General features: G+C 47.9%; 3 protein-coding genes across 5 annotated transcripts; 2 read left to right on the forward strand and 1 right to left on the reverse strand.

The window, feature by feature from the left end:
* The first annotated feature begins 5,930 nt into the window (after window positions 1-5,930).
* Window positions 5,931-25,594, forward strand: wdr6 (WD repeat domain 6). Its single transcript, XM_086002068.1, has 6 exons — window positions 5,931-6,204; window positions 12,140-14,633; window positions 16,279-16,380; window positions 17,718-17,834; window positions 20,408-20,526; window positions 22,872-25,594. Exons 1-6 carry the CDS (start codon window positions 6,132-6,134, stop codon window positions 23,804-23,806), a joined length of 3,840 nt encoding a protein of 1,279 aa, XP_085858194.1. The 5' UTR covers window positions 5,931-6,131; the 3' UTR covers window positions 23,807-25,594.
* Window positions 23,707-113,063, reverse strand: dalrd3 (DALR anticodon binding domain containing 3). 3 transcript variants are annotated; one of them, XM_086002070.1, is made up of 13 exons: window positions 112,819-113,063; window positions 107,545-107,846; window positions 105,229-105,524; window positions 98,647-98,699; window positions 97,519-97,635; window positions 94,111-94,181; window positions 86,592-86,650; window positions 85,513-85,595; window positions 83,315-83,441; window positions 80,689-80,747; window positions 75,959-76,072; window positions 71,958-72,026; window positions 23,707-23,797 (listed from the first exon to the last, which is right to left on the reverse strand). In XM_086002070.1, exons 1-13 carry the CDS (start codon window positions 113,020-113,022, stop codon window positions 23,774-23,776), a joined length of 1,578 nt encoding a protein of 525 aa, XP_085858196.1. In that variant the 5' UTR covers window positions 113,023-113,063; the 3' UTR covers window positions 23,707-23,773. The 3 variants fall into 3 exon arrangements, with proteins under 3 accessions (XP_085858196.1, XP_085858195.1, XP_085858197.1); XM_086002069.1 differs by lacking the exon at window positions 23,707-23,797 and adding an exon at window positions 67,336-68,647; XM_086002071.1 differs by lacking the exons at window positions 23,707-23,797; window positions 112,819-113,063 and adding exons at window positions 67,336-68,647; window positions 110,134-110,160.
* On the forward strand, window positions 25,687-51,574 carry LOC147111309 (uncharacterized). The gene is made up of 6 exons (XM_086002217.1): window positions 25,687-25,693; window positions 26,501-26,532; window positions 26,732-26,974; window positions 31,322-31,603; window positions 49,515-49,593; window positions 50,836-51,574. Exons 1-6 carry the CDS (start codon window positions 25,687-25,689, stop codon window positions 51,456-51,458), a joined length of 1,266 nt encoding a protein of 421 aa, XP_085858343.1. The 3' UTR covers window positions 51,459-51,574.
* Window positions 113,064-125,549: the final 12,486 nt, after the last annotated feature.

The raw sequence follows: 125,549 nt of genomic DNA on the forward strand, positions 1-125,549 counted from the left end.
TCGACTCTGAACCCCTTCGTTCAGAGGATCAGAAATGCCGGTTTCCCGTGCATGCGCAGTGCATGCAAGAAACCGGCACTTCCATCGGGTCCACGCCTGAGTACTCCGTGCTTACTCACGCGTTGGGACCCGAATTTCTGGGCCAATAAAGTACATGGGATCGTGGGCTTTATGAATAGAGGCACAGAGCACAAAAGCCAGGAAGTTATGCTAAACCTATAAAACACTAGTTTGGCCCAGCTGGAGTATTGTGTCCAGTTCTGGGCACCGCACTTTAGGAAGGACGTGCAGGCTTTGGAGAGGGTGCAGAAGAGATTTACTAGAATGGTTCCAGGGATGATGGATTACAGTTACTGGATAGACTGGAGAAGCTGGGGTTGTTCTCCTTTGAGCAGAGAAGCCGAAGAGAAGATTCGATAGTGTTTAAAATCATGAAGGGTTTAAATAGAATAATAAAGAGAAACTGTTTCCAGTGGCTGAAGGGTCGATAACCAAAGGGCACAGATTTAAAGTGATTGGCAAAAGAACCAGAGACGACATAAGGAAAAACTTTTTTACGCAACGAGTGGTTAGGATTTGGAATGTGCTGCTTGAAAGGGCGGTGGATACAGATTCAATAGTAGCCTTCAAAAGGGAATTGGATAAATACTTGGAGAAAGAATTGCAGGGATATGGGGAAATTGTTCTTCGAAAGAGCCGGCGCAGACTCGATGGGCCCAATGGCCGCCTCCTGTGCTGCAGCATTCTATGATCGATGGAAGGTGATCTAGTTGAGGTATTTAAGATGATTAAAGGATTTGATAGGGTAGAGAGAGAGAAACTATTTCCTCTGGTGGGGTTTTCAGAACAAGGGGGCATAACCTTAAAATTAGAACTAGGCCGTTCAGGGGTGATTTCAGGAAGCACTTCTTCACACGAAAGGTTGTGGAAATCTGGAACTCTTTCTCCCTTCCCCCCCCCCAAAGTCTGGGGATCATAGAATCATAGAAGTTTACGGCACAGAAGGAGGTAATTTGGCCCATCGTGTCTGTGCCGGTCGACAAAGCTACCCAGTCTAATCCCACTTTCCAGTTCTTGGTCCGTAGCCCTGTAGGTTACAGCACTTCAAGTGCATATCCAAGTACTTTTTAAATGTGATGAGGGTTTCTGCCTCTACCACCCTTTCAGGCAGTGAGTTCCAGACCCCCACCACCCTCTGGGTGAAAAGATTTCTCCTCAGCTCCCCTCTAATCCTTCTACCAATTACTTTAAATCTATGCCCCCTGGTTATTGACCTCTCTGCTAAGGAAATAGGTCCTTCCTATCCACTCTATCTCGGTCCCTCATAATTTTATACACCTCAATTAAATCTTACCTCAGCCTCCTCTGTTCCAAAGAAAACAACCCCAGCCTGTCCAATCTTTCCTCATAGCTAAAATTCCCCAGCCCAGGCAACATCCTCGTAAATCTCCTCTGCACCCCCTCTAGTGCAATCACATCCTTCCTGTAATGTGGTGACCAGAACTGCACGCAGTACGCTCGCTGCGGCCTAACTAGTGTTTTATACAGTTCAAGCATAACCTCCCTGCTCTTATATTCTCTGCCTCGGCTAATAAAGGAAAATATCCCGTATGCCTTCTTAACCACCTTATCTACCTGTCCTGCTACCTTCAGGGATCTGTGGACATGCACTTAAAGCTCCCTCTGATCTTCTGCACTTCTCAGTGTTCTACCATTTATAGTGTATTCCCCTGCCTTGTTAGCCCTCCCCAAATGCATTACCTCACACTTCTCCAGATTGAATTCCATTTGCCACTGTTCTACCCACCTGACCAGTCATAGAAACATAGAAACATAGAGATAGGAACAGGAGTAGGCCATTCGGCCCTTCGAGCCTGCTCCGCCATTCAATGAGATCATGGCTGATCTTCATCTGAGATCTTAGCTGATCTTACCAGTTCAGTACCCCGTCCCCGCCTTTTCTCCGTAACCCTTAATCCCCTTAGCCTTCAGAAATATATCCAATTCTCTCTTGAAAATATTTATTGAATTAGCCTTCACAGCCCTCTGTGGCAGGGAATTCCACAGGCTCACCACTCTTTGAGTGAAGAAATTCTTCCTCATCTCTGTTTTAAATGATTTGCCCGCTATTTTTAGACTGTGGCCCCTGGTTCTGTGCTCCCCTGCCATTGGAAACATTCTCTCTGAATTCAGCCTGTCCAGGCCTGCCATAATTTTATATGTTTCGATGAGATCCCCTCTCAATCTTCTAAACTCCAGTGAGTACAAGCCCAAACTATTCAATCTCTCCTCGTAGGTCATTCCCGCCATTCCAGGTATCAGCCTGGTGAATCGCCGCTGCACTCTTTCCATGGCAAGAACATCCTTCCGCAGATGGGGCGACCAAAACTGTACACAATACTCCAGATGCGGTCTCACCAGCACCTTGTACAGCTGTAGTAAGGTATCCCTATTCCTATACTCGAACCCCCTTGATATGAAGGCCAACATACCATTTGCCTTCTTAATCGCCTGTTGCACCTGCATGCTCTCCTTCAGTGACTGGTGCACAAGAACACCCAGGTCCCTCTGCACTTCCCCATCTCCCAATCTATTGCCATTTAGATAATAATCTACCCTCCTGTTTTTACCCCCAAAGTGGATAACCTCGCATTTATCCACATTATAGTGCATCTGCCACGTATCCGCCCATTCCCCCAACCTGTCCAAATCGCACTGTAGCCTCCTGACATCCTCATCAGAGCCCACCCCTCCTCCTAGTTTAGTGTCGTCAGCGAATTTGGAAATATTGCATCCAATTCCCTGATCCAGATCATTTATATATATTGTGAACAGCTGGGGTCCCAGGACAGATCCTTGCGGCACCCCGCTGGTCACTGCCTGCCACTCCGAAAACGAGCCGTTTATTCCAACTCTCTGTTTTCTATCCGCCAGCCAGTTCTCTATCCACGTTAATACTTTGCCCCCAATCCCATGAGCCTTAATTTTGCATGATAATCTTTTGTGTGGAACCTTATCGAAGGCTTTCTGGAAGTCAAGGTACACCACATCCACTGGCTCTCCCCCATCTATTTTACCAGTTACTTCCTCAAAAAATTCCAGCAGATTAGTCAAACACGATTTACCCTTTGTAAATCCATGTTGACTCTGTCCGATCCTTTCCCCATTTGTCAAGTGCTCCGCTATTTTATCCTTAATAATGGACTCTAGCATTTTGCCCACAACCGATGTAAGGCTTACTGGTCTATAATTCCCTGCTTTCTCTCTACCCCCCTTTTTAAATATTGGGGTAACATTAGCTACCCTCCAATCCACGGGTACTGTTCCCGAGTCAATGGAGTTCCGGAAGATGATCCTTAGAGCATCTGCTATCTCCAGGGCCACCTCCTTAAGTACCCTAGGATGTAGTTTATCAGGCCCCGGGGATTTGTCGGCCTTCAGTCCCCTCAACTTACCCAACACCATATCCCTAGAGATACTAATTTCTGTCAGCTCCTCCCTCTCATTAGTCCCTATGTTTGCCGATATTCCTGGGAGGTTATTTGTGTCCTCCTTTGTGAATACAGAACCAAAGTATGAGTTTAATTGGTCTGCCATTTCCTTATTCTCCATTATATATTCTCCCGAATCGGACTGCAAGGGACCGACTTGGGATTTTACCAGTCTTTTCCTCCTGATATACCGATAAAAGCTTTTGCAGTCTGTCTTTATGTTTGCTGCAAGTTTACTTTCGTATTCTATTTTCCCCTTCCTGATTAATCCCTTTGTCCTCTTTTGCTGTATCCTGTACTGCCCCCAATCTTCCGGTCTGGTGCTTTTTTTTGCCAGTTGATATGCCCTTTTTTTTTGATTTTATGCTGTCCCTAATTTCCCTCGTTATCCACGGTTGAGCCACCTTTTTAGGTTTATTTTTATGCCAAACCGGTATAAACATGTTCTGGAATTCTTCCATTCTATCTTTGAATGCTTGCCATTGTCTATCCACTGTCAATCCCCCCAGAAACACCACCCAATCAATCTTACCCAATTCCCGTCTCATACCCTCGTAATTCCCTTTCTTTAAGTTCTGGACCTTAGTCTCTGATTCAATTTCCTCACTCTCCATCTCGACTGAGAGCTCGATCATATTATGATCGCTCTGACCCAAGGGGCCTCGTACAAGAAGATTGTTGATAAGTCCCTTCTCATTGCACAATACCCAGTCTAAAATGGCCTGATCTCGAGTCGGCTCCTCGACATATTGGTCCAGATAACCGTCCCGAAAACATTCCAGGAATTCCTCCTCCTCAGAATTTTTACTAATTTGGGTAGTCCAATCAATATGTAAATTAAAGTCACCCATGATGACAGCTGTGCTCTTATCGCATGCTTCTCTAATTTCCCTTTTTATGCCTTCCCTCACCTCCATATTACTATTTGGAGGCCTATATATCACACCCACTAACGTTTTCCTCCCCTTGCTATTTCTCATTTCTACCCATACAGATTCCGTTTCATCCGAGTTAATATCCTTCCTTTCCATTGCATTAATCCCCTCCTTTACCAGCAATGCTACCCCACCTCCCCTACCTTTTTGCCATTGATATCTTCCTGCAGTCTGCAGCTTTCTTCTTCATTATCAACCACACAGCCAATTTCTGTATCATCTGCAAACTTCTTAATCATACTTCCTACATTCAAGTCCATGGGTCAATTGAAAATGTCAAAACTGAGTTGGATAGATTTTTGTTAGGCAAGGAAGGGTATTAAGGGCAATGGAACTAAGGTGGGCAACTGGAATTAAGATACAGATCCGCCATGGTCTAACTGAAGGGTGGAACAGCCTACTCCTGTTCCTGTGTTCCCTGTGATTATCTCAAACTGGTAAACATCTCACCGACCAGTGGAAGCCATCAATCAAATTGTGCGACTGTTGCATTAAATAAAAGCCACAATACAAATGACAAATGGGTGATTCCCGTCTCCTCCCTCCCCTCTCCTGGGATGAAAACAAGCTCTCCAGTTTGATATAATAGCAAAATACTGCGGATGCTGGAAATCTGAAATAACAACAGAAAATGCTGGAAATACTCAGCAGGCCAGGCAGCATCCGTGGAGAGAGAAACAGAGTTAACGTTTCAGGTCTGGGACCCTTCATCAGAACTGGAAAAAGCTGGAAATGTAACAGATATTAAGCAGGTGCAGAGACGGGGGGGGGGGCGGGGGTTTAGGAGGGGAGGAAGAAATTGAAAGAACATACTGTGAAAATGTTGCAAAAGGGAATGGCAAAATCATACTGCATGAAAAATGGGGGCAGGGATTATTATCTGAAATTGTTGAACTCAATGTTGAGTCCGGCAGACTGTAAAGTTCAACAATTTCAGATAATAATCCCTGTCCCCATTTTTCATGCAGTATGATTTTGCCATTCCCATTTGCAACATTTGCACAGCAAGTTCTTTCAATTCCTTCCTCCCCCCCTGTCTCTGCACCTGCTTAATATGTTACATCTCCAGCTTTTTCCAGTTCTGATGAAGGGTTTCGACCTGAAACGTTGACTCTGTTTCTCTCTCCACGGATGCTGCCTGGCCTGCTGAGTGTTTCCAGCATTTTCTGTTGTCTCTCCAGTTTGATGTTCAGATTTGTGTCCTTCTGAGCAGTAAAGCTGGCGGCTCTCGATGCTCCAAAGCTGATGGTTGCTGATCTGGAACCCTTTGCAATTTAACCAAAAAAAAACCGAAGTGGTTGGATTCTGAAGCTAAGCCTGGGAACGAGGGAGTTACACTTGGCAATTCACTGTCCTGCCCCCCTTTTTTTGCAGCTGTTTTTTTTTGTGGTCGATTTCCTCTGTGGAGCTGTAACTTCTTCTTGAATTGTAAAAAAAAACGTGGCAACGTTGTAGCAACGAAACAACCAATCGTCCTCAGCTTTACTTGGCAGCAAGTCTCTTCCGGCTGCGATTTCAGTATCGCGCTGTGTGACTGGTGTGAAATCTACAGCCAGGCAGAGTAATACACACGGGGGAGGCTTGTGACAAACAAGCTGGGAACACAGGGGAGCAAGACTGCAGCAAACCACATATCCAGATTAATATAAACATATTAAATCCGATAGCTGCAACTGAGAATTCGCAGCAAGCAATTAGCTGGAAGATGCACTGTGAGTCTGTGTCACTGCTCTCGCCCATCACAGCCTTGCAGTTTGTGGGAGACTTTCTCCTTTCAGGTAACTTTCAATTATTCTGTATTTTTAAATGGTATTTTAGTTGAGTTAGTGGGCTAACCTCATCCATCTCATTCAGTACATACACTCTGCAAAGGCTTTAAGGGAGCACCACTTCCATTAAAAGTGTTTGTCAAATGTAGTGATAGGTTGGCACATTGTGAAATGAGCATCCTGCTGAACAATTACACGCTTTAAGTTCTGTTATTAGGTGTCAGCCGGTGGCTCAGTGGGCAGCGCTCATCGTCTCTGAGTCACAGATGTTGTGGGTTCATAGTCCCACTCCAGGGACTTGAGCACAAAATCCAGGCTGATATTCCCAGTGCAGTACTGAGGGAGCGCTGCACTGTCGGAGGTGCCGTCTTTCGGATGAGATATTAAACCGAGGCCCCATCTGCTCGCTCAGGTGGATGTAAAATATCCTGCGGCACTATTTCGAAGAAGAGCAGGGAATTCTTCCCAGTGTCCTGGACAATATTTATACCTCAGCCAACATCACCAAAAAACAGAGTATCTGGTCATTTACCTCATTGCTGTTTGTGGGAGCTTGCTGTGCACAAATATTACAACACTTCAAAAATACTTCATTGGCTGTAAAGTGCTTTGGGATGTTCGGTGGTCGTGAAAGGTGCTATAGAAATGCAATTTAAAAAAAATTCTATCTCCATCCGCAGGGATAAAGTCACCATGAGGATTGGCTCTCTGGGAGGTACTAAACCATGTCCCTGGAACCACAGCAGGTATTGGCACCCTCAGGAGAGGAGAGGAGAGCAGAGGAGGGAGAAAAAATAACGGGTGGGCTGGGGGTTGAGGGGAATGACAATAGGAAGCCTCTTCTAAAATATCATAGCAATAAAATAAAATATTGACGTGGTCTCTGCTTCAATTGCTAAGAACTGAAGATTTGGGCTGTTTCACTTTGAACAGAAGAGATTGAGGGGTGATTTGAAAGAGGCGTTTAAAATTATGAAGGGATGGTTTGGAATAGATCGAAACAGACTGTTTCCAGTGGTCAAGGGGTCTAGAACGAGGGGACACAGATATAAGATTAAATGTAATAGATTTAGGACAGAGGGCAGAAAGAAACTTTTTTACACAGAGGCTGTGGAATACACTACTGGAGTTAGTGATTGAAGTAGAGACTGTCAATATTTAAGAATCGGTTAGATAGGGGGTTGAAGAAAAGGACATGGAACAGAATTGGCTTAGTGGCAGGAGGCAGAGGGTGATGGTCGAAGGTTGTTTTTGTGACTGGAAGCCTGTGTCTAGTGGTGTACCACAGGGTTCGGTGCTGGGTCCTTTGCTGTTTGTAGTGTACATTAATGATTTAGATATGAATGTAGGAGGTATGATCAGTAAGTTTGCAGATGACACAAGAATTGGTGGAGTGGTAAATAGCGAGGAGGGAAGCCTCAGGCTACAGGATGATATAGACGGGTTGGTCAGATGGGCAGAACAGTGGCAAATGGAATTTAACCCTGAAAAGTGTGAGGTGATGCATTTTGGGAGGACTAACAAGCAAGGGAATACACAATGAATGGTAGGACCCTAGGAAGGACAGAGGATCAGAGGGACCTTGGTGTGCATGTACATAGATCCCTGAAGGCAGCAGGACAGGTAGATAAGGTGGTTAAAAAGGCATATGGGATACTTGCCTTCATTAACCGAGGCATAGAATATAAGAGCAGGGAGGTTAAGATGGAGCTGTACAAAATGCTAGTTAGGCCACAGCTGGAATACTGTGTGCAGTTCTGGAAGGATGTGATTGCATTAGAGAGGGTGCAGAGGAGATTCACCAGGATGTTACCTGGGCTGGAGCGTTTCAGCTATGAAGAGAGACTGGACAGGCTGGGGTTGTTTTCCTTAGAGCAGAGAAGGCTGAGGGGAGACCCGATTGAGGTGTACAAAATTATGAGGGGCATAGATAGGGTAGATAGAAAGGAACTTTTCCCCTTAGTAGAGGGGTCAATAACCAGGGGGCATAGTTTCAAGGTAAGGGGCGGGAGGTTTAGAGGGGGTTTGAGGAAAAACTTTTTCACTCAGAGGGTGGTTGGAATCTGTAACTCACTGCCTGAAAGGGTGGTAGAGGCAGGAACCCTCACAACATTCAAGAAGCATTTAGATGAGCACTTGAAACGCCATAGCATACAAGGCTACGGACCAAGTGCTGGAAAATGGCCGAAGGTCTCAAATACCAGGGACCAGTGAGTAGAAAGAAAGGCTTGCATTTCTATAGCGCCTTTCACGATCTCGGGACGTCCCAAAGCGCTTTACAGCCAATGAAGTACTTTTTGAAGTGTAGCCAAATCTAGTGGGAGGATAGAGGATTGGGAAAACTTTAAAAGACAGCAAAAAATAACAAAAAGATTGATTAAGAAAGGGAAGATAGATTATGAAAGTAAATTAGCAAAAAGTATAAAAACAGATAGTAAGAGTTTTTATAGTTATATAAAAAGAAAAAGGGTGGCTAAAGTAAATGTTGGTCCCTTAGAGGATGAGACCGGGAAATTAATGGTGGGAAATATGGAGATGGCAAAAACACTGAATGAATATTTTGTGGTGTGGAGATGCCGGAGTTGGACTGGGGTGGACAAATGTAAGAAGTCACACAACACCAGGTTATAGTCCAACAGCTTTATTTGAAATCACAAGCTTTCGGAGCGCTGCTCCTTCTTCAGGTGAAGTGGAGAAATGCATAAAGACACAGCTTATATAGTCAGAGAATCATGTCAGATGTTTACAGGTAACCTTTCCAACTGCCATTTATCACACCTCGGCAGAGAGATAATCACAGCAGTCAAAGGTGTGAATGGTGTCCAAACAGGTCAGTCAGGGAAACATTACATCAAAGAACAATGATTTTTTGTTTTTCATACAGACCCCAGCATCTGCAATATTTGACCCCTTGTGACCCCACCTCATTGTTCTTTGATGTAATGTTTCCCTGACTGACCTGTTTGGACACCATTCACACCTTTAACTGCTGCGATTATCTCTCTGCCGAGGTGTGATAAATGGCAGTTGGAAAGGTTACCTGTAAACATCTGACATGATTCTCTTACTATATAAGCTGTGTCTTTATGCATTTCTCCACTTCACCTGAAGAAGGAGCAGCGCTCCGAAAGCTTGTGATTTCAAATAAAGCTGTTGGACTATAACCTGGTGTTGTGTGACTTCTTACATTTGAATATTTTGTATCAGTCTTTACAGTAGAAGACACTAAGAATATCCCAACACGGGACAAACAGGGGGCTATAGGGGGGGAGGAGCTAAACACGATCAAAATCACTAAGGAAGTGGTACTCGGTAAAATAATGGGACTCAAGGCAGATAAATCACCTGGACCTGATGGCTTACATCCTAGGGTCTTGAGGGAAGTGGCGGTAGGGATTGTGGATGCATTGGTAATAATTTTCCAAAACTCCCTGGACTCGGCAAAGGTCCCGGCAGACTGGAAAACTGCTAATGTAACACCCTTATTTAAAAAGGGCAGTAGACAGAAGGCTGGAAACTATAGACCGGTTAGTCTAACATCTGTGGTAGGTAAAATTTTGGAGTCCATTATTAAGGAGACAGTAACAGGACATTTGGATAATCATAATTTAATAGGACAAAGTCAGCATGGTTTTATGAAGGGGAAGTAATGTTTGACAAATTTGCTGGAGTTCTTTGAGGAAGTAACGTATAGGGTGGATAAAGGGGAACCAGTGGACGTAGTGTATTTAGACTTCCAAAAGGCATTTGACAAGGTGCCACACAAAAGATTATTGCTTAAGATAAAAAATCACTTGATTGGGGGTAATATTCTGGCATGGATAGAGGATTGGCTATCTAACAGAAGGCAGAGAGTTGGGATAAATGGTTCATTCTCAGACTGGCAATCAGTAACTAGTGGTGTTCCGTAGGGGTCAGTGCTGGGTCCCCAACTCTTTACAATCTATATTAACGATTTGGAGGAGGGGACCGAGTGTAACATATCAAAGTTTGCAGATGATACTAAGATGGGAGGGAAAGTAGTGAGTGAGGAGGACATAAAAAACCTGCAAGGGGACATCGACAGGCTAAGTAAGTGGGCAGAGATTTGGCAGATGGAATACAATACTGGAAAGTGTGAGGTTATGCACTTTGGCAGGAAAAATCGTAGAGCAAGTTATTATCTTAATGGCAAGAAACTGGAAAGTACTGAAGTACAAAGGGATCTGGGGGTCCTGGTGCACGAAACTCAAAAGGTTAGTATGCAGGTGCAGCAAGTGATTAAGAAGGCCAATGGAATGTTGGCTTTCATTGCTAGGGGGATAGAATATAAAAATAGGGAGGTATTGCTTCAGTTGTACAAGGTATTGGTGAGGCCGCACCTGGAATACTGCGTACAGTTTTGGTGTCCATACTTAAGAAAGGACATACTTGCTCTCGAGTCAGTACAAAGAAGGTTCACTCGGTTAATCCCGGGGATGAGGGGATGGACATATGAGGAGAGGTTGAGTAGATTGGGACTCTACTCATTGGAGTTCAGAAGAATGAGAGGCGATCTTATTGAAACATATAAGATTGTGAAGGGGTCGGATCGGGTGGATGCGGGGAAGATGTTCCCGATGATGGGTGAAACTAGAACTAGGGGGCATAGTCTTAGAATAAGGGGCTGCTCTTTCAAAACTGAGATGAGGAGGAACTACTTCACTCAGAGGGTGGTAGGTCCATGGAATATGCTGCCCCAAAAAGCTGTAGAAGCTACATCATTACATAAATTTAAAACAGAAATAGACAGTTTCCTAGAAGTAAAGGGAATTAAGGGTTACGGGGAGCGGGCAGGAATTTGGACATGAGTCTAGGTTCGGATCGGTCACGGCCCTGTGGGTAGCGGAGCGGGCCCAGGGGCCGTGTAGCCTGATCCTGCTCCTATTTCGTGTGTCTAATTCTGTTAGATTCAGGAGATGGTTCTGTGATAGTGGATTGGCGGTTAGGATCAGATCAGCCATGATCTTATTGAATGGCGGAGCAGGCTCGAGGGGCCGATTGGCCTACTCCTGCTCCTATTTCTTATGTTCTTATGTCACTGTTGTAATGCAAGAAATGCGGCAGCCAATTTGCGCACAGCAAGCTCCCACGAACAGCAATGCGATAATGACCAGATCATCTGTTTGAGTGATGTTATTTGAGGGATAAATATTTGCCAGGACACCGGGGTGAACTACTCGTAATTCAAGCCTCACACTGTGTGGTTGACTGTTAATGTCCTCTGATGTGACCTAGCAAGTCACTTAGTTGGAAACATTTGCTACAGAGGGCAGTTTATCATCACTTTCTCAGGGCAACTAGGGGTGGGCACTGGTGAGGGCGGTACCACCCAGCTGGACAACAGAGGAGAGGCGTTGGAGGAAGATGGTGCGGTCAACCGTGTCAAAGGCTGCAGACAGGTCGAGAAGGATAAGGAGGGATAGTTTACCATGGCAGTGAGATAGGATTTCATTTGTGACTTTGATCAGGCCGTTTAAGTGCTGTGGGGAGGGGCAGAAACCCGATTGGAGAGGTTCAGACATGGAGTTGTGGGCAAGGTGGGCATGGATTTGGGAGGTGACAACACGTTCAAGGACTTTGGAGAGAAAAGGGAGGTTGGAGATGGGGCGGTAGTTTGCAAGGACAGAGGAGCAGTTGAGGCGAATCGCATAGATGAATTTAAGGGAAGCTAGATAAGCACATGAGGGAGAAAGGAATGGAAGGTTATGCTGATAAGGTGAGATGAAGAAGGGGTGGGAGGAAACTCGTGTGGAGCACAATCACCAGCACAGCCCAGTTGGGCCGAATGGCCTGTTTCTGTGCTGTACATTCTGTGTAACTCTATTCAATGGCGGCCTTGCCTGTGTTCCCCACATCCTGAGAACAAGTAAAAGAGAAACAGAAATCTGTAACAGCTTTTTTAAATTTCTCTCTCCGTTGATAGGTGAAGGAGCCAGTGTAAACCTTTACACCTTGAATTCTACAAATGGCTACGACAGGAAACTTTCCCGCAGCGTGCTTCGAAACTACTGCGTTCATGGAATCAAACCTTGCTGGTCCGCACACGCACAAAATAAGGCCCCCCTGTTGGCAGTGTTTGGAGGGAAGGGCCTGATCGTGCTTGAGCTTAATACCTGCGCCAAAGAACCAAAGCTGCAGGAGATGGGCCAGCTCCATGAACTGCACGACTGGATTTGGGACCTTCAGTGGCTGCAGGGTGACTGTGAATCTGCCATGTACTTTGGCCTGGCTCTTGGGCACAACTCTGTGGTCCTATGTGACTACAAGACAGGGCGGACCTTGTGTGAGGTTCACTGCGATGTGAAATGCATCCTATATTCGGCTTGTTTTGTTGGTCACAGTTGGGCTGAACTCGTGTTGATTTCTGGAACCGTCTTCAACCAACTCGTCCTCTGGCGAATGGAGGGTCCAACCAATGAGGACGGCAGGGTGCAAACAGAAAGACGCATTAGTGGACACAGTGGGGTCATCTTTAGCATTAATTACATGGAGGAGAATGGTATTCTTGCCTCGGCCTCGGACGATAGAAGCATAAGGCTGTGGAAAGTTGGGAACTTGCGCCACGATCTGAAGGGTGGTGATGGCGGGGCAGATTCAGTACAGTGTCTTCTACAGTTATACGGACACCAGTCTAGGGTTTGGTCAGTGCGGCTCCTGCAGGACCACATTATTAGTGTCGGAGAAGATTCTGCATGCATTGTGTGGAGCTATAATGGAGACATCATCAACAGCTTTAGAGGACACAAAGGGAGGAGCGTGAGAGCATTGGCAGTCAATGAAGACAAGGGATGGGTGGTCACCGGAGGCGCAGATTCAGGCATCAGGTTATGGAAGATTCGGGAGAAACCAGAAGACATGACCATCACTCAACTCAAATTTGGTGAGACTGGGAAAATGGGGACACCGAAAGCTTTGACGTTGGTCGACCCAGCTCTTCTAGTGGTCATGACTGACACTGGGAGCATCTACAGCTATTGCCTGGTCGCTGGTAAATGGAAACTCATCCTGGAAGACCCAAGCTACCAGTCGTACAGCTTGTTAGCGGTCACGAGGCTACTCGACAGCAGTGTGGTGTGTGCTGTCGGGAACATCAAAGGCCGCGTTAAAATATTCCCGCTTTCCAATCCCGGAGAGCGGTTGGAGGACCAAGTGCACCAAGGAAAGGTCCACAGCCTAGGCTGGGCCTCCCGAGAAGGGCAGAGCCCAGACAAGTGCGACCTTTTCTCCTCGGGCGCCGACGGCGTCATGATCTGGCAGGAGGTTTCCTGCGAGGCAGACCACGCGGTCTCGGCGGTAGAGAAGTGCCGCTACCTCCTCCCGTTGTGCAAGCACAGGTGGCACACAAGCGTGGCCTTCCTGCCGAAGCTCCACCTTTTGGTTTGCGGCGATCGGCGTGGCTCCTTGTTGCTCTACTCGTGCGCTGGGAGAGACCAGGCTGAACGGCAAAGGCCCAGCGCGGTAAGTGCGGGCCCGGCGGGCTCAGAAAATACAGATGGCAACCCAGCCAAAGAGTTTCCAGAGGGGAGACTCCCGCGTGGTCCAACCGGAACCGCTGGCCAATTCGAGTGCCGAGAGCCGGTTTCTGCACTGTCGGGACTGCATGGGAAGTTGGGGGTGACGTCCGTTCTGTTCCACGATGGTTTTGTATACAGCACCGGGCGGGATGGCTCCTACCGTCAGCTTAAGGTAGAAGATGGGGGACTAAAACTACTGAGGAGCCAGCGAGCCTGTAAAGGGATGGACTGGGTCGAGCGGCTTCTCACCACACCTGAAGGCAACCTCCTCGTCCTTGGCTTCCACTCCACCAACTTTGTCCTGTGGAACGCGAAGACCAACGAGAAGGTGCTTTGCGTCCCCTGCGGCGGAGGCCATAGATCGTGGAGTTACAGTGGCTCTCCAACCAATGAGCTCTTCACTTACATCAAGTCAGGCGACATCTTCGTCTGTCAAAGGAACTCGCCAGACAGCTCTCGGACCATCATCAAAGAGTGCATGCATGGGCGCGAGCTTACGTGTGTGAGGTTGGTCAAAAGGCTTGAAGCGTCAACTGATGGGCCCATAAGCATCCTGGCTACAAGCAGCGAGGACACAACAGTGAATATTTTAGCTGTTTACGAAAGCTCGGGCCACGTGTCCAAGCTGACGACGATTGGTGACCACATCTCCAGCGTAAGGACCATGGCTGTCACCAGGAGCGGTCGACCTGAGAGCGGGGACGATTGCTGTGTCTCCTCGGCCGTGTTATTCTCGGCCGGCGGCCGGGCTGAGCTGGAATGTTGCCGCCTCCTGATTGAACATGGCGACGTCAACACTCCCGTGAGCTGTCGGGTGGAGCATCTGGTCTCTCACAGGTTGGCTGAAGACTGGGAGCGGATGAGAAACAGGCACAGAATGCTAAAGATGGACCCTGAGACGAGGTATCGTTCTTATTTTGTCTCCCTCTTATCCTGAGGTACAGTTCCATGGAGCCCCAGAGCCCCCCTCCCGCCCCCTCACCCCGGCAACCCTCTGGTACCTCCTGAAAGTGCCAATACTTAGTGCATGGGCCAAGAGAGGGAATTTCAAGTGCGGCAGATTGGCTGGTGTCAGCCGTGGCTCAGTGGGCAGCACTCTCGCCTCTGAGTCAGAAGGTTGTGGGTTCAAGTCCCGCTGCAGAGACTTGAGCACAAAATCTAGGCTGACACTCCAGTGCAGTGCTGAGGGAGTGCTGCACTGTCAGAGGTGCCGTCTTTCGGATGTGACGCTAAACCGAGGCCCCCGTCAGGTGGATGTAAAAGATCCCACGGCACTATTCGAACCCGAGTGTGCGAGCCAATATTTATCCCTCAACCAACATCACTACATTACAATATTCAAAAGGGTCGACCGCTTCATTGGCCACACGTCCCATAGAAACATAGAAGATAGGAGCAGGAGTAGGCCATTCGGCCCCTCGAGCCTGTTCCGCCATTCAATGACATCATGGCTGATCATCCAAACTCAGTACCTTGTCCCAGCCTTCTCCCCATATCCCTTGATCCCTTTAGCCTTAAGAAATATAGGTCCTGAGGTCATGAAAGGCGCTATATAAATATACAAGGTTGATTCCTGGGATGGATGGGTTGTCTTATGAGGAAAGGTTGAGCAGGTTGGGCCTATACTCATTGGAGTTTAGAAGAATGAGAGGGGATCTTATTGAAACATAAGATTCTGAGGGGGTTGGACAAGATAAATGCAGAGAGGATGTTTCCCCTCATGGGGGAATCTAGAACGAAGGGGGCACAGTCTCAGAATAAAGGGGTCGCCCATTTAAGACGGCGATGAGGAATTTCTTCTCTGAGGGTCGTGAATCTTTGGAATTCTTTACCCCAGAGAGCTGTGGAGGCGGAGTCATTGAATATATTCAAGGCTGAGATTGACAAATTTTTGAGCAACAGGGGAGTCAAGGGTTATTGGGAACGGGCAGGAAAGTGGAGTTGAGGCCAAAATTGGATCAGCAATGATCTCATTAAATGGCGGAGCAGGCTCGAGGGGCCGAATGGCGGAGCAGGCTCGAGGGGCCGAATGGCAGAGCAGGCTCGAGTGGCCGAATGGCGGAGCAGGCTCGAGGGGCCGTATGGCGGAGCAGGCTCGAGGGGCCGAATGGCGGAGCAGGCTCGAGTGGCCGAATGGCGGAGCAGGCTCGAGGGGCCGTATGGCGGAGCAGGCTCGAGGGGCCGTATGGCGGAGCAGGCTCGAGGGGCCGTATGGCGGAGCAGGCTCGAGGGGCCGTATGGCGGAGCAGGCTCGAGGGGCCGTATGGCGGAGCAGGCTCGAGGGGCCGTATGGCGGAGCAGGCTCGAGGGGCCGAATGGCCTGCTCCTGCTCCTATTTCTTATGCTGTTATAAATGCAAGTACTTTCTTTGCACTGCCACCAGCACAGACTGATATGGGTGGAGACTCGGGAGCAGCTCAGACACTCGATCTTTGAGCAGCAGAAAGGGTTTGAGGAAGTGAGCCCGATCTCGCCTCATTTCGGGAGCTAATTGATTGTGGGTTGTTTTGCCATTCTGTGACCTTTGCTCTCTCTCTCTCTCGTTAAGGTACATGTCCATTGTGGTGGTGGATGATGGGATGGATTCTGGAGCAGATTCCGGCTCCTCCCGGCATTTGCTGGCTGCAGCTTGCAGCGATGGGGCCGTGAGGTGAGCAATCAGTTAGACCCTACACCTACTTACCTACTGTACTTACTTAAATTCTTCCCCCCCCCCCCCTCCGTCTCCCCACAAAGACTCGGTAAGGTCAGGAGCCACACAGACCAGGGATCTCCCAGAAAACAAAACAGAAAATGCTGGGAACACTCAGCGGGTCAGTCAGTATCTGTGGAGAGAGAAACAGGCAAGTTAACGTTTCAGATGTAGCCCCTTTGTCAGAACGAGAATTCCATAGGCTTGGTCCCTGGCCGGCACTGTTAGCTGCTCTCAGCCAGCATTAGAAGCACTGCAGTTAGTATCATCGAATCACAGCACGGAAGGAAGCCATTCAGCCCATCGTGCCTGTGCCAGCTCTTTGAAAGAGCGATCCAATTAGTCCCACTCACCCTGCTCTTTCCCTATAGCCCTGCAAATTTTTCCTTTTCAAGTATATGTGTTTTTTTAAATTTTCGTTCCTGGGATGTGGACGTTGCTGGCAAAGCCGGCATTTATTGCCCATCCCTAATTGCCCTTGAGAAGGTGGTGGTGAGCCGCCTTCTTGAACCACTGCAGTCCGTGTGGTGAAGGTACTCCCACAGTGCTGTTAGGGAAGGAGTTCCAGGATTTTGACCCAGCGACGATGAAGGAACGGCGATATATTTCCAAGTCAGGATGGTGTGTGACGTGGAGGGGAACTTGGAGGTGGTGGTGTTCCCATGCGCCCGTTGCCCTTGTCCTTCTAAGTGGAAGAGGTCGTGGTTTGGGAGGTGCTGCCGAAGAAGCCTTGGCGAGTTGCTGCAGTGCATCTTGTAGGTGGTACACACTGCAGCCACGGTGCGCCGGTGGTGGAGGGAGTGAATGTTTAAGGTGGTGGATGGGGTGCCAATCAAGCAGGCTACTTTGTCCTGGATGGTGTCGAGCTTCTTGCGTGTCGTTGGAGCTGCACTCATCCAGGCAAGTCGTATTCCTCTTTGAAAGTCACTATTGAATCTGCTTCCACCGCCCTTTCAGGCAGCGTGTTCCAGATCGCAACAACTCGCTGCGTAAAAACAGTTTCTCCTCATCTCCCCACCTGATTCTTTTGGCCTCAGTGTTCCTGGGTCAGGAAGGAGAAAATCATTCACTGTCTCCTGATCGCTACCCAGTGATTCCAGCTGGGAAGTGAGTGTGTGGATAGCGAACTCGGATGTGCACCCTTCCAAAGTCTAATAGCCCGCCAGCACTCACTGCCATGGCCCGCCACTAGCCGATGTCTGTATTAAAGATGTACGCTCGATTGCAGTCACGTGCCATGTTGTATTGCCAAGCCGTCGCAGTCTTTCACTTGTGGAACTGTCTTTGCTGTGCAGACTCTTTCTAGTCGACGAGTGTCAGAAGAAGATCCTGCTCCTCGCTGAATCTTTCTACCATCAGAGGTGCGTGCTGAAGCTGGAGACCTTCACGTACCAGCCGGCCATCAGGTGGCGGTAAGTGCATGAGCAGAGGGCGGTAGGGTGCTGACCAGCGACATGTTTTGAGTAGGGGCTGGCGATGAGGCATTGGGGCCTCCTGATCACCACTGTGTTTCAAACAGTGTTGCTGCATCTTGATCCTCGTGTTCAAATCCCTCCATGGCCTCGCCTCTCCCTTGGAGCGCAACCCAGATCCCTTTGTTACCTCTAGACTCGACTATTCCAACGCTCTCCTGACCAGCCTCCCATCTTAGACCCTCCATAAACCTGAGCTCATCCAAAACTCCGCTGCTCATACTCTAACTCGCACCAAGTCCCGTTCACCCATCTCCCCTGTGCTCGCTGACCTACATTGGCTCCCGGTCCAGCAACACTTCAATTTTCAAATTCTATCCTTGTTTTCAAATCCTTCCATGGCCTCGCCCCTCCCTATCTCTGTAACCTCCTCCAGCCTTACAACCCTCCGAGATCTCTGCGCTCCTCCAATTCTGTCCTGTGGAGTATCCCCGATTTCCTTCACACTTCCATTGGAGCCCGTACTTTCTGTTGCCCGGGCCCTAAGCTCTGGAATTCCCTCCTTAATCCTCTCCGCCTCTCTACCTCTCTTTCCTCCTTTAAGACGCTCCTTAACACCTACCTCTTTGACCAACCACCTGTCCTAATATCTCCTTATGTGGCTCGGTGTCAAATTTTGTCTGAAGCACCCTGGGATGTTTTACCACATTAAAGGTGCTAAGTTCAGTTATTATCCTAAAAGCTCCAAACTTCCTTCCGTGCACAGTGAAAAGGAAACAGAAACGGTAATAAAACAGCACCGTCAGCCTCTGGGGGTAAGACAGGCTAGTGTTTCCGGCGGTGTCCTAGCAACAGAACTGAAGGTTGGAAAAGGCGGCACTGCTCCCCTTGCTCCAACATCTCAATTCCCAGATCCCCATCCTTTCCGAATCGCTCCAGGTCTCACTCTGCAGTACATAAGAACATGAGGTAGGAGCAGGAGTCGGTCATTCGGCCCCTCGAGCCTGCTCCGCCATTCAATAAGATCATGGCTGATCTGATCTTGGCCTCAACTCTGCTTCCCTGCCCGCTCCCCATAACCCTGAACTCCCTTATCGTTCAAAAATCTGTCTATCAGTATCTCTGCAGCCCCATCCTGCCCTCTGCTCCAGTTCACACTCTTCTCTTGGGCGATCTCAACCCAGTGTGTGGTGGCCATGGATCACAGCACAAGCCTACTCGGGATCTGGGGGATAGCTGGTGTGGGAACACTGGGCACTTGTGAGTACTTTTCTGAGATTCAGTGTCCCTTTAATTCGTTTAAAAAAAAAAGAAAGACTTCAATTTATATAGCGCCTTTCACCACCTCTGGACGTCCCAAAGCGATTTACAGCCAATGAAGTACTTTTGAAGTGTAGTCACTGTTGTGATGTAGGAAACGCGGCAGCCAATTTGGGCACAGCAAGCTCCCACAAATAGCAATGTGATAATGACCAGATAATTTTTTTTATTGATGTTGGTTGAGGGATAAATATCGGCCAGGACACCAGGGATAACTCCCCTGCTCTTCTTCGAAATAGTGCCATGGGATCTTTTACATCCACCTGAGAGAGCAGATGGGGCCTCAGTTTAGCGTCTCATCTGAAAGACAGCACCTCCGACAGTGCAGCACTCCCTCAGCACTGCAGTGGAGTTTAGTTCATTAAGGTTTATTCTCTCTGCCTTTGTGTAAATGTGTATGGGGATGTTTCTCGCTATGTCTCTTTCTGTCCTTGTGATTGTGTCTCTGACTGTGTCTCTGTGACTGCATGTCTGTGTGTCTGTTTTTTCTCTCTTTTGCTCTGTCTCTCTTCTGCTGTCTTTCTTTATGCCACTCAGAATCAGCCAGTGGCTCAGTTAGCAGCACCCGCACCTCTGAGTCAGAGGGTCATGGGTCAAGTCCCACTCCAGAGACTTGAGCACATAAAGCTAGGCTGACACTTCAGTACAGTGCTGAGGGAGTGCTGCACTGTCGGAGGTGCCGTCTTTCAGATGAGACGTTAACCCGAGGCCCCGTCTGCTCTCTCAGGTGGATGTAAAAGTTCCCATGGCACTATTTTGAAGAAGAGCAGTGGGAAGTTCTCCCCGATGTCCTGGGCCAATATTTATCCTTCAATCAACATCAGTGAAACAGATTATCTGGTCATTATCACATTGCTGTTTGTGGGAGCTTGCTGTGCACAAATTGGCTGCCGCATTTCCCACATTACAACAGTGACAACACTTCAAAAAGTACTTCATTGGCAGTAAAGCGCTTTGGGACGTCTGGTGGTCGTGAAAGGCGCTATAGAAATGCGAATCTTTCTCTTTTTTCTTGCGCTCGCTCCCTGTCTCTCTCTCTCTCTCTCTCCACTGTCTCTTTCCCTCTCTCTGTCTATTATATCTCAGAGGACACCCAGAGCCTGATCCTCACTCACACTGACACAAATGGGAGTTTTAACTCTTTTTAAGCGAAGTAATCGTTTCATTGACGGACAAAGAAATTCTAAAGACAGAAATATTGCTGTTTCACTTTTTAAAGTTACAGATAACAAAATGTCTTTCACTCCTGGCAGGAGAGTGTTTCTATGCAGTGCAGCCACAGATGGAAGGATTGCATTTTGGGATATCTCACGAACCATTGAGAGGGCCAAGATGGCAAATATTCTCCCGGAGAGAGCCCATCGACCCTGGGGTACGTACCGCACAGCTCCCTAAAACCGCACCCCATTGGCTCAGTGACACGCCAGGCTGGCAGTGCTACACCAATCCTGGGGTACGTACCGCACAGCTCCCTAAAACCGCACCCCATTGGCTCAGTGACCCGCCAGCCCGGCAGTGCTACACCAATCCTGGGAGTACCTACCGCACAGCTCCCTAAAACCGCACCCCATTGGCTCAGTGACACGCCAGGCTGGCAGTGCTACACCAATCCTGGGGTACGTACCGCACAGCTCCCTAAAACCGCACCCCATTGGCTCAGTGACCCGCCAGCCCGGCAGTGCTACACCAATCCTGGGCGTACGTACCGCACAGCTCCCTAAAACCGCACCCCATTGGCTCAGTGGCCCGCCAGCCCAGCAGTGCTACACCAATCCTGGGAGTACGTACCGCACAGCTCCCTAAAACCGCACCCCATTGGCTCAGTGACCCGCCAGCCCGGCAGTGCTACACCAATCCTGGGGTACGTACCGCACAGCTCCCTAAAACCGCACCCCATTGGCTCAGTGACCCGCCAGCCCGGCAGTGCTACACCAATCCTGGGAGTACGTACCGCACAGCTCCCTAAAACCGCACCCCATTGGCTCAGTGGCCCGCCAGCCAGCAGTGCTACACCAATCCTGGGGTACGTACCGCACAGCTCCCTAAAACCGCACCCCATTGGCTCAGTGACACGCCAGCCCGGCAGTGCTACACCAATCCTGGGGTACGTACCGCACAGCTCCCTAAAACCGCACCCCATTGGCTCAGTGACCCGCCAGCCCGGCAGTGCTACACCAATCCTGGGCGTACGTACCGCACAGCTCCCTAAAACCGCACCCCATTGGCTCAGTGGCCCGCCAGCCCAGCAGTGCTACACCAATCCTGGGAGTACGTACCGCACAGCTCCCTAAAACCGCACCCCATTGGCTCAGTGACCCGCCAGCCCGGCAGTGCTACACCAATCCTGGGGTACGTACCGCACAGCTCCCTAAAACCGCACCCCATTGGCTCAGTGACCCGCCAGCCCGGCAGTGCTACACCAATCCTGGGAGTACGTACCGCACAGCTCCCTAAAACCGCACCCCATTGGCTCAGTGGCCCGCCAGCCAGCAGTGCTACACCAATCCTGGGGTACGTACCGCACAGCTCCCTAAAACCGCACCCCATTGGCTCAGTGACACGCCAGCCCGGCAGTGCTACACCAATCCTGGGGTACGTACCGCACAGCTCCCTAAAACCGCACCCCATTGGCTCAGTGACCCGCCAGGCCGGCAGTGCTACACCAATCCTGGGAGTACGCACCGCACTGCTGAGTAAAACTGCACCCCATTGGCTCAGTGACCCGGCAGTGCTACACCAATCCTGGGAGTACCTACCGCACAGCTGAGTAAAACCGCACCCCATTGGCTCAGTGACACGCCAGCATTGCAGTGTTACACTCGCTGTGTGAAAATTGAAGTGCAGTTTTGAAATTTCGAGCACTTGTTCCCCTCTCTCTTCCTATCCCTTGTCCCACCCTCATAGACCTGCTTTAGGGGGATTAGGGGTCGGCGGGTGGGGGGGGGGATGGAGGAACGGGGTGGGGGAGCAGTTTGGAGTAAGTGGTTTGCTGTTGCTGGGATCCGCCCTGAACATGTTACTTTCACTGTCTCCGGGATTTGTTTTAATGCAAATACATTCTCGGGCAGCAAATTCTGCTGCAGGCGACATGGGCAAAACATCTCCCCGGTGTCCTGGCCCAATACTTATCCCTCAGCCAACATCACTGAAACAGATTATCTGGTCATTATCACGTTGATGTTTCTGGGAGCTTGCTGTGCACAAATTGGCTGCTGCATTTCCTACATTACAACAGTGACTACACTTCAAAAAGTACTTCATTGGCTGTAAAGCACTTTGGGACGTCCTGAGGTTGTGAAAGGCGCTATAGAAATGCAAGTTTTCTTTCCCAAAGTGGTGAAATTTGACCTAAGCAGGGGGGGGGGGGGGGAGGGGATGTAAAACCGGCAGAATTGCTTTTGCCGCCTGTTTAAAGACACATCTGATATTCAGTTCCATTGAATATCGGGCGGGATGCATAATGGCGGTGGACCCGACTCCGCTTGCTCTACGTCCCCCGCCCAAGTTTTAGAATTTCTACCCCCCACAATCTTTCAGAAGAGTGAGCATGGGAGTGAGCGAGTGCGGGGAGCAGAGAGTGCGGGGGCGAGCGCAGGAGCAGAGAGCGCGGGAGTGAGTGTGTGTGTGTGAGCAGAGCACAGGTGAACGTCATAGTCCACAACCGGTTGCAGTTGGCGGGCAATGTGCTGACACGAAGTCTTCTTGTGTTTCTCACAGAGCTGGGAGTTCCCCGTCTGGTGTTAAAGGCCCATCAGTGTGGAGTGAACGGGCTGCACCTCCGAGCCCTGGACTGTGGACGCTACCTCTTGGCCAGCGGCGGAGATGACAACGCCATTCGCATCTGGGTGATTTCCGTGCAGGCGGCGGGAGGCGATGACGGCGCGGGCGACACGGAGGGAGACGGGAGCTCGGGTGCTCGATGTACGAGCACTGGCCTGGACTCCGCGGGAGACGAGAGCTCGGGCGTTCGATGTACGAGCGCTGGCGTGGACTCCGCGGGAGACGGGAGCTCGGGTGTTCGATGTACGAATGCTGGCTTGGACTCCACGGGAGACGAGAGCTCGGGTGTTCGATGTACGAGCGCTGGCGTGGACTCCGCGGGAGACAGGAGCTCGGGCGTTCGATGTACGAGAGTTGGCGTGGACTCCGCGGGAGACAGGAGCTCGGACGTTCGATGTACAAACGCTGGCGTGGACTCCGCGGGAGACGAGAGCTCGGGTGTTCGATGTACGAGTGCTGGCTTGGACTCCGCGGGAGATGGGAGCTCGGGTATTCCGGGGTCCAAAGCGGACTGCCAGGACGCAGACGATGGCGCCGGGGTTTCCGTGCGGGCGGCGAAGGGGCCTTGCATAGACAGCGCTCACGCCGCGCACGTGACTGGGCTGAGGATCCTGAGCCCGAGGCTGCTGGCGTCGGTCTCCATCGACCAGCGACTGACGCACTGGCGGCTGAGCGACCGCGGCCTGCACTTGCTGCGCAGTACCTGCTGCCAGGTGGCGGACATTGCGGAGCTGGAGAGCTGGGAGGGAACTGGGACTCGCCTCTTCGCCGTGTGCGGGCACGGGCTGCAGATCCTCAAGAGTCAGCAGATGGAACGTGACCACCTCTTGATGCAGAATTCAAACACTACGGATTCTGGAAATCTGAAATAAAACCAGAAAATTCTGTAAACACTGAGGTCAGGCAGCATCCGTGGGGAGAGAAACAGAGTCAACGTTTCAGGCCGATGATCTTTCATCAGAACTGGAAGAAGTTAGAGATTTAACAGTTTGAAAGCAACATAATTGATTGCTCAATTATAAATCACGGTGCGTGTGCCAGTTGGTCAATCATTACACAGTATTTACAGCACAGAAACAGGCCATTCGGCCCAATGTGTCCGTGTCGGTGTTTATGCTCAACACCAGCCTCCTCCCCCGCCTACTTCATCTAACCCCGTCACCATAATCCTTCTATTCCTTTCTCCCTCATTTGTTTATCTAGCTTCCCCTTAAATACTATTCGCCTCAACCACTCCCTGTGGTAGCGAGTTCCACATTCTCACCACTCTCTGGGTAAAGAGGTTTCTCTTGAATTCCTTATTGGATTTATTAGTGACTATCTTCTATTTATGGCTCCTAGCTTTGGTTCCCCCCCACAAGTGGAAACATCTTCTCTACATCTACCCTATCAAACCCTTTCATAATCTTAAAGACCTCAATCAGGTCACCCCTCAGCCTTCTCTTTTCTAGAGAAAAGAGCCCCAGCCTGTTCAATCTTTCCTGATACGTGTAATCTCTCAGTTCTGGTATCATCCTTGTAAATCTACTTTCCCGCCCGATCCCCATATCCCTTGATTGCTCTAGAGTCCAAAAATCTATCTATCTCAGCCTTGAATATACTCAACGATTCAGCATTCACAGCCCTCTGGGGCAAAGAGTTCCAAAGGTTCACAACCCCCAGAGTGAAGAAATTCCATCTCATCCCAGTCTTAAATGGCCGACCCCTTATCCTGAGACTATGCCCCCTAGTTCTAGACTCTCCAGCCAGGGGAAACAATCTCTCAGCATCTACCCTGTCAACCCCCCTCTGATGTGCGGATGCGGACTTGGGTGTGAGTACGATGCCTTCTGTGTCCGAATAGCCTGTCAGCACTCAGCTGCCCGTGGCGCACGTGTAGAATGGCCACGGTGCAAGGCACCACAAGATGGTTGGCGCCCATAGGACCCGTACGCCAACAGGAGTCATCAGATTCAGGAAAGGAGGGATTAGCAAGCAGTTGGACTGTTTCTGCGTCATATCTGCCACTGCAGGGAGTGGAGTGTGTTACATGCAGGGTAATATATTGTCACACACAGGAGAACCACAGTCTGTGGGTGCAGTTTAATTTTGGGTTGCTTCTGATGTTATGAAACCTCTCGACCTTTGCCGCTGTGTTGTATGATATTACCTGAGGCACCTGATTTAATTCTAACCCCACCGTAATCTATCCAGGACTTTTATTTATCTTAAGTGGGAGGAGTGGCCCATTCCGGACTGAAACTCGAGACATCCGTTCTGGGAACCTCACTCGGCTTGACTCCCCTTCCCTTCCCTTCAATTCCACCCACGGCAAAATTCCAACCGGGAGGAGAAGGTAGATCAGCGGCAGCTCGCCATCTGGCAAGGATAATAAATCCAACCAACAATGCCACTTGTACAGAAACTACCACTCACTTCCGTATTGATCTAACCGAGCCTCAGCGACCAAGCCGCATCGCTCTCGATGCACAACACATGCCTTCTGCCTTCAGCCAACAGAGCTATGGCTCTGGGCCACAATATCAAATCCACGCCCAGGCTTTTGGAGAGGCTGAGGCCTTCAATTAAAAACACAAGAAACAATTCAATGGATAAATTTAATAGCTTTAATGTGAAGTTTTTAAAAGAAATAAAAATGTTGTATTTTGTTTAAAATCTAATTTTGGGACATTTGATACTTCAGTTACTGAGGAAAGTGGCAGGCGAAATTTTTTTCATGAAGTGGTTTGAGTGATTGGTTCATCCTCAAAACATGACAGGCAAGTGTTTACATAGGGGAAATGCCATTATAAAATGTTTACATGGACAGTTTCAATGTTAAAACATCGACAACAACAACTTGTATTTATGTAGCACCTTTAACATAGTAAAACATCCCAAGGTGTGTCACAGGAGTGGCATTAAAACAAAGTTTGACACTGAGCCACATAAGGAGATATTAGGGCTGATGACCAAAAGCTTGGTCAAAGAGGCAGGTTTTAAGGAGCGTCTTAAAGGAGGAGAGAGAGGTAGCGAGGCGGAGAGGTTTAGGGAGGGAATTCCAGAGCTTGGTGCCGGGGCAACAGAAGGCACGGCCACCAATGGTTGAGCGATTATAATCAGGGGCGCTCAAGAGGACAATTGGAGGAGCGCAGATATTTCGGGGGGTGGGGCTGGAGGAGATTACAGAGATTGGGAGGGGCGAGGCCATGGAGGGATCTGAAAACAAGGATGAGAATTTTAAAACCGAGTTGTTGTTAAACATTGACTTAAAAGTGAGACCGATAAACAAGGAAGTAAGGTTAGTGAACAGGAAATGATTACATGCGCAAACGACAACTCTCTCAAATTGAATGAGGTTTTATATTGAAAATTAACAAAGCTTTCTGTATTCTGTCTTTATAAAGTTGTTCAAATAGATTATTGACACACACACACACACGCACTGAATGTCTAAATTCTTTCTGAGTGAGATAAAAGCCCACTGGTCCATTGGGATTAATATTTTACCGTGTGGGACAGATGGGGTTACTCCCTGTGTGGATTGTCATGAATGTTTAATGTCCCATTTTTCATCTGTTCTGCAGATGGGATAACTCCTATTGAACAGGGTCTGAGTGTAAGCTGCTCGTTTCATACCTGGCTGGCTCTCAATGGTCTGTCACATGTTGACAGATGCACTCAGCGCTGGCAAAGGGTTATCTGTATTGTGATCCTGCATTGCGAATAAGCTTCAGAGACACACGGATTGCAAACGGGCTAAGAGCGGACTCGTCACAGGACGTAGTGTTGACCGTGAATGTCAGCGGAAGTAAAAGAACAAGTCTCCGAGTAGGTTCACTCAACTTTTGGAAAGCGGAATGAAGAAGGGGGATTCAACCTCCGCGTCACTTCAGTCCCCTTACAACGAGGTTGGTTTCGCACTGGTGGAGGGTCGAGGTGCTGCCTCTGGTTCATTTCCGAATGTGGAAATGAATAGACGGATGAAAGTCCCGGAGACGACTCCAGAAGGTTCCGCAAACCGCTTGTCGCTCGGTGAAAACTTGACTCTCCTTCCTGAGGTAAGGCGATTTGAAGATGGTAAAACCGATGGTTCGGTTGGTAATGTCAATGTGTAACTGAGCAAGAAGCTGTCGGTTCCACGGCTGGTGCTGATCTCACATCGGGATCTCAGCCTGGCTGGCAGTTGGCCTCAGAGCCCAAGGGCTAGGGACGAAGGGGGTGGAAAATCACACCAGGGTTTCAGTTCCTGGTAACCATTCGGTTAGCACTGAGGGAGAGTGTGTGTGTGTCGGGGTGGCGGTGGGAGGGGTTAGCATCAGGAGCGGTCTTGGCTGCAAAATCCTCCACAGTCGAATAGCCCCTGAGCCTCTCTGTCTAAGCTTGAACCGGAAGAATGCCGTATAAGAATGACATATATCAGCTGTTCCTTCATCGTCGCTGGGTCAAAATCCTGGAACTCCTTCCCTAACAGCACTGTGGGAGCACCTTCGCCACACGGACTGCAGCGGTTCAAGAAGGCTCAAGGACAACTAGGGGTGGGCAATAAATGCCAGCTTTGCCAGCGACATCCACATCCCGAGAAATAATTTTTTCAAAGAATGGTATATTGTGTTGCCACATTTCTGAGCTTGACCCTCTGGTAAGTTGTTGGTTGAAATTGTGGTTCTCAACAAAATGTTATTAACAACACTAGTTTACATTATTTATCTCTGTGTGTGTCCGCCTCTCCGTTCACGTGCTGCTCCTTAACATCGTACGTAAGCATGGGGTCAGCTCTAAACTCCGCCTCTCTCGCTGACCCCCAAAGCATGGGGTCAGCTCTACAACTCCGCCTCTCTCGCTGACCCCCACAGCATGGGGTCAGCTCTACAACTCCGCCTCTCTCGCTGACCCCCACAGCATGGGGTCAGCTCCACAACTCCGCCTCTCTCGCTGACCCCCACAGCATGGGGTCAGCTCTACAACTCCGCCTCTCTCGCTGACCCCCAAAGCATGGGGTCAGCTCTACAACTCCGCCTCTCTCGCTGACCCCCACAGCATGGGGTCAGCTCCACAACTCCGCCTCTCTCGCTGACCCCCACAGCATGGGGTCAGCTCCACAACTCCGCCTCTCTCGCTGACCCCCACAGCATGGGGTCAGCTCCACAACTCCGCCTCTCTCGCTGACCCCCAAAGCATGGGGTCAGCTCCACAACTCCGCCTCTCTCGCTGACCCCCACAGCATGGGGTCAGCTCCACAACTCCGCCTCTCTCGCTGACCCCCACAGCATGGGGTCAGCTCCACAACTCCGCCTCTCTCGCTGACCCCCACAGCATGGGGTCAGCTCCACAACTCCGCCTCTCTCGCTGACCCCCAAAGCATGGGGTCAGCTCCACAACTCCGCCTCTCTCGCTGACCCCCACAGCATGGGGTCAGCTCCACAACTCCGCCTCTCTCGCTGACCCCCACAGCATGGGGTCAGCTCCACAACTCCGCCTCTCTCGCTGACCCCCACAGCATGGGGTCAGCTCCACAACTCCGCCTCTCTCGCTGACCCCCACAGCATGGGGTCAGCTCCACAACTCCGCCTCTCTCGCTGACCCCCACAGCATGGGGTCAGCTCCACAACTCCGCCTCTCTCGCTGACCCCCACAGCATGGGGTCAGCTCCACAACTCCGCCTCTCTCGCTGACCCCCACAGCATGGGGTCAGCTCTAAACTCCGCCTCTCTCGCTGACCCCCACAGCATGGGGTCAGCTCCACAACTCCGCCTCTCTCGCTGACCCCCACAGCATGGGGTCAGCTCTAAACTCCGCCTCTCTCGCTGACCCCCAAAGCATGGGGTCAGCTCTACAACTCCGCCTCTCTCGCTGACCCCCACAGCATGGGGTCAGCTCCACAACTCCGCCTCTCTCGCTGACCCCCACAGCATAGGGTCAGCTCCACAACTCCGCCTCTCTCGCTGACCCCCACAGCTATCATTATTTTCACCAACAGTCTGTCCAACATTAAGGTCTGGGTGAGTCAGACATTCTTCCAGTTAAATATCAGCAAAAATTGAAGCCATCCTCCTCCGCTCCCTCAACCATCTACACACCGCCGCCTGAACTCCATCCTCCTGCCAAGCTGCCTCCTTGGCTGAAGCCAGAGGTGTAGGACCTTGAGGTAACACTTGGACTCTGTTTACTCCCTCACATCCATGTTGCTGCCAAAACCCCTTGCTTTCACCTTTGAAACACTGTCCACCTTGACCCTTATCTCTCCTCATTAGCTGGTGGATCCCTTTGTTACCTCAGGGCTCAGTTTCTTCAATGTTCTCAATGCCAACCTCCATCCTCCACAAAACGAAACTCATCCCGAGTGTGATAGCTCAAGTCCTTTCTGCGTGATGGTCCACTCTCCTAACCAGCATCCTTGTCCTTGTACGTTTCACTGACCTGTGTACCAACAAATTGATGTTAAAATCCTTGTCCTCACCTTCAAAACTCTTGTCCCATCCTACTTCAGCCATCTTCTTCATCCATACGTCCCTCTGTGGACTGTCTTCTCGGATTCCCTCCTACTCGTCCTCCACTTCTTCAGCCGCTTTGACCTCTGCCCTCTGGTGCTCCCTCCCCCACCACCTCCACCTGAACTACCCTCCCTGTCTTCAAAGGTTGTCTTAAGACCTTCCTCTTCGACCAGGATTGTGTCTCCTTCCAACCCTCTTTTTCCCTTTCCCTCTTCTGCTCGGTGTCCAGCTGCCCTGAGATATATCTCTGCACGGTGCCATGGAATTGCAAGTTATTGTTTTAGAGAAGTTTATTGTTTTGGGAAGTTGTCCAGAATCAAGGGTCCCGGAAGCTGAAACGTGTTCTATTTCTTCTCGTCTTCAAGGACTACCATATCGCTCACTATTCTCCAACCATGAAGGTAGGTAGACAATTTAGCTGTGAAAATCCGCTGTAAATTGGGTAAGATTGTGGCTGAAGGCCCTTGGATTAAGGCTGGGATTCAGATATGCCATTCCCGGCCTCCACGGCTCGTTTCTATGGGGCCTTGTTTGGGGGGCAGAACCTCTGGCCACCCTAAACATGGTCCCCTGCAACACGGGGTGTGGCTGGAGGATGGGTTCTTCCTCCAAGCTGGGTGTATCCTCAGCCCCAGCCTGGGATCTGCTGGACGTTGAGTGAAATGAGGCGTGGGTTCGGGTCCAGGTCTGGGTCTCCTGGCCGACACTTTAAAATTTGGTCATTGGGCAGATGTTGCCAACATAAACATGAGTGGCCAGCCAGGGCTTTTCTTCCTGTGCCCCTTCCACCTTCCCCCACCCCCCTTGGCCTCTGCACTGGCGGGAGCCTGAGATATGTCCATCGTGGCATGGGCAACTTCCAGAGGCCTAGTGAACTTCCTGTCTGACCCCGTTCCCCTGCTGTAATGATCTTGCTTCTGCTCAACCGCACAGTTGGTGTAATAGCCACATGCCATTTGGCTCATCGTGCCTGTGCCGGCTCTTTGAAAGAGCTGTCCAATTAGTCCCACTCTCCTGCTCTTTCCCAATCGCCCTGCAATTTTTTTCCTTTTTAAGTATTTATCTGCTTCCCTTTTGCAAGTTATTTTTGAATCTGCTCCCACCATCCTTTCAGGCAGCGCATTCCAGATCACAACAACTCGCTGTGTAAAAAAAATGTCTCCTCATCTCTCCTCTGGTTCTTTTGGCGATTATCATAAACCTGTGTCCTCTAATTACCGACCCTCCTGCCAGCGAATACAGTTTCTCCCTGTCTACCCTATCAAAAACACTCATCATTTTGACTATCTTCATTAAATCTCCTCTCAACCTTCTCTGCTCTAAGGAGAACACTCCCAGCTTCTCCAGTCTCTCCATGCAACTGAAGTCCCTCATTCCTGGTAACATTACAGTAAATCTTCTCTGTACCCTCTCCAAAGCCTTGACATCATTCCTAAAGTCTGGTGCCCAGAATTGGATGCAGTACTCCAGCCGAGGCCTAACCAGTGATTTCTAAAGGTTTACCATAACATCCTTGCTTTTGTACCTTAAAAAAAAATTCATTCCTGGGATGTGGGCATCACTGGCAAGGCTGGCATTTATTGCCCATCCCTAATTGCCCTTGAGAAGGTGGTGGTGAGCCACCTTCTTGAACTGCTGCAGTCCGTGTGGTGAAGGTACTCCCACGGTGCTGTTAGGGAGGGAGTTCCAGGATTTTGACCCAGCGACGATGAAGGAACGGCGATATACTTCAAAGTCAGGATGGTGCGTGACTTGGAGGGTAACTTGCAGGTGGTAGTGTTCCCATGCGCCTGCTGCCCTTGTCCTTCTAGGTGGTAGAGGTCGTGGGTTTGGGAGGTGCTGCCGAAGAACCAATATCTTTTAAGTTATGTTGAACCCTGATTGATTTTTTGTTTTAATTTCTCCCTCACGCAGGAAAGGACCCTCATCAAAACACGGGAAGAAATGGATGGATTTTGCCCGCAGAAACTGAAGAAAAACGTCTTGCCTTCCATCAGCAAAGCAGAAGAGTTTGCTTTTGGTGAGACTCAGTTCTCTAATGCAGCAGCCCAGGGAGTTGACTTGTGGCTCCTCACACCAAACCGTGGAGGAAGCGCCTCTTCGCGCATAAGGGAGATTTACCGGATCATAGATGTGCGGGTTAGGATGATTGGCTATGATAAATTGACCCTTAGTGTTAGGGGGATTAAATATGTGGGGTTACGGGGATAGGGTGGGATATGTGTCGGTGCAGGCTCGATGGGCCGAAATGGCCTCTATCTGCACTGTGGGGTTTCTGTGTGTGGTGATTATTCCTTGTTTAGTAAAAGTATTGTGATTGGTTGTTTGTTAACTGCCTTGGGATATATGTTGTAATCTCATTGGTAGTTGATGTCACATGATGTGTGGTGGCCACCTTAAATTCAGTTCTTTTCCAGCTTTGGTTGGGACTGGATGTGGAAAGATGTGCTGCAGATTTTAAAGTTAATAAAGCCTAGCTTTGGAAGGCAAATCTATTCTTTATTTCAATTTATTAACTTTAAAACAAAGCTATAGTTACGGCTCAAGTTAATGGGTTGGAAGTGAAGGCCCTTATAGATACGGGCAGTACTGAGAGTTTTATAAGTCTTCAGTTTGCGAAGGAGAAGCATTTGAAAATTTCGCCTGTTACGTATCAGGTGTGTATGGCTCAGACGACCCTTATTTCACAAATAGCTGGTTGTTGCTTTGTGAAAATGATTCTTCTAGGTAATACGTATACTGATATACGCCTATCTGTTTTGCCTAATCTCTGTGCGGATATTTTGATTGGACATGATGTGCTTCAGTTACACGAGTCTCTTAGTCTTTCATTTGGAGGGACTAAGCCACCTTTATCTATTTGTGGATTAACCTCTTTATCCATTTCTCCATTATCACTTTTTTCCAATTTGATGCCGGATTGTAAGCCAATTGCTACCAAGTCAAGAAGATATAGTAGTCAGGATAGAGAATTTATTAACTCTGAAGTTCAACGTCTCTTATTGGAAGGAATCATTGAACCTAGTTGTTCGCCTTGGCGAGCACAGGTAGTTGTCACGACTAACGAGAGACACAAGAAACGAATGGTGATAGACTATTCCCAAACTATTAATAGGTATACTCAATTAGATGCGTACCCTTTGCCTAAGATTGATGAGCTTATCAATAAAGTATCTCAGTATAAGGTTTTTAGCACTATTGACTTAGAGTGCTTATCATCAGATTCCTATTAAGAAGGATCAACCATATACGGCCTTTGAGGCTGGCGGAAAGCTGTATCAGTTTTGCCGAATACCATTTGGTGTTACTAATGGTGTTGCTTGTTTTCAACGGGCAATGGATGCTTTTATAAGTGATAACTCCCTCTCTGACACCTTTTCATACTTAGATGACATCACAGTGTGTGGCAAATCAAGGGTGGAGCATGATTCTAATTTAAAAAGATTCCTTCAAGCTGTGGAAAAAGTTGGTTTAACTTTTAATAAAGAGAAATGTATCTTTTCGACTACTGAGGTAAATCTATTGGGGTATATTATCTCGGGAAACAAGATTAAACCAGATCCAGAACGTCTGCGACCATTGATTGATTTACCTTGTCCTACTAATTCTAAGGCTTTGCAACGAGTTGTTGGACTGTTTTCTTATTATTCTAATTGGATTGCAAATTTTTCACGGAAGATCCGGCCTCTTATTCGGGTTACGACATATCCTCTATCATGGGAGGCCAGGACATGTTTTGAGAATTTTAAAAAGGCTATTTTAGGAGCAGTTGTGCATTCTATTGATACATAGATACATAGATACATAGAAGATAGGAGCAGGAGTAGGCCATTCGGCCCTTCGTGCCTGCTCCGCCATTCGATGAGATCATGGCTGATCCTTTAATTCAGTATCCCGTCCCCGCCTTCTCTCCGTAACCCTTAACCCCTTTTGCCCGTAGAAATATATCTAATTCCCTCTTAAATATATTTAATGAGCTGGCGTACACTGCCCTCTGTGGCAATGAGTTCCACAGGTTCACCACTCTCTGAGTGAAGAAATTCCCCCTCATCTCTGTCCTAAATGGTTTAGCCCTTATCCTTAAATTATGTCCTCTAGTTCTGTTCTCACCCGCCAAGGGAAACATTCCTTCTGCATCCAGTCTGTCTAGACCTGTCAGAATTTTATACACTTCTATGAGGTCCCCTCTCAATCTTCTAAACTCCAGTGTGTACATCCCTAAACTACATAGTCTCTCCTCATAGGTCATTCCCGCCATTCCTGGTATCAGCCTGGTGAATCGCCGCTGCACCCCCTCCATGGCAAGAACATCCTTCCTCAGATGAGGCGACCAAAACTGTACACAGTACTCGAGGTGTGGTCTCACCAGTGCCCTGTACAGCTGCAGCAAGGTATCCCTGTTCCTGTATTCTAACCCTTTTGCTATGAAGGCCAGCATACCGTTTGCCTTCTTGACCGCCTGTTGCACCTGCATGCTCGCCTTCAGTGACTGGTGTACAAGAACACCCAGGTCTCTCTGTACTTCCCCCTCTCCCAATCTATTGCCATTTAAATAATAATTTGCCCTCCCGTTCCTGCACCCAAGGTGGATAACTTCGCACTTGTCCACATTATAGTGCATCTGCCATTTATCCGCCCAATCGCCCAGTCTGTCCAAATCGCTCTGGAGCTTCCTGGTCTCTTCCTCTGAGCCCACCCCCCCTCCTAGTTTAGTGTCGTCTGCAAATTTGGAAATGCTGCATCCGACTCCCTGATCCAGGTCATTAATGTAAATTGTGAACAGCTGGGGGCCCAGGACAGATCCCTGTGGTACCCCACTTGTTACTGCCTGCCATTCAGAAAATGAGCCGTTTATTCCAACTCTCTGTTTTCTATCTGACAGCCAGTTCCCTATCCACGCCAAAACTTTCCCCTTTATCCCATGAGCCTCAATTTTCCATGCTAATCTTTTATGTGGGACCTTATCGAAGGCCTTTTGGAAGTCCAGGTACACCACATCTACTGGCTCTCCCCCATCTATTCTACCAGTTACTCCCTCAAAAAATTCCAATAGATTAGTCAAGCACGATTTACCCTTTGTAAATCCATGTTGACTCTGTCCTATCCTGTCCCCATTTGCTAAGTGCTCCGCTATTTCATCCTTAATGATGGACTCCAGCATTTTGCCCACAACTGATGTAAGGCTTACAGGTCTGTAATTACCTGCTTTTTCCCTACCCCCCTTTTTGAATAGTGGGGTAACGTTAGCTACCCTCCAATCCATCGGCACTGTTCCCGAGTCTAATGAATTCTGAAAAATCATCCTTAGTGCATCCGCTATCTCTAGGGCCACCTCCTTCAGTACCCTAGGATGCATGTTATCAGGCCCTGGGGATTTGTCCACCTTCAATCCCTTTAGCTTCCTTAACACCATATCCTTAGAGATATTGATTTGCGTCAGTTCCTCCTTTGCCAATGTCCCTATTTTTCCCGATATCCCAGGGAGGTTTTTTGTGTCTTCCTTCGTAAAGACTGACCCAAAGTATGCATTTAGTTGATCTGCCATTTCCTTATTTCCCATTATATATTCCCCCGTATCTGACTGCAATGGACCAACTTTGGTTTTCACCAGTCTTTTCCTTTTGATATACTTATAAAAGCTTTTGGAGTTAGTTTTTATATTTTCCGCCAGCTTGTTTTCGTAAGCTATTTTGCCCCTCTTGATTATGCCCTTTGCCCTCCTTTGCTCTATCTTAAACTGTTCCCAATCTTCCGCTCTGGCGCTTTTTTTGGCTATTTTATACGCCCTATCTTTGGATTTTATGCTGTCTCTAATTTCCCCTGTTATCCACGGTTGAGTCACCTTTTTAGATTTCCTTTTATGCCAGATTGGTATAAACAATTTTTGCAATTTTGTCATTCTATCTTTAAATGTTTGCCATTGTTTATCTACCTCCAGTCCTCCCAGGAACGTTGTCCAATCAGACCTACTCAGTTCCCGTCTCATGGCATCATAATTCCCCTTGTTTAAATTCAGGACCTTAGTCTCTGAGTCAATTTCTTCGCTCTCCATTTCGAGTGAGAAATCGATCATGTTATGATCGCTCTGACCCAAGGGTCCCCGTACAACAAGATTACTGATTAGTCCCTTCTCATTGCACAGTACCCAGTCCAATATAGCCTGTTCCCGAGTTGGTTCCTCGACATATTGATCCAGATAACCATCCCTCAAACACTCAAGGAATTCCTCCTCCTCATTATTTTTACTGATTAGGCTAGTCCAATCTATATGTAAGTTAAAGTCACCTATGATGACAGCTGTGCTCTTATTGCACGCTTCTCTAATTTCCCTCGTGATGCCCTCCCTAACCTCTATTTTACTATTTGGAGGCCTATATACCACTCCTATTAATGTTTTTCGCCCCTCGCTATTTCTTAGCTCCACCCATATAGATTCTGTATTAACTGAGTTAATATCCTTCCTTTCAATTGCATTTATCCCCTCTTTTACTAGCAATGCTACCCCTCCTCCCTTTCTTTTTTGTCGATCCTTCCTAAATACTGAATACCCCTGTATGTTAAGCTCCCAGCCCTGCTCACCCTGCAACCATGTTTCCGTAATCCCAATTAGGTCATAATTATTAACCTCTATTTCCACAGCTAATTCATCTACCTTGTTCCTGATGCTTCTCGCATTAAGGTATAAAACCCTCAGGCTTTTTTTATGCTCACATTTTTTATGAATTAGTTTGGCCCTTTGTTTTTTGTTCCTCACCCTTTTATCATTTATTTCTGTCTGCCTTTCACTTTCCTCTATTTCACTACATAGGTTTCTAGCCCCCTGCCATACTAGTTTAAATGCTCCCGAACTGCTTTATCAAAAATTACCCCGAGAACATCAGTTCCATCTCTGCACAGGTGTAGACCGTCCCTTTTGTATAGGTCACACCTACCACAAAACTGGTTCCAATGCCTCAAAAATTTAAAACCCTCCCTCTTACACCACTGCTCAAGCCACGTATTTAGCCTAACTATCCTGTTCTCTGTACTCTTACTAGCACGTGGCACTGGTAGTAATCCAGAGATTACTACCTTCGAGGTCCTACTTTTTAGCTTGGCTCCTAACTCCCGAAATTCTACTTGTAGGACCTCTTCCCTTTTTTTAGCTACGTCGTTGGTACCAACATGTATCACGACAACTGGCTGTTCCCCCTCCCCCTCCAGAATGTTCTGCACCCGCGCCGAGACATCCTTGACCCTTGCACCAGGGAGGCAACATACCATCCTGGAGTCTCGGTCGCGACCACAGAAACCCCTATCTATTCCCCTTACAATCGAATCCCCTATTACTATAGCCCTGCCACTCTTTTTCCCTCCCTTCTTTGCAACAGAGCCAGTCATGGTGCCATGAGCCTGGCTGCTGGTGCCTTCCCCCGATGTGTCACCCCCCCCGACAACAGTACCTAAGGCGGTGAACCTGTTGCTAAGGGAGACAACCCCAGGGGATTTCTGCACTACCTTCCTGCCCTTGCTCTGCCTTTTGGTCACCCATGTACTGTCTACGCTGGCCTTAACCTGCGGTGTGACCAACTCACTAAATGTGCTATCCACACCCCTCTCAGAATCGTGGATGCTCCAAAGTGAGTCCATCTGCAGCTCAAGGGCCGTCATGCGGTCCCACATGAGCTGCAGCTGGACACACTTCCTGCACACATAGTCGTCAGGGACACAGGAAGCGTCCCTGATTTCCCACATGTTACAGGAGGAGCATGACACAGGTCCGAGCTCTACTGCCATGACTTAACCCTTATATTACTTTTAATTTTCTAGTTTTAGTTTATTTATCGACTTTTGTTTTCCCGAAGCTTACTTAGACCAATGTATACTGTACTCCTCTTATTCCTTTTTAAACTAACCAAATCCCACTAGTTTTGGTTTTACTTCCTAGGAAGGTTTGAGGAAAGTACTTACCAGTTAGTCTTACCTCCCTGGTCTTTCGCTGACTTCCCGGTCTTGTGTCCCCTTGGTCCTACGCCGACTTCCCGCTCCTCCCGGTTCCTGCCCTGCTGAAAAGAAACTGAGACCAAAAAATTTGTGACCTCTGTTTTTAGACAGGTTCCTTTTGTGATCGAGACGGATGCTTCTGATTTTGCAATTGGGGCTACTCTGAACCAAAATGGAAAACCTGTGGCCTTTTTCTCATGTACTTTGAACAATAGTGAAAAAAGACATTCTTCAATAGAGAAAGAGGCATACGCAATAGTAAAAGCATTGCATAAATGGAGACATTATTTATCGGGGCGACATTTCACGTTGGTAACTGATCAAAAATCTGTGTCCTTTATGTTTGATGTTAAACATTTTGGAAAGATCAAAAATGATAAAATAATGAGATGGAGGATTGAGTTGGCATGTTACCATTTTGACATAGTTTATCGTCCGGGGAAGGATAATGTTGCTGCTGATGCACTGTCGAGGGCTTATTGTTCTGTGATTCATGGAGATACGCTTATTAATCTTCACAATGCCTTATGTCATCCTGGGGTTACGAGGATGATACACTTCGTACGCAGTAAGAATTTGCCCTTTTCAGTTGAAGACGTCAAGCAGATGACTTCATCATGTTCTATCTGCGCTCGGTGTAAACCGAATTTCTTTAAGCCTCAACGAGCTCATCTTATAAAGGCTACTTCTCCTTTTGAACGTTTGAGCGTCGATTTTAAGGGGCCTCTTCCTTCAACTACTCAAAACCGATATATTTTTACTGTTGTGGATGAGTTTTCAAGGTTCCCTTTTGCTTTTCCTTGTGCAGATGTATCAGCTGCTACAGTTATCAAATGTCTGACAACTTTTTATCATCTTTGGGATGCCTGCGTATATCCATTCGGATCAGGGAAGTTCTTTTATGTCTTCCCAGTTGAAGGAATACCTTCAGAGTCGGGGAATTTCTACTAGTAGAACTACCCCGTATAATCCCCAGGGTAATGGACAGTGCGAACGATACAATGGGGTGATCTGGAAGGCAGTTATGTTGGCTTTGACATCCCGGAACCTTAAGAATACACAGTGGGAAATGGTACTGCCTGATGCCCTGCATTCCATTAGATCATTGCTTTCAACGGCTACTAATGTGACCCCCCATGAAAGGCTCTTTAACTATCCGCGGAGATCTACTACGGGATATTCGGTACCTGATGCGCTATCAATTACTCATAAAAGACTGAGAGTTAAGAGAGTAACTAAAGGCTTTTATTAACAAAAGAATGAAGGTCTGCCTCGAGTGGTCGACCGGTCCAGAATACAAAGGGCTGGGGAGCAGTCACCTTTATACTAGGACTTGTGGGAGGAGTCAGCCGAGGCATGTCCAGGCATGTACACAGTGGAATACAAACAGTGGTTTACCACATTCACCCCTTGTTTAAAATTGAGTCCGGCGGGGTGAAGTGTATTAAAAGTTAGTGTATTGGAGTCTCTCTGGAGGTCTTGTCTGCCGCTGTGATCGGCGTGGCGATGGCAGGGGTAGTGGAGCTTCCGGCGTCGAGTCCTGCGTAGGCTGTGGCACAGGCGTGTCGTCCTCGTAGATGTCGAGCGGGTCGCGGGGCCCAGGCCTGCCGTCTGCTGGGGCTGGATATCGGGTCGTGGGGGGGGGGGGTGGTAGTGAGTAGTGGGTTACTGCGGCCCCCGAGGGTGCAAGGTCTCTTATGGAGACTGTGTCCTCCCGCCCGTCCGGGTATGCAATGTAAGCATACTGGGGGTTGGCGTGGAGGAGGTCGACCCTCTCGACCAGGGGGTCCGTTTTATGGGTCCTCACGTGTCTTCTCAGTAGGACCGGCCCTGGGGACGTCAGCCATGGCGGTAGCGATGTCCCCGATGTGGACTTCCTTGGGAAGACAAACATTTTCTTATGAGGGGTGGCGTTAGTGGCAGTGCAGAGCAGTGACCGAATAGAGTGGAGCACATCGGGGAGCACATCCTGCCAGCGGGAGGTTGGAAGGCCCCTAGACTTTAAGGCTAGCAGGGCGGCCTTCCAAACTGTCGCATTTTCTCTTTCCACCTGTCCGTTCCCCCGGGGGTTGTAACTGGTGGTCCTGCTTGTAGCAATACCCCTAGTTAGCAGGTACTGACGGAGTTCGTCGCTCATAAACGATGAGCCCCGGTTGCTATGGATATAGCTGGGGAAACCGAACAGGGTGAAGAGGTCGTTCAGACATTTAATGACCGTGGCACTGGTCATGTCCGGGCAGGGGATGGCGAACGGGAAACGGGAGTACTCATCAATAATATTGAGGAAGTACACATTGCGGTCGGAGGAGGGGAGAGGCCCTTTAAAATCAACGCTCAGGCGCTCGAAGGGGCGAGTGGCTTTTATCAGGTGGGCCCTGTCTGGTCTATAAAAGTGCGGTTTGCACTCAGCGCAGACTTGGCAGTTCCTGGTCATGGTCCTGACCTCCTCAATAGAGTAAGGCAGGTTGCGGGCCTTGATGAAGTGGAAGAACCTGGTGACCCCCGGGTGGCAGAGGTCATTGTGGAGGGCCCGCAGTCTATCGATCTGCGCGCTGGCGCAGGTGCCACGCGATAGCGCATCCGGGGGTTCATTGAGCTTCCCGGGCCGGTACAAGGTCTCGTAATTGTAGGTGGAAAGTTCGATTCTCCACCTCAAGATCTTGTCATTTTTGATTTTGCCCCTCTGCTTGTTGTTAAACATGAAAGCAACTGAACGCTGGTCAGTGAGCAGGGTAAATCGTTTTCCGGCCAGGTAGTGCCTCCAATGACGCACAGCCTCCACAATCGCCTGGGCCTCCTTCTCAACAGCGGAGTGTCTGGTCTCCGGGCCTTGGAGGGTTCGTGAAAAGAAGGCCACGGGTCTCCCCGCCTGATTGAGGGTAGCGGCCAGGGCAAAGTCGGACGCGTCGCTTTCCACCTGGAAGGGGATGGATTCGTCCACTGCGTGCATGGTGGCTTTGGCAATGTCCTCCTTGATACGGTGGAAGGCTAAGCGGGCCTCTGCCGTCAAGGGAAAAGAGGTGGACTTGATCAGCGGACGGGCCTTGTCCGCATAGTAGGGGACCCACTGGGCGTAATAGGAGAAAAACCCTAGGCACCTCTTCAGGGCCTTGAGGCAGTGGGGCAGTGGGAGTTCCATAAGGGGACGCATCCGGTCGGGGTCGGGGCCGATGACTCCGTGTTCCACAACACAGCCAAGGATGGCGAGGCGGTTTGTGCGGAATATGCACTTCTCCTTGTTATATGTCAGGTTCAGGAGTTGGGCGGTGCGGAGGAATTTTTCGAGGTTTGTGTCATGGTCCTGCAAGTCACGGCCGCAGATGGTCACATTGTCCAGATATGGGAAAGTGGCCTGCAACGCATTTTGATCTACCATCCGGTCCATCTCCCTTTGGAAGACGGAGACCCCGTTGGTGACGCCAAAGGGAACCCTAAGGAAGTGATAGAGGCGGCCGTTTGCCTCAAAGGCAGTATACTGGCGGTCCTCAGGGCGGATAGGGAGCTGGTGGTACGCTGATTTCAGGTCAATGGTCGAGAAGACGCGGTACTGCGCGATCTGGTTGACCATATCAGCTATGCGGGGGAGTGGGTAGGCGTCCAGCAGGGTGTAGCGATTTATTGTCTGGCTGTAGTCGATGACCAGGCGCTGCTTCTCGCCGGTCTTAACTGTTAAGTCTGTGGGTTGTATTATAAATAATCACAGACTCCACTGTTAACAAAATAAAACACGTCTTTACTATTCAGAGGCTCGGGCGATTCTGCCCTAGTTAACGTATCACAACCCTTATATACTGGTGTGATCACTATCGGTATTACAGTATACATGAGCCAATAGATAGTGCCACCCTAAAGTAGTGCTCTTAAAGGCGAACGGTTACATTCTATAGTTCCCTTAAAGGTAAACGGTTACATACACAACACTCCTCCCTTCCTAGCTTATTACTTACAGAATCCCGTTAAACATACAATCTTCAACTTTATATAAACAGTTTGCAGATATACTCTCGATGGAGTCAACGTCATATAACAATTTACAGATATACTCTCAATGGAGTCAACGTCATATAACAGTTTACAAACATACTCTCAGTGGAATCAGTTTACAGGTTCAGTCTCTGTGGGCACAGTTCATAAATTCAGTCTCTGGTATTAATTCGTTCCAGACAGCATCCTCCATAGCCTTTTTTTTTTAACAGCTTGTACTTTCGTCCTGTTGAACCAGCAGTGCGGACTTATACAACCCACTGGCTGTCTTGATAATGTCCCTGGATTTTTTTTACAAATTTAGCACCTTTCGTAGTGTTCGGACTGAGGTAGTAGAAGTAATAATATTTTAAACAGTTATTATTTTCTGCTGCTTCTTTTTCTTTTCTGCCTTTTTGAAACTCTCCGAGCTCTTTTCCCGGCTGCCATCTGTAGCGCCACCAACTCTCTATGTTCCTTAGACCTTAAGTGCTTCCTCAGGATTTCAGCACTTTGGGAGTTCCCATCACAATTTGGGCAGACCACATCCTCATAACATTCGGTGTCACTCAACAGGTCAAAACCCTTCTTCAAGCAATCATATTCATCCTGCTCTTCCTCGGATGTCTGCCCTTCCTTCCCTCCTGGCCTCATTTGTGCGTTCAATCCTTTCCCTTCCTTCAGGGATTTCGTTATCAGGCTATTTAATCCTTCTACTGAAGTAGCTGTTTCCCCATTCTCCTGTTCCCCTGGACGTAATTCAGCGTACTCCTCCATTTCATCCATCATTTTCTCCAATGCTTTCATCTTCTCTTCCTCTTGTACTTTGGCTTCCAGTGCTTGGAGAAGTTGCGCCTCGATGCTCTCTAGCTCATGTTCAGGGCCCATTCCCAGTTGAAACTGTTCTTCAAGTCGGTCAACCTCGGTAATTGCCGCCTCATATTTGTCTTGGGCTTCCTTCCATATTTTTATGAGTTCTGCCATGTCTTTCACCTCTACATCCTCATCTATGTATGGAACTTCTACCGATGAGTCTGTCTTGGCCCTGAGCTCCTCAAGAATTTCCTGCAGCCTTTGGACTTCTTGCTCATGTTCAACCTTTAGTTGCTCATATACTTCCAACGAAACTAGCTTTTCGGAGGTTGCTGAGTTAACCCCCTCCAGAATTGTAGTCTGGGCCTGTTCATACTGTTTTTTCAACTTCTCGCACTCTGCTTGTAAGGAGTCGTAGAGAAGAACTGGAATAAAATCCTGGCTTCCTGAAGATTCCTCTTCATTTGTTTCTTTCGCAATTTCCTGTTGGAGTTCAGCCAAGGCTGCTATGCTATCTGCCTCTCGAAGTCTCACTGCCATCAACTCTTCTTTATTCTTGCAGTCCATCTCAGCCATTTCCCGTTTACTTTCATTTAACTGAGTGAGTAGTCCCTTATTTTGGGCTGAGAGATATTGCACCTTCTCATGTAGACCCTTGCACTCCTTCTCTGCTTGACATAGCTGATTACCGCTGATTTGGTTCTGCGTTTCAAGTTCCAACATCCTTTGCTTAGCTTCTTTCAGTTTCGCCCCTATAAGCTCCTCTTGCAACATGGCCACATTATTCTCATCAGGTAAAGAAGCGTTTCTCTTTTCCATGTCCAAGATTTGTTTCTGCATCTCCTTAAGAGCACCCTGTGATTCAACTTCTCTTAACTTTGCCTGCACTAGCTCCGTCTCTAATTGCAGAACAAAATCCTCAGTGCAGCGTGATTTGCCCTTCTGCTGTATCTCTAGATCATGCAAATATTCTAACCCCTGAACATCATCAGGGAGATGTGATCGGTAATTGGTCACGATGGCTCTATGGTCGCTCTCTGCTTGAGCCAGTAGGTTCTGTTGTCTTTCCAGACTCTCCCATTCGGTGTCATAGAACTTTTTCATTGTTTTCATCTCTTGTACGAGGCGGTAACTTAATTGTTCTAATTGTTGTTGTACTTTGAAATAGCGTTGAGTTCGAGCCCGGTGTTCCTCCGTAATGCATATGTCTGTAGCTTGAACAGACTCAGAATTCTCTGTCTTTATGCACGCCATCGATTTTCCAACCTTAGTCTGTGAGTTAATGTTAACCTTGTTTTTCATACATAAGCTGGACTTATCGTCTTCCGGCTCAGAGTCTGAGCTGCTTGTCTGCACCGAGTCCTCACTCGTCATTGCTTGTCGGTAGTGCCATTCCATGTCTATTTTCTTGATCCACTCCCGTCCTAGAAGTGGTGGTCCTCCCTCAGGTAGTACGTACAAATTCATTCTTGGGTGTACTTTACCCCTATCTCTCACCTTGACTCTTATTTTCCCCATGGGGTATACGCGATGCCCCGTGTATGTCTGTAATACGAACTTGGTATTTCTTAAGGGTATGTGAGAGAATAGTCGGTGGTAGTCCTTTTGGTTGATGACTGATACAGCTGATCCCGTGTCCAGCTCCATTCGTACTTGGACTCCAGCTATTTTTAGTGTGACCCAGATCGTCTGTAGATCAGTTACTTTACCCACATTGTGGATTCTCAGACTATCCAACTCCTGGCTGTTTGGGTCTGAGTCTGAATTTTGTTCGTCTGAACTCTTTTCAGCCACCTGATGCACCTTGTTGTACTTTTCTTGTGGTGGTGGCTTCCTTTGTTTGTTGGTCTTCTTTCTGGACCTGCATACCTTCGCGATGTGACCCAGTTTGCCACATTTCCTGCACTCTTGATTCTTAAACCAGCACTGATTCTGGTCGTGCGTTGTCTTTCCACAACGGTAGCATTTGGAAATGCTTGCAGTCATTTGGTCCACCCCGAGTGCCGCCGCCTTTAGCTGCATTTCCGCCGTTCCTTTCACTGCGGCTTCGTGCGATGAAGCTATGAGGACAGCCCTGTCCAGTGTGAGGTCGTTTTCCTCCAGGAGTCGCTTCTGCGTTCCTTCTTTGGCCAAGCCGCATACGAACTTGTCCCGCAGCGCCTCTGTCAAATTCCCTCCAAGCTGGCAGTATTTCGCTAGCTTACGCAGTTCGACTAAGTATTCCGCATTGCTTTCATCTTGCCTCTGGGTTCTGGCGTAAAATTTAAATCGTTCAGCCAGTATCAACGGTGTGGGGTTCAAGTGATCCTTCAACACTGTTACGATCTCTTCGAAGGTCTGGTCCACTGGTTTAACTGGTGCTATTAGATGTTTCAAAAGCCCGTATGTTTTTGCTCCCATCGAATTTAACAAAGTTATTGCCTTGTCGTCATCCTCAATGTCGTTGGCTACGCAATATATTTCTATGCGTTCCACATACGTGGCCCAGTCTTCTATTTCAGCATTAAAGTCATTAATATTTCCTCGCTTAGGCATCTTCTTCTCTTTTCGAGTACAGTACAAGTATTACTTTACTTATTATTAATTTTCTTCTCTCTTCTTGAGAACACACCAGCCTTTCTGAAAAATCTTATTACTTTCCTGAAATTCTTAATAATTTCCAAGATGGCGGTTTCCCGCTTCTTCCTTCTTCTTCAGCGGTTTCCCCGCGAAAAATGGCGGCTTTCCCGCGCTTCTCGCTCTCCCCGCCCACTTCGATGGTGGTTTTCCCGCGCTTCTCGGCGCTCTCCGCCCACTTCAATGGCGGTTATCACCCGTTCCCCGACGCTGACTTTCAGCCCGAGTGCGGCCCTTATCAGCGGATGCGATCGATGGCCCGGCTGCGCCTCGCACTTGAAAGCGGCCCCCGGCCTCTGGCTCACCCGCTCGCGCGGCTCTTGCTCGCTCCCTCCCGGGCTCTGGCTTACCCGCTCGCGCGTTTCACCGCGGCTCTTATCAGGGATTGCGATCGCCCTGTCTTTGCAGCCAACGCTGCGGCTTACCCACGAGGTTATGGAGGCTTCAGGGTCCTAATGCCTGTCGCTTCCAGCCTGTCGGTTCCAGACTGGTGAGGATTGAAACCTCTCTTCAACGTCCTGTCTTCGGACGAAGCCGCCGTGGAACAACTGCCGCAGGGTTCGAATCCTGACTCGTCGCCAATGTTAAGTCTGTGGGTTGTATTATAAATAATCACAGACTCCACTGTTAACAAAATAAAACACGTCTTTACTATTCAGAGGCTCGGGCGATTCTGCCCTAGTTAACGTATCACAACCCTTATATACTGGTGTGATCACTATCGGTATTACAGTATACATGAGCCAATAGATAGTGCCACCCTAAAGTAGTGCTCTTAAAGGCGAACGGTTACATTCTATAGTTCCCTTAAAGGTAAACAGTTACATACACAACATTAACGACCACAACCTGGGCTCGCCAGGGGCTGGTGCTGCCCTCAATAATCCCTTCCTTCAGGAGCCACTCCACTTCGGTTTTAATGAAAACCCTGTCCCCAGCACTGTATCACCTGCTCTTTGTGGCGATGGGCTTACAGTCGGGGGTGAGGTTAGCCAACAGTGGGGGGGGGGTGACTCTGAGTGTGGAGAGGTTGCACCTGGTGCGCGGCGGGCAATTTGGAAGCTGCTGGCTGCAGACTGTGAGTGGGGGTAGGGGTCCACCGTACGCCATCGTAACACTTTTAAGGTGGCACTGAAAATCTAACCCCAGCAGGACGGCAGCGCAGAGGTCGGGCAGGACCAGAAGTTTAAAATGATCGTACACAGTCCCGTCTACTACGAGTGTCACCACGCAGTAGCCGCCGATGTCCACCGACTGGGACTCGGAGGCCATAGAAATCCGCTGGTGCGCAGGCAGGACTGGGAGAGAGCAACGCTGCACCGTGTCGGGGTGGATGAAGCTCTCCGTGCTCCTAGAGTCAAAAAGGCAGATTGTATCGTGACCATTTACCTTAATGTCCAATGTGGAACTGGCCAGCTGGTGCGGTCTCGCTTGGTCCAGTGTAACGGATGCCAGCGTAGGGGTCGGTGTGTCGCAGCGGGTATCAGATGAGGCGGTGTTGGGGGCCTGCTGCGTTCCGGCTGTCGTCCAAGATGGCGGCGTCCATGATCCCCATGTGGCTGGAGGCGTCCAAAATGGCTGCTGTACCGGTGGTTCGCACATGGCCGGGGAGGCCCAAGATGGCGGCCCGCATGGCCCACACGCGGCGCTGCTGGGGTTCGGGGTGGCTTTGGCCCTGCAGACGCTAGCGTAGTGTCCCTTCTTCCCGCAGCCCGAGCAGATCGCGTTTTTCGCCGGGCAGCGCGCTCTGGGGTGTTTTGCCTGGCCACAGAAGTAGCATTTCTGGCCTTGGGGCACTGCTGTCTGGCCTTGGGACACTGCTGCGGTAGTTGGGCCGTTGCTGGGGTGTGGCTGGGGTGGCACGGCGCTATGAGGCGGTCCTACCGTGTCCCAGGCTGTCATTCCCCGCGGCGTCCACGGTGCAGAGGAGTAGGCATCCATGCCCCGGTAGGCTGCATCCAATGATAGTGCGAGTTCAGAGGCCTTGTTGAGGTCGAGGTCACTCTGCTCCAACAGTCGATGTCGGGTGTAATTGGATCTGTGGCCCGCTACAAAAGCGTCCCGGATAAGTTCCTCTGTGTACACGGCGGCCTTTACATCCTTACAACCACAGGCCCGGCCAAGCACAGACAGTGCCTGAAGGTATTCCACGGTCGATTCCCCAGGTTGTTGTTTACGACTCCCCAGAAGGTGCCTGGCGTACACTTCGTTCACTGGGCGCGTGTACTGGTCCTTGAAGAGCTTGATAGCGTCCGCGTACGAGGTCGCGTCTTGGATGACCGAGTACACTCGGTGGTTCACTTTGGAGGTCAGGACATCCAGTTTGTCCTCGTCCGATTTGATTGCTGCGGAGGCGGTCAGGAATTTTTCGAAACACTTAAGCCAGTGAGTAAACTTGGTGGATGAGTCCGCCTCCCGATGATCTAAGTCCAGGCATGCTGGTGTGAGGATCTTCTCCATTATAAAAATTTTGTTAATAAAATTGATGCGCTATCAATTACTCATAAAAGACTGAGAGTTAAGAGAGTAACTAAAGGCTTTTATTAACAAAAGAATGAAGGTCTGCCGCGAGTGGTCGACCGGTCCAGAATACAAAGGGCTGGGGAGCAGTCACCTTTATACTAGGACTAGTGGGAGGAGTCAGCCGAGGCATGTCCAGGCATGTACACAGTGGAATACAAACAGTGGTTTACCACAGTACCTTCATGGCTTACTATGCAGGGACCTGTGCTGCTTCGACGCCATGTTAGATTGTCAAAATATGATCCTTTAGTGGAGGAGGTGGAGCTGTTGGAGGCAAATTCCCAATATGCTCATATTCGATTCCAAGATGGGAAAGAAAGTACCGTTTCAATTAAAGACTTGGCTCCTTGTGGTGGCCAGCCCTCTTCTGAGGATATTAACAATAGTCATGATTTGGATAGTGTGGATGCTGTTACAGATACTACGAATGTCTCCAATCCGATTGCAGATAATTATACTTCTATTAGTCAGCCCTTGATGGATGTTTATGACCGTCCCAGTTTACCTTCTGATGGGATTTCTAATCCGGAAACCGTTGAAAATCGGGATATGGATAGCCTTCCTGCTGAAGATACTTCTGTGCCTTCTGGTGTGGGAGGGCAAGGAATTTCACCAAGGTTAAGAAGGTCGACACGAACAAGATATCCGGTCGACCGATTGAAAATGGACTTTTAAATTGATAGTAATGTTTTAAAATTGTTGAAATATTATATTATATTGTTTTAGTTGAGAGATACTTAATACTTATGTGCAATGTTATTATTTGTTGTTCACTTAGTATTGTGTCATGTAAACAGTTTTACTCTTGTGCATAGTTTTAGTTGTAAATAATTAATTATAAATTGTAAAGGTTATTTAGGTTGGAGTATATTTTAAAAGGAGGGGTGAATGTGGTGATTATTCCTTGTTTAGTAAAAGTATTGTGATTGGTTGTTTGTTAACTGCCTTGGGATATATGTTGTAATCTCATTGGTAGTTGATGTCACATGATGTGTGGTGGCCACCTTAAATTCAGTTCTTTTCCAGCTTTGGTTGGGACTGGATGTGGAAAGATGTGCTGCAGATTTTAAAGTTAATAAAGCCTAGCTTTGGAAGGCAAATCTATTCTTTATTTCACTGTGATTCTGTGATAAATTGCTGAATGCTTAAGATAAGTAGGTGGATGCACTGTCTGTTATGGCATTGAATCATACAGGACAAATGGCTGAGCTAGCTGGGCCCGGGTGGTCCTGGAGAGGGAGCGCGCAGTGTCCACTGGTACGCTTGAGGTCTTCCGCGACTGCTGAGCACCGCAGGGAATAGAATGTCTTATCAACACTAACAACAATAGGATTTAGCTTTAGGAGCTTCTTTTTGTTTTGTTGAAAGACAGATAGACTTGCATTTCTATAGCGCCTTTCATGACCACCAGACGTCTCAAAGTGCTTTACAGCCAATGAAGTACTTTTTGAAGTGTAGTCGCTGTTGTAATGTAGGAAACACGGCAGCCAATTTGCGCACAGCAAGCTCCCACAAACAGCAATGTAATAATGACCAGATCATCCTTTAGTGGTGTTGATTGAGGGATAAATATTATCTGGGACACCGGGGATAACTCCCCTGCTCTTCTTCGAAATAGTGCCACGGGATCTTTTACGTCCACCTGAGAGGGCAGAAGGGGCCTCGGTTTAACGTCCCATCCGAAAGACGACACCTCCGACAGTGCAGCGTTCCATCAGCACTGCACTGGGAGTGTCAGCCTAGATTTATTTGCTCAAGTTTCTGGAGTGGGACTTGAACCCACAACCTCAGAGGTGAGGGTGCTGTCCACTGAGCCACGGTTAGGTTAGATTCCTTTATTAGTTGTGCCTCTTTTTAAAAAAAAAAAGGGGCACGGGCAAATTTATTTGTTCTGTTGATGACATTGGGGTAACTCAGTGTCGTCCTTATGGATCAATTAAAAAGGCATACAAACATAGCAAAATGACGGACAGGAAACGACCCACTGCTCCATCTCACCTGTTCCCATATCGCTGTGTTGTCTTGTGCCTCACAATATGGACATACTCCACCCACCCGGAGCTACGTAATCTCCTGGGAGAGGCAAAAAACAAAAGACATAAACCCTGGTCGATTAGGGGGGATAAAAAATCTGGAAAACTCCTCTCCGAACCCTTTACGCGATCGAAACTATTCCGGGAGATCACATGGCCCCTGATTTTTATTATAGGATACCTGCCTCTTGTACGAAATGATCTCTGCCCCAGCCTTGAAGGATTGTCGATTTTGCTATCTAGTGACCCCTGCTGGCAAGTGAGAATGAGGGCGGGATCAGGATGGGCTGCGATGCCCTCCTTGGTCAAATATCCTGTCGAGGCTCATTGCCCAGCTTCACAAACGAAGAACAGCCACGTGCGCAAGGAGTGCCGCTGGTACCTAAAGCATCGTACAGAATGAGGCACCACATCTGGCAGAGGACCAGAGTAAATTACTGGACCCTCAAACCAGAGAACGCGGGTTCAAATCCTGCGAAAGGCAGTTTGAGAATTTGAAGTCAGTCAAAATAAATAAATAAGTACATAAATCAAGAAATAAAAAGCTGGCATCAGTAAAGTGGCCATGAAGCTGTCGGATTGTTGGAAATCTGCCGTCCTTGCCTGGTCTGACTCCATGACTCCAGTCCCTCACCAAGGTGACCCTCTCTTACTGTTGATTCTGCTCCCGCCACCCTTTTAAGCAGCGCATTCCAGATCATAACAACTCGCTGCATAAAAAAAATTCCCCTCATCTCCAACCTCTGCTTCTTTTGCCAATTATCTTAAATCTGTGACCTCTGGTCAACGACCCTTCTGCCAGTGGAAACAGTTTCTTCCTATCGACTCTATCAAAACCCTTCATAATTTTGAACACCTATTAAATCTCCCCTCAACCTTCTCTGCTCTAAGGAGAACAATCACAGCATCTCTAGTCTCTCCACGTAACTGAAGTCCCTCATCCCCGGTACCATTCTAGTAAATCTATTCTGCACGCTCTCAACAACAGCAACTTGTATTTATATAGCGCCTTTAACGTAGTAAAACGTCCCAAGGCGTTGCACAGTGAGTATTATAAGACAAAAAAATTTGACACCGAGCCACATAAGGATAAATTAGGGCAGGTGACCAAAAGCTCGGTCAGAGAGGTAGGTTTTAAGGAGCGTCTTAAAGGAGGAGAGGGAGGTGGAGAGGTTTAGGGAGGGAATTCCAGAGCTTAGGGCCCAGGCAACAGAAGGCACGGCCACCAATGGTGGAGCGATTATAATCAGGGATGCTCAAGAGGGCAGAATTAGAGGAGCGCAGATATCTCCAAGGCCTTGACATCCTTCCTGAAGTGTGGTGCCCAGAATTGGACACAGTGCTCCAGCTGAGTGTTTCTGGGCAGCCCATTGAAAAACTGCTCAGTTCGGTCCAAACCGGCCACCTTAAATCGAACCCTCTCATGGCCCCTCAAGCTCATGAGCAGCAGCCAGAAATGTCAGCTTCTCGGTTTATGTTTCTCAATCCCCCGGAAAGGTGAGCAACAGAATGAATTTCCTTTTTTTCTTTCGACAGAAAAGGCCCCTTGGAAGAAAGCAACATTTTCGGTCCGCGCGAAACCGCTGAAGCCACCGCCACCGCAAATGGCACCGCGCGTGAAGAAAAGCAAACGCAACAGCAGCCGGGACATCACGCCGTGGGCTGCGGACTCGCTTCTGGACACTTCTTTCGGTGCCATTCCACCGTCGCTGGAACAGTTCCCACGTCGAGCCGGGCCTCCGCTCCGCCTGCCGTGCGGCGCCATCAAGCCTTGGTGTGGCGTTTCCAGGGATCCCACGGCGGAGAGCAGAAACCAGGAGAGACACCAAGGAACAGGAAGCAGCGCAGGGCAGCAGTCCCTCCAAGCCGTGGCTGAGGGCCTGACGGAGGCCAAGGCCTTCCCAACCCAGAGAAGCAGAAAGGACGGCTGGTGCCGGAGGAGGCTGAGGGACAAACTGCGGGGAGGCACGAAGCTGCCGCCAGTCCAGAGCATCTCCAACCTCAGCTTCAGCAGGAACTACACTTTCTCTTTCTTTGAGCTGCCTCAGCACCAGTCGCAGCAGCGTCGGGCGCAGGGGACCCGCGCGACCTACCTCTTGCTGAAGCAGCTTCACTGCTGAACCCTCGCATGCCGCGCGGCAGTAGAGGAATTCCGTCCCAGCGCGGCAGAAACCATCTGGTCTTTTCAAATAACAACCGTTTCCCCTCAAACCAACAGGCCAAGGGCGAACCAGTCGCGTGGGTCAGTAGGATGTTTGCTCCCAGAGTATTTCCCACGGGTAGTTCCCAATCTCTGACGAAGGGTCACAGAGCTGAGGCGTTGACTCTGTTTCTCTCTCTCTACGCCGCTGCCTGGCCTGCTGAGTGTTTCCAGCATTTTCTGTTGTTGTTCCCAATCTCTGCCGGGCTGCCAGCAGTGCCACTGAGTGAAGATTAGAGCCAAAGCGAGAGTGAATAGGGTGCTGGGTGTATCCATAGGACAACTGATTATAAGACGAGGCACACTATTTGTCCTTGTACAAGACCTTGGTCAGGCCTCACTTGGAATACTGTGTCCAGTTTTGGTCACCTCACATGGTGGGCGATAGCGAGGCTTTGGAAAGGGGGCAGAGGAGGAGCCACTCCACTAATTCCCAGTTTAAAGCAACTTAGTTATCAAGATAGGATAAAAGAGCTGAGACTCTACACTTTAGAGAAGCGTAGACTTTGGGGTGATCTGATTGAGGTTTGTGAGATAATGAAGGGAATGGATTGTGTTCCAGTTTGTTCCAATTAAATAGGTTAGGGAGGACCAGGGGGGATCACAATTTAAAGTTATATGAAGCCAGATCTAGGTTAGATGTCAGGAGGTTGGTTCTTTTTCCCCAGAGAATAGTGGACCTCTGGAACAGGCTGCCGTCCTGTGCGGCGGATGCCGATTCGCTGAATTCCTTCTCCGCTCATGCACTGCCGTGGAAGATTAATCTGTGAAACCGGCAATCCTTGTTCAACAGTCTCTTTCACACCCAGCCTACTCACCAGAAACAGGCTCAGAGGGACAGACGAGAGCACTCCATAGAGTAGTGAAACATTTAATCCTTTACCTCTTCATTGCTGCATTTTTTATACTAACGGTGACTCGGGAATATCATTGGTGTAATTGGATAAAATGCCTGGGCTAGAGGCGACGACTAACCGCACACTCCGACCCTTCACACCCGGCCCAAACGTACTGCACAAAGGCCCTTCTTCAAACTGTCCGAAAGCCCCAGCCCGAAACGACTCGTCTGTTCTCTCCACAGAAGCTGACTAAGAACATAGGAAATAGGAGCAGAAGTCGGCCATTTGGCCCCTCGAGCCTGCTCCGCCATTCAATAAGATCATGGCTGATCTGATCTTGGCCTCAACTCCACTTCCCTGCCCGCTCCCCATAACCCTCGACTCCCTTACCTTTCAAAAATCTGTCTATCTCCACCTTAAATATATTCAATGACCCAGCCCCCACAGCTCTCTGGGGAAGAGAATTCCAAAGATTCACGACCCTCTGAGAGAAGAAATTCCTCCTCATCTCCGTTTTAAATGGGTGACCCCTTATTCTGAAACTATGCCCCCCGAGTTCTAGATTCCCCACGAGTGGAAACATCCTCTCAGCATCTACCCTGTCGAGCCCCCTCAGAATCTTATATGTTTCAATAAGTTCACCTCTCATTCTTCTAAACTCCAATGAGTATAGGCCCAACCTGCTCAACCTTTCTTCGTAAGACAACCCCTTCATCTCAGGAATTAACCGAGTGAACCTTCTCTGAACTGCCTCCAATGCAAGAATATCCCTCCTTAAATAAGGAGACCAAAACTGTACGCAGTACTCCAGGTGTGGTCTCACCAACACCCTGTACAGTTGTAGCAAGACTTCCCTACTTTTATACTCCATCCCCCTTGCAATAAAGGCCAACATTCCATTTGCGTTCCTAATTACTTGCTGTACCTGCATGTTAACTCTTTGTGTTTCATGTACGAGGACCCCCAGATCCCTCTGTACCGCAGCATTCTGTAGTCTCCATTTAAATAATATTTTGCTTTTTTATTTTTCCTACCAAAGTGGATAACCTCACATTTTCCCACATTATACTCCATCTGCCAAATTCTTGCCCACTCACTTAACCTGTCTATATCCCTTTGCAGACTCTGTGTTCTCCTCACAACTTGCTTTCCCACCTATCTTTGTATCATCAGCAAATTTGGCTACAGTACACCCGGTCCCTTCATCCAAGTCATTAATATAGCTAACCTGCCTTGTGCTTCCAAAATGTTCTGTTCCGCCCCTGCCCCGGTGCCTCTCACGTGTTTTGCAGCCTTTACACAAGCATTTCTCGCCAATGCCTCTCTATATATGGCATTCTTGCTGGGTTTTTGGACTGTTTTCCGTTGTTTACTCAAATTCCTCTGTCACGTGTTCTGACATTTGCTGTTGAGAAATCCATTTTATAAGATTGTATTTTTATGTGGGATGGGGGGAGGGGGAATGTTCCCGTTAATTTTTTTATGGGTGCGCGGCCCCTTTAAGGTGCTGCATGGCCCAGAGAACCGCACACATGTGGTTTTTCACATTGAAGAGCCGGCTGTGCGGGAGGTCCAGAGTGGCCGCGCAGCTTAAATGGAACATTGACGCGGGGTTGCGTGGGGGGGAATTTTAACCTCCAAGAACGAGTGGGTTTGGGTCGGGTGAGAAGATGAAAACATTTTAAATTTCAAACCCGACCCGAACCCGCCCACTTCCGGTTTTAACGGGGCGGGATGGGGGGTGGGGGGCAGGCATCAATCCGCTCTCGGGAGCCGGGTCGGTCGGTAACAGCTTTTAAGGAGGCGGCCTGCCTCCATTTTTTACAGTCTTTTTATTTTGAACCCGGCTGGCTGTCGGGCAGCAAATCTGCAGAAAAAAAATGAAACGCCGTCCTGCGGTAAATATCTGCGGGATGTGCAGGAAACCCGTACTTCCCCCATCCAGAACTCCGCTCAGAACACGTAAATATTGGGGCCATTGCTTCTATTTGCTGCAGATTCTGGGTAACAGGACATAGGTGTCAGACTTGGCTCAGCGGGTAGCACTCTTTCCCCTCTGAGTCAGAAGGTTGTGGGTTCAAGTCTCACTTCAAGACTTGAGCCCATAGTCTAGGCCGACACTCCCAGTGCAGTGTTGAGGGAGTGCTGCACTGTCGGAGGTGCCGTCTTTCAAATGAGACATTAAACCGTAGGTCCCGTCTGCCCTCTCGGGTGGATTTAAAAGATCCTAGGGGCACTTTCCAGTGCTCCCCTGGTGTCCTCCCTAACAGCACTGTGGGAGTACCTTCACCACACGGACTTCAGCGGTTCAAGAAGGCGGCTCACCACCACCTTCTCCAGGGTAACTACGGACGGGCAATAAATGCCGGCCTCGCCAGCAACGCCCACACCCCATAAAAACGAATAAAAAAATACATCCTTCAACCAATACCATCAAAACAGATTATATGGTCATTTATCTCATTGCTGTTTGTGGGATCTTACTGTGCGCAAATTGGCTGCTGTGTTTCCCTACATTGTAACAGTGACTACACTTCACAAGTACTTCATTGGCTGTGATGTGTTTGGGACGATCTGAGGTCATAAAAGACACTATATAAATGCAAGTCTTTCTTTCCTTGCTGTGCACAAGTTAAGTTCTGCAATATAACTGACCAAATAATTTTGACTGTGAACCGGGTGGTGCACTGTCCTTTCATTCCTGTTTGAATCCAACTCGAAGTCAGTCTTCTTTCTCTCGAGCTTTTTTTTTGTCAAGTGAGTTTTGAACGGTCTGAACCGGAGAGAAACACGTGACGGGCGGGCCGGGAATAGATCTCTGTAACCCACGAGTGAAAACGAAAGCTTCAAGCTCATACTGACAGGTGCCAGTGTGTCTTGCAATATGGTCAACTTTTTATTGTCTGTGTGGGACAGAGCCGGCGAATCAGTGCCACAAGACGGGACTGAGTAGGTTATACTGAGTGCGGGGTGAACCGTTAAATCGAGAAGCACAATCAGGACTCACTCTATCTTTTTCTCTCTGTCTCCGTCGCACTCTGTGTACCTCTCCGTCGCACCCTGTGTACCTCTCCGTCGCACCCTGTGTACCTCTCCGTCGCACCCTGTGTACCTCTCCGTCGCACCCTGTGTACCTCTCCGTCGCACCGCGTACCTCTCCGTCGCACCGCGTACCTCTCCGTCGCACCCTGTGTACCTCTCCGTCGCACTCTGTGTACCTCTCCGTCGCACCGTGTACCTCTCCGTCGCACCCTGTGTACCTCTCCGTCGCACTCTGTGTACCTCTCCGTCGCACTCTGTGTACCTCTCCGTCGCACTCTGTGTACCTCTCCGTCGCACTCTGTGTACCTCTCCGTCGCACTCTGTGTACCTCTCCGTCGCACTCTGTGTACCTCTCCGTCGCACTCTGTGTACCTCTCCGTCGCACTCTGTGTACCTCTCCGTCGCACTCTGTGTACCCTCTCCGTCTCACTCTGTACCGCGATTTTGCCGGCGCTCAGCGGGTTTGGAGGTGGGTCCGCTGTCAAAATCGAAATGATTGACAGCTGGTTGGGTGCCCGCTCCAAACCCGCCTCCGTGTAAGTTTCCAAAGTGTCGGGTCTGCGATTTCAAAACAGACCCGACACCAAGCGGTGGGGAGGCATTTAAGATAGTTAAATGCTTATTAAACACTTGTTAACTACTATTTTGCCAGCCTACTCCTATTTTACCAGTTTTTAAATAAGGTTCACGTCGTTCGGAGATCACGTCGGGTAAGTAGGTCGGGTTCTCTGTGTCTCCGCATTGCTGTAAATAAGTGACAGCTGCAAAAGTGGTATGAGAGCTACCATTTCACAGCTGGTCACTTTCCAATGTCAGAAGCTTGAGCTTTCAGGACTTGGAAGACATAAGAACATAAGAAATAGGAGCAGGAGTAGGCCAATCGGCCCCTCGAGCCTGCTCCGCCATTCAATAAGATCATGGCTGATCTGATCCTAACCGCCAATCTACTATCACAGAACAATCTCCTGAATCTAACAGAATTAGATACACGAAATAGGAGCAGGATCAGGCTACACGGCCCCTGGGCCCCCTCCGCTACTCACAGGGCCATGACCGATCCGAACCTAGACTCATGTCCAAGTTCCTGCCCGCTCCCCGTAACCCTTAATTCCCTTTACTTCTAGGAAACTGTCTATTTCTGTTTTAATTTATGTAATGATGTAGCTTCTACAGCTTTTTGGGGCAGCATATTCCATGGACCTACCACCCTCTGAGTGAAGTAGTTCCTCCTCATCTCAGTTTTGAAAGAGCAGCCCCTTATTCTAAGACTATGCCCCCTAGTTCTAGTTTCACCCATCATCGGGAACATCCTCCCCGCATCCACCCGATCCAACCCCTTCACAATCTTATATGTTTCAATAAGATCGCCTCTCATTCTTCTGAACTCCAATGAGTAGAGTCCCAATCTACTCAACCTCTCCTCATATGTCCATCCCCTCATCCCCGGGATTAACCGAGTGAACCTTCTTTGTACTGACTCGAGAGCAAGTATGTCCTTTCTTAAGTATGGACACCAAAACTGTACGCAGTATTCCAGGTGCGGTCTCACCAATACCTTCTACAACTGAAGCAATACCTCCCTATTTTTATATTCTATCCCCCTAGCAATGAAAGCCAACATTCCATTGGCCTTCTTAATCACTTGCTGCACCTGCATACTAACCTTTTGAGTTTCGTGCACCAGGACCCCCAGATCCCTTTGTACTTCAGTACTTTCCAGTTTCTTGCCATTAAGATAATAACTTGCTCTACGATTTTTCCTGCCAAAGTGCATAACCTCACACTTTCCAGTATTGTATTCCATCTGCCAAATCTCTGCCCACTTACTTTGCCTGTCTATGTCCCCTTGCAGGTTTTTTATGTCCTCCTCACTCACTACTTTCCCTCCCATCTTAGTATAACCTGCAAACTTTGATATGCTACACTCGGTCCCCTCCTCCAAATCGTTAATATAGATTGTAAAGAGTTGGGGACCCAGCACTGACCCCTGCGGAACACCACTAGTTACTGATTGCCAGTCTGAGAATGAACCATTTATCCCAACTCTCTGCCTTCTGTTAGATAGCCAATCCTCTATCCATGCCAGAATATTACCCCCAATCCCGTGATTTTTTATCTTAAGCAATAATCTTTTGTGTGGCACCTTGTCAAATGCCTTCTGGAAGTCTAAATACACTACGTCCACTGGTTCCCCTTTATCCACCCTATATGTTACTTCCTCAAAGAACTCCAGCAAATTTGTCAAACATGACTTCCCCTTCATAAAACCATGCTGACTTTGTCCTATTAAATTATGATTATCCAAATGTCCTGTTACTGTCTCCTTAATAATGGACTCCAAAATTTTACCTACCACAGATGTTAGGCTAACCGGTCTATAGTTTCCAGCCTTCTCTCTACTGCCCTTTTTAAATAAGGGTGTTACATTAGCAGTTTTCCAGTCTGCCGGGACCTTTGCCGAGTCCAGGGAGTTTTGGAAAATTATTACCAATGCATCCACAATCCCTACCGCCACTTCCCTCAAGACCCTAGGATGTAAGCCATCAGGTCCAGGTGATTTATCCGCCTTGAGTCCCATTATTTTACCGAGTACCACTTCCTTAGTGATTTTGATCCTATTTAGCTCCTCCCCCTCTTTAGCCCCCTGTTTGTCCAGTGTTGGGATATTCTTCGTGTCTTCTACTGTAAAGACTGATATAAAATATTCATTCAGTGTTTTTGCCATCTCCATATTTCCCACCATTAATTTCCCGGTCTCATCCTCTAAGGGACCAACATTTACTTTAGCCACCCTTTTTCTTTTTATATAACTATAAAAACTCTTACTATCTGTTTTTATATTTTTTGCTAATTTACTTTCATAATCTATCTTCCCTTTCTTAATCAATCTTTTTGTTATTTTTTGCTGTCTTTTAAAGTTTTCCCAATCCTCTATCCTCCCACTAGATTTGGCTACCTTATATGCCCTTGTTTTTAGTCGAATACTCTCCTTAATTTCTTTACTTAGCCACGGATGGCTGTCTTTTCTTTTACACCCTTTTCTTCTCAGTGGAATATATATTTTTTGGAAGTTGTAAAATAACTCCTTAAATGTACACCACTGATCATGTATCGTCTTACCCTTTAATCTATTTTCCCAATCCACTTTTGAGCTTTATGCAGTTTGGAAGTGTTTGGAGTAAACTCTCTATCCACTGTCACCTCCTTGGAGCAAGCTCTCTCACCATTGACAGATTGCTTCCATCATCTCAACTTCAGCTGCCGTCTATTCCAGCAAAATGCCCTTGAAAAAATCTCACCTTGGTCCTCTAAATCCCTCCACGATCAGCTCCAACACCAACATCACCAACCTTCTCCGCATTCACCTGATGCTGCACTGGACACAGGGCATCAGCACCCGACAACATTGCTGCCCGGGAGGCCAGCGATGGCATCACCATGGCCACACCTTCTCTACATCTACCCTATTAAACCCCTTCATAACCTCAAAGACCTCGATCAGGTCACCCCTTAGCCTTCTCTTTTCTAGAGAAAAGAGCCCAAGCCTGTTCGGTCTTTCAAATAGTGCCATGGGATCTTTTACGCCCAGCTGAGAGAGCAGACGGGACCTCGGTTTAATTTGTGTAGAACAAAAGCAAAATACCGTGGATGATGGAAATCTGAAATAGAAACAGAAAATGCTGGAAACACTCAACAGGTCAGGCAGCATCCGTGGAGAGAAAGAAAGAGAGTTAACGGGGGTGATTTTCATTCAGAAGTCGGGAAGGAGGCGGGACTACAACTTTCGGGATGTGGCCAATCCACGCGATTTTAACTTGATTGACCTTGTTGAGCCCGCCAATTAAGGGCCACCCGGCAACAGGTGACGTCACAGACTGAAATTTCATCTGTCAAGACTTTTTGACAGATGAAATATCAGTGTTTCACAGCTGTTTGAAGCTGTCAAACACTGACAGTCTTACTTCTAACCTGAGTCCTTCTCCACAGACTCAGTTAGAAATCTCTCCTGCACAGAAGGCTGCAGGCTGTCACTTTTGATAGATCGCAGCCATTCTGCTTTCTGTGCCAGTGAGATGAGGGACTCCCCAAACCTAAAGGAAGGCTGAAAAGGTAAGAAAATGTATGTAAAACTTATTTAATCACTTTAGACACACCAAACACACTTACCTTTGCACTCATGCACCCATCACTCACCTGAACACCGGACATCTCAACCCCTCTAAGCCCTTCATCCCGACGGTCCGCCTCCTCTAACTTGGCGTGGTTTGGAGCTGTCGGGAATCCCACACTTCAACATTAAAAATAGGGATTAGGCTAAAAATTGCCTGTTAACTACCTGTTAACAGGCAGTTAATTGGCACTAATCCCTTCCCGCCTCGGGGAGGCGGGTCCCAGTGCGGGGCGGGTACCCGCCTCCTTTGAAATTGGTATGGAGGCGGGTTGGGGGCGGGATGGGGTCGGGACCCCCAATTTCGGGAATCCTGATTTCGGGAATATAACCCCCCGCACGCCTCCAATCCCGACTCCACGGCTTAATGAAAATCGAGGCCAACGTTTCAGGTCGATGACCTTTCGTCAGAACTGGAAAAAGTTAGAGATGTAACAGGTTTTTAAGCAAATAGAGGCAGGGAAAGGGGGGAGAGGAGTAAAGAACAAAAGGGTGGCAGGAGAGATTAAATGTCAAAAAGGATGATGGTGCGAGGCAAAAGCGGGTGGGTAATGGGACAAGAAACAGAAGTTGGGTCTAGAGGAGGTGTAAATGGCAACAGCAGAATCATTACCAGCACCTGCTGTCCGAAAAAATGGGAGCAGAGGTCATGATCTGAAATTGTTGAACTCCATGTTGAGTCCGGAAGGCTGTAAAGTGTCTAATCGAAAGATGAGCTGCTGTTCCTCGAGCTTCATTAGAACAGTGCAGGAGGCCGAGGTCAGAGTGGGACAGGGAATTAAAATGGCAAGCGACCGGAAGCTCAGGGTCATGCTTGCAGACTGACGGGAGGTGTTCAGCAAAGCGCTCACTTGAAGATTACTGATCATATTTGAGGGCGAGAGGATATTAGAAGTCAGCTTGTTGATAACATGAAGAGGGAATTTAAGTACGAAAGAAATTAATGGAGTATTAAAGGGGAAAGGATAGACTACAGAATAATCTTTTGTGCAAAGCCCACTTTCCCCTCATGCCTCCAGTGTCCTGTACAGACATACAGGAAACTCTCGATTTACCGGCACCTAAATAACCGGAAATCTCTGTTAACCGGCAAAATGCAGGAGTAGGTTCAGGTAAGTTTTACTTCATATTAGTGGCCGTTCCTGGATCTGTGGCTGTGTAACCGGGGTTCCTGCACCTGTTGCTAAGCAACAGGGACGCTTGGTCTGTGGCCGGGGTTCCTGCACCTGTTGCTAAGCAACAGGGAAGCCTGGATTTGTTGCTGTGTACGGAGCTCTTGTACCTATTAACTATACCTCTCTGTAATCCAGACTTTTTGATAAACCGGCACCACGCCGGTCCCGGATAAAAGAGTTTCCTGTATATGAATGGCTTTTAAAAGTAAACCTGCTGCCTGATGGAAACCTGCCATTTAGAATTCCTAGTCCCCAGTGCCTCTCCACGTAACCCAATGGGGCCTGCAGATTTGGCCCGATTCTGGGAGTGGGATTTATCAGGCTGCAGATTTAAAGATTTATTTTTGAAGCAAGCAGATAAGTTCATGCAGCTGGTAGGATGTGGGAGCTGCTTTGCCCACTCCTGGTCAAGGAGTTTGAATGGGACGGGCAGCCCGCATCCAAAAAAAGAGGGAATATTGCTGCAGAACAGTAAGGATGTTGTAAGACTAGGATACCACGCACACTTTCACTGGCAAGTTTTGGTCGTCCTTCACGTCAACCCATCCGACCCATCTCCCCATAGCCAATTCAGGCAGAACCGAGACCAGACCATCACTGCGCCCTCTTAGCTAAGAGATGCTGCATGGACTAGGTGAGGGTAGATTGTGGAAGAAATTTTTAAGAAAGCGACAAAGGAAAGACGCTGGAACTTTCTCTGTGAGTTTGAGCACAAGATGTGAACTTATGTTAAGTGATTAGCAATGGATTAGCTATACATCACCAAGGCTTCGTCGGCAGCACCTCCCACACCCGCGACCTCTTCCACCTAGAAGGACAAGGGCAGCAGGCGCATGGGAACACCACCACCTCCAAGTTCCCCTCCAAGTCGCACACCATCCTGGAACTCCCTACCTAACAGCACTGTGGGAGCACCTTCACCACACGGACTGCAGCGGTTCAAGGCGGCGGCTCACCACCACCTTCTCGAGGGCAGTTAGAGATGGGCAATAAATGCTGGCCTTGCCAGCGACGCCCACATCCCATAAAAACAAATTTTTAAAAAATGCTAGGGAGAGGGATGGAGTCGGTGGATAGGGAACGGAGTTTGTGGCGGGGACTGAAGACAATGGCTTCGGTCTTCCCAATATTTACTTGGAGAAAGTTTCTGCTCATCCAGTACTGGATGTTGGACAGTGGGTCAGTTTAGAGACCGTGGAGGGGGTCGAGAGAAGTGGTTGAGAGGTAGAGCTGGGTGTCGTCAGCGTACATGTGGAAACTGACGGTGTGTTTTCGGATGATGTCGCCAAGGGGCAGCATGTAGATGAGAAATAGGAGGGGGGCCAAGGATAGATCCCAGAGGTAACGATGCGTGAGTGGGAAGAGAAGCCATTGCAGGTGATTTTTCTGGCTACGATTAGAAAGATAAGAATGGAACCAGGCGAGTGCAGTCCCACCCAGCTGGATTATCTGGTCATTATCACATTGCTGTTTGTGGGAGCTTGCTGTGCACAAATTAGCTGCCAAGTTTCCTACATTACAACAGTTGTAGTGTATGTGCCTTTAAGAGCCCCCTGTGTACTGTAATGCCGGTAATGGCCACTCGGGCTATATAAGCCTGTATATTGTGTTGTATCAGTTAGTTCACCTCCAGACTTTGTTCAGTAAACACCTGTGAAACTAACTCCTGCCTTCAGTGTCTCTATTAACACACGGACACAACAGTGGCGACGAATTGGAAACGGACTTACCTGCAATTCGGCAGCACCTCAAGGACATCGATTCCTCAGACGTCCAAAGTCGAAGAAAAGCAAGAAAAAACAAACTGTGGTTTCACCAGCTAGCCGAGCTGGTGGCAGGTACTGCAATAATCCTTCCTGGGCAGCGGGCTGGGGCTCCATCGGCTGGCTCTGCAGCGAGGCCAAGCAGCGAAGGCGGAGACAAGCAGAAACAGACGGGGGGGGGAGCACTCGGGAGACGGCCGGCGCTGCAAAGCAGGTCGGCGTTCGGACCTAGCAGGGGGGGGAAAAGTCCCAGAGAGTCCGGCAGGAACGAGTCTCCACCTGTTTAAATAAAAAAATTTTAAAAACGCGGAAAACAGCGTCGTCAGCAGCAGCAGCGGCGGGAAAGCGCGGGGAGTGCCATATTTTTTCTGCAGGAAAGAAAGGAAAGCGCGGGAAGCGCCATTTTTTTTCCAGGATGCCTAACGCTGGCAATATTGATGCTTTTGATAACGATAGAGGATTGGACTACATATGTGGAAAGAGTGGAGGTATATTGCACAGCAAATGGAATAGAAAATTATAAAAAGGCGTCAGTACTTCTAAATCTAATGGGCGCAAAGACATACGGGCTGTTACGAAACTTAATCACTCCAGCCAAACCAAAGGACAAGAATTTTAAAGGAAATTGTTGATACCCTACAGGAGCACTTAAACCCAACACTGCTGCTGATAGCGGAACGATTCAAATTCTTCAAGAGGAATCAGCACAAGAATGAAAGTAACGCTGATTACCTCACCGAATTAAGAAAGCTATCAAACCACTGCCAATTCGGGGCAGGACTGGCAGATTCTCTTCGAGACAAATTCGTCTGCGGTCTCCTAAGTGAAGGAACACAGAAAAGGCTGCTTTCTGAGAAAGATTTGACACTGGACAAGGCTTTCAGTATGGCTGTATCATACGAAGCAGCCGCAAGAGGAGCTGCAGAGATACAGCAAAAGACACAGGACTTCGGCACCCATGAAATGACACAGGGTTTCGAGAGATGTTATCGCTGCGGCAGATCCACCCATGACCAGAGGGACTGCTGGTTCAAGGACAAAGCATGCAGGCAATGCGGAAAGATTGGACACATTACACGGGTATGCCGATCTGGAAAAAAAAATTCCACGGACAGGAAAAAAAAAATCAATAAAGAAAAGTACAGAAAGGTACAAATGATGACGGAAAGTAGCTCCGAAGACCAGAAGAGCGGTAGCGACTCCGGAAACAAGAGACTAAGCTGTCTCAAATTACATAATGTAATTGCCAAAGAAGATTACCAGACCATTTGGGTTACCCTCACAATAGCAGGGTCCCCAGTTAAAATGGAGCTAGATACAGGATCAGCTCTGACCGTCATAAATCGACGGGATTACGAGCGGCTATTTCCGCATATACCTTTAAAAGACACATCCATTATCTTGAAAACATATACGGGGCAGAAAGTATACCCCAAAGGAAAAATAAGGGTGCCTGTTGTATACAACGGCAAGGAAATACAGAAATTGTATTTATACGTTCTACAAGATGGTGGTCCACCGCTGTTGGGACGTGAATGGATCAGGAAGATACGTTTAGACTGGCACTCCATTCAGGCACTGACGGTGACCAGTAAGGAAAAAAATGATGATGACGTCATACCTGAACGATTAAAAGACATCTTGGCCAACGCCAAGGAATTGTTTCAAGAGAAACTAGGAACCTTGAAAGGCATCACCGCCTCAATAAAAGTGGAAGATGCGGCAATTCCCAAGTTTTTTAAGGCAAGGCCGGTGCCATACACAATTCGTCCAGCAGTCGAGGCAGAGCTGGAGAATTTGGAAAAGGCAGGCGTATTATCCAAGATAGATTGGAGCGAGTGGGCAACACCCATCGTCCCGGTCATGAAGAAAACGTTGAATAATGATAAATCTGAAGAACAGAGAAAAATTCACATCTGTGGAGACTTCAAGGTGACTGTAAACCCGGTCCTTCACACGGTACAGTATCCTCTTCCGAGGATAGAAGATATTTTCGCCTCACTATCCGGAGGGAAACGTTTCACCAAAATTGACTTGGCACAGGCATATCTACAGATGGAGGTTGAAGAGGCCTCTAAAAAGTATCTCACGATAAATACACACAAAGGCCTGTACCAGTACAATCGACTGGTTTTCGGAGTAGCATCAGCTCCAGCTATCTGGCAAAGAGCTATGGAGCAAGTCCTCCAAGAGATTCCGGGGACTCAATGCTACCTAGACGACATCCTTGTAACAGGAGAAAACTACAACGAGCACCTTGCCAATTTGGAGCAGGTGCTCACTAGGCTGAGAGAACGGGGCCTACGAGCAAATCGCCCCAAGTGCGAATTTTTCCAGAAACAAATATCATATTGTGGCCACATAATTAATAAGGAAGGGTTGCATAAGTCACCTGAAAAAATTGAAGCGGTCATAAAAGCCCCAGCACCTGAAAATGTTTCACAATTAAGGTCGTTCCTGGGATTGATAAATTACTATCATAAATTTTTACCGAACTTATCAACTCTTCTGCACCCTCTTAATGAACTGCTACAAACAGGAGTAATTTGGAAATGGAGCGAAGACTGTAAACGTGCCTTCCATAAATGCAAAGACTTAATCACGTCCGAGGAAGTTTTGGCTCATTACAACCCATCACTGCCAATCAGACTGGCGTGCGATGCATCCCCTTACGGCGTAGGAGCGGTATTATCGCATAGATTCCCTGATGGCTCGGAACGGCCGATAGCTTTTGCGTCACGCTCATTGAACGCAGCTGAGCGTAACTATGCCCAAATCGACAGGGAAGCACTCAGCCTGGTATGGGGAGTGAAGAAATTCAACCATTACCTACACGGACAAAAATTTACCTTGTTGACTGACCATCAACCCCTCATCTCCATATTCAACCCTAAAAAGGGTGTTCCCATTATGACAGCGCAAAGGCTACAGAGATGGTCCCTTTTTCTAGGGGCACACCAATATGACATGGAATACAAAGGATCAAAACAGCATGGGAATGCTGACGGTTTATCGCGCCTACCATTGCCAACGGTAGAAGAGGCACCTACAGTAGACCCAGCGGAGATGTTCCACTCTACCAGTAACAAATTCTGCCATTGAAAGGGAAACGAGAAATGACCCGACTCTCTCACGGGTCTACGATTTAACAGTGAAGGGATGGCCAGCACATGGCGAACCACTGTTGCCAGCATTCTCGCAAAGAGGAGAACAGCTGTCAGTGTGCCGAGGAACCTTGATGTGTGGATCCAGAGTGGTGATTCCACCCAAACTACAGGATAAAGTGCTAAAGGAGCTTCACGGCGGGCATCTGGGTGGAGTGAAAATGAAGAACCTAGCCAGGGCGTTTGTATGGTGGCCAGGTATCGATGGAGACATCGAAGAAATGACCAAGAGCTGCCTAGGATGCCAGAAGGTCCAAAACGCTCCACCACAAGCCCCTCGACATCCATGGGAGTGGCCCTCATCTCCATGGCAAAGGGTACACATCGACTTTGCTGGTCCATTTATGGACTCAATGTTCTTAATCGCGGTTGATGCACACTCCAAGTGGCCGGAGGTAATAAAGATGTCCTCCACCACCACGGAAAAAACCATCACAGTATTAAGGACCATATTTGCCAGGAATGGGCTGCCTGAACAGATCTGTTCTGATAATGGACCGCAATTTGTGTCCGAAGAATTCAGGAAGTTCTTAAAAAACAATGGGGTTAAGCACTACACGTCCGCCCCATACCATCCCGCCACCAATGGATTGGCTGAAAGGTTTGTCCAGACCTTCAAGAAGGCCATAAAGGCCATGGGTAATGAAGACATAAAACTTCAGCATAAGGTAGATAACTTCTTGTTTGCATACAGGAATGCAACACATGTGGTTACAAACCAAACTCCCGCCATGATGTTCTTCAGTAGAAGCCTAAGATGCCGGCTGGATTTGATCAAGCCAAACATCAGAAGGGACGTGGCGAACTGGCAATTTCAAGGCATGAATGAAAGGCCAACTAGAACCTTCCAGATAGGTCAACAAGTTTTGGCCCGGGACTACCGTACCGAAAAATGGCAGCCTGGAACTATTTGCACACGACTAGGACCGCTGATGTATACCGTGGACATTGGAGAAAGCATAATAAGGCGCCATGCTGACCAGATCATAGAGTCATCTGAAAAGGGACAACCTACACAACTCTATACGCCTAATGATGAAGTAGAGATACCCATAGTATCTACCTCCGATCCGGTGATACTGGAACCAGATGAACCCGACACTGGCATTCAAGCCGAATCAGCTTTGCCAAAAGAACCTACTACACCACCAGAAACTACTACACCACCGAGGCGTTATCTGGACCAAGTCAGGAAGCCGCCAGAGAGACTGACTTATAATTGATTAACTGCAGCAATGTATAGATTATTGTTCTTGTAACATGTAATTAATGATTACTTAAAATATTATGTACTGGTTGGCTAAAAGGGGAGGAATTGTAGTGTATGTGCCTTTAAGAGCCCCCTGTGTAATGCCGGTAATGGCCACTCGGGCTATATAAGCCTGTATATTGTGTTGTATCAGTTAGTTCACCTCCAAACTTTGTTCAGTAAACACCTGTGAAACTAACTCCTGCCTTCAGTGTCTCTATTAACACACGGATACAACAACAGTGGCTACACTTCAAAAAATACTTCATTGGTTGTAAAGCGCTTTGGGATGTCCAGTGGTCGTGAAAAGCGCTATAGAGTTGCAAGTCTTTCTTTTCTTTCACTGTCAAACTCTGCGTGCGTGCGTGTGTGTGTGTCTCCAAGACCAATTGCAATGTTTAAAAAGGAAAAAGTTCACTTTTTATTACAAACTACAGCTGGGATAGATCAGTACAAAGAAAATGGAATCTGTTCAGATCAAGAGTAGGTCTTGGATGTCTTGCTGCAGTTGTACAGGGCCTTGGTGAGACCACACCTTGAGTATTGTGTGCAGTTTTGGTCGCCTTATCTGAGGAAGGATGTTCTTGCCATGGAAGGAGTTCAGCGAAGATTCACCAGGCTGATACCTGGGATGGCAGGAATGACGTATGAGGAGAGATTGGGATGATTGGGCTTGTACTCACTGGAGTTTAGAAGAATGAGAGGGGATCTCATTGAAACTTATAAAATTCTGACAGGACTAGACAGATTAGATGCAGGAAGGATGTTCCCGATGGTCGGGGAGTCCAGAACCAGGGGTCACAGTCTAAGGATAAGGGGTAAGCCATTTAGGACAGAAATGAGGAGGAATTTCTTCACCCAGAGAGTGGTGAACCTGTGGAATTCTCTACCACAGAAGGCAGTAGAGGCCAATTCATTAAATATATTCAAGAAGGAGTTGGATATATTTCTTAAGGCTAAAGGGATCAAGGGGTATGGGGAGAAAGCAGGGACCGGGTACTGAAATTGGATGATCAGCCATGATCTCATTAAATGGCGGAGCAGGCTCGAGGGGCCGAATGGCCTACTCCTGCTCCTATCTTCTATGTTTCTACGTCTATGTTTCTAGGTCATGGCGGACAGAAATGATTGTTGTTACTATGGCGAGGTGGTGCGTGCTGAGCTGTGGGACAATGCCCAATACTGAAGTTCTCCTTTCAACAGTGAGATGAACCAGAGAGCCCATCTTCAGAAGTAACTTTGCGACCATGGCCACCTAGCGCCTGCCCCCGATTCTGGTGAGCTGTGATGCATGCTCCTGGGACAGATGGATGATGTGCAGAAGGTAGCAGCTTCTAACGGGAGTGCTGGAATACGGAGGATGTCTAACACCAGACTGCTTTGCCTTTTGACATCCCATTAACGTAAGGAATATGGTCACATCTGACTATGTGGAGGAGGTCCAAGCAGAGACATTACACTGACATTGGGCTGTCGAGGCTGCTCTGCTCTGTTCAGGCAGGTCTGGGGCAGGGTTACTGGCTGACTTGATGGTGGAAGATGGAGACCGACTTGGTGGCGAGGTACGGAACTCGCAGCAGGTTGGATTCTCAGAGCTGGCTTGGCGGTGAGATGTGGAGTGTACCCAGTGCTGTATGAAACACTTCTCTCATCGCTTTCATCAGCTGTAGGCGAGCGAACATCTGGTTGAACAAGTGCTCCAACGGTTCCTGTGGAGTCAGAAGTCACCTTTAACACGGAGTAGCAGTAAAAATCTGAGCTGCACATGGCGAGTGATCTACACTATTCCAGTAAATCCAGAGAAACAGATTATTACTTTTTCCTCTGGGTACCATCTCCTAAGGGCAAGCAGCAAGCCTGTGCTGCTCTATTAAGAAGGCATATGGGATACTTGCCTTCATTAGCTGAGGCATAGAATATAAGAGCAGGGAGGTTATGATGGAGCTGTACAAAACGCTGGTTAGGCCACAGCTGGAATACTGTGTGCAGTTCTGGTCGCCACACTATAGGAGGGATGTGATTGCATTGAAGAGGGTGCAGAGGAGATTCACCAGGATGTTACCTGGGCTGGAGCGCTTCAGCTATGAAGAGAGACTGGACAGGCTGGGGTTGTTTTCCTTGGAGCAGAGAAGGCTGAGGGGGGACCTGATTGAGGTGTACAAAATTATGAGGGGCATAGATAGGGTAGATAGAAAGGAACTTTTCCCCTTAGTAGAGGGGTCAATAACCAGGGGGCATAGTTTCAAGGTAAGGGGCAGGAGGTTTAGAGGGGATTTGAGGAAAAACATTTTCACCCAGTGGGTGGTTGGAATCTGGAACTCACTGCCTGAAAGGGTGGTAGAGGCAGGAACCCTCACAACATTCAAGAAGCATTTAGATGAGCACTTGAAACGCCATAGCATACAAGGCTACGGACCAAGTGCTGGAAAATGGGATTAGAATAGACAGGGCTTGATGGCTGGCGCAGACACGATGGGCCGAAGGGCCTCTTTCTGTGCTGTATAACTCTATGACTATCATCTCCTGCCTGAAAGAATAGTGCAGGGTGAGTCTGCTATGTTGTTGCTGAGGGAAAGGGAGGGGAGGTAGATAGTGACCCTCCCACACACTGCTTTCTCTCTTTCCCTCACCCCACCCCTTCTCTTTCCTCCTATTTTGCCCCAACCATAGCAGTGCATCTGGCCTTCACTTAACGGCACAGCCAAGATTGGCTTCTCACCGTATAGAGAGCGGTTCTCAACCAGCATCTTGCCTCTCCCTGGTTCCACCACACGGACTGCAGCGGTTCAAGAAGGCGGTTCACCACCACCTTCTCGGGGGCAATTAGGGATGGGCAATAAATGCTGGCTTTGCCAGTGATGCCCACATCCCATAAACGCACCAGGCTCTCCTGGGAAATGGTGTCTAACCTGTTGCCTGCGTTTGAAAAACCATGGCAGCGCACAGCAAACATTAGGTCATTTCATAAATCCACGGTGGAGTTGAGTGGAGCTGGGGGCTGTGGTCTGGAGGCTGGAGTACTAATATTCCCCAGCTCCCGGTGAATCAGCTAATGTTCATTTGACAAACTTCGAGCGAAATTAATCTGTTCGATTTTAATTTCCCATTTTGTACCTGTTTAGAATTACCTAAAATTTTACAGCACGGAAATAGGCCATTCGGCCGAACTGGTCCGTGCCGGTGTTTGTGCTCCACACGAGCCTCCTCCCACCTTACTTCACCTCACCCTATCATCATATTCCTTTCTCCCTCACACACTTATCTAGCTTCCCCTTAAAAATGTGTGATGACCTTTTAACCAAAATTATCGATTGGAGGAATTTCACTCTTTCATCTCCGCCCCACCACCCCCACGTCTTGAGAGTCATGTGGTTTGCTTGGCTCACGGCAGGTTCCGTGTTTAGGACTATAGTGAATCTGGACTTTGAGCTTTGCACATCCCACTGAAATTTAACTTCAGAGCTAGTGCTCGGCTCTGTATTTCACTGTTTCTCTCCCTCCCAATCTCAAATCCCAGCACCGTGGACTTTTTGTTGTTGCATAGAATCATTGAATAGTACAGCACAGAGGGAGGCCATTGGGCCCATTGAACCTGTGCCGGCTCTTTTGAAGAGCAATCCAGTTAGTCCCACTCCCCCGCTCTTTCCCCATATCCCTGCAATTTTTTTCTCCTTCAAGTATTTATCCAATTCCCTTTTGAAGGCTACTATTGACTCTGTATCCACCGCCCTATCAGGCAGCGCATTCAAAATCCTAACCACTCGTTGCGTAGAAAGGTTTTTCCTCACGTTGCCTTCGGTTCTTTTGCCAATCACCTTAAATCTGGGCCCTCTGGTTATCGACCCTTCAGCCAATGGAAACAGTTTCTCTTTATTTACTCTATCCAAACCCTTCATGATTTTAAACATCTCTATCAAGTCTCCTCTTAGCCTTCTCTCTGCTCCAAGGAGTTTGTTGGCTTGTGAATGATTTTTTATTTGATTAGTACTGGTGACCTAGCAACACATCTACGTGTTGTGAGAGGCACTGTAGTGATGGATGGTGAACCGACCGGGTACAGTGTCACTGTGTTAACCTTCACTTTCAATGAAACCTTATCCCCCACCTCCAACGATGGGCGTAAACAGATTCTATTGTTGAATCCGATCTGTCAGCGGGATCTTTCTCCAAAGGAATTTTTAATCAAATTGAAGAGTCAGGATATTATTAACAATAAAGGTGCTGGAGTACAGCGTAGAGAGCAGCCTTGCTAAAGATAGAATGGATCCGGCAAAGGTATTTGCATCTTTCTGACTGTAGCTAACCAACCCTCCTCTTAATAACCGTGGCAGCAGCGCTACTTTTAAGAGCAGGTCTCGTCATAGGCTCTCTTACTTTTAATCTGAATTTTTAAGAAATGCACTTTTTCGAAACTCTTCTGGTTCCTCCACCTTGGGCTAGGGATGGGGGCGGGCGAGGAGGAGGAGGAGAAATCAGCCAGGATTCGTGCTCCTGATTGCTGCTGCCACATTTATGATCAAGGCTGACACACAAAAATGACCACTTGGGTGAGGTATATGAGGGCGTCTGGTACCTATAGCACTGAATCCCAGCAAGAGATAGCACCTTCAGAAGATGGGAGAAATTAAGGGGGAAAGAGGAAGGGAGAGAGGGGGAAGAGACACTTAAACCAAAAATAGAGGAGAAGGGAAGTAAAAGACAATCCAAAAGAGGTAGAGGGGAAGAGAGAATTCAACCAAAAAAGGGAGAGAGAGGGTAGAGAGATTCAAATCAAAAGGGGGGGGGGGGGGGTAGTAAAGAAAAAGGCAAACCAAAAGGGGGTCAGAAAGAGAATTAAATTGGGGGGGAGGAAGAGCAGATGGAATCTCAAATAAAAAGAGAAACAAACAATCTTCAAATGGTGAGGTCAATACTGAGATTCTAGCTCTCAGCCCTATGAATGAGAGCCACCCACCATTGAATTTGATTGGACAGTACACAGTGACAGTGGAAGGATTAAGTTATAATATTGATACTTACTCCAAGGATGTGCACACGGTTGTAATAGGAGCTGAAATCCATGCTGAGGTTTACAAGAAACTTGCACACCTAAAACACAAGTTATAATGGGACGAGTATTCAATAATTAATAAAGAGTAGCGCCTTTCACAACCTCAAGATGTCCCAAAATGCTTTACAGCCAACAAAGTACTGCACTTTTTGAAGTGTAGTCGCTGTTGTAATGTAGGAAACGTGGCAGCCAATTTGCGCACAGCAAGGTCCCACCAACAGCAATGTGATAATAACCAATCATCTGTTTTAGGTGTTGGTTGAGGGATAGATGTTGGCCAGGACTCTGGAAGGACTTCCCTGCTCTTCTTTGAACAAGGCTGTGGGATCTTTTACGTCCCCAAGAGGGCTCATCCGAAAGACGGCACCTCCAACAATGCAGCACTCCCTCAGCACTGCACTGCAGGGTCAGCCTAGATTTTTGCGCTCAAGACCCTGGAGTGGGACTTGAACCACAACCTTCCGACTCGGCGGCGAGAACGCTAGCACTGGGCACGACTGACACCTCAACAACCTGCAATTATATGTAGTCCTTCCCAGGGGGCGAGGACACCGTGAAGGAGCTGGGAGATTAAGTGGAGGTGGGAGGGGAGGAGAGGAGGGGAAGAACAGTTGGAGAGGCTCAAGAAGCTTTAAGGGAAGGAGAGAGGAAGGCAGGGGAGGTGTTTTAGGGAGAGCATTCCAAACAGAAGGGGCGGTAGTGACTGAAAAGACCAGCCCTCAATGGTGGAGCAGATGATGATCCGCAATCTGGAGTTGTAGAATCGCTGGGACATAAGGTGTGGCTTTTAGATGCTGTCGTTTATGTACAAGACTTGATTTTTCTTGTTCAGTACATCAATGTTAAATAGACTGCATTTCAAGCCACAGGGTCATAGAGTCATAGAGTTTTACAGCACAGAAAGAGGCCCTTCGGCCCATCGTGTCTGCGCCGCCCATCCCTCCCTGTCCAGTCTAATCCCATTTTCCAGCATTTGGTCCATAGCCTTGTATGCAATGGCATTTCAAGTGCTCATCCAAATGCTTCTTGAATGTTGTGAGGGTTCCTGCCTCTACCACCCTTTCAGGCAGTGAGTTCCAGCTTCCAACCACCCTCTGGGTGAAAAAGTTCCTCCTCAAATCCCCCCTAAATCTCCTGCCCCTTACCCTGAATCTGTGCCCCCTTGTTATTGACCCCCCTACTAAGGGGAAAAGTTCCTCTTTATCTACCCTATCTATGCCCCTCATCATTTTGTACACCTCAATCAGGTCCCCCCTCAGCCTCCTTTGCTCCAAGGAAAACATCCCCAGCCTGTTGAGTCTTTCTTCATAGCTGAGGCGCTCCATCCCAGGTAACATCCTGGTGAATCTTCTCTGCACCCTCTCCAAAGCAATCACATCCTTCCTATAGTGAGGCGACCAGAACTGCACACAGTACTCCAGCTGTGGCCTCACCAGCGTTTTGTACAGCTCCATCATAACCTCCCTGCTCTTATATTCTATGCCTCTGCTAATGAAGGCAAGTATCCCATAAGCCTTTTTAACCACCTTATCTACCTGTTCCGCTGCCTTCAGGGATCTATGTACATGTACACCAAGGTCCCTCTGACCCTCTGTACTTCCTAGGGTCCTACCACTCATTGTGTATTCCCTTGCCTTATTTGTCCGTCCAAAATGCATCACCTCGCACTTTTCCGGGTTAAATTCCATTTGCCACTTTTCCGCCCATCTGACCAACCCGTTAATATCGTCCTGTAGCCTGAGGCTTTCCTCCTCGCAATTTACCACCCCACCAATTTTCGTGTCATCCGCGAACTTACTGATCATACCCTTTACATTCTCATCCAAATCATTAATGTAGATCACAAACAGCAAGGGACCCAGCACCGATCCCTGAGGTACCCCACTGGACACAGGCTTCCAGTCACAAAAGCAACCTTCGACCATCACCCTCTGCCTCCTGCCACTCAGCCAGTTTAGGATCCAACGCGCCAAGGCCCCCTGGATCCCATGGGCTCTTACCTTCTTGACCAGTCTCCTATGCGGGACCTTGTCAAAAGCTTTACTGAAGTCCATGTAAACCACATCCACAGCATTTCCCTCATCCACACACCTAGTCACCCCCTCGAAAAATTCAATCAGATTGGTCAGACATGATTTACCCTTGACAAAGCCATGCTGACTATCCCCGATTAATCCTTGCCTCTCCAAGTGGAGACTAATTTTGTCCCTCAGAATTTTTTCCAATAATTTCCCTACCACAGATGTTAGGCTCACTGGCCTGTAATTCCCTGGTTTATCCCTGCTACCCTTCTTGAATAATGGTACTACGTTAGCTGTTCTCCAGTCCTCTGGTACATCCCCTGTGGCCAGAGAGGTTCTGAAAATTTGTGTCAGAGCCCCTGCAATCTCCTCCTTTGCCTCACACAACAGCCTGGGATACATCTCGTCCGGGCCTGGGGATTTATCCACTTTTTGGCCTGCTAAAACCGCTAGTATCTCCTCCCTCTCGATGCTAATATGTTCAAGTATGTCACAGTCCCCTTGCCCGACTTCTATGTCTACATCGTCTTTCTCCATAGTGAACACTGAGGCAAAAAATTCATTTAAAACCCCACCTACTTCATCTGGCTCTACACACAGCTTGCCACTTTGGTCCCTAATGGGCCCTACCCTTTCCCTGGTTATCCTCTTGCCCTTAATATACTTATAAAACATCTTAGGATTTTCCTTTATTTTGCTCGCCAGTGTTATTTCATGGCCCCTCCTCGCCCTCCTAATTTCCTTTTTAAGTATGCCCCTGCACCTCTTATACTCCTCTAGGGCTTCCACCGTCTTTGGTCTTTTGTAACTGCCAAAAGCCCCCCCTTTATTCCTAATGCATTTTTGTATATCCTTTGTCATCCAAGGTTCCCTTTGTTTGTTGGTCCCACCCTTGACCTTTACAGGAACATGTTGGTGTTGTACTCTCTCTATTTCCCTTCTGAAAGCCTCCCACTGTTTTGATGTGGATTTTCCTATAAGTAGCTGCTCCCAGTCCACTTTTGCCAGATCCTGTCTTATCTTATTAAAATCGGCCTTCCCCCAATTTAGAACCCTGATTTCCGGGCCGTCTTTGTCTTTTTCCATGACCACCTTAAATCTCACCGAATTGTGGTCACTATCGCCAAAATGCTCTCCTACAGACACTTCCACCACCTGCCCGGCTACATTCCCTAGAATTAGGTCCAGTACCACCCCCTCTCTTGTAGGACTTTCTACATGTTGGCTCAAAAAGCTTTCCTGGATGCACTTTAAGAATTCTGCTCCCTCCAAGCCTTTCACACTCTGACTATCCCAATTTATATTGGGGAAGTTGAAATCCCCCACTATTACTACCCTATTATTTTCACACTTTTCTGATATCTGCCTGCATATCTGTTCCTCTATCTCCCCCTGACTGTTTGGGGGCCTATAGTACACTCCCAGCAAGGTGCTTGACCCCTTTTTGTTTTTAAGTTCTACCCATATGGCCTCATTAGAGGAACCCGCTAATATATCATCCCTCCTTACAGCAGTAATAGACTCCTTAATTAATATTGCAACACCCCCTCCCCTTTTACACCCCCCTCTGTCTCGCCTGAAGATTCTATACCCCGGAATATTTAGCTGCCAGTCCTGACCCTCCCTCAACCATGTCTCCGTGATAGCAACAATATCGTACTCCCATGTGTTCAACAACAACTTCAGTTCATCCACCAGGGTGCTTGACACTGTGAAACAGCCTGGGTACCTGGCATTCTAACGCACTTAGGCACGTGTAAAACATGAAACTAATGCAGTGCAGTTAGGTGAGTTTGGAAACAGTGGGGCTAATTGGATCGCTCTTGCAAAGAGCCGGCACTGGCAATGATGGGCCGAATGGCCTCCTTCTGTGCTGTAAGAATCTACGATAAAAGTCTTGAAGACATTTCAGTTTGAAATGAAAGCCCTTCTTCATCGGTTCTACTTACTGTTTCAGTGTTGACGGTCAGGCGAATCCCTGCAGCTGAACTCAAGGACTGTGTAGTCTGGCAAAGTACTTCTCTGAATGGAATAATATAATTGTACAGCAACAGCCACTCCCCCTGCACAAAGAGGAAACGGTGGTTACTCTTCCAGCTTAAATGAACATAACTTGAATGTTTAATAAAACATTTGTAGTGAAACATTTTTGTTATGAGTGAAGACAATTTTACTGATCATCGTTCATTCCAGGGTTCTGTGGTCCATTACAAATGACCTGCTACAGGAAACTTCCGATTTACCGGCACCTAAATAACCGGAAATCTCGGTTAACCGGCAAAACTCAGGAGTAGGTTCAGGTAAGTTTTATTACTTGCCTTCCTCGATCTGTTGCTGTGCAAGGGTGTGGCTGCAGCTGTTGCTAAGCTACAGAGACGCTTGAAACTTGTGGCCACAGGGTTTGTTGTTTTATACGGAGCTCTCAGCTCTCCGTATCTTTTACTATAGCTTTCGGTTATCCGGAATTTTTGATGAACCGGCACCACGTCGGTCCCGTCGGTGCCGGATAAAAAAAAGTTTCCTGTACTTGGAGTTACACATATTGGGAGGGTTTGCACAGTTCAATTGACAAGGTCCAAACAGGCTTGGGTCTGGCAAGAAAATAGATGTTTAGCCTGGCTTATACCCGCTGCTTTGTACATCCGGTTTTCCATTGCCGGAGCTGTCGTGTGCCAAGCCGGGGGGGGGGGGGGGGGGGGGACAGTCAGATCCCAGAACCGCAAGGTTAGTTCTGATCGCTGGACACTCCTCACTCTGGAGCCAGCTGTGGTCGCGGGGGGCGGGATGGTGGCTATACCCGCACAAGTTTCATGGTGAGTTGCGCCGCTCAGCTTGCCGTTCACGCGGGGCTCCTGGTTTATGCTGTCTGTCTGCCTGCCTGCCTGCCAAGGGCTCGCTCATGTTTGTCAATTGTCTAATGACCAACTGGAGACTGTCCTTGTTGGTGGAGGGGGTGTAAGTGGCTCTGGGGTCAAGGAGGCTGAGCAATTAAAAATAAAATGCTTTCATGTAACAACTTTCAGGACATCCCAAAGCGCTTTACAGCCATCAAAGTAGTTTTTGAAGTGTAGCCACTGTTGTAATGTAGGAAATCAATCAATGATTGGAACTTCAGATTCAGTAATCCAATCGAGGGTTAGGCAGATCTGCAGTACTCCAGGGTGCTACTGATTAACCAGCCAGCCTGGGTCATCAACAGGGCCGGGGGGGGGGGGGGGGTCTAGTCCATTCACTGTGGGCCGGGGGGGGGGGGGGGGGATGGTCTAGACCATTCACTGTGGGCCAGGGGAGGGGGATGGTCTAGTCCATTCACTGTGGGCCGGGGGGGGGGGGAGATGGTCTAGACCATTCACTGTGGGCCGGGGGAGGGGGGGGGATGGTCTAGACCATTCACTGTGGGCCGGGGGAGGGGGATGGTCTAGACCATTCACTGTGGGCCGGGGGGGGGGGATGGTCTAGTCCATTCACTGTGGGCCGGGGGGGGGGGGGGAGATGGTCTAGACCATTCACTGTGGGCCGGGGGGGGGGGGGGGGGGGGGGATGGTCTAGACCATTCACTGTGGGCTACGATTCTTCACATTGACTTCCAGAATTATCTGAAGCCCAATGTCTCAACGCGTATACTAACCTTACCAGGAGTCATGCGTATAAATTACTCAAGGGTAGGGCGAGGCTAGATGTTCGACGGGTCTTCTTTTCCTAGAGGATAGTAGACTGTTGGAACAAGTTGCCGGTTCGTGTGGTGAGTGCAGACTCTCTGCAAACCTTATAAAGGGGCTGGGTCCTGGCTGGTGTTGGAGATCGAGTCTTCTAAAAGGTAGGTGAAATACCAGGCAATATAAGCATGGCCAATGTGATCTCCTGGTCGAGTTTTCGATCGCCTAATTGGCCTTGCTTTTTCCCTGGTTTTTATGCCTCTCTGTCTGGGGGTTGGGGTTCTAATCTTCATGCTTCACGATGATGATCTAGACGAGGGAACTAGATGTAATATCTCCAAATTTGCAGATGACACAAAGCTGGGTGGACTTGTGTGCTGTGAGGAGGATGCCAAGAAACTACAGGATGATTTGGACAGGTTGGGTGATTGGGCAGAAGCATAGCAGATGCAATATAATGTGGATAAATGTGAGGTTATCCACTTTGGTGTCAAAAACAGGAAGGCAGATTATTATCTGAATGGCAATAGATTGGGAGAAGGGGAAGTGCAACGAGAACTGGGTGTCCTTGTGCACCAGTCGCTGAAGGTAAGCATGCAGGTGCAGCAAGCAGTTAAAAAGGCAAATGGTATGTTGGCCTTCATAGCGAGAGGGTTCGAGTACAGGAACAAGGATGTCTTGCTACAGTTGTACAGGGCCTTGGTGAGACCACATCTTGAGTATTGTGTGCAGTTTTGGTCGCCTTATCTGAGGAAGGATATTCTTGCCATGGAAGGAGTTCAGCGAAGATTCACCAGGCTGATACCTGGGATGGTAGGAATTACGTATGAGGAGAGATTGGGTCGATTGGGCTTGTACTTGCTGGAGTTTAGAAGAATGAGAGGGGATCTCATTGAAACTTATAAAATTCTGGCAGGACTGGACAGACTAGATGCAGGGAGGATGTTCCCGATGGTCGGGGAATCCAGAACCAGGGGTCACAGTCGAAGGATAGGGGGTAGGTCTTTTAGGACAGAAATTAGGAGGAATTTCTTCATCCAGAGAGTGGTGAACCTGTGGAATTCTCTACCACAGAAGGCAGTAGAGGCCAATTCATTAAATATATTCAAGAAGGAGTTGGATATATTTCTTAAGGCTAAAGGGATCAAGGGGTATGGGGAGAAAGCAGGGACCGGGTACTGAATTTGGATGATCAGCCATGATCGCATTGAATGGCGGAGCAGGCTCGAGGGGCCGAATGGCCTACTCCTGCTCCTATCTTCTATGTTTCTATCACAACTGTGTGGGCAGGCTTGATGGACCAGATAGTCTTTTCCTGCCTGTCATTTTCGTACGTTAACTAAACAAGCAGCAGAAAGCTAACCAGTGCTCCGAGCTAGTAAGCAGCATGGTTTCAGTTGGTTCAACTCCAGCAGTGCTTCCATATATGCTTTGATGTCTCTCAACCTTGACAGTTGCGAGGGTATACATATCAGGAAAGGATGAACAGGCTGGGTCTCTTTTCTCTTGAAAAATGGTTGACGGGTGAACTAATAGAGGTCTTTAAAATTATGAAAGGTTTTGATCAAGTAGACACAGAGAGAATGTTTCCACTGGTGGGGAAGAGCATAACTAGAGGCCATCAATACCAGATAGTCACCAAGAAATCCAATAGGGAATTCAGAAGAAACTTCTTTACTCAGAGAGTGGTGAGAATGTGGAACTCGCTACTACAGGGAGTGGTTGAAGCGAATAGTATAGATACATTTAAGGGGAGGCTAGATAAGCATATGAGGGAGAAGGGAATAGAGGGTTATGCTGATCGAGTTAGATGAGGAAAGACGGGAGGAGGCTCGAGTGGAGCATAAACACCGGCATGAACTGGTTGGGCCGAATGGCCTGTTTCTGTGCCGTATACCCTATGTAAGTTCTCCTGACTTGAGCAAGTTATGTGTCTCTCTATAGGGAGTATGTGCATGCCCCATACCTGGCCAATTAACCTGAAAATTAGAGCCAGGCCGTTCAGGGGTGAAGTCAGGAAGCACTTCTTCACACAAAGAGTAGCGGAAATCTGGATCACACTGCTCCCAAAAAAGCTGTTGAGGCTGGAGGTCAATTGAAAATTGCAAAACTGTGCTCGAAAGATTTTTGTTCGGCAGGGGTATTAAGGGATGCAGAACTAAAACGGATTCCAATTTAAACTTTACCCCGCTGGATATCTCAGCAACTTGTTTTGGAGACTCTTTAGCACGGTGATGGGTTCCAGTGCGTGTCAGGCACCCGACTGATTTAGAACTAAAAGTAGCCAGCCCCCTCATTACACACGGACAAAGCTATGAAATTTTAATTACTTCAAAAAAAAAAACACTAATGTAAATGGAAGACTTAGTCAAAACAGAAAACAAGCTTCAGAACATCCTGTGGCACAGTCAGGGGTACGGTAGCACAGTGGTTATGTTACTGGGCTAGTAATCCAGAGGCCTGGACTAATGATCCAGAGACACAAGTTCAAATCCCACCACGGCAGCTGGGGAATTTAAATTCCGTTAATAAAAATTGTCACAAAAACCCATCTTTCCTTCCCTAAATCTGCAGTCCTTACCTGGTCTGGCCTATATGTGACGTCAGGCCCACAGCAGTGTGGTTGACCCTGAAATGGCCGAGCAAATCACTCAGTTGTTTTCAAGGCGGCGGCTCACCACCTCAAGGGCAATTAGGGATGGGATTTCTAATCAGCGGGATGCCTAACACGCACTGAAACCCAATAAATTCTGCAAGATTCTCTCAATCACTGCCACCTTGGTAGATACACAGCTGAGAGGTGTCCCTTGAGGGGCGAATGGTAGGTAAGTGACCCTGTGTCCAACATTCCCCCACCCCACTCCGCCCCCCCCCGTACCCAGTAGCTCTACACGCGGGGCAGCTGCCCCTTGAGGAGGAGACGGTTTGCGGTCCGCAGGTCCTAGCCCTTTGTTCCTAATTACTGGAGCACATTTTAATTCCCATCAATGAGGAGAATAGAAAGGTGATCATGGATACAGTACCTCTTCCCCAAGCGCAGAAAAATTCAACTGGGATGTTTCCGGGAACGGTGGGTACAATCCTGAAAAAGCAAGGAAAATCTGTTTTTAAAAACAAACACTTTTTGCCACCTGAAGTTTAGTATTTGTGGAATCTGTGTCTTAAGATGATTAAAAGGGGTGGGTTGTACTCCAGGTAAATTCTACAGAAAGCCAGACTTGTAAACCTAAACACGGTCTGTTTCTTACTTGACAGCTATTTTTCTAAGCCAATGACTACCCTCCTATCCCTATTGATGCCCCTATTATCTCTGTATGACCCTAATTTTAGTGAGTTCTGCTATTACCCTCCCTGCTTCGAGGGTGATGAGGAAGGGGGGCAGGATGGGGAAAAAAATGACCGTGGGATTGACTTGTCTCCAAGATAACGCGCCTGATGTATCCTCTGCGGCAGGCCATAAGCTGATGCCCAGGCAGGTCAATGATACTCCAAGGCACTACTGACGATCAACCAGCCAGCCTGGCTCATCAATTGGACTTGAAGGAGTAGACTTGTCACTGAGAACTGGAATTTGTGCACAGCAAGCTCCCACAAACAGCAATGTGATCATCTGTTTTAGTGATGTGGGTTGCGGGATCAATATTGGCCCAGGACACCGGGGGAGAACTCCCCTGCTCTTCTGTGAAATAGTGTCGTGGGATCTTTTACGTCCACCTGAGAGAGCAGACGTGGCCTCGGTCAAACGTCTCATCGGAAATACGGCACCTCCGACAGTGCAGCACTTCCTCAGTGTCAACCTGGATTATGTTTGGTTTGGAGATGCGACCGTGATGATGGGTTTTGATATGTCAGACACCTGGCTGACCTAAAAGAAACATATAACTGTATAATTGGCAGATCCCCAGCTCCTTTGTTACAATGAAATCCAATTTCCAAGTCAGCCAGCAATCTAGTGACCCATCCGATGAAGGGTAACATCCTTTTCTATCTGATTAACAATTCACAAAGCAGGGACAGGGTACTGAATTTGGATGATCAGCCACGATCTCATTAAATGGCGGAACAGGTTCGAGGGGCCGAATGGCCTACTCCTGCTCCTATCTTCTATGTTTCACACCCTGACTGGTAAATGCAGCACGCGATGCTGCAGCGAGGCAAATGAACCCGAGAGGACCTGGGTCCAATGTTTGGTGGTTGTTGTTAGCTGATCAGCAGCAGCAGCATGGTGAGGAGAGCGCTGCAGTCGGTCGCTGCGTCCCCCAGACGGGGAAGACATCAGCCCAGGACCTCTGTTCCTGATCGCGATACGGTGACCCCCCTGGTGAAACGTGCGCCTGCTCCTCTGTAATGAGGACGGATAAGCCATTGCTGGTAACACCACCGACTGCCCACGCTCGTATGAAGGAGGGGCCAGATGGGCGAGGGACTGAGGACCCTCGTGGACCTCCAGCATGAGTCAGTGAGAAGAGAAAAGATTCATTTTCCAACCATCTGTGAAGGCTTCTCCTACTATGAGGCCGGTCGCAGTGCTGACGCTGAATGTAAATGCCGGCTGAGAAGAATCAAGATCCCCAACCTGGTGTAGGAACAGGAGTCGGCCATTCAGCCCCTCGAGCCTGTTCCGCCATTCAATGAGATCGTGGCTGATCTGCGACCTAACTCCATATACCTGCCGTTGACACATATCCCTTAATAGCTATGGATAGCAAAAAGCTATCAATCTCAGATTTAAAATTAACAATTGATCTAGCATTAATTGCCATAACCACTGTTTAATCCGCAGGTGCTCATTTCCCAGCAAAAAATAGCTCCCGTCAGTCACCAAAGAACTCGCTCTGAAAAATTAGATGATATTCTGATCGTCTCCTTCGCTATCCCACGATGATTAATTAATTACTAACTGATGGTTTATGAACGAATTAATTATTTTGGTGTTGCTCTTATTTGATGGTTAAATGCAAACTGTGGGATTTTCCAACTGTTTTATATACAATAATAAATCTAAAGCCGCATTTACATGTCTTAAATTCACAACGCACCATGTAATGGTGCAGAACTCAGACCGGCCGTTCCCAGCTCCACCATCCTGGGATTTTTTTTAAAAAATTTTTTTTAATACATGAAGTGGTCCCCGGGAGGATGATCAAATGGAAACCCGCAGCCTCTCGTGCGCCGCGCTCCCTATTTTAATTTTTATTCCTGTTGCCATTCCTGACGGAGGCGGGAGACTTGGGATTCCAATTGCTAAAAGGGAAGGCATTCAGAACTCATTCTATTTTTTAACGGGCCCCCTGCCAACAGCTCGCGAAACCCAACACGCGTTTGTGTTTACAAAAGTTGGGTCATTAAAGGCTGATGTCAATGGTCTGGAGTACAATACATCAGCCGTTAAGAGCACTCCTGTGAATGTAAAGTTGGTTTGAAAGTCTGCTCTAACCAATGAATCAGACTGGGGCTGGCGTGAATGGTCAGGTGAATCTACACCTCTGCCTTTATTCTGCCTGATGCGCTAGCTTGCCTATCTTGACTAAAATATACACCTGCAAATTCTGGGGTTAAGGAGAGAACTGAACGGTAATATGCCTGGCACAGAATAAATAAACAGGCTGCCCGATTCCGCAACCAATACTAAAAGATAGTAGCTCTTACCTTGTTGGACGGACTTGTTGAAATGATCAAATAACGTTGCGAGCCTGGCGCAGTTGTACATGACGAATGCTCCACTTCTTGTCCCTTTGGTAGAGATGTTGACTGCTTGCGTCAGGTCCAAATTCAGCTAAAATTCACAATAAGGGGCGAGAGAGGGAGAGGGGAAAGTGAATTTCTGTAGTGAACAACTTTTATTTTCCAACATGACTGTCGGCAGCTCCTTGGTCTCAATTTTTGAGAGATTTAAAATCAAATAGTTGTTGCAATAGGATGTTTTTTTTTTTTAATTAAATCAAATGGCTGACATTCTTCTCCAGTGAAGGAATCCCGAGCCTCTCAGTAGTGACACAGAAATACTACTGTCTCTAGCTACCCTAAGAACACAACATAAGAATTCGGAGCAGGAATAGGCCACATGGCCCCTCGAGCCTGCTCCGCCATTCAATAAGATCATGGCTGATCTTCGACCTCAACTCCACTTTCCTGCCCGATCTCCATATCCCTTGATTCCCCAAGGGTCCAAAAATCTATCGCTCTCACCCTTGAATAGACTCAACGATTCAGCATCCACAGCCCTTAGGGGTAGAGAATTCCAAAGAGTCACAACCCTCTGAGTGAAGAAATTCCTCCTCATCTCATCTGCGATCTAACTCCATATACCCGCCTTTGGCCCATATCCCTTAATACCTTTGGTTAACAGAAAGCTATCAATCTCCGATTTAAAATTAACAATTGATCTAGCATCAACTGCCGTTTGCAGAAGAGAGTTCCAAACTTCTACCACCCTTTGTGTGTAGAAATGTTTCCTAATTTCACTCCTTAAAGGTCTGGCTCTAATTTTTAGACTATGCTCCCTAGTTCTAGACTCCCCAACCAGCGGAAATAGTTTCTCTCTATGCCCCTTAATATCCTGAAAACTTCGATCAGATCACCCCTTAACCTTCTAAATTCAAGGGAATACAACCCTAATTTGTGTAATCTCTCCTCGTAACTTAACCCTTGAAGTCCGGGTATTATTCTGGTAAACCTACGCTGCACTCCCTCCAAGGCCAATATATCCTTCCTAAGGTGTGGAGCCCAGAACTGCTCACAGTGCTCCAGGTGTGGGCTAACCAGGGTTTTGTACAGCTGCAGCGTAACTTCTACCCCCTTGTACTCTAGTCCTCCCCCACTCAGAATGTTTCAATGAGATCACCGCTCATTCTTCTAAACTCCAGAGAGTACAGGCCCAATTTACTGTCCAAAAGATCATGAGATGGATACAGAAGAGGCGGGCGGGGGGGATTGGGGAAAGGGCCATTCAGCCCATCCATCTCACAGGAAACAAAAATTACAGCCTGTTACAGCCTTTGTATCTTAAATAATTCCAGAGTGTTTGCTTCCACTTCCAACCCAGACATCCATTTTGCTTCATCACTGTGTGAAGAAATAATTCCCGCTATCGGCCCTAAATTTCCACTGTCTGCACCAGTGAATCTGGATTTACCAGTTCTGTATCATTTACTATCTTTAAGACCTAGACTTACAGACCAAAGTAGAGGTCATCAATATAAGATAGTCACTAATAAATCCAAAAGGGAATTCAGGAGAAACGTCTTTACCCAGAGAGTGGTGAGAATGTGGAACTCGCTACCACAGGGAGTGGCTGAGGCGAATAGTATAGATGCATTTAAGGGGAAGGTTAGACAAGCATATGAGGGAGAAGGGAATAGAGGGTTATGCTGATAGATTTAGATGAGGAAAGACGGGAGGAGGCTCGAGTGGAGCATAAACGCCAGCATGGACTGGTTGGGCTGAATGGCCTGTTTCTGTGCTGTATATCCTAGTCACCTCCTTTCAATGATGAACATTCTAAATGTTGTCAAATACTATAACACCTGGTGACTTTTCTCTGCACTGTCTCTCGGGTGTGTGACCGGATCACTGCAGTTTTAGTACAGCATCCTCCATTGACTGGGAATGCCCGGGGCTTCCTCGTGGGGAGGGGGAGGGGAAGGAGTCGGTCGGGCCTGCTCGTGGACCAGCTGGCGCTTAACCTGGCCTCCTTCTCACTTTAAAAAATAAATAAATAAAGGTTAAGAATGATGGGTGTTGCAGCAAGACTTGGAAGAAAAGCAGAGGATGAGAAAGTAAGGGTTAAGAAACAAAGAATATCTTCCCTCGCCTGCCCCCAAACTACGTCATGTTGGATTACTTACTGGACTGCGGTGTGCTGTCGCTAACAGTTCAAACCGGATGGTGGCTGCGGTCATGTTGCTGATGATTTCAGCCCACGAATCCCCTAGGAAAATATGCAGTAAAACTTGTTAGAACCTTTAGAACAGGGGAAACAATTTCCCCATTGAGTCCATTCCTTCTTCAGGTAGCAATCCTGCCTACCCACTGTCTGAGCGTAGTCCTCAATCTCTTCTCTCGAGAAACTGGTCCGATTGTCTCTTGCACCATATAGTATTGGCCATTCCAGAGGTTTGCCGTGGTAACTTTTTCATCCAAAGGTCAACTGCAGAACAAATTCCACCTAACTTCCACTTCCTAATCCTAAAGGTCTATCTTTTAATGTGCCCCCCTTATATTTTTAAACCTTTTGCCTCAATGAACAATTTGCATCATCTTGTCAATCTCCTTCATAAACTTCAATGTTGGTTACAGAGATGAGCCACACTACTCACTGCCTTAACCAGCTGAGCCACTGAAACATAGAAACATAGAAGATAGGAGCAGGCCCCTCGAGCCTGCTCTGCCATTTAATGCGATCATGGCTGATCATCCAAATTCAGTACCCTGTCCCTGCTTTCTCCCCATACCCCTTGATCCCTTTAGCCTTAAGAAATATATCCAACTCCTTCTTGAATATATTTAATGAATTGGCCTCTACTGCCCTCTGTGGTAGAGAATTCCACAGGTTCACCACTCTCTGGGTGAAGAAATTCCTCCTCATTTCTGTCCTAAATGGCTTACCCCTTATCCTTAAACTGTGACCCCTGGTTCTGGACTCCCCGACCATCGGGAGCATCCTTCCTGCATCTAGTCTGTCAACTTGTGTTTCTTTAAACTGCGGTGCATAATATAATTCAATCCCCACCGACAAACGCATCTGTCCAGGAGCCTTGGTACTCGTGCCACTAACACTCTCCGCAGCGGCACTGGTTTTATGACCCGGCCAAAGAGAACCATGTTGAGACGTCCTATTGTCAAGGTCACTGACACCATGATCTAAAGGGAAGCAGCAGGGACTGGGCAACGCACTTGTCTAGGACACCGGATAGTCGAATTATACCTTGCACTAGGTTTCCGTACTTCATCACAGATGCCTCCTGCATTTGAGACCTTCGGAACCTGGCAAAAAAAAATTGAGTGAATGCTTTAATAGGTCATTTGTCTGAAATCTCTTGAGTTCTCTAATTTAGCCTTGCTCCAAATTATCAATGCTTTTAATGATTAAAGTAATTAAATACTACCAAAAAAGGACATTTTTAGGATTTGGGCTGCGTTAAAACTTTATTGGGCAGTATTTTCCGATGCCTACGGGTGTGTGCGGGCTTTACACACACCTGTAGGGACATCGGAAATGCCGGTTTCAGGCATGCACAGCGCATGCACTGAAAACCGTCATTTCCGAAATGTCAAGAATGCTCTTGACAGATCGGACGCCTGCCCTGGAGAAGGGCCTCTGTGGGGGGAGAGTTCCGCTTTCTGCAAAACCTCCGCCCGCTGAAAACCCTTAGAAATCTTACGCCTGGTAAAAGCACAGCGTACGGCCTGCTTTTACTAGAATAAGAGTTGAAAAAAGTTTTTTTTTTTAATTTCACTCATTTATCATTTAAAAATACTTTAAAAAAGGTAAGTTTATTTTTAGCCCCGTAAAAAAACTTTAATTACTTTTTTCAAAAAATTGAATTTGTTTAAAATATTTAATTTATTGTAATTTCAACTCATTTTAAAAATGTGATTTTTTAATTTAATGTTTTAGTGTTTTTGGGGTGATCTCCATTCATATATTTGACAGGTCTATCTGTCAAGTGTATGAAGGGAGATTCCCTTCTCCTATTGGCTCCCCATGGCCCACATATGATCCCAGGGACGCTAGCGAAACGCATGTGCCTCTGGGATATGCGGGCCCTGCGCATTTCCAGTTGGAGAGGCCCAGGAACAGCAGTATATGCACCTCGGGAGCCCTCAGGTAAGTCCGTAGATTTTTTCCAGCTCGGAGGCCTCCGCACGCAGGAAGCCTCCGATTGGAAAATACGGGCCGTTATATTAAGTAAATTGTCTACGATTGGTGAAGGAGTGCTGCCCTGCTGGAGAAAGTCAGATGCGGGCAGTACCTCCTACTGTTGCTCCAAGATGCCAAGGGCAGTGGGGACCAGCTCATTTCTGCATCTTCCTCCAAAGGGTAGGTTCTGTCCATTGTGGGAGGCAACAATTTAGAAGCCAGGAACTTCCCTTTAGATGAGAGTGTCTTCTCCTGCATTGTCAGAGCACCTGGACTACAGCTCACCTTCTCGGGCAGGCTATGGCGCCTTGTGTGCGAAGCCGGAAGGGAAATATTACTAGGTTTAACTCGTTCAAAGGGACATTTTGTGCCACTTTTAAATCTTGTACTACAGACCCTGTTTCTCCAGCAATTTTGAGTACTTACTGATGGTATTTCATGTGTGTTCTAAACTGTTCACCAGACTGATACCTGGGATGGCAGGAATGACGTATGAGGAGAGATTGGGTCGATTGGGCTTATACTTGCTGGAGTTCAGAAGAATGAGATGAGATCTCATTGAAACTTATAAAATTCTAACAGGACTAGACACAGGAAGGATGTTCCCGATGGCCGGGGAGTCCAGAACCAGGGGTCACAGTCTAAGGATAAGGGGTAAGCCATTTAGGACAGAGATGAGGAGGAATTTCTTCACCCAGAGAGTGGTGAACCTGTGGAATTCTCTACCACACAAGGCAGTTGAGGCCAATTCATTAACTATATTCAAGAAGGAATTAGATATATTTCTTAAGACTAAAGGGATCAAGGGATATGGGGAGAAGACAGGGACAGGGTACTGAGTTTGGATGATCAGCCATGATCTCATTGAATGGCGGAGCAGGCTCGAGGGGCCGAGTGGCCTACTCCTGCTCCTATCTTTCTATGTTTCTATGTAAATCTAGGTCAGTTCACTGATGGTTAGGACAAGTGACTTGTTATCATTTACATAATGGTGTTTTCAGTCCTCCCAGGATTTCTTGTGGAAAAAGTGCAGAAAATCACAGGCTTTGAGGGATATTGTGCTTTGTCAAATCGCAGTCTGGTGTCTCTTCTGGACATGTTTGAGTAATATTTGCAGATGCCAACAACCTGAATTTATATAGTGCTATTCACTTTATATATTTTTTAAAAATTCCACAGTGCTTTACAAATTTGGGCGCTAAGCAAAAGTAGGGGGGAAAAAAATAAGGTAAGTGTTTGAGGAAGCTTTTGAAACATAGAAACATAGAAACATAGAGATAGGAACAGGAGTAGGCCATTCGGCCCTTCGAGCCTGCTCCGCCATTCAATGAGATCATGGCTGATCTTCGTCTGAGATCATAGCTGATCTTATCAGTTCAGTACCCCATCCCCGCCTTTTCTCCGTAACCCTTAATCCCCTTAGCCTTCAGAAATATATCCAATTCTCTCTTGAAAATATTTATTGAATTAGCCTTCACAGCCCTCTGTGGCAGGGAATTCCACAGGCTCACCACTCTTTGAGTGAAGAAATTCTTCCTCATCTCTGTTTTAAATGATTTGCCCGCTATTTTTAGACTGTGGCCCCTGGTTCTGTGCTCCCCTGCCATTGGAAACATTCTCTCTGAATTCAGCCTGTCCAGGCCTGCCATAATTTTATATGTTTCGATGAGATCCCCTCTCAATCTTCTAAACTCCAGTGAGTACAAGCCCAAACTATTCAATCTCTCCTCGTAGGTCATTCCCGCCATTCCAGGTATCAGCCTGGTGAATCGCCGCTGCACTCTTTCCATGGCAAGAACATCCTTCCGCAGATGGGGCGACCAAAACTGTACACAATACTCCAGATGTGGTCTCACCAGCACCTTGTACAGCTGTAGTAAGGTATCCCTATTCCTATACTCGAACCCCCTTGATATGAAGGCCAACATACCATTTGCCTTCTTAATCGCCTGTTGCACCTGCATGCTCTCCTTCAGTGACTGGTGCACAAGAACACCCAGGTCCCTCTGCACTTCCCCATCTCCCAATCTATTGCCATTTAGATAATAATCCACCCTCCTGTTTTTACCCCCAAAGTGGATAACCTCGCATTTATCCACATTATAGTGCATCTGCCACGTATCCGCCCAGTCCCCCAACCTGTCCAAATCGCATTGTAGCCTCCTGACATCCTCATCAGAGCCCACCCCTCCTCCTAGTTTAGTGTCGTCAGCGAATTTGGAAATATTGCATCCAATTCCCTGATCCAGATCATTTATATATATTGTGAACAGCTGGGGTCCCAGGACAGATCCTTGCGGCACCCCGCTGGTCACTGCCTGCCACTCCGAAAACGAGCCGTTTATTCCAACTCTCTGTTTTCTATCCGCCAGCCAGTTCTCTATCCACGTTAATACTTTGCCCCCAATCCCATGAGCCTTAATTTTGCATGATAATCTTTTGTGTGGAACCTTATCGAAGGCTTTCTGGAAGTCAAGGTACACCACATCCACTGGCTCTCCCCCATCTATTTTACCAGTTACTTCCTCAAAAAATTCCAGCAGATTAGTCAAACACGATTTACCCTTTGTAAATCCATGTTGACTCTGTCCGATCCTTTCCCCATTTGTCAAGTGCTCCGCTATTTTATCCTTAATAATGGACTCTAGCATTTTGCCCACAACCGATGTAAGGCTTACTGGTCTATAATTCCCTGCTTTCTCTCTACCCCCCTTTTTAAATATTGGGGTAACATTAGCTACCCTCCAATCCACGGGTACTGTTCCCGAGTCAATGGAGTTCCGGAAGATGATCCTTAGAGCATCTGCTATCTCCAGGGCCACCTCCTTAAGTACCCTAGGATGTAGTTTATCAGGCCCCGGGGATTTGTCGGCCTTCAGTCCCCTCAACTTACCCAACACCATATCCCTAGAGATACTAATTTCTGTCAGCTCCTCCCTCTCATTAGTCCCTATGTTTGCCGATATTCCTGGGAGGTTATTTGTGTCCTCCTTTGTGAATACAGAACCAAAGTATGAGTTTAATTGGTCTGCCATTTCCTTATTCTCCATTATATATTCTCCCGAATCGGACTGCAAGGGACCGACTTGGGATTTTACCAGTCTTTTCCTCCTGATATACCGATAAAAGCTTTTGCAGTCTGTCTTTATGTTTGCTGCAAGTTTACTTTCGTATTCTATTTTCCCCTTCCTGATTAATCCCTTTGTCCTCTTTTGCTGTATCCTGTACTGCCCCCAATCTTCCGGTCTGGTGCTTTTTTTTGCCAGTTGATATGCCCTTTTTTTTGATTTTATGCTGTCCCTAATTTCCCTCGTTATCCACGGTTGAGTCACCTTTTTAGGTTTATTTTTATGCCAAACCGGTATAAACATGTTCTGGAATTCTTCCATTCTATCTTTGAAGGAGGAGATGGTGAGAGTACAGGGGTGTGGTGGCTATGGGCTCAGTTTTGAGGAGATGGATGCAGAAAGGAGACGCACGCAAGACCAGAGTAGAGTGGCGGGTGTATCTTCGATCGGACGGGGGCTGCAGAAGTAACGTGGAGGGGATTTGAAGACTTTGGTTCCGAGAGCTAAAATAGTCCTGATCACTCTTTTTCCCCTTTTAAAAAAATTACGGTACAAAAATAAACCGAAACCAGCGCATGACGCCGTCGGCACAGTAAATAGAGTTAAACGATGTACTGGGCTTTTACTGCTGAGAACCAGGTTGAAACCCAGCCCAGAGCAACAGGATAAAAGTCAACTCTCTTTGCAACCATTTGGAATATGAAATGCAGTTCTGAATGGGCACGGGTGCACGGCACAAAACTGACAATAAAACTGCAATTGCACTTAGGCTGTACGACGCCTGATGGGACAAGCTCTTGCGCTGGAGACTAGGCACATTGTAGAGGCAGAGCTGAGAAGCTAAACGCTACATCCAGCGGTGCTGTATCTAACCTGGGAGTTCTTGATGCTTAAAAAAATCCTGACTTTGAGTTAAGTATGTTTAAACCCAATAATTTACTCCCCTTTCTTTCGCTCTCGCTCTCTTTTCCTCTTCCCCCACCCCCCAGCTGAATTTCAAAATTGAGATTCAATTCGTTTTCAAACTCGGGAGTACGGTGCAGGTCTGATGTGATCAACTCTTTAAAATAACTTCTATGAATACACTGTCGGAGAAATTTTCTGCTGTACTGGGCAAACATGGAGAATCTAAAACCATGTGTAGTATGTATATTAAGGGAATCAAGGGATATGGGGATAGTGCAGTTGAGGTCGAAGATCAGCCATGATCTTATTGAATGGCGGAGCAGGCTCGAGGGGCCGAATGGCCGACTCCTGCTCCTAATTCTTATGTTCTTATACAGCTGCTTCAACGGGGCAGCGAGGGGGTGGGGGGAATAACTCGCCTCTATTTATGATGATTGCTTAACAAATTTTGGATTCACTTCCTCAGTCACGTGATAGAAATAATTGCTCTTGATCACAAGGCTGCCAACTGTCCACAGTTGCAGTCTGGAGACCAAATTTAAATCTTTATTGTCTAAATTTCCAACTTCCCCTTGACTTTGAACTGCCACTGCAAGACACCCTGAAGTATTGCTTCGTCCTTAAGAAATTGTTTGAGTCAGGATTCTGAGAGGCTGGCCTTGTGCCTTTTGAATTCTATTCTGATAAGACATTTTTCTTTAAAAAATCTTTCTTTACACTAACTTTGATAACAACGGGGAGAGAAACCTGGGCTTGTATTTTGTGTTTTCCTTCTTTGCTGTTCCTCTATAGACGAACCAGAGGGTTGTAAGGCACTCTGAGGGTTCAGTACTATCCCAGGACTTATCATGGTCAAAATCTAGGACTTTTTTAACAACAGAAAATGCTGGATGCACTCAGCAGGCCAGGCAGCATCCGTGGAGAGAGAAACAGAGTTAACGTTTCAGGTCTGGGACCCTTCATCAGAACTGGAAAAGGCTAGAGATGTAACAGATATTAAGCCGGTGCAGAGGCGGGCGGGGAGGGGAGGATCTGAAGGAACAGTCTATGCTAGGGTGGGAGGCAGGGAAGATTAAATGTTGCAAATGGGGATGGCAGAATCACACAGCCTGAAAAATGGGGCAGGGGTTATAGTCTGAAATTGTTGAACTCAATGTTGAGTCCAGAAGGCTGTACGTTGAGCTTCATTGGAACAGTGTAAGAGGCCGAGGACAGAGAGGTCAGAGTGGGAGTGGAGCGGAGAATTAAAATGACAGGCGACCGGAAGCTCGGGGTCACCCTTACGGACTGAATGGAGATTTTCCGCAAAGCGGTCGCTCAATCTGCGTTTGGTCTCCCCACTGTAGAGGAGACCGCATCGTGAGCAGCGAATACAGTATACTAGATTGCGAGAAGGACAAGTAAATCACTGTTTCACCTGGAAGGGGTGTTTGGGGCCCTGGACAGTGGGAAGGGAGGAGGTATTTTGTTACTGTATTTATGACTTTTTTTTCTCTTTCCCCCACCCTCTCCAGATGAATTCCAAAATTGGGATTAAACGAATTTTTAAATCTGGGAAGATAGTGCAGGTCTGGTGTGATGAACTCTTCCCTGTTTAACACCAGGAGCACTTTGCCTTCTATGTACTGCTGGGCAACACTGAAAGAAATAACTTGCATTTACTAAACACTTTTCATGTCCTCAAGATGTCTATAAACGCTTCACAGTCAATGAATTATTTTTGAAACGCAGTCAGTTTGCGCACAGCAAGGTCCCACAAACGGCGTGGGACGAACGACCAGTTAATTTGTTGCGGGTTGGGACTCCGCTGCTCTTCGAACGGTGCCTTGGGATCTTTTAAATCCAACCGCACGTGCGTACGTGGCCCCGGTTTAATCTCGACCAAAGGATGGCACCTCTGACAATGCAGCACTCCCTTTAGTACTTAATTGTCAGCTTAAATTCGTGCTTGAGGCTAGCGGCGCACTGAGAGTTCGTTACTATTCAAGACTTGTTATCGGATGCATGGTTAAAATTATGGAAGAGAACTGCAAGCGTTTTGGAACTTTTATTGTTTTCAAACAGAGCTTACTGTAATCTAAGCTAATCTATATTTTGTGCTTTATCTATTACGAGTTTTTGGCTTGAGCTAACAGTCTCTGTGTGGTGCATTCCTTCAGTTGGAAAGATTGTGCAAAGCAGTATGGCATACTATTTCTAAGAACAAACTTTATATCGCACCTTTCACGACTTTGGGATGTCCCAAAGCGCCCAATGAAGTACTTCTGAAATGCAGTCACTGTTATCGGAAACGCGGCAGCCAATTTGTGCACAGCAAGCTCCCACAAACAGCAATGAGATAATAACCAGAGAATCTGTTTTAGCGATGTTGAGGGATAAATATGGCCCAGCACAATTTCTGGTGCCTACTTCAGTGTTAAAAAGGTTCGCCTGTTATCCTAAATGCTTTGTGCACAAGGACAAGTTTTATTTCATTACACAGGCATGTGCTTCTCTGATGGAAGTTGATGTTTGCCTTGACCTCAAATAAAAAGGATCGGGGGAAGACAGCCTGAATTGTGACGCCTCCTTTTGTTACGCGCACATCATCAGCTGCAAAGGTGACTTACTGGAAGTACTGAACAGCACTGAGGTGAGAGTTTTCGCCAGTTATTCTCACTGGCCCACACACGAGGTGCCTCTGTGGGTGAAAGAAAAATTCACTGTAAATATTGGGATCCTATGAGCTGGGATCCAGCACCCGCAGGCTACTTACTGCTCCTTCTACGATGTCCAACAACTGTGTGCAGTTCTGGTCGCCACACTATAGGAAGGGTGTGATTGCATTGGAGAGGGTGCAGAGGAGATTCACCAGGATGTTACCTGGGCTGGAGCGCTTCAGCTATGAAGAGAGACTGGACAGGCTGGGTTTGTTTTCCTTGGAGCAGAGAAGGCCGAGGGGGGACCTGATTGAGGTGTACAAAATTATGAGGGGCATAGATAGGGTAGATAGAAAGGAACTTTTCCCTTTAGTAGAGGGGTCAATAACCAGGGGGCATAATTTCAAGGTAAGGGGCAGGAGGTTTAGGGGGGATTTGAGGAAAAACGTTTTCACCCAGAGGGTGGTTGGAATCTGGAACTTACTGCCTGAAAGGGTGGTAGAGGCAGGAACCCTCACAGCATTCAAGAAGCATTTAGATGAGCACTTGAAACGCCATAGCATACAAGGCTACGGACCAAGTGCTGGAAAATGGGATTAGAATAGATAGGGCTTGATGGCCGGCACGGACACGATGGGCCTCTTTCTGTGCTGTATAACTATATGACTCTAACACGTAAACCTCGGAACAGGGCGGCATAGTGTGGCAAGCTATGCGTCACGCCAATGATCCCTTCATAGTACTTTCAAACAACGTCCCCCGCAAGGTGCGCTGCCTCCTGCGCGGCCTGCCTCCCCCCACTGCGCGGCCCATTCAAAGTTTTGCGCATGCGCTGTATCTGCAATGTGAAAGTTGGTGAGCGGCCTGCATGGGACCTTACAGATGACTGCGCGGCCGCACAGCTTAGTGGGAACATTGCTTTCAAAGTGAGGGGGGGGGGTTCACTTCAGTGCCAAATTATGGGCAATGCAACTAGGTGCACTAGGAATGGGATTGAGATCACTGGCTTATTGAATTGGGGCATCTACAATCATCCGTACATTAGTCTTTGAGAGAGAAAAGGGTGCTCATCAAATTTTGAAACTGTTTGAATTTCAAACTCTGATTACTCTGAAACTGAAATAGGTATTGAAGATCCTCCACTCAGTTCAAACTTTAATCGGGCGATTCGAAAGCCTGATCTGCACATCTGAAAACATCACTTTAATATTAGGCAGTGCACGAAGATCAGAGGCCAAAAGAAATGGCTTGGCTCACAAACACCTGAAGGAATCATGCCAATGGTGTTAAGTGCCTGGAATAACCTGCCAGACAGGGTGGAACCGATGCAGACTTTGGACTTGGGAACAGGTGGAGGCCATTCAGCCCCTCAAACCTGTTCCGCCATTCAGTGAGATCATGACTGATCTGCGACCTAACTCCATATACAGTAAACTCTTTCGTATCCGGTACCTACTGGACCGGGATGGTGCCAGTTGATTAAAAATTCCGGATAACGGAGAGGTATACCTACCGAGGCAATTTATAAATCAGCCGACCTTAGACCAGAAGGTGGTAATTCTGTGGGGGTGTTCCGAACTCAGGAGGGGAGGTGGGACACGGAGTGGCAATGGCCCAAGCTGGTTTGGTAAAAGCTGAAGGAGCCACCTGCTTATTCTGACCCCACAAATATACAGTAAAACGTCCCTTAGTGCCATGTTTCAACGCCGCACGTGGAATAAACATGCAGTTAGAATGTGCTTTAATCAGAATACAATTTTGCCGGTTATTAAAGAATTCCGGATGATTAAGTGCCGTTTAAACAAGAGTTTACTGTACCCGCCTTTGGCCATATCCTATAATACCTTTTGGTTAACAAAAATCCTATCAATCTCCAATTTAAAATTAACAATTGACCTAGCATCAACTGCCGTTTGAGTTCCAAACTTTGTGTATAGAAGTGTTTCCTAACTTCACTCCTGCGCGGCCTGCCTCTCCCACTGCACGGCCCAGTCAAACCTCCGTTCACTCCGTGAGGACATAAGAAATAGGAGCAGGAGAAGGCCATTTGGCCCCTCGAGCCTGCTCTGCCATTCAATAAGATCATGGCTGATCTTCTACCTCAACTCCACCTTCCCGCCCGAACCCCATATCCCTTGATTCCCTTAATATCCAAAAATCTATCGATCTCTGAAGCATGATCCCGAGCTTCCAGTCGCCAGTCACTTTAATTCTCCGCTCCACTTCCACTCTGACCTCAGGCTCTTACAGTTCCAATGTAGCTCAACGTAAGCTCGAGGAACAGCACCTCATCTTTCGATTAGGCACTTTACAGCCTTCTGGACTCAACATCGAGTCCAACAATTTCAGATCATAACCGCTGCCCCCATTTTTTCACATGGCAGCTGTTGATGATTTTGCCATCCCCATTTACACCTCTTCTAGACTCATCTTTTGTTTCTTCACTTGTCCCATGACCATCTCCTTTTGCCTTGTACAATCGTACTTTTTGTCATTTAATCTCTCCTGCCATCCACCCTAGCACACCTTCCCTTTTGTTCTTTCCCCCCCTCCCCCTTTCCCGGCCTCTGCACTTTGCTTAAAACCTGTTACATCTCTAACCTTTTCCAGTTCTGACGAAAGGTCATCGACCTGAAACGTTAACTCTGTTTCTCTTCCCCACAGACGCTGCCTGACCTGCTGAGTATTTCCAGCATTTTTCTGTTTTTATTTTTATTCTATTTCCATCACTTCCGACTTATCATTGCGTAACTCAACATCGAGTTCAACAATTTCAGACCATAACCTCGGCCCCTATTTTTTCATATGGCAGCTGTTGATGATTCTGCCATTCCCATTTACACCTCTTCTAGACCCATCTTTTGTTGTTTCTTCACTTGTCCCATTACCATCTCCCTTTGCCTTGCACCATCATCCCTTGTCATTTAATCTCTCCTGCCTTCCAGCCTATCACACACCTTCCCTTTTGTTCTTTCCCCTCCCCCCTTTCTCTGCCTGCTTAAAATCTGTTACATCTCTAACTTTTTCCGGTTCTGACAAAAGGTCATCGACCTGAAACGTTAACTCTGTTTCTCTCTCCACAGATGCTGCCTGACCCACTGAGTATTTTCAGCATTTTCTGTTTTTATTTCACTCCTGAAATGCTTGGTTCTAATTTTTAGACTATGCCCCTTAGTCCTAGACTCCCCAACCAGCGGAAACGGTTTCTCTCTATCTACCCTATCGGTTCCCCTTAATATCTTGAAAACTTTAATCAAATCACCCCTTAATCCTCTGCAGTTTACTGCTGTACCCAAGAACAGGAGCTGGCCATTCAGCCCCTCGAGCCTGTTCCGCCATCGAATTAGCTCATGGCTTATCTGCACCTGTCTGACTCACCTGAGTCACTTGATCTATCCCGGTATTCAGTATTTGCCAGAGCAAGTCAATCTTCTGCTGCTGAAACTCCTCCTCGCAACCCACCACATGGATCACCACACACTGCTCCGAATCCTCCTGAGACTCGAAACACATTCTAGTTATTTTTGAAAACATTTATACATCTGGCTTCATTTTAATCATAGAATCACACAGCACAGAAGGAGGCCATTCAGCCCATCGTGCTTGTGCTGGCTCTTTGAAAGAGCTCTCCAATTAGTCCCACTCCCCTGACCTTTCCCCCCCCCCCCTCCCCCAACAGCCCTGCAAATTTTTCCCCTTTTCAAGTATTTATCCAATTCCCTTTTGAATTTACTATTGAATCGGCTTCCACCGCCCTTTCAGGCAGTGCATTCCAGATCATCATAACTCGCAGCATTAAAAAAAATGCTCCTCATCCGGTCTCTGGTTCTGCCAATTACTGTAAATCTGTGGTTTCTGGTTACCATTATAATGTAAAATAAGGGTTTTATTTTGACAAATCTATGACCCTGTTCCAGTGTGCCAGGTACCACATCTAATTGAAAGCTTTGGTGGGCCCGTCTTTACTAGTGTCACTAATGGCAGTAATTTATACCCGGTTGCTGGCAATCTCTTCCTGTGGAGACCCTCGGCTCTACAGCATGGCTTGTTTAGATCTGGAACAGTTCTGCATCACTGCTTTGCTCGGTTTGCTGAGTGCAGCTAAGACCGATGGGATGAACATTCACATTCGTGTGTGCGCGCGTGCATCGCTAAGCTCTTGGGCCTTGTGAACCCACAGTATCTGGGAGTTTCCAGGACAAAACTATCCATAATTTAACACCGAATGGCAGTGTCACCCACAGGGAGAGCTGGTGCAGAAACTGAAAATATTACAGTGACGCAGCAGGTAATGCTGTTCTGAGGTGGACGTTGAATCAGTGGAGGGAGCTTTATGCTGTATCTGACCGACGCTATAGCAAACTTGGATATGCTTTGTTCTGATACTAAATGTCATAAGGAGAAGTGTCGCACTGGCATCCCTCAGCAAACAGACTTGTAGGTTAGAACAGGAATCAATGGGAAACATTTCAGCCTTTGGAGCATGTAGGCTATGCTTACACTAACCTGTAAGATTGTGTGTTGAAGCTCTGCTATCTGTCTCAAGGCTTCTTCCTGCACTGTACAAAGCAGAATCAATTATACTAGTTTAACATCTGAAAGTGCCACCGAGTAAATACCTTTCCCAGCTCCTATACAGAAAGAATGCTGTGCCTTAGCCATTGGCTTATTGCTTTTAAATGATCCATTCAGTATAGACTGACCCAAACATAACTCCATTTTAAAAACAGACTCCACAACACATCGTAAATTGAATGGCTTTACGTCACTGAAAGACAGACTGACTTGCATTTATATAGCGCCTTTCACCACCTCTGGACGTCCCAAAGCGCTTTACAGCCAATGAAGTACTTTTTGAAGTGTAGTCGCTGTTGTAATGTAGGAAACGTAGCAGCCAATTTGCACACAGCAAGCTCCCACAAACAGCAATGTGATACTGACCAGCTAATGATGTTGATTGAGGGATAAATGTTGGCCAGGATATCAGGGATATCTCCCCTGCTCTTCATCAAAATAGTGCCATGGGTTTTTTACGTCTATCGGACAGGGCAGAGAACGCCTCGGTTTAATATCTCAGACGACACCTCCGACAGTGCAGCGCTCCCTCAGTAGTGGCGTTGGGAGTGCCAGCCTAGATTTTTGTGCTCAAGTCCTGGAGTGGGACTTGAACCCACGACCTTCTGACTCCGAGGCGAGTGTGCTGCCCACTGAGCCACGGCTGACACTGTGCTGGTTCACATTGCTGCTACAGAGGAAGTAATAGGTAAGCTTAAACAAAATGTCCAGTCCAATCCAGCAGATTTGCGGTTACATAGAAGATAGGAGCAGGAGTGGGCCATTCGGCCCCTCGAGCCCGCTCCACCATTCAATGAGTTCATGGCTGATCATTTTATCGGTACCTGGGAAAACTTAAAGGCTTGTTGTCTGATCTTCTCTCACCTCCAACTTCTCCTTGTTGCAGCCGTCCTTGTGTTTTATATTTTGACACAGCCATGGTTATTGCTCTTCTGAGCCTTCCTCTTTTGTCCCTTCGAAGCTCCAATTACACAATCCCATATCCACGTCCTCTCTATACTGAAATCAAGACTTATCACACGGTTTCCTACTCTTTCCCAGGATCTAAAAAATGGAACTCTTTGCTTCGCCTCAGTCTCTATCTCCTCCGAACACCTGCAGGTTTTAAAATCTAAACTGGGCTTCACCGAACCCTACTTATTGACATACGCCATTGTCTATTCTCTTTTTATTTCCAATCTTGGTGCTGTCCTGCACTAAGAAATGTGTCCCTTCATCTGGAAATCTCAACTTAAAGCTTAAACTTAGTGAGTTTACAGATACCACCACAACTTGATGCAAAGGAAGTTTAATTTTAATAGGATCAGAAGTGTAGATAAGATTTAAGATATCGATCACAGTTTTAGTTGAGTGTACAATGATACTGCCTAGGAGAGAAGAAAAAACTTGCATTTATATAGCGCTTTTCACGACCTCGGGACATCTCTAAGCGCTTCAAGTCAATGAAGTGCAATCACTGTTGCAGAGAAACGTAGCAGCCAATTTGTGCACAGCAAGGTCCCACAAATAGCAAAGAGGTAAATGCCCAGATAATCTGTTTCTTACAGCGTCAACTGTGGCTCAGTTGGTGGCACCCTCGCCTCAGTACTCGGAGTGCTGCACTGTCGGAGGGGCAGTACTGAGGGAGCGCTGCACTGTCGGAGGGACAGTACTGAGGGAGCGCTGCACTGTCGGAGGGACAGTGCTGAGGGAGCGCTGCACTGTCGGAGGGACAGTACTGAGGGAGTGCGACACTGTCGGAGGGGCAGTACGGAGGGAGCGCTGCACTGTCGGAGGGGCAGTACTGAGGGTGTGCTGCACTGTCGGAGGGGCAGTGCTGAGGGAGTGCGACACTGTCGGAGGGGCAGTACGGAGGGAGCGCTGCACTGTCGGAGGGGCAGTACTGAGGGTGTGCTGCACTGTCGGAGGGGCAGTACTGAGGGAGTGCTGCACTGTCGGAGGGGCAGTACTGAGGGAGTGCTGCACTGTCGGAGGGGCAGTACTGAGGGAGTGCTGCACTGTCAGAGGTGCCCTCTTTCGGATGAGACGTTAAACCGAGGTCCCCGTCTGCTCTCTCAGGTGGACGTAAAAGATCCCATGGCACTATTTCGAAGAAGAGCAGGGGAGTTCTCCCCGGTGTCCCTGCCAATATTTATCTCTCAACCAGTATCACTAAAACAGATTATCTGGTCATTATCACATTGCTGTTTGTGGGAGCTTGCTGTGCGCAAATTGGCTGCCGTGTTTCCTACATTACAACAGTGACTACATTTCAAAAAGTACTTCATTGGCTGTAAAGCGCTTTGGGACGTCCGGCAGTTGTGAAAAGCGCTACAGGAAACTTTTTTTTATCCGGCACCGACGTGGTGCCGGTTCATCAAAAATTCCAGATAACCGAAAGCTATAGTAAAAGATAGGGAGAGCTGACAGCTCCGTATAAAGCAACAAACCCTGTTGCTTAGCAACAAGTGCAGAACAATGGCCACAAGTTCCAAGCATCTCTGTAGCTTAGCAACAGCTGCAGCCACACCCTTGCACAGCAACAGATCGAGGAAGGCAAGTACAATATGAAGTAAAACTTACCTGAACCTACTCCTGAATTTTGCCGGTTAACCAAGATTTCCGGTTACTTAGGTGCCGGTAAATCGAAAGTTTCCTGTATATAAATGCAAGTCTTTCTTTTGGTGTTGTTTTGAGGGATAAATGTTGGCTGGGAGAACTCTCCTGTTCTTCCTCCGAGTGCCATGACAGAATCTGACACATAGGAAATGCAGATTGACCACACAGCGGAGAGGTAAGAGAAACACTTGACTGAGTAGTTCCATGGGCGATTCACTAGTCTAGCTAGCTACAGCATGGGCGATCACACACTTCCTGTAACATGTTCAATCCTTTGGCACATTTATTCTACCACACCTGATTGGGGCAACTCCCCTCACAAAGGAGACTCCCAGCCCCCCTCCTCTCAACGCCGACTTCCAAACCACAAAGAGCGTTTAAACAAACCCTAAACACAATGCTTAAAGCTTCCTGTATTTGCACAATGATCCTTTACAATTAGGATAAGCTATACTTTCTACTTCCTGCACTCTGCCCTCTTATTAGATACAAAACAATCAGTGGTGTGTTTCAGTTCCCTCTGTCCAAGAACATAAAATTCCATCATGTCTACAAATTCTTGATTCACCTGTCGATCAAACAAAGCCAGCGTTCTCCTCTGCAACCTGACCTCTCGCACCAAGACTGAAGAGCAACTACACCACTTGGCCTCAAAGGGACGCACACCTCTCTCCTTGGAGGGAGGGAGGGGCACAAACCTACATTCTATTTCATATCCTTTTGCTTTGTACTATCATCCCTTTTTGTCATTTAGGGGGAAAAATTCGGTTGATTAGCACCTAAGAGGGCGCAAAGCAACTGGCGCCCGAGCGCGGCGATGTTTGCACCGCTCGCGAAATTGACCAGACATTTTGCGCGGAGTTAAACACTACTGCCACGATCTCCTGCGTCCGCAGATCGTGACGTCAGTCGAGTGTGCAACGCCCCGGACCAGATATTGAGTCGCGCCCCCTGCCTTAGCGCCTGCCGCTAGGAACGACAGGTAGAGGGGAACGTTTTCAAGTCGGGAAGGGGCTGGGGGAGCGCTATTTGAAGGTGGGCACGTCCTGCCTTTTCTTGTCGGCAAAATTTTTGGTTTTAACGCTGTCCTAAGGAGTTTTGGCCCTCGGCACCACTTTTGAGGTTCCTAAGCACCGAGCTCTTTCCCTGGGCCTATCCATTAGTGCTTCCAACACAGTTGCTTTTGAGGTCTCTCCAGGCCGAGATTCAAGGCTGCAATGAGCAGGGAGTGGCTGGCCAGCAAGATGGCCCCTCCCCTTTAAGAACTGGACGGCGGCAGTCTGTCTGGCTTCCATGGTAACGGACATCGCCTGAGCTTTGGTAGCGTTCTGAGGTAGCGCCTCGCTCCCTGACGTTAGCACCTTAAGAGAGGTGTGTAGCGCCTGATTTAGCGCTCCAATCATCTCCAGGGGCGATAGAGGCCAATTTTGCAGTCAGAGGCGATAATTAGCGCCGGGCGCTAAACTTTGCGCCCGACCGATATTAGCGCCCTAAAATGGGCGATACCGAATTTCTCTCTCTTAATCTCTCCTGCCTTCCACCCTATCACAGACCTTCCCTTTTGTTCTTTCCTCCCTCCCCGCTTTCCCTGCCCCTGCACCTGTTTAAAAACCTGTTCCGTCTCCAACTTTTTCCAGTTCTGACGAAGGGTCATCGACTGAAACGTTAACTCGGTTTCTCTTCCCTACAGATGCTGCCTGACCTGCTGAGAGTTTCCAGCATTTTCTGTTCTTATTTTTATTCTATTTTCATCACTTCCGACTTATTATGTAATGCTGCAGATTGACTTTATATTTCCGGGGGGTCTAACTTGTGGAAACCCATCAGCGTGGTTAATAGCCTTCAAATCAAACTACAGGACACTCTCGATTTACCGGCACCTAAATAACCGGAAATCTCTGTTAACCGGCAAAATTCAGGAGTAGGTTCAGGTAAGTTTTACTTCATATTAGTGGCCGTTCCTGGATCTGTGGCTGTGTAACCGGGGTTCCTGCACTTGTTGCTAAGCAACAGGGAAGCCTGGATTTGTTGCTGTGTACGGAGCTCTCGTACTTTTTAACTATACCTCTCTGTAATCCGGACTTTTTGATAAACCGGCACCACGCCGGTCCCGTCGGTGCCGGATAAAAAAGAGTTTCCTGTACCAAGATCCACAGAGGTAGAGAGATGGTTTGTCTGATGTGCAGAGCATGCTATCTCCCTGTAAAGACAGACTCTATTTACCCAAATCCAGAGAACCTGGGTAAGAGTTGGCAAATGTCAAGCCTTGGGGATCAAGTGCACACAGGGGTACTGCTGGGGTTTAACTGGTTAAAACTGCGCAGCTTGCCGGTACCGAGCATTGGTAAGTCTCCTTGGGCTTGTCCAGCTAGGATCGCCGTGCCTGTTTGAGGCACTCGCTTGCAGGATTATCTGGAACCAAATGGGAAGGCAATGACAGGCTTACCTCTCCAGGCCCCACCAATAGAAAGAGAGAAAGACCGACCTGCGTTGATATAGCGCATTTCACAACCATCGGATGCCCCAAAGTGCTTTACAGCCAATAAAGTATTTTTCTGGCATAGTCACTGTTGTAATGTAGGAAACGCAGCAGCCAATTTGCGCACAGCAAGCTCCCACAAACAGCAATGTGATAATGACCAGATAATCTGTTTTTAGTGATGTTGACTAAGAGATAAATATTGGCCAGGACACCGGGGAGAACTCCCCAGCTCTTCTTTGAAATAGTGCCACGGGATCTTTTACATCCACCCGAGAGAGCAGACGGGACCCTCGGTTTAATGTCTCATCCGAAAGACGGCACCTCCGACAGTGCAGCACTCCCTCAGCACTGCACTGGAGTGTCTGCCTAGCTTTTTGCGCTCGAGTCTCTGGAGTGGGACTATGAACCCACGACCTTCTGACTCGAGAAGCGAGCGTGCTGCCCACTGAGCCACGGCTGACACACCAATGGCCAGTTTGAACAACTTACCCCTCTACGGTTTAGAGCAAGAGTTCCTGACAAAGGTTGGCGACAGTGGCTTTCCCTGGGTTTCTTCAATTTATGCTATTTGGGGACTCCACTGCAGTGTGTGTGTGAAGATTAGTCCGCCTCTATGCCCGCAGTTCAGTGGAATCTCCAGTACCCTACCCCTCAAATTATTCATCAGAAGTTCAAAATGTGCGAGTCACAAATCATGGAGGGAGTTCAGCGAAGATTCACCAGGCTGATACCTGGGATGGCAGGAATGACATATGAGGAGAGATTGGGTCGATTGGGCTTGTACTCGCTGGAGTTTAGAAGAATGAGAGGGGATCTCATTGAAACTTATAAAATTCTGACAGGACTGGACAGACTAGATGCAGGAAGGATGTTCCCGATGGTCGGGGCGTCCAGAACCAGGGGTCACAGTCTAAGGATAAGGAGTAAGCCATTTAGGACAGAGATGAGGAGGAATTTCTTCACCCAGGGAGTGGTGAACCTGTGGAATTCTCTACCACAGAAGGCAGTAGAGGCCAATACATTAAATATATTCAAGAAGAAGTTGGATATATTTCTTAAGGCTAAAGGGATCAAGGGGTATGGGGAGAAAGCAGGGACAGGGTACGGAATTTGGATGATCAGCCATGATTGCATTGAATGGCGGAGCAGGCTCGAGCGGCCGAATGGCCTACTCCTGCTCCTATCTTCTATGTTTCTATGTACAGTATCTTTTTTTAAATTGTGCTCGTCTTCACTGCCATGTCGAGGATATTGCTGTACTTTACATGCTTATCTTCCACTTTCCGTTATTCAGGGGGAGAAAGGGGTTCCACTGCAGTTAATTTTGTTCTGATTCTAGCCTTATGCTCCCATATTGCTAAAAATGAGGGAGGGGAACTTTCAAGCGTCTTTGTTTCTCCCCCCCCCAGAAAACAAATGAAGTCGGGACCTACCCAAAGCCACGTCCAAGTTGGCATCGTAACCTTTGAGTTCCTTCTCTTTCACGAACTGTCTTAAATGCACCTTGAACAGCACATCTTCTGGCAGTGAATTATGTGCCTGCCCTGAAGGGGCCTCCGACTTCCCGAGCTGCGTATAAACCGACTGCGACAGGATCTTCTTGAAGTGGGAAACTCTTCCCTCGTCGGACGTGCTCTGTAGGGTGGACGCCCAATTAACTCTCAGTAACTTCAGAAGGTTGCAGACGCCGGTGTTTCGGGGAAGATTTGGCGTTGCGCGCACCGCGCAGCTAAAGGGAGAAAGACGGGTCAAAAGTGAGAGACATTCAGTCAACACAAAAAGCACAAAGCTGTACCTGCACACAACGCTTCTGGCCACTGACTTTCTGAAACACTGGCTCCCAGAAACGAAGCGACCTCAAGGTCATTGGCTCCAATCAGTGGAAATACCTTTTTAATGAAAATTAGATACAAGAATGTGCAGTTGTATAGAACCTGTAATGTATAGGAAACTCTCGATTTACCAGCACCTAAATAACCGGAAATCTCTGTTAACCGGCAAAATTCAGGAGTAGGTTCCGGTAAGTTTTACTTCATATTAGTGGCAGTTCCTGGATCTGTGGCTGTGTAACTGGGGTTCGTGCACTTGTTGCTAAGCAACAGGGAAGCTTGGTCTGTGGTCGGGGTTCCTGCACATGTTGCTAAGCAACAGGGAAGCCTGGATTTGTTGCTGTGTACGGAGCTCTCGTACCTTTTAACTATACCTCTCTGTAATCCGGACTTTTTGATAAACCGGCACCGCGCCGGTCCCGTCGGTGCCAGATAATAAAGAGTTTCCTGTAACTCTCCGAGGTGCATCAGCGGACAAACAAACACGGAGCAGCAACAGAAAAGTTACAGATGACCCAAGTATGATCTTTTTGAGGAGGCTTTCAAAGGTCAAGAGCCCTCAGATGGAGGGGCTTAGGGAAGGAGTTCCAGACAGTAGGGTTGAGGCAGCTGAATGCTCGACCACCAAGGGTTAGTGCAGAGGGATAGGAGGCAAGGTTCAGAGAACCAAAGAGTGAGAGCTGATGTTCTTCTTCTTAGGCAGTCCCTCGGGAACCGAGGATGACTTGCTTCCACATTAAAAATGAGTTCTCAGGTGACTGATGAGTCCAATGCGAGACCTACAGTCTCTGTCACAGGTGGGGCAGACGGTGGTTGAAGGGGCGGGTGGGTGGGGTGCTTGGGTTGACGTGCGCTCCTTGCGCTGCCTGCACTTGGCTTCCGCTTGCTCCCGGCGAAGAGACTCAAGGTGTTCGGCGCCTTCCCGGATGCTTCTCCTCCACTTTGTGCGGTCTTGGGCCAGGGATTCCCAGGTGTCGGTGGGGGTGTTGCACTTTTTCAAGGAGCCTTTGAGGGTGTCCTTGAAGCGTTTCCTCTGCCCACCTGGTGCTCTCTTGCAATGGAGAGCTGATGTAGGACAGGAGGGGGTTCCAAAGGAAAGTTAGGCCAAGGCAGCTTGTGAACGAGTATTTTGAATTCAATGTGTGATTGACAAGGGTACAGGTGATGTACGAGCAGGACATGGTGCCGGACAGGATGTAGGCAGCAGCGTTTAAGATGTCGGAATCTGTGCAGAATGGGAGTCTGGAGGCCACCGTAGGAGAGGTGGAGGCTGGAAGTAATGAAAACAAGGTTCAGGGTCTTGGGGGCAGGCGATATTGTGGATGTAGAAATGAACAGTCTTATTGATCAATAGGATATGTAGTTTGAAACTCCTCTAGGGACTGAGAGGGATACCCAAAGTTGCACACTGTCTGACTGAGCCAGAGCAAGCAATCAGGGAGGGGGATGGAGCCAGAGGCAAAGGGTAGTTTTAGATACGAATGCGCCTTGAAGAATCCGATTTCCTCCCCTCTTCCAAATGCACCAACTCTTTGAGGTGCAGTTCCGTGGGCACCGACAGTCCTGCAGCCTTGTGCATTCTGTGTAAATTAATGCAACATGTTTAAGTCCTCTGGTGGTGCCAAAAACGTTGGCAAACAATTCCTCGCGGCATTTCAATCCAGTCGTTGACCATGTTAGATGGATTAACCTGCTTAAATGGATTAAAATCACATAGAATGATTGTGCCAAAGCGTTAATTAATGCACAATGAGGAAATTAAACTGCCTTGAGTTATCTCAGGGGTGTTTTAAATAGGAGTGTCAGCATTGGAGCTCCTGACTTATGGGGTACAATCACTGCCCACTCAGCCCCACAGAGCTGAAGCACTCGCGGAGGAGAGGATGTTGTGAGCAGGCAGGTTATTTAAGTAAAACTCACCCTTGCTGCCTTAACACTTCAGCTAGGTGGTCCGCCAGTAGGATAGCTCGCAAGTGACTAACTGTAAGCGATTCCGGCGCTCGACTCCCCTGCAGAGGCGCACAGTTCAGAACCACGCACTTCTGCTTCGCCGACAGGGCCTTCAAAGGTCTCGTGTAGAGAGGGAGGTTGCTGAGGACCTGTTTAAAAAGGGCAGGATGGTCCAAGCGAATCACCAGCCCAGCGCCCGTCTGCTCGCAGCTGTGTATGTAGAGGCGGTGGCGGCACTCGGACAGCAATCTTTCTATGAGATCTTCAGGAACCTGAAACCATTTGAAGACGCTGGTTAGTTACAATTATTTTTGCACCTTCGGGGACAACAATTTAAAAAACAAAACAGAAAATGTTGAGCAGGCCGGTCAGTATCTACACCAGAAAAGATAGGCTAACATTTTGAGAGAGGGAACGACTTTGAAGATAGATTATACCCAAACTGAATAATCGTCTTTGCTTTTATCACCAAGAACCACAGGAGCGTCATCAAACAAAATTTGACACCGAGCCACATAAGGAGATATTAGGACAGGTGACCAAAAGCTTGGTCAAAGAGGTAGGTTTTAAGGAGCGTCTTAAAGGAGGAAAGCGAGGCGGAGAGGTTTAGGGAGGGAATTTCAGAGCTTAGGGCCCAGGCAGCTGAAGGCGCGGCCACCAATGGTGGAGGGATTACAATCAAGGATGTGCAAGAGGCCAGAATTGGAGGAGCGCAGAGATCTCGGAGGATTGTAGGGCTGGAGGAGGTTACAGAGATGTGGAGGGCTGAGGCCATGGAAGGATTTGAAAACAAGGATGAGAATTTTAAAATCGAGGCGCTGCTCAACTGGGAGCCAATGTCAGTCAGCGAGCACAAGGGGCGATGGGTGAACGGGATTTGGTGCGAAACGAGGCGGAGACCAACTTTTACCTTTTTTGTTTTATGGGGGAAGGGGGGGGGAACAAAAAAACAAATATTTGACCCCAAGTCCCTATTACATATTGCTTCGACAACCTGCTGTGCGGCCTTTAGAAGAAAGCACTGGTGCTCCACCATGTGGCGGATTTGGTTAGTGCACTTTACCGTACAGATCAGACGGGTTTGATGCCGAGTTAACGTGTATCCGCTGGGAAGGCGAGTTCCAGTGCAACAACTGCGGGGGTTCTTGTTCCTGAATGCTGGGGGGTGGAAGCTTTAAATTCCAAAGCCCGTATTGTGAAGAATTATGACCTACAATCAAGAGAAGTGTATTGGAGCCTGATCCTCCTTCCATGTTTCTATAGATATATTTCTTAAGGCTAAGGGGTTCAAGGGATATGGGGAGAAAGCAGGGACAAGGTACTGAGTTTGGATGATCAGCCATGATCGCATTGAATGGCGGAGCAGGCTCGAGGGGCGGAATGGCCTACTCCTGCTCCTATCTTCTATGACTTTGTCCCCTTGATCATACTGATGAAAATGGGCAATTGAAAACTCATACAATAGTACCTTTCCCACTCCCTCACTCTTTCCCCATATCCCTGCAATTTGTTTCTCCTTCAAGTATTTATCCAATTCCCTTTTGAAAGCTACTATTGAATCTGTATCCACCACCCTTTCAGGCAGCGCATTCCAGATCATAACCAATCGTTGCGTAAAAATGTTTTTTCCTCATGTCGCCTCTGGTTCTTTTGCCTTAACTCTGTGCCCTCTGGTTATCGACCCTTCAGCCACTGAAAACTGTTTCTCTTTATTGACTCTATCTAAACCCTTCATGATTTTAAACACCTCTATCGAATCTTCTCTTCGCCTTCTCTGCTCCAAGGAGAACAACCCCAGCTTTTCCAGTCTATCCACGTAACTGTATTCCTTCATCCCTGGTACCATTCTAGTAAATCTCTTCTGCACCCTCTCCAAAGCCTTCACATCCTTCCTAAAGTGCGGTGTCCAGAACTGGACACAATACAGGAAACTCTCGATTTACCGACACCCAAACAACCGGAAATCTCGGTTAACCGGCAAAATTTAGGAGTAGGTTAAGTTTTTCCTCATATTAGTGGCCGTTTCTTGATTCTTGGCTGTGTAATCGGGGGTTTCTGCACTGGTTGCTAAGCAACAGGGACGCTTGGTCTGTGGCCGGGGTTCTTGCAGCTGTTGCTAAGCAACAGGGAAGCCTTGTTTTTGTTGCTGTGTACGGAGCTCTCGTACCTTTTAACTATAACTCTGTAATCCGGACTCTTTGATAAACCGGCACCACGCCGGTCCCAGATAAAAAAGAGCTTCCTGTACTCCAGCTGGGGCCGAACTAGTGTTTTATATGTAACACAAAGTGCCTTAAGTTTAAAGTTCACTGTTTCTATCATTTATTATTAAATGCCTTAAGTAAATCCACTTGTATCTGCGAAAAACTGAGCAGAATTTGTAGCGGCAAGTGTAATATAGCGATGCTGCCAGCATCCTCCATAATGGTCTCCTATCAGACACAGCAGTACCTAAAACATTTTGATTTAAAGGGGAACTATCTTATTAATAAAGCATTTAGAAAACTTGCTCTGCAAAACATTCTTTGTTCTATACATCATATAAACTGATTACACTACCTCTTCCAACATATCATAAAGGTTTGACAATTTATCTGATTTGAGAGCCTGGAGACCGTCCCAGGTGTTTTCTGCAGCTGCCGAGGGGTGGAGCAGGATAGGACCGCGTCATAAAAGACTGGTTAGCCCCTTCTATCGAGCCCTTGCTGATTTACTTCCAATTCCGTTGGCTATGTTTCCGCACACCTCTTACCGCCATTGAAGGCACTGACTTGGGCTGTGGTAAAGTGCCACGTGCCAAACAGAGCCCCCCTCCAGTATCTCCCCCCTCCGTGCCCGTCCTTCAAGTGTGAACCAACACGGGGACTGATTTGATGTCGGCTTTCTGTAGCCCACTGACAGAAGTTCTTGCCCAATGTCTGCATACGCCCACTTATCTGCAGCAGCAGTGGAACCCTGCTTGACTTTTTTTTCTCTCTCCTCCTTTCTTAGCCTGTGGGTGGAGCACACATGTAACTCATAAGAATTAGGAACAGGAGTCGGCCATACGGCCCCTCGAGCCTGCTCCGCCATTCAATAAGTTCATGGCTGATCATCGACTTCAACTCCACTTTCCCGCCCGATCCCCATATCCCTTGATTCCCCTAGAGTCCAAAAAACTATCTATCTCAGCCTTGAATATACTCAACGACTCAGCATCCACTGCCCCCTGGGGTAGAGAATTCCAAAGATTCACAACCCTCTGAGTGAAGAAATTCCTCCTCACAGTCCCCTTATCCTGTGACTATGTTCTCAACTCTCCAGCCTGGAGAAACAATCTCTCAGCATCTATCCTGTCAGTCCCCCTCAGAACCATATATATTTCAACTCGACCGCTGCCCTGAATGGGATCAATTATCCGAGGCTAGCCGGAGGATCTAACTGGGAGCGTCTGGTCTATATGGATTCATACCACAATGGGCAGTGTTTACACCCACTAGGCCATTGGGAGCAGCTTCACAAAAAGCATTTTTAAAACCAATATTTGCCAAAGGTATGGCTTAAATCACACCCGTGCATAACCTGTGTAAGACAGAGTGAGGCTGCCTCGCTCAAATTAACTTGCCCCACCACTTTCCAAAGGAGTTGAACAGACTTGTCTACTCTGCAGCTGCTACGATTTTTGCTGCTGTCTAACCTAATCATTTAATGCCACAAGGGACTGATTTAAAAAGAAAACCACGGCAATAGCGTGTAAGAGATGCCCAGTGCAACCAATGGGTTGAAGGCGCCTCAAACAGCAGGTGTTTTGGGCCATTTATGAATAGCGAGGTCTCATTTTGTAACTTTGACAGCAAGCAGCATCAGGTCATCTGTCACAAAGCTGGTGGACCAAAAAGATCATGGAGGTTTAAGCGCAGGAAGCCATTTGGCCCACTGTGTCTACAGCAATCCATAAATAATCCCACTGCCACACACGCTCTCCATACCCCTGTATCTTCCTAGGCGTCAAATATCCGTACAATTTCTCCATTTTAAAATGCAATGCTCTCTGCCTCAACAGCTCCATTTGGCGATGCATTCCAGGCTCCAACAACCTGCCGTGCAAAGAGATTTCTCCTAACCCTTCCCACTCTCTCAGCGACTATTTTAAATTGACAACCCCACGTCCAGGACTCCCCACCCAGCCTTGGCAACATGATGAAGCCACTCGGCCCCTCGAGCCTGTTGCCCCATTCACTGAGATCACGGCTGAGCAGCAAGAATTCACTCTATCCAAAACGTTCGTGATTTTTAAAGAAAAAAAACTCTTAAATCTTCGCTTTAGCCTTCTCCGCTCCAGTGGAAATGATCCCAGGATTATCTTACAAAAGAAAGACTTGCATTTCTATAGCGCCTTTCACAAACTCAGGACGTCCCAAAGAGCTTTACAGCCAATGAAACACTTTTTGAAGTGTAGTCACTGTTGTAATGTAGGAAACACAGCAGCCAATTTGCGCACAGCAAGCTCCCACAAACAGCAATGTGATAATGACCAGATAATCTATTTTTAGTGATGTTGGTTGAGGGATAAATATTGGTCAGGACACCGGGGATAACTCCCCTGCTCTTCTTCGAAATAGTGCCATGGGATCTTTTATGTCCACCTGAGAGAGCAGACGGGGCCTTGGTTTAACGTCTCATCTGAAAGACGGCACCTCCAACAGTGCAGCACTCCCTCAGTACTGCACTGGGAGTGTCAGCCTGGAGTTTTGTGCTCAAGTATCTGGAGTGGGACTTGAATCCACGACCTTCTGACTCAAGGGCAAGAGGGAGTACCACCCACTGAGCCACAGCTGACATCTCGCTCCTTGCAAGTGACCATTGGCTATAAGGAGTGACCCCACTGGCTACAAGGATGGGCACAAGGAGTGACCTCACTGGCTACAAGGATGGGCACAAGGAGTGACCCCACTGGCTACAAGGAGTGACCTCACTGGCTACAAGGATGGGCACAAGGAGTGACCCCGCTGTTTATAACGAATGACCGCTGTCTACAAGGAGTGACCCCGCTGTCTACAAGGAGTGACCCCGCTGGCTACAAGGATGGGCACAAGGAGTGACCCCGCTGGCTACAAGGAGTGACCGCTGGGTATAGCGAGGGGCATCACTCGATGGGGTACAAGGTGCCCCCATCGCAACATCACCTTCTGGTCAGCCACAGCCCGACCCCTTGCCTTGGGAGGAGCCTCTCCTTTAACCCTTGCCCCTTTGACCCTGGCCCACCTGGCCCCGCCGGTACACTTTGCTCAGGGCCCCGCGGGGCGCGATCCAGTCCCGGCCTCTCAGGTTGCGCCCGCTGCTCTCCTTGAACCAGAGGCGGCCGGCCGGGCCACTCGGGCTCGGGCTCAGCGCCTCCTCCAGCGCGGCCGCACAGCCAGCGAGGCTGAAGCCCGGGTGCGGGGAGCGGGAGCCGCCGGGCCGCGCCATCCCCGACCCCCCCACAGCACCGCTTCCGGGTCACCCGGCCACTCTTCCGGCGCCGGTTGCCGTGGAAACCTCGATCAAACCCGGGCCTTCACACCCAGGGAGAGCCTCTCAAAGACTTTCAAAAGACAGACTTGGATTTACACAGCGTCTTTCACGACCACCGGACGTCCCAAAGCGCCTTACAGCCAATGAAGTACTTTTTGAAATAACAACAGAAAATGCTGGAAAAACTCAGCAAGTCAGGCAACATCCGTGGAGAGAAATTTGAGTTGACGTTTCGGGCTTGACCCTTCTTCAAAACTGGAGAGAAAAGGAACTAGATCGAAGGCAGGGCTGCGATCGGACAAAAGAATAAAAGAACCAAGAGAAGTAAAAGAGATTAGAAGCTAGACGAGATGGTAATAGGCTGTGATTAGGTGTAAAGTGTGCTGGCAGGGCAAAAGATAGCTGCCAGGTGTGAGAGAGAAACAAAAGGAAAGGGGGGGGGGGGGGGGGAAAGGAAAGGAGTGGAAAAATATAAGTGAAAATGAAATAGGGGCCGAGGTTATGATCTGAAATTGTTGAACTCGATATTGAGACCGGAAGGCTGCAGACTGCCTAATCGGAAGATGAGGTGCTGTTCCTCGAGTTTACGTTGAGCTTCCGTGGAACAGTACAAGAGGCCAAGGACGGTGAGGTCCGAGTGGGAATGGAGCGGTGAATTGAAATGACAGGCGACCGGAAGCTCGGGGTCACCCTTACGGACTGAACGGAGGTGTTCCGCAAAGCGGTCACCCAATCTGCGTTTGGTCTCCCCAATGTAGAGGAGACCGCATCGTGAGCAGCGAATACAGTATACTAGATTGCGAGAAGTACAAGTAAATCGCTGTTTCACCTGGAAGGGGTGTTTGGGGCCCTGGACAGTGGGGAGGGGGGAGGTATAGGGGCAGGTGTTACATCTCCTCCGCTTGCACGGGAAGGTGCCAGGCGAAGGGGAAGGGCTGTTTGGGGTGATAGAGGAGTGGACTAGGGTGTCTCGGAGAGAGCGGTCCCTGCGGAATGCTGAAAGGGGAGGGGAGGGGAAGATACGTTTGGTGGTGGGATCACTTTGGAGGTAGCGGAAATGCCGGAGGATGATCCGTTGAATGTGGAGGCTGGTGGGGTGAAAGGTGAGGACAAGGGGAACCCTATCGTGGTTCCGGGAGGGAGGGGCAGGGGTGAGGGCAGAGGTGCGGGAGATAGAACTGACACGGTCGAGGGCAGTGTCAACCACGGTAGAGGGGAATCCTCGGTTGCGGAAAAAGGAAGACATGTCTGAAGCACTGGTGTGGAAGGTGGCATCGTCGGAGCAGATACGGCGGAGGCGGAGAAACTGGGAGAATGGAATAGAGTCCTTACAGGAAGCGGGGTGGGAGGAAGTGTAGTCCAGGTAGCTGTGGGAGTCAGTGGGCTTGTAGTAAATATTGGTCGATAACCTATCCCCAGAGATGGAGACGGAGAAGTCGAGGAAGGGAAGGGAAGAGTCAGAGATGGACCATGTGAAGGTGAGGGAAGGGTGGAAATTGGAGGCAAAGTGAATGAAATTGTCAAGTTCGGGGCGAGAGCAGGAAACGGCACCGATACAGTCATCAATGTATCGGAAAAAGAGGTGAGGGAGGGGACCCGAGTAGGACTGGAACAAAGATTGTTCCACATAGCCCACGTTGAAGTTTGGTCACTGTTGTAATGTGGAAAACACAGCAGCCAATTTGTGCACAGCAAGCTCCCACAAACTGCAATGTGACAATGACCAGATAATCTGTTTTTGTGATGTTGACTGAGGGATAACTATTGGCCCAGGACACCGGGATAACTTCCCTGCTCTTCTTCAAAATAATGCCACGGGATCTTTTACGTCCACCTGAGAGAGCAGACGGGGCCTCGGTTTAACGTCTCATCCGAAAGACGGCACCTCCGACAGTGCGGCTGGGAGTGTCAGCCTTGATTTTTGTGCTCAAGTCCCTGGAGTGGGACTATGAACCCACAACCTTCTGACTCAGAGGCACGAGTGTGCTACCCACTGAGCCACAGCTGACACTGTAATCATTGCACAGTGAACCCTAATTTTAATGCAAAGTTTTAATTCCCTGGCACAATCGCCATGTGCCAGCAGGTCTCGCTCATGAAACCCAGCCCTATGCATAGGGAAAAGAAAGAATTTTTGCATTTCTACAGCGCCTTTCATCTCAAAGCGCTTTACAGCCAATGAAGTACTTTTGAAGTGTAGTCACTGTTGTAATGTAGGAAACGTGGCAGCAAGCTCCCACAAACAGCAATGTGATAAATGACCAGATAATCTGTTTCAGTGATGTTGGTTGAGGGATAAATATTGGCCGGGACACCGGAGATAACTCCCCTGCTCTTCAAAATTGTGTCATGGGATCTTTTATGTCCACCTGAGAGGGGGCCTCGATTCAACGTCTCATCCGAGAGATGGCGTCTTCGACAGTGCAGCACTCCCTCAGTACTGCACTTAAGTGTCACTATTTTGTGCTTAACTCCCTGGAGTGGGACTTGAACCCATAGGGCGCGATCTTACCTTTCGGTGCGAGTTGGGAGCGGGTCAGCTGACTTGCGGGTCCCGATCCCGCCCCCAACGACGCACAGATGCTATTCTGCGTCAATTGGCCTTGTTAAGCCCGCTCTGTGGGCTTGCTGGCCAATTAAGAGAAAGCCGGTGTCAGATGACGTCAGTTGATGATGCGTCATTGCCGGTTTTCTTAAAGGGGACACACTCATTTTTGTTTAACAGATGATTTTTCAGTGTTTGACAGCATTGAGGTGCTGCAAACACTGACAATCACTGTACAAAAGTGAGCCCTTGTACCCAGGCTCTCCAGAGACTCTCTCCTTAGGGGAAAACAGATGGCAGCTGCAGGTGAGGTTACAGAAGCGATCTGTCACTGGTGAGAGAGGTTCTCCCAATGAGGTGGGATTACACAAACACTTCAAACCTTATTACCTACAGAAAAGTCTAAATGCATTAAAAATGATTTTCCCAACATTTTCTTACCTCTGAAACTCACCAGTGTACCATTGGATCCTTCACACCACTTCTGCAGCTGTCATCAATGAAGAAACATTACAGTAGACCCACAACACGCCACACTTACCTTGGCGTGGTGTCCGGACGTCAGAAAGCCCGCAGTCGACCTGGCAAAATTGAACAAAGCCTCTTAACTCGATCGATAGCAAAATACTGCAGATGCTGGAAATCCGAAATAACAACAGAAAATGCTGGAAAAACTCAGCAGGCCAGGCAACATCCATGGAGAGAAGTTAGAGTCGACGTTTCGGGTCTAACCCTTTTTCAAACTGGAAAGGAGATAAAATAGATCGAAGGCAGGGCTGCGATAGAACAAAAGAAGTAAAAGAGACATTAAGAGGTATTCAAAACCAGACGAGATGGTAATAGGACAGTGGAGACAAAAGACGGCAAGATTAGGTGTGAAGTGTACTGGCAGAAAGAGAGACAGCTGCCATGTGGGAGAGAGAAAAAAAAGGAAAGGGGGGGTGAAGGGAAGATCCAAAACAAAGGGGTGGAAAAAAAATATAAGTAAAAATGTAATAGGGGCCGAGGCTATGATCTGAAATTGTTGAACTCGATATTGAGTCCAGAAGGCTGCAAAGTGCCTAATCGGAAGATGAGGTGCTGTTCCTCGAGTTTACGTTGAGCTTCCATGGAACAATGCAAGAGGCCAAGGATGGTGAGGTCCGAGTGGGAATGGAGCGGTGAATTAAAATGACAGGCGACCGGAAGCTTGGGGTCACCCTTACGGACTGAACGGAGGTGTTCCGCAAAGCGGTCACCCAATCTGCGTTTGGTCTCCCCAATGTAGAGGAGACCGCATCGTGAGCCTGTTGACAGGCAGTTAAGCGCCTATAATCCTCTTCCCGCCGCTAGGAGTCGGGTCCATGCGCAAATCGGGGACCCGACACTTGGGAAGATTGTATGGAGGTGGGTTGACAGTGGATTTGGGACCCGCTGTCAATCTTTGCAATTTTGCCAGCAGCCCCGCCTCCAAGCCCACCTCCTGAGTGCCGGCAAAATTCACCCCATAGTCTTCTAATTCTGAGGCAAGAGTGCTATGACTGAGCCAAGGCAGACATCGAAGTTACAAGACAGAAGCAGGCCATTTTGCCCAACTAGTCTATATCTGTGTTTACCCTCTACGTGAGCAAATAGTTATGATCACATTTAACCATGCTCTTCCTATATTCCTACAAACTTTTTCCTTCATCCACCTATCCAATCTAATCCTGAATGTTGACAGAGTTTGTGTCTCAACCACTAACCCTGGAAGTGAAAATCCATCGCCTCACAACGCTCTGTGAAGAAGTTTCTCCTGTCCTCTGTTCTGAATCTTACATTTAATAATGTGTCTATGGCCACTTGTTCTTGACCCAGACATGGAACTAGTAACTAGAGCAGCACGGTGGCATAGTGGTTAGCACTGTTGCCTCACAGCGCCAGGGACCCGGGTTCGAATCCGGCCTCGGGTGACTGTCTGTGTGGAGTTTGCACATTCTCCCCGTGTTTGCGTGGGTTTCCTCCGGGTGCTCCGGTTTCCTCCCACAGTCCAAAGATGTGCGGGTTAGGTTGATTGGCTATGATAAATTGACCCTTAGTGTTAGGGGGATTAAATACGTGGGGTTACGGGGATAGGGTGGGATATGTGTTGGTGTAGGGGTTACGGGGATCGGGTGGGATATGTGTCGGTGCAGGCTCGATGGGCCGAAATGGCCTCTATCTGCACTGTGGGGTTTCTGTGAACCCAGAAGTTGAGAGTTCAAATCCCAAGTTGTGAAATTGAATCTGAAATGTTAATTGCGATATAAATATTGGCCGTAATACCGGGGAGAACTCCCCTGCTCTTCTGCAAAATAGTGGCAGGGGATCTTTTATCATCTACCTCAGAGGGCAGACGTGTGTTACAAGAGTCCTCAACAACCCTGAACTAGGAAAATCAGCCTGACATCCTAGTCCTGATGTCATTGGATAAAAGTGCACATGGGTGATCTTTGGGTGAGGGTACAATTGTACCAAAGCAAGCATCTCTGTATTATAGGCTTATTTTCTTTTCTCTTGTGTAACCCTAGGACTTCTAGCAGACTATCAAAACAAAAAGCTTTTCATATCTGGTAAAACGAGCCTGACTGTGCAAATGCTTTCTGTGGTAGAATAGCCTGCCAACTATCATTGTCGATTCTTGCCCTGGAACGCTCTGCCTGAAAGGGCGGTGGAAGCAAATTCAATAGTAACTTTCAAAAGGGAATTGGATAAATACTTGAAAAGGAAATATTTGCAGGGCTATTCGGAAAGAGCTGGAGGGTGTGGGACTAATTGGATCGCCCTTTCCAAAGAGCTGGCACAGACACAATGGATTGTATGCACTTCTGTGCCGTATGATTCTAGGAGGAATGGCCAACTGGATGGGATTAGGTATCCGAGCAGGAGCCAATGTCTTCAGGAGAACAGGAGGGAAGAGAAGAGTAAAAATAAAATTATATATATTTTTTAAAATGTGGTGTTAAATAATAGGTTATGCTCAGATTCTTCCTCGCTCCCGAGTAACAGTTGCAGTAGTTCGCTCCATGCGGGCAGAAGCCAGGTGCAACCCCAAATGGAGTAAAAAAAATAACAGGATTTGTCACTGGACTGGTCGAGACCTGGGTGGAGATTTTTGATGACCTGGACTGCAGATGGTCAGGACCAAGGGCATAAGAAGAATTGCATTTGGAAGAACCGAAAATTAGGAATGTTCCCTCTAAATTTTTTTGGCGCGCAGTCTCTTTAAATGGCTGTGCAACCCATTTAAATTTTCGCGCATGCGCCGCTTTCTTCCATGTAAAAGCCGGTGAGCGGCCTGCGCGGGACCTCCAGACCGCAGCACAGCCGCGCAGCTTAGCGGGAACGTTGGTGATGAGTTCAAATTCTGGTTACGAACAATGACAGACAGGAAAAGACCCTCAGGTCCATCCAGCCTGCCCCACACAGTTCTGATACCTTGTGTATAATAACACGCACTCTACCCCACGCAAAGACCACGATGAAATGCTTTAAATAAGGATGACTAGGGAAGATATTCTTTTGGGACCAAGGTAATAGTTTAATGTGAGAACTGCAGGAATCTTTGCATATTGCTAAAAGTGTCAGCCGTGGCTCAGTGGGCGGCACCCTCGCCTCTGAGTCAGAAGGTTGCCGGTTCATAGACCCACTCCTGAGACTTGAGCACAAAAATCTAGGCTGACACTTCAGTGCAGTACTGAAGGAGTGCCGCACCGTTGGAGGTGCCGTCTTTCGGATGAGACGTTAAACTGAGGCCCCGTCTGCTCTCTTGGGTGGATGTAAAAGATCCCACGGCACTATTTCGAAGAAGAGCAGGGGAGTTATCCCTGGTGTCCTGGGGCAAATATTTATCCCTGAATCAACATCACTAAAACAGATTATCTGGTCATTATCACATTGCTGTTTGTGGGAGCTTGCTGTGTGCAATTTGGCTGCTGTGTTACATTACAACAGTGATTACATTTCAAACAGTACTTCATTGGCTGTAAAGCGCTTTGGGACGTCCGGTGGTTGTGAAGGGCGCTATAGAAATGCAAGTCTTTCTTTTTTATTACTTAACCTTGCAGCAGCACACAGTGCAACCTGGATACTTTCGTATGTTGATTTTTTTTATTTATTTCTCTCTTCATTGTAATGGTAGGACTTCTGGTGACTATCAAAACTGGTAAAACTAGTCTGTGCAAATGCTATTGGCATCTTGCTGCTTTGTTTATCTTGCACCTGCATCCTCTACCTATCATTAGTCATGGGATAAAGAAATTCATTCTGGGCATTTCTATTTCTCCTTGTGGCTGTTTGAAACCTCAGCATCTTATTTGATCTCGAGTTGAGCTTCCGGCTCCATATCCTCGCCATTACAAAGACTGCATACTTCCACCTCCGTAGCAATGCCCGCCTCCGCCCTTACTTCAGCCCATCTGCTGCTGAAACCCTCATTCAGGCCTTTTCCACCTCCAGGCTCGACTAGTCCAACGCTCTCCTAGCTGGCCTTCCAACTTCTCTAAACATCAGCTCATCCGGAGCTCTGCCCTTATCCTGTTAGGCACCAAAGGGCCTTTCACCCTTCACCCACCCCCCCCCTGTCCTACATTGGATTCTGGTACACCTCCCCTAATGCCTCAAATTTAACATTCTCACCCTTATGTTTTAAATTGCTTCATGCCACCTACAAGATGCACTGCAGCAACTCGTCAAGGCTTCTTCGGCAACACCTCCCAAACCCGCGACCTAGAAGGACAAGGGCAGCAGGCGCATGGGAACACCACCAACTCCAAGTTCCCCTCCAAGCCACACACCATCCTGACTTGGAAATATATCGGCCGTTCCTTCATCGCCGCTGGGTCAAAATCCTGGAACTCCCTCCCTAACAGCACTGTGGGAGCACCTTCACCGCACGGACTGCAGCGGTTCAAGAAGGCGGCTCACCACCACCTTCTCAAGGGCAATTAGGGACGGGTAATAAATGCTGGCCTTGCCAGCAACACCCACGTCCCAGGAACGAATAAAAGACAAAAAGGCCTCGGCCCTCTGTATTTCAGTAAGCCCCCACCTATATTTTCCGTTCCTCCAATCTGGCGTTTTGTGCAATCCCCCTTTCCTTCATCTCACCATCGGCGGTCGTGCTTTTAGCAGCCGAGGCTCCACGTTTTGAATTCCCCCCCTAAACCCATCTGCCTCTCCACCTCTCTTCAAGTCCCTCCCTTAAAACCCATCGCTTTGACCGAGCCTTTGACCACCCCTCCTTTCTTTTGCTTGGGATCCTCTTTTAAAAAAAATCTGATTATGCGTCTCTGAAGTGCTTTACCGCGTATTCCTATGTTAAAGGCAGTATATAAATGCAAATTGTTATTATTTTGTGGAATCTTGCTTTGTGCAAAATGGTTACTGGATTTTCCTAGATATATCACTGAAACAGCTGTTTCTGAGATGGTGCTATATAAATGCAAGTTCTTTTTAAATTCACATTCTATAACTTGATGCTTTGTCATTTATATCTGGTCCAGGGAAAGGATATCTAGACTGGGAAATGGAATAGTTCCTCTTTTTTTCCTGCACCCAATGTTATCCTGATGCCCATGTTCCAAATAGGGAAAGACTGTATTGACAAACCAATTTGATTCATAAGATTCCAGATGGTTTGTTTATGATGGGTTGATTGTTGAACCTAGCATTTATTAAAATTAAGAGCATAAGAATTAGGAGCAGGAGTCGGCCATACAGCCCCTTGAGCCTGCTCCGCCATTCAATAAGATCATGGCTGATCTTTGACCTCAACTCCACTTTCCCGCCCGATCCCCATATCCCTTGATTCCCCAGAGTCCAAAAATCCATCGATCCCAGCCTTGAAATTATCAACGATAGCAAAATACTGCGGATGCTGGAAATCCAAAATAACAACAGAAGACGCTGGAAAAACTCAGCAGGCCAGGCAACATCCGTGGAGAGAGAAACAGAGTCAATGTTTCAGGTCGAAACCCTTCTTCAGAAATTATCAAGTTGCACTGAAGGCAAATGTAAATAGAATGACAGCAGTCTTCGAAAAGCACCCTTCCTCGCACAGTTACGTTTTTTCATTCCCTCCCCTCCTAGATATTTTTCCCTGGCTTTCTTTGGCGATATCTCAAACCAGATCCAAGAAGAAAGTTAATTCTATTACTTGAGCTATCCTATGGAGAATAGACTCTCTTCCTCCATGGTGCACAATTCCTCCGCTACTTTCGGATGAGACGTTAAACCGAGGCCCTGTCTGCCCTCTCAGGTGGACGTAAAAGATCCCATGGCACTATTTTGAAGAAGAGCAGGGGAGTTTGTTGTGTATTTTGAATGTTGTATTTGAATTGTCCCACATAGCTTACCGTAGTTGTGATGTGCAATGCACTATGGGAAATAGCGTGCATTGAGTTGAGAAGATTCTCTGGAAAGTGATGGCTGTTAACTGAACTCTGTCTCCTGCGTACTCTTTTCATTGTTATACAAGCAAGGTTATTAAACTCTTGAGATTTAACAAAAGTGGCGATGAGGACCTCTGAACTTACGTGGCTCTGCTGTGCGGAAGATAGTTGGGTTTTACGTGTTTAAAACTGTTATTTTTGCCGTGGACAGTTTATTAAAGTGAGGCTGGCTCAAGGATAAAGGAGCTTGCAATGGCGGGAAGACAAGATGACATATAAGGTACTAACGACTTGAGGAAGGGGAGGAAAAACTGAGTAAATCGGGAAGGACATTTATTCAACTGTGAAACGATCTGTGAATTGAAGCACTAAATAACTGATAGTGATTTTAGTTGAGTTCAACATTGGAAGGATCCTTAGTGAATGATAATTAGGAGCCTGAGAGAAGGAAAATGGCTGGAATTATCAGTAACATTGGACCGTTTGATGAGAATGTCGAACAATGGAGCTCATACACAGAACGATTTGAATACTTCACACAAGCAAATGACATTGGAGGGAACAAAGTAGTACCTACATTGTTAAGTGTGATGGGACCAAAGACTTTCAATCTTTTGCATACTTTAGTGCATCCAGATAAACCAGGGACTAAACAATATAGTGAAATTGTGGAGATACTAAAAGGGCATTTTTCACCCAAACCCCTAGTCATAGCTGAGAGGTTTAGGTTCCACAGGCGTAACCAGGAAGAAGGAGAAACAGTGACCATATTTGTAGCTGCACTAAAAAGACTATCAGAGCACTGTGAGTTTAATGACGTGCTAAATGATACTATAAGATTCAGGCTAGTGTGTGGTATGAGAACTGAAGCCATACAGAAGAGACTATTAACGGAGAGTAATCTGACTCTACAAAAGGCCATTGAAATCAGTATTTCCATGGAATTGGCAGCTAAGGAAGCTCAACAGTTGGGTGCAACAGAAAAAGTGCACAAAGTAAGAACAGAGAGCCAAGGGCCATGCTTCCGTTGTGGCAAAACGGGGCATCTTGCGTCTGCATGCTGGTGTGTGGACATGGATTGCCACAGCTGTGGTAAAAAGGGACATATTCAGCGCGCATGCAGAAATAAAAAGGACACAGAGAAAACGTCAAAGACGGAAGGAAGAAAAAAAACATTCAGACAAAAGATAAAGAAGCATGTCCGCTCTGTAGAACAGGACAAAACAGAGGCAAGTGACACTTCAGAGGATGAACTATCACTGAACGTGCTGACTGTAGCTGGGGATTCGCATGGCTACTGGGCCTCACCCTTGCTAGAGGGGCAGCCTGTGCGAATGCAGATCGATACCGGGGCAGCAGTATCTCTTATGTCAGAGACAGTCTACAAAAAGACATTAAAGCACCTTCCACTTCAGCCAGCTAACATAGCGTTAAAGACATATACTGGTGAAAGAGTAACAGTGAGAGGTATTACTGAGGTCACAGTTCAGTTGAATGGACAAACTAGAAAGTTACCACTCTACGTAGTTAAAGGAGACTACCCCTCCCTGCTGGGACGTTCATGGATGGAGAGAATAAAATTAGACTGGTCATCAGTCTACATGATGTCACACAATGATCCAGGCTTACCCGCCATCTTAAAGAAACATGCAGAAGTCTTTAATGGAGAACTGGGTAGCATGAAAGATATTACTGTGAAGCTTCGTATTAAGCAGGATAGCAAACCCAAGTTCATGAAGGCACGACCCGTACCTTATGCCATCAGACCAAAAGTCGAGGCTGACTTAGAAGCCCTAGTTGAAAGCGGAGTACTAGAACCAGTCAGCGTGAGTGAATGGGCAACGCCTATCGTACCAGTGCTCAAGAAAGGGGGTGGAGTTAGGATATGTGGAGATTTTAAAGTAACTGTTAACCCTGTATTGTCAGTGGAGCAATATCCGCTTCCCCATATTGATGATTTGTTTGCGGGACTTGCTGGGGGCCAGAAGTTTAGCACAATCGACCTCTATCAAGCCTACCTGCAAATGCATGTGGATGAACAGTAACGAGAAATGCTGACTATTGTGACGCACAAGGGCCTATTTAGGTATCGTCGACTTCCTTTTGGAATTACATCAGCTCTAGCGCTTTTCCAACGTGCTATGGACCAGATCCTTGGTGGATTGCCTGGAGTCCAGTGCTACTTAGATGATATCTTAGTTACTGGGTGTGATGACCAAGACCATCTGCGTAACTTGGACGCAACGCTACAGAGACTGAGGGATTACAGACTCAGAGTTTGCAGGGATAAATGTGAATTTTTTCAGGCATCAGTTGAGTACCTCGGTCGTGTGATCGATGCCACAGGCCTTCACAAGGCACCGTCCAAGACCAAGGCAGTCGTGGATGCCCCAGCATCTGAAAATATCAGCCAGCTGCGTTCTTTTCTAGGGTTACTGAACTACTATGGACGGTTCATACTGAACCTAGCCTCGATGCTGAGGCCGCTGCATTGGTTGCTATGTAAAGACAAGAAGTGGGAATGGACTAACAAGTGCCAGGAGGCGTTCATGACAGCAAAGGACATGCTCCTGAAGTCAGAGGCTTTGACGCATTTGAACCCTTCATTACCAATACAGTTAGCTTGCGATGCATCGCCATATGGTGTGGGAGCGGTCGTTTCTCATATCATGCCAAACGGAGAAGAGAAGCCGATAGCATTCGCATCTAGGACTTTGAACAGAGCTGAAACTAACTACGCCCAAATAGAACGAGAAGCACTGAGCATCGTTTTTGGCGTTCGCAAGTTTCACCAATATTTGTACGGGAGACAGTTCACCCTACTAACAGATCACCGCCCTCTCACGACCATCTTCGAGCCACATACAGGGATTCCGTCACTTGCTGCGAGCGGAATGCAAAGGTGGGCGCTGCTGTTGTCTGCACACACATTTGACATTAGATATCGCAAGTCTGACCTGCACGGCAACGCCAACGGTCTTTCCAGGTTGCCGCTGCCTGTCACCAAGCCTATGACGCGTAGCATGGACATCTGCTATTTTAGGCAGGTGGAGAACGCGCCTGTTACTTCGACACAGGTCCGACGAAACACCAGAAACGACCCAGTGTTGTCTGCAGTGCTGGACATTATCGTCAGGGGCAAGCTTGACAGCGATGACCCAAACCTGAAACCATATCTCTTAAGGAGAAATGAACTGTCGGTGCAGTCTGGATGTTTGCTGTGGGGGAGGAGAGTGGTTATTCCACCATCGCTACGGAAACCAGTGTTACAGCAACTACACTCCGGACACTGCGGAATGGTTTGTATGAAAGAAATAGCGAGGAGCTACTTCTGGTGGCCGAGTATGGATGGACAGATTGAGGAGAAAGCTAAAACCTGTTTCTCATGTCAGAGAGTTTGTAATGTGCCACAGTTTGCACCTCTTCACCCCTGGGACTTTCCGGAGGAAGCATGGCACCGCATTCATGTAGATTTTGCAGGTCCATTCGAGGAGAGAATGTTCCTGGTGGCTGTTGACGTGCACAGTAAGTGGCCAGAGGTTGTTATA

Source organism: Somniosus microcephalus, chromosome 11 (assembly GCF_052327205.1).
Source record: "Somniosus microcephalus isolate GS21.2 chromosome 11, FLI_Smic_1.0, whole genome shotgun sequence".
Taxonomy (NCBI): Eukaryota; Metazoa; Chordata; class Chondrichthyes; order Squaliformes; family Somniosidae; genus Somniosus; species Somniosus microcephalus.

What these genes read in the sequence shown, in the direction of transcription:
- wdr6 (XM_086002068.1), top strand. Translation starts at nt 6,132, where the DNA reads ATGCACTGTGAGTCTGTGTCACTGCTCTCGCCCATCACAGCCTTGCAG. An exon ending in AAGATGGACCCTGAGACGAG is followed by an intron (nt 14,634 to 16,278) that starts GTATCGTTCTTA and finishes TCTCTCGTTAAG; the next exon opens with GTACATGTCCATTGTGGTGG. An exon ending in CAGCCGGCCATCAGGTGGCG is followed by an intron (nt 17,835 to 20,407) that starts GTAAGTGCATGA and finishes CACTCCTGGCAG; the next exon opens with GAGAGTGTTTCTATGCAGTG.
- LOC147111309 (XM_086002217.1), top strand. An exon ending in CTATTGAACAGGGTCTGAGT is followed by an intron (nt 26,533 to 26,731) that starts GTAAGCTGCTCG and finishes CGGAAGTAAAAG; the next exon opens with AACAAGTCTCCGAGTAGGTT. An exon ending in ACTTGACTCTCCTTCCTGAG is followed by an intron (nt 26,975 to 31,321) that starts GTAAGGCGATTT and finishes TCCCTCACGCAG; the next exon opens with GAAAGGACCCTCATCAAAAC.
- dalrd3 (XM_086002069.1), bottom strand. Translation starts at nt 113,022, where the DNA reads ATGGCGCGGCCCGGCGGCTCCCGCTCCCCGCACCCGGGCTTCAGCCTC. An exon ending in CGACAGCACACCGCAGTCCA is followed by an intron (nt 83,442 to 85,512) that starts GTAAGTAATCCA and finishes TGTGAATTTTAG; the next exon opens with CTGAATTTGGACCTGACGCA. An exon ending in TTTCTGCGCTTGGGGAAGAG is followed by an intron (nt 76,073 to 80,688) that starts GTACTGTATCCA and finishes CTCTTTGTGCAG; the next exon opens with GGGGAGTGGCTGTTGCTGTA.